Source organism: Periplaneta americana, chromosome 10 (genome assembly GCF_040183065.1).
Source record: "Periplaneta americana isolate PAMFEO1 chromosome 10, P.americana_PAMFEO1_priV1, whole genome shotgun sequence".
NCBI classification, from domain to species: domain Eukaryota; kingdom Metazoa; phylum Arthropoda; class Insecta; order Blattodea; family Blattidae; genus Periplaneta; species Periplaneta americana.
In genome coordinates, this window is record NC_091126.1 from 51571496 (window position 1) to 51715674 (window position 144179).

Sequence of the window (144179 nt, forward strand, 5' to 3'; positions counted from 1 at the left end):
TGCAGTAAGGTAGGTTAAATAGTAAACACGTAGTAATGTCCAAAAACCCCAGAGCCCCTTTTCACTTGCCCTGTACTTCATTATACAAGCACAAACATAATTCAGCTATAATGAAATTGTCACCAGCAACATTGAAGTTGCAGGTGTATTGTGCTAACAGAGCCACTTGCAGTTTGTCAAGCCTGCCAGGAGAAAATATTAAAGACTGACTAGTAGCATGCAATGTTGTTGTTGTTGTTGTTATCTAATGCCGGGCTTTGGCAACGAAGCCATTAGCGTTCTTGCTCTCCAATATTTCCCTGTAGTGGAGCCATCAGGTAGAACTTCACAGGTTTGTAGATGATCTTCGGTCATTTCTTCTTCTTTGTTGCATAGAGGGCAATTTGGATTTGTGTAAATTCCTTTTTATTCAAGTGTTTGGCCAAATAATCGTGTTCTGTAAGCAGTCTGAATTTTGCTACTGCAGATTTACGTGGGACTTCTGAAATAATTTGTTTTTTTTTTTTTTATTAAAATGCTCCATTTTTTATCTTTGGCTTTGGCACATAGTGCTTGATTTTATATTTATTTTTAATTAGTCTTTTGATGGATGTAAAATGTAGGCTTGTATTTGTATTCTGAATTAAATTGGATCCTTTTTTGGCAAGAAAGTCAGCAGTTTCATTTCCAGCAATTCCGCAATGTGCAGGTATCCATTGCAATTGAATTCTTTTCTGTAGTTTTTGAAGTTGTTGGATCATTTTGTGACATTCTTTAATTTGGATTGACATCATTTTATATGAATTTATTGCATATAATGCTGCTTTAGAATTAGAGAGAATGACAGCATTTTGAAATTTATCTATTCTGTATAGTAGGTGTTGGAGTGAGATATGAATAGCCATTATTTCCGCATCAAAATTTGTTGTATGATATCCTGCTGGTTGATAAAATGAGAATAATGCACACGTAATTCCTGATCCTGAGTTGTTATCGATAGTAGACCCATCTATGTAGATATGTAACCATTCTTCTGGTGGGTATCTATTGTTCACGGCTTCTAAGGCTAGCGCTTTTAGTACAATGTTAGTATCATTGAACCTTCCTAGCAGACAGTCCTGATCACATACCATATAAGAGATTGATCAGCCTAATGCACTTTCAAGACAACAACTTTTATCAATTCACTATGCTGACATCTAGTGACTGCAAAAGAAGTCACATTATAACCCTCATGAAATTGCATGGAGTAATATCTTGCAGGAGTACTTCCATCTAGCGGTCATTACCAAAAAATTCATTTTCGACAGTGGAAATCCTAGTGGTTGTTCTCTTTTATATGTTGCTATGTCATAACATTTGAAAGGTTAATCTAATATATATGTGATCAGGCCTGACAGTCAAGACAGATAGGTGAAATACATTATTGTGGCAGAATTATAGGATGTTATGTCCTACTGGTTGTGACGCTTACACACATCTTCTCAGATGCTGAACAGGATTGGTGTTTGAAGAACAGAGGTGGAAAGGGAGAAGGCGTGTTTTACGGGGTTTTATTTGAAGTTGTTTGGCTATAGTATATATTTTAGAGTGGCTTTAACTACACTCACGCAAATTGTCGAAAAATATGAAAATAGAAAATCTATACAATACAACTTCTTTAATCCGAGCCACCTATATCACGCTCATGTTTCTTGTCATAATGTGGATCCATTCATGTCTCTCTGTCACAAGAATAGGAGTGCATGTTATGCAAGTGATGATATGACATTGTTGCACAAAATGATGCAACATCCTGAAACATAAGTCATGTAAATATTTTTTCAAAACATAAACTCAATATTGTTTCTGTTTAGCTAAAACAATCAATCTGAATAATAATATTGTAAAAAAATACAATAAAATACCCTTAGCTTAAGTTATCATTGGTTTTATTTCATGTTTTATGATTTTTTCTATGATGATCTGTGTAGTCTTGAGTTATTCGAAATCTGAGGTACCTCACACCCCATTACCTCGGATCACAGAGATTCCATTGTATTTGTCTCTACTCAAGATGTTATGATCTTCACACAGGATATTATCAATAAGCTTAGTACTACCCTAGATCGTATATGCAACAGATAACTCATCGCTATGTTAAAATTGGCAGCACTTTGAAGAGAACAACCGCCAGGATCGCCACCCGTCCACCGTAAACGAACACGAGATGGCAGTACAGACGGTAATGCAATTCAAATGGGAATTATGACGTGACTCCTTATGTAACAACTAGATGGCAGCGTAGTAAACCTGATAAAAGTTGTTAACATCAAGGTCTATAAGGCCGACCTATCTATTACATATATGATCTAGGGTATTACGAACAAAAAAAATCACAATTTTAATCACACAAGCACACAGAAAATAGTGCATATTGCCAATATACTCAGATGGTGGTCATTAGAATATATTTTTATTAAACTAATCATGTTTATACAAAATGTAATACGTATCCACATATGATCAAGAGTTTGAGAAATAATGATCGAGACAATGTTTTCTAAAATTCTGTATCTCTTGGGATTACAGAATTCAAGGCCTGTGAAGAAAATAAAACAAAATCTAATGAAGTTTAATAGTATATAAAATTTAAAAAAAAATTATAAAATAATGCATAAATATAGACATGTAATAATGAAAACATATATCAATAAAAAGACCTCTTCTATGTTTAAGATTACATGACTAGAATAAGATATGATAGAAGTAGTGCCCAAAGGAAGCACACACAACCAAATGTGAGGAGCAGAGATGAGAGTGGTTAGCAGGAGTGTCCACACTGATTCATTATTTACAACACTGTAGCAATATTACATTATTTCACAATCTGGATGTGTATCATTAACATAACAATAAATATGAGATACAAACTGCTAGTAATTGTGCTTAGAGAACTGGAGAGGGAGAGAAAGGGGGGAAAGATGGGAGAAGGAGGGAGCCTGCGGCAATAAAAGGGGGAAAGGAAATAAAAGTTTGCTATTACATTCTAATTTCATAAAAATATAACTGCGTGTGTATGAAATAGCAGTTTTAAATAGCCGATGTCTTGGTCAACAACAGAAAGCAGTGATGCCATGAGTGAGAGCTATTGAACATATGGATAGGATTACCAGACTTCCGAAAAATTCTGAACATGCTCTCCAATTTAACTTTTCTGTTGGGAATTCCAAAGGATTTCTGGGAATTACTAAATGTTAAATGCCCTCCTTTATGAAAAAATACAATATTTATTACTTAAAAACTGCATAGTCAAGTTGGGGGGGGGGGGAAACCATACAGCCTGGCCACAGATGTATCACTGTTAAAGGCCATATTAATTACTTCTGGTGGTGGGATGCTGTAGTTAAATATTTTGCGTGGCTTTGAGAAGAGCACATTTTCGTGAGTGTTAAGAGTGCATTCCCAAAATGCCGAAGAGAAAGTGCAAACTTAAATGTAGTTTATCAACAAAGTACTCAACTTAAAGCAGTAAGAAATGAAAATGAGGCACAATATCTTATTTGTGCTCCAGGAAAATAAGTTTCTTCAGCATATAAATTTAAGCTAACGAAATTATTGTAGTTAGCACTGGATGCAGGTAAAATGGTAGTTTATTGTATTATATATATTTCGAAATTTTTACAGAGCAAGTAGAAAGTTCTCCGTAAGTAATGTCATTAATTTCAGGGGATTGTTCTTTGAGATTTCAAACAAAGAAATTAAACACAATTTTGCTCGTTTTTTATTCCTTTCCGAGATAAAAATAGTTTTACAAGAAACATTCCATAGCATGTTTTAGGAAAGCCATTGATATAATTCCCAATATGCTCAGTTTAATAGAGCACTATATTATGATAAGAAATCATTGTAAGAATTTTAGCATTCTCCTATAAATGTCCAGATATTTGATCTGAACAAATGTAACTTGTCTTATTAGAGGAGAAAAATCCACTCCAGCACCAGGAATCGAACCCAAGTCCTTGATTCTACGTACCAAGTGCTCTAACTACTGAGCTACACCAAAGTTCAATCCACAGCACCGGATCGAATCCCTCTCCTCTAGTATTTTCCATTTGTGGCCTTACTCCATGTTCGACATATATGTTGACATATACATTGAGTTAACTGCCATTATACAAGGAGCACACTCAACTGAGTAACTTGGTGGCCAGGATTCCACAGTATATACACTGCTTGGCGAAGAATCGGAAGAATTGTTCTCCTCTAATAACAATTGTTACCATAATAGGTAAATTCTGTATACCAAAAATTAATCTTTATGCAATAACTTTTCATTCTGCAAAGAAGTTTTACAATGTTACATTTGCTGGGTTCAAATTTCTGCATATTTAAAGGACAAAACTGAAGTTTTTTCAATCATTTATTATCATAATACATTGCTCTCTTAAATTGACTGAGCATATTCGGAATTAATTCAATGGCTTTCCCAAAACATGCTATGAAATGTTTCATATAAAACAATTTATATTTCGGAAAGGAAGCAAAAAAGAGTAAAATCTCCTGACATTAGTGACATTACTCACGGTTCACTCTGTGTTTCAGAATTCAACCGAAGTAATTTATCTGGTTATAGAGGGGTTGTAGACAAGCAATTTGATATAAGAATCCCAGGATCTCAAACGAAAAATGTCTGAGTTATCAGTTGTTTACATTTTATATTCTTAATCCAGTATTAAAATGAAGTAGAGCTGTATCCTACAGAGGTGTAGAGAGCATCTGGTAATCCTACATATGAAAATCTAGAAAAACCTTCAAGAATATTATCCTCTGATACTTGTTAGGGCATCATACCTCACTGATTATTTGTGCTAAATACAAATAGTTAGACGAAATGAAAGTGTTGATATAAAGTCTCAGTGTGGACGTGTACTTAATTAAATTGAACTTACGTATATTCACAACAATATAAATGGATCACCCATTTCCTGGAGACATTTCCAGTAACATTTACGTCCTATCAGTTGCCATGAAGTTACTAAGAAATACATGTGATTTCGGTTTGTGTGCATGTGCCACATCAATCTCTGGAATGCCTCAACATTTTCTTTGTGTGACTCAAGATGTCATCCAACCAGAGTCCAGCTCTGGAGAAGCAGAATGTGATGTAGATGTCTCAACATTCCAGGAATTGACGCAGCTCCAAATTCCACAGTTAATAATACAGTAAAATTCTTACATAGTCGCTTTAAGCAAAACAAATTCTAAATCTATCTCACAAAATTCACTTAGAACAAGACCAAGTATATTGATGGTAAGTCAAGGAAAATTTCTATTTTTCAGAGAAATTTTGCCACTGTTTTCAAAGAAAATATGAGAAGGGATATTATTCAACATTTTTCCTAAAATGTGGGAAAATTTCTTGGTTTGGAAATATACAACAAAATATATAATATGACATATCTTTGACAAAATACAACAATTAGATCACGTTAAATTTATTTTATGCTCGACCATGCCGAAATGTAGTAATTATACACCTGGTAGCAGTCCTTTAATGCATGTCATTAAAGTACACCTACTCATTAAAGTACAGGTGTTCAGCCAATGACAAGTCAGCTTTTTACCGTTATAAAACCGCAAGTATCGATTATTCTCGGATATGCAATCGAAAGAGAATTAGTGAAAAGTCACGGAGGCTGGAAATCCAATACTGTTGCAGAAGGTTATGTTCTGTTACTGTAATAATTAGAGTTAATTGTAAATAATATTCAAATAAATTCAATTTGTCATCTCGTTTTTCAATTCTAAATCAATTTTCAGGTTATACCAGAGTAATGTTCATTTTATTCTGTGCCAAGGTCAATGAAATTCGGCCTCGGAAAAAATCAATACTTTCGCGTCTGTGCACATCTCACAATTCAGGTCAGTTCGCACATAACCATCATTTTGAATACTTTCAAGTTAGAAATATGGTCGAGCATAAAAAGTCGTATGAAACTTGCCTATAATGGTAATTAAGATGCTCGTATGAAAATTATGAAACGAGTGCGAGTACTTGCGTCTTAATTACTACCATTATAGGCTCGTTGCATAATGTACTATTAACCTTCAACAGTGGATATTCTTACATACAATATCCTCTTGTACACAATAGTTACATGTGAGTAAGAGTTAGTGGTACAAAAAATTAGAATGGCCGCTATCTAACTGTATATACAGAACTTCCAAATTTGAGCACCCCCAATCTCCTGGAAACTCCTTATGGAAGTAAGTCCAACTAAATTTCCAATATGCAGGCAATCAGACTCACACAATTCTTATCACATAATACTTGGTACTTATCATAGTCCAATGTATCTGAGGCCAATAATAATAATAATAATAATAATAATAATAATAATAATAATAATAATAATAATAATCTGTGGCGCTACAGCCCGTGAAGGGCCTAGACCGCCGGCTGCTGGTCTCACGCCCACATACCGAAGCAGAGGTGGACGATCATCCAACCAGAATGGAGGTATCGTGTGGTTAACACGATGATCTCCCCCAGCCTTATAGCTGGTATTTGCAAACGGATTTCGCTACCTATTGTAGCTCCCCAAGTACATCACGATGCTGGGTGGGCACCAGTCCCATACACTGGCCGAAATTTCATGAGAAAATTTCTTCCCCCATGAGGACTCGAACCAGCGCGCATTCCGTAACGTGAGTCCTAGATGTGATGCCTTAGACCGCGACGTCATGGCGTGGGACATCTGAGGCCAAGGTAGACTTAAATTCAAGTGCAGTGTGAAAAGTGTGTGTTATTAGTGAGTTACTTTTGCTATGTAAAGATCATATCATGAGTGTATTTTCAGTTTGTCAGAAAATTTCATCCTGTGAATGTGCTTAGCAAATCAATGATAAAGGGAGTACATAAGATGCTTTGCACTACTGGCTAAGTGTTGGACAAGAAAGCAAACAGAGGAGGAAGGACTGTTGTAGAAGAGAAATTGGACGAATATGGACCATCGTTAGAAATCTCTCAATCGTTTATACGCACTGCATACAGTTTGAAATAGATCATCACATACAGCAACAAAATTACTAAAATTGAGATTGTACTAGAATTTAGTGTTGTATAGGTCATTCGTTATCTCATGAAATCAAATGCTTGCATGCGCTGTAGCATATAGTAAGAACCTTATGGTGGGGGTAAGTGAGCTTGCTTGCTACAAGTAGAAGCATAGCGAGGAAGGGAAGCTTCTCAGGCCACTTTTTTTTCCCTTATGTACAAATAGGCTTCATGAGATACCGAATGGCCTGTAATTGGTTACTGCAGTCTGTACATGGTAAGATTGTCCAAAACTGATATTTTATTGACAAACCAAGGCTATATTTATCAGAATATGTAAATTCCCAAAAGAATCGTCATTGGACTTAGGAAGCACTCTGTCAGTTACATGAGCACCCATTACATGATATTCATACACAATAAGAGCTGGGCCAAGTGTTCAACAATTTATTGAAGTGATGCAAATCTTGTCTTCATGAGCAGATGAACATCATCTTCAACATTTGTTGTAATTTAAGGTAATATTAAACATTGTCATAGCATTGAATTACGCTCATAATCCTGTAGTTTAATCTTAAAATTGAAGAGTAGTCTATGTGTGAAAACAGGTTCTATTATGATAGGCAAAGTGCTAGCAAGAGAATGGGAAATGACAAGTGCACATTGGGGGCACTCAATATTGGAAGGTCGGTATTTATATTCCCATATATGAATTAAATATATTTGTATGTGAACAAATTTGTTTCATTTAATTGTTTTCAATACCGGTGATTATATTTTAAAGGTTATTTCCATATATTTTCACCAGAACAAGTCATATAACCTTAACACATGAACTTCACTATTATACAAAGTAAGATTTATCCCATTTGATTGAATCAACAATACCAACATATATTTGCCCTTCATGTACAACAAGGAATTTCTCCAATTCGGGCTAATATTAACTTGAGAGAAATTCATGCATGAAAAAAAAATCCTATTGATATAAAAGAGAAATTTTCCAAAAGAACTTACCACCATTGACTAATGCACAAAGAAAGAACAACCCAGACTACCCCATCCTCTAAATATTAGTATGACATTAATTTTACATTATTTCCATAATGTCTTTTAGTGCTCTATTTAACAATGCTGCTTTCAATACAGAGGATATACACACATCATTTTAAATGTGATCAGCTTGGAGAAATGGTTAAATAAAAATTTAGAATAATTAGGAATAAATGCACTATTCCACATTACAAATCAAAAAGAACAATCTGAGGATTAAATTCAGATTATAGATAAGAGTCTTTTGTAGTGCTTGAATATGGATGCTTTTGGATTTCAACACTGTGCTAAGATTTAATTCTGATAACACTTTTGAACTCTTTACAGATTTCCCTAACTCATATTACCTGGAACCCAGAACAGGTACCTCTCTTGTTGACTGTGGGGGATTGAAAATTAAGTATACTTCAGAAATGTTAGGAAAATTAAATTTCAAACACACAGTATGGAAACCAAAAATAATCTTCTTCACAACAACGTCACATAACTGAATTTTGGTTTGGTATAATATCGTCCAAATTTAATTAAACAAGCTCCAACATAGTAACAATGACTTAATATGATTTTCATATAAAATTTCCAAAATGGCAAGGCACAGCAACGTGTCACAAATTTCATGAATGCACATAAAAAATAAAAGCATTAGAATCAGAATCATTTCATTGCAAGAATATTTCATACCAAATTCTACACTGTTCTTGAAAGAACAAGTCACTTCTGACTATTGTCACCCAAGACGAGAAGTAAGCAGTTACCATGGCAACCCTGTATCAACCAATCAGCATTCTACACTAATTACATCCCTCATATACAAATTACAGTCAAATATTCCAATGTAGTCAGATTGAATAAAGAGATGCACAAGGTGTTTATTTGAATTTTATTTTGCTAGATTGATGTAGTTCGATTCGCATATAGTCCAAATCTTGTTTGTGATTACTTTATATTATTTTTCTTGTTTTGTTTGGCGTGGGTGCCATTGGATTACCTACCTTATTGTCAGTATTTTTTGTGTGTGAAACATTTCGTTACTGAAGTTTTATTAATAGTCAAATCTGAAGCTAGTGTTAAACGCAAAAGATGATAACCAATAGGTTGCCTATAGAAGAAAAGACTGAAAAATACGGAAATGCAATTATCAAGGAGCCCAATTTATATAATCTTAGAATATATATACACACAATTTATATATTTAGTTAAGTTTCTACTTAGGCATCTGGCAACTTCAAATGGAGAATTATCATGAATCTTTTTAAATCTAAAATTGTCACCTTTATATACAAGAAAAATGTTTCCTATCACCCAATATATTTTGGAGGAGTGCCTGTTTCAGAAGCTCAATCTGTTAGATATCTTAGTCTCACACTTCATTCAAGCTAACATGTCAATTACACTTATCTAAAATAATTTAAACATGTAGACGACATACCCACCAGATAAATCATATATCACAGAAATCATCTCTGGACAAACAGGTTTTTGTGCGACTGAGTTCCATATTTAAGGCTAAGTCATGGTAAAATCTAAAGCCATACTTTCAGCAATGTCCTGTCAGAAGAAGGAGGGAATGATGAAATTTTGTTCACAATATGCTTTCTAGCATTCACTTGAAAAGCTGGTCAGTGGGACATTGTTTTGCAGTTGTTCATTTCTTCCACAAGACTAAGTCTTTTGTAAAAATGCAGAGGAAGTTTCGTGTTCACTTCTAAATTTGCCAAGTTGGCAAGGCATAGTGCGATTGCTTTGCAGAAAACAATTATGCAATGGGTAAGTTCGAAAATACTGGTAGTGTTCTAGACATTAAACATCGACTACCTTAAACAGAGACAACACCGGAGAATATAGCTCAAGTGAGACAAGTCTTTAAATGCAGTCAGCTAGTAAACAACACAGAATATTGCGCATATCTCGAAGTTCTCTGAGATGCATACTAAATGAAATCAGATTTCACACATACACAATTCAAGTGACCCAAAAACTTTCCTCTTAGAACAACAAACAAGAGATAACTTTTGCAATATCATGCTTAACATGATAGCAGACAATCCAGATGTTTGATGTCTTTAGTCGAGTCCATTTCTATTTGAACAGTTCTGTTAAACAGAATATGGGGCACTGGGTACCTAACAATCCCAATATAACAATTTATTCAGAAACAGTTACATTTTCCGAAGGTAATTGTGTGGTGTGGTGTCTGTCAGTTTGGAATTGAGGGACCATTTTTCTTTGAAAATGACGAAAGATGAACTGTAACAGTAAATTCAGCATATTATTTGGCAATGTTGCAAAACCCTTGTGATTGGATAACTGAGAAGACTTCGGATATATCGAAGGATTGTTTACTTCCAACAACAAAGGGCCACCAACCACCAGCTTGTAACAGCATTCAAATCCGTCATCTCAAGTTATGGTGACACTGCATGGCCTCCCCTCTCACCTGATCTCTCCTTTTTCGATTCCTTCTTGTGAGAATGTTTGAAAGAGAGGGTATACATGCGAAGTCTTAGGATTGTGCAGCAGCTGAAAGTAGCTATAACTGAAGAAGTGGCCATAGATGGAGACCTACTGCAATATGTGATTGACATTTTCACGAAGCATCTACAGAAGTGCCTGGACTGTAATGGAGCCATTTTGAGGATATTGTGTTCAAGAAGTAATTTTGAAACTTGAGCTAATAAATGACATGTTATAACACTTTTCACTAGTACATTCATTATTTTCCTTTCCTCCTCCTGTCATTAAATAAAAGTCTCGAAAATAAGGGAGTCTGCCACACACCACTCTCTGCAATATAAACGTGTAGTTTACTTTTTTGTTATCAGGCTGATCTGGTCATATAGCTGTTCTTTATAGGGTTCTGCTTCTTACACTCAAGAGAATTCAAACTACCCCAAATAGGTAGGTATCTCAGACATTGATACATACACAATACAACTCTATGCGCTGCCACTGATATTTATAGTAAATTTAATGTATTTTTCGCTACATTTACAAATTATTTCAATGAATACTTTTTTAGTCAATTTTGTGAAAACTCTGGATAACTCAGGGAATTAAAATCTCATGTCTTACAAAGAGCAGGTACAGTAATGATTCTCGTATTATTAACTATTATAAGAACTACTGTAAAATTTTATCAAAAGCTATAAACGGGGCAAAAAGGAAACATATGAATAAAAATATACAAAATTCAGATAATAAAATTAAAACTATTTGAGATATAGTTAAAAATTAAACTTGTCAATATCCAAAGAACGAAAATATTTCTTATATGAAAATCAATGATTATAAAGTAAAGTAAATAACTGATCTGCATCTTGTCCGAGAATAGAAAACAAATCGTTGAAATTGACTCAGTACAGGCACCCTAATTATTGAGCATGACGTACCTCAAGGATTGTACCAGATCCAATACTATTTCTTATATTTATAAATGGCCTCCCAAAAATTCTACCTTATGTACGTAAAATAATGATTGCAGACGACTCAAATTTAATTTTCACTGGTGATAACATAAATTCTCTCCACGCACAAGTAAACGAAACTAACAATAGTTTGCAATGTTGGTTAAAATAAAACAAGCTCTTACTAAACACAGGTAGAACCATCTATCCCCATTTTCATAACAAGGCACAAAATTATCATTTTCGGCTTAACATCAATAATACAATTCTAACTACCGGTACGAAAAGTGATACAAAATTCTTTGGACTATGGACAGACTACGAACTGTCATGGGGTACCCACATAACCGAGTAAATCAAATATCTCACTAAGCTATGTTATGCACTCTGCACATTCAGCAATATATTATGCTCCATGCAGGTTCTTAAAGTAGTATATCACAGCTGTTTGGAATCTGTAATTAGATATGGTATTCCTTTTTGGGGATCTTCCTCAAAAGCAAAAATGATTTTCAAGCTACAGAAGAGAATAATAAAAACAATCATGAATATATTAATTAGAACCACTAGAAAAGGAATTAAAAAAAACAAGGATTATTGTTTTATATATACATTGGTTATTCAATAATTAGTGACAACACTGTTTATATGTGGTACAATCAGTGATAAATGATGCAAGCTGATAACAATGAGAAAGAAGAGCATCTAACATGTGTTATCTGTGAGTTTGAAGACAATAATCTCGTTTGTAAGATATTTGTAGCGAGTTTAATTTGTAGACTGTTATCTGTAGTGCTCTAAAATGTTTAGCAAATACGAACAAAGTCGCTTCAGTAAAATTTAGATTGCAAGAGGCAAGAATGCTCGACAATGCTATATAGCATTGCTGGAAGCTTGTGGTAGAGAGACTTTACCATATCACACCTTGGCTAGGTGGGCACATTCATTTCCCAATGGGAGGGAAGATGTTCATCAAAAACGTCGAGCTGGCAGACCGCAATTGGGAAGTGATGATGTGCATGTGAATGCTGTAAGAGCACTGCTGTTGGACTTGTATTGAACTAGCAAGGGAAGTTGGAATTGCTCATGGTACGATTATTCACATACTTAAGAAGAAGTTAAAGATGAGGAAAATCTGCGCTCGGTGGGTTCCACACAATCTTAAAGAGGAACACTTGTGGCAGAGAATGGAAACAGCGAGATTGCACTTAGAATATTACGGACATGACGGAGAGCGTTTTCTTCCACGTATCATAACTTTAGATGAAACCCGGGTTCAATGCTACCAACCAAATATGAAGAGACAATCAAATGAGTGCCGGCACAATAATTCCCCACGGCCAAAAAAGTATCGGCAAGAACAAGATCCACTTAAAGTCATGATTTTGACAGTGTCCTTGTCACTCATTCAGTTCCTGCGGGAAATCATGTGAATGGTGCATATTACAGTTATTATTTAGAACACCATTTATGACCAGCTGTGCACCGTAAACGTCCAAATCTCCAGAATTCTCATCCTATTGTGCTACATGATGGTGCTCGCTCTCATATAGCTGCCCCTGTGGTTAATTTACTTCGCAGATGAAACTGTGAAATTCTGGAGCGTCCTCCATACTCCCCAGATATGAGTCCATGTGATTTTGACCTTTTCGCGAAAATGAAATTATCAGTTAGAGAAGTTTGCTTTAGAACCAGACAGACAATTATAGCAGCAGTAGAGCAGTCTGTTCGAAGATTAGTACAACAAGAAGCTGTGGATGGCATCCGTCGTCTCCCTGAGGTGTGGAAGCGGGTTCTTCATGTTGGAGGAGATTACTTCTGAGCACTGGAACAATGCGACTGTTCCAAAAAGTTTTCTTTGTTGTTAATTCAAATGCTGCCACTAATTACTGAATGACACATGTATATATTAAACGTTACATTTCATCCATAGAAATAAAAAGAACTTCCGAAAAATTCAGTTACATAACTATCACACAAAATCTTCCAACAATTTACATGTTGATAGGCACAGAATTAACAAAAGCATACATAGAATTTCCCACATACGTATAATAATGTACAACAAAATTCTCAAAACCTTAGTTAATTTAGAAGTTAATTCCTTAAAAAAAAAAAAAAAAAAAAAAAAAATACTACCAGTACTCTTAAAGCAACACTAAGTATAAGTTAATTTATGAACTCAACTCTTTGCTTTTTAGGGAACTTGGAATCATAATATAGTTCTACTTCTATTTACATTTCATCTCTTCTTTATAATGAACTACGTAATTTTTATCATGTATCAGTACTTCATTTGTTTAACTTCCTGCTACCTGTTAATTAGGTTTAAGATTATTTTTAATAACATTTGATGAAGCCAATGTATACTTCATGAAATCTAATGGTGAATAAAATCTATGTATAAATCTATATACCTATTTTTTAACATATTGATATTTGATTGTCGTAATTTGAATGCACTTTGTTGTTCATTGGTTTCTTTGATTTACTGCAATAACATTTTGCAGTGCACCATAAAATGTCTTCAAAGCTATTAAAAATATTGAGCATATACATATTATATTTTCGGGAAAATGCTTCTTATAACTATTCTCTATAAACTTACACAACAGTGAACCTATTGTGTTGACATTTAAATCAGCTTTTTGGTTCCCGGTAGTGCCATCAACACTGCTACTAGACACGTATTACAACAATTATTTGTCAGAAATGACTTTTTTAAAAAACAGTATAATTTGGTAATTCAAATATTAATTTTAACACCAATATCTACACCATAAGAGTAATGCATAGTAGTAGTAATAATCTTAGTGAAAAAAGGTGCAGAACTTTATGCAGTCATGAAATTGTTCCTATATACGATTTCCAGTTTCATTGGTGATCTTCATTTGAACAATTTTGTGAAAAAAGAAAATGTAATACTTGGAATTAAATAAAGAATTCTTTTTAACAGTGGAATCACTCCTCTCCTAGAGTAAGGAACAGATACCTGCTTAACACAAATGTAAGAAATTCACGCAAGATATTATGAGGATGAATTACAAGAATCATAAAGATTAATTTTTTTAATATCAACTCCAACCAAAGTTGGAAAAGATATCTTTGCATACCTTGGGCAAATAACTTACATTTTGATTCTTAATTCCATCAGGTAATTTAGAATTTGTGTGCCATATAAAGATCTTTCATGCCTATTTTAAAGATATTTCAGAGCATGGAAAAATACAAGTACATCAAAACTATTATTGCAGTATTAGATAAAATATTGCATTAACACAAATAAAACTATGAAAATGGTGCTTTTATAAAACAGTAACTCCCCTTCCTCTTAATTAATAATCATTACTGATATTCGAGAAATTACAACTTCAGGAGCTATCAGTTCGTTCTAAGGATATTCCAAAGTAATTCTTCTGTATAAGAGTTACGTAACAACCCCAATATGAAGCAGTAATGAAACCAAGAGCAGAATAAATAAATATTCTGCAGTCCACACAAGCTTTCATATACGAAAGAGTTTCTCCTGGGTAATAAGTGGTAATCACCTCTCTCTCTCATTTTCCATCCCCAGTCATTGTGTTCTGATTTAGACAAAATTTAATTTTTGTAACAAATGAAGTTTTCGATTTCAAGCAGTATTATTTCATAATAAAAATTCCATTGGGTGCTTTTACAAGTTGCTGTACTGGTAAAAGTAAATCCATGGCGCTACAGCCCTTTGAAGGGCCAAGACCGACCAGCCGGCTGCTGACTTCACATCCACATGCCAAAGCAGAGGTGGACGATCATCCAATCAGAATGGAGGTATCGTGTGGTTAGCACTATGATCCCCCCAGCCGTTATAGCTGGTTTGTGAAACCGGATTTTTGCTACCTATCATAGTTCCCCAAGTGCATCACGATGCTGGATGGGCACCGGTCCCATACACTGACCAAATTGTCATGAGAAAATCTCTTCCCCCATGAGGACTCGAACCAGCGCGCATTCCGTAGTGCGAGTCCTAGTTGAGATGCCTTAGATTGCGATGCCACGGAGCGGGACTGCTGTACTGGTACCAAACTTTTATTACAAAAGAAATTCGAAAATTAAAAATTACATTCTCAATATTGAAGATGATAATGCTGAGAGCTATTTGAGTTACTTCATGATACCACATTTAAAATAAAGGTGAATCTTCCTTTTGGTACGGCCAATATAGAAAATTAAAAAGAAACACTGAAAATATCTTAGTTTTGTAGTATGGAGTAGTAGAAACTCGATGTGATCACTGGGAGAGCTGTGGTCCCACCCAACCCGCCCAAAATAGGTACCTTACTTATATAGGAAAATCGTCCTGCTTGAATGAAGAAGGCGGCCATATTTCGTCGTTGTGACGTAATTTGAGGTGGAGTGGGAGAATGACTGCAGTGTCGCCAACTGTGGTAAATGACGCATGTAGTGTGAGATCTGAACCTGAAATGGTGTGTGCAGGATATGATATGAAGGTAATGGATTTCGCAGGTATACTGCGAAATACAGTGGAGTGGAAGGATTTTCTAGTTTCACACAATATTTTCAGGCAGTCAGTGGTGTGTCTAACATGTGCCAATATCAGACTGCTCTACCCATCACAATCATAAATGGGTATTACTATAAACCTAACCTAATGTAACCTTTTATATAATCTTCCACACCTAATCTAACCTAACCTAACCTAATGTACTACACACCTATTGTAACATTCCTCACGTTTAGCACACCTGTTGTAACATTCCTCACATTAGTTTGCAGATATTGGCATCCCTGCTACACCTATAGCCTGTTGTCTGCTGGAAATCGAGAGTCATTCTAGTGGAAGTGAAGTGAAAGTGTGTGGATCGTGAAGGTGGGAGAGCTACATAGCAACTCTGTTAATTACATTTCCTAAGTTGATTCTGTGTTATCTGAAAGAATTATTGTGTCATTGTAGTGATAATTGCATATATATTGTACAATAAAAATTGAAATGTGTTGCGGCTGTGATAAAAGTGTTCAAATTGATTTCCAACACCACAATCCCAGTGATAAACGTGTGAATATTCATTAGGAGTCCATTGGAAGTGGCCGTAGGAAACTGAAGATTGACCAAAATAAATATGTGGCTCAAATAAGTATATTCAACAAGTGATAGGCATCATGATAGAGACTGGGGTGGAAGAGGAGTAAAAAAATAATAAAATATTTAATTCTTTACCCATTATCTCAAATCACCACAAATTCAATAAAAATATTAATATTGTCTATACTCCGTCCATTAATTTTGTAGAGTAAACTGGTGCACGACGTCACTTGGGAGAGGGTGGAGCCTGTTCCCTTCCCTTCCCCAAGCTAGCAAGCGAGTGGGCGAGAGTTCACATAGCGTGTTGTGATTCCTCTCCCACACGCCCTACAGATTCCATGGACAGAGTATAATTTACTGCCTACAATAGTTGTTTATTCAACAAAATTCTGTATAAAAAGTCACATATGTGCGTATATTTTATCTGTAAATCAATATTTCAATTTAATTTTAAAATTTAATGATTTTCTGAGAAAATTTTAATTTCTCTGACTTATGTGTGAGAAGAAATGATTAAAACAGGTATTATTCTTTCAGACAAATGATAACTTCACGAAATAAAGAAAACAATATAAAACTAAGACAATTAAAACAAACTGTATGGAATGTAGCTACATGAGACTTCAGACTTTCATTGTCATTGGGTCTTAATGATTTGAAGAACTTGTAGGTTCCATACTGAATATTACATTGTTCCAGATCTATAAGTACAGAGCTTTTAACTCAGCTTGCATTGGAAACACACACTTCAGACATGCTTGCATAGACATCCATCATCATCAATCCATAACCTCCCACGTATCTTTACTCATGTAATTTTAATAATGGCATACATACAATATATATATGCCATGAAGGCACTTTGGGGGCATGGAGGTAGAGCCCCATGCTTTCCATGACCTCGGCACTAGAATGAGGTGGTGTGGTCGGTACCACGCTCTGTCCGCCTTTTACCCCCGGGAAAGATCCGGTACTCAATTTTATAGAAGGCTGAGTGAACCTCGGGGCCGTTCTGAAAGTTTGGCAATGAGAAAAAATCCTGTCACCATCTGGGATCGAACCCCGGACCTTCCAGTCCGTAGCCAGCTGCTCTACCAACTGAGCTACCCAGTCGCCAAATATATACTTTCTTTCGCGTATTGGACACATTGTGTAGTCAAATATAATTTGAAATAGATACCAATATCATACGTGTCTCACTGAACAACAAGGTATGAATCCTGTCCATCCTGAATTGTTAGAAGTTATTGATTTGTTATACGAAAAAAATTTATAACAATTTTATTACGTACACATACCTACGTAGAGAAGTATTCATTGCATTCCTAATATGTACTTAAATGTAAACTAAACAAACTACTTGGGATGGATTGTAACCTTACACCAACTTGCTTCCCAGATTTCGTATATGTACTTGGCTCATACCAGCCCAGTCTAAGGCTATGGATTGGGGGGGGGGAAATTGTTTTTAACTCTAAAAAATAAAATAATGTTTCAGTTTTCTAAATCTGTGCTTATTTTAGACCTATGACAATTGAAGGGTACATGGGAAAAACGAACAATGTCACAATGCTGTTAAGGATGATGTCATTATCTAATTCACTATATTACCACAAGCATTAGTGTTATTTTTACCAAAAGTGGTGAAGGAGAATTAAAACCACAGATACACTCATCATTTCCTTCATTTCAAGTAGAAACATCAATAAATTTTGTAGTAATATGCTGAAATAGATCACTATCTCACCCTTGGTGGAAATGTGACATTGTTCGTTTTTCCCGTGTACCCTTCAATTTAAAGCCCCTCAGGACGAATTTAAAGAGATCAGAGCGTGTGTGGCCTGCAGCTCTTTAAACTGACACTCAGCTGTCATTCTGACAGACTTTGTTCTTAATTCTAACTAATTTTACTTTTCAGTCAGTTCACATGTTGTGCTGTTATGTAGGAGAAAAATTTATGTGGTAGACTTACATAGGAAGGAAGGATATCAATAGTATATATCATATACATGTTGTACTTTGACACTTGTTTCTCGATTTTCCAACTTTTTACATTTTGTAACATTCAAATTGCTCTAATGAATGCAGTTTTCTCCAATCTCAGTGAAATTTTGCACAGAAGTCCACAAAAGCATGTGAAGTAAAGTGACACATATGTTTTCTTCTGCTATTGAAAGTACTGAAATACCCATGTCTTGAGGATGTGATAAGATTTAAAAATCGAAAAATTAACAGGGTAAATATTTTTTTTTCTCAAAGAGTAATTGCAAAAATATGAAAAGCATGTGTCATATTTTACATACACCAGGAATAAATTGAATATAAATAAAAAAAAAAATTATGTAAAGTTCGAAAACTGGTACAATTATAATTCAGTATTGAGAAAAAAAATACAAAAATTAATTATAAGTCAACTAAATTGAATATAAAAATGAAAATTTGTGTATTGTATGTCCTCATTGTAAGAAATATGTGGTAAAAGTTCCAAATTAATTGGTGTAAAAATGTACAAGTTAGAAATTTCACTGATCCACAGCCTTAAACACTTAGATACAATATAAGAGAAAACATTACGGAAATACATAGAACTTTTGGGTATGAATAACAATTTCTTCAAAAGATATTTGGAATACGTGAATGCAGATGGACGCCATTTTGAACAACTCCTTTCACACTAGTACTCATCATGAAAAACATGTAACTGTGTGCATGCTATTGTTAATGGAAGTCATTTGAGTAAAAATATGTGGGAAATTAAGAACAAATATTGACACAGTCTACACCAACCATGCAAGCATGTATGATGCGTGTGTTCCTGGCCAGGAGCTGAGTTACAAGCTCTGTAGTTCTGAAACATTGAAGAAGTTATATCTTAGTATACTGCTACTAAACCCAAAAATTTCACAGACGTAGTTACATTTTATTACTTTTATATCTGTGATAGCATTTAAAGTGAGCAATTTAATATAGACATATTCCAATTCAAACTCATGATATAAAAAAAACCCCTTCTTCATTTCAAACTGTGAACAAATGGATTTACAGAGTTCCTCTTCAATGATAACCAATGATGAGTTCCCAAAACACATGCAAATTAAATCCAATAAAAGTTTAGAATTAATTTAAGATTAAACAACTCTTTCCTATTAATCTCCATATTTGGTAAACACCATAATATAATTATTTCAAGTTTGATGGGAAAACTTACAAGAAATACCACATCTCATCTTGTATTTCTAAAAATAATTAACAAATATAAAACATACCAAAAATAAAATTCTAAGAATGCATATTTATGGTGCAGTGGTGCATAAATGGAGCACTTGTTGATGCACGCTATCATTCAACTTCCTAAATATCTTGCGGTGGCACTAATAAATTTATGATGAGTTCTACACAAGCTGATAGCTTCATCTGAAGATGAATATGTCAGCCAAGTGCTCGAACATCAGCAGAGTATTTAGTATTAATCATATTATTGTACTTCTGTTATCCTTTGTGCATTGGACATGACGCAGCACTCTACGTTCAGTCATGCCCAATCAGTGGGGGAGCACCTAACTAGAGCCACTTGTTATATGCCAGCATATACATGAGCTCCAGTTCTTTAACAATGCAGTGCAATCACAATAATGACGGTGTGTCACGTGGACAAGCACTACTGGAATTTTATGAAAATATCACAATGACATTTCGAGACTTGTTAATGGCTGCTGTGATCTCACAGAACAATAAACAAGGTTATTTGATCCAGCGCTGTACCATCTGTCATTAAAGGGTTTTGGGATTACCATCCTTTGTGATGTAGCTCTTGACTCCTGAAACATTTGTACATATTGTTAGTAATAGTAGCAGTAATCTATTTTCCATCACACAGGTACAGTGTTTGGACATTAAAAATGAAACAAATATTTAAATAACATAATCATTAATAGGATCCTTACATTAACAGTGGTTTTACAATAAACAATTAAACGAAATAATAAAATATTGTGACAGTCGGGAGTCGATTGCATCCCACAGAGGTAGGGGGTGCACAAGGAAAACGAGTGATGCAGCCACCTTCTTTGCTGCGGCCGCTCGGGTCTGGAGGGGAGAGACGTAAGAGGGGGGCGCGAGACGGAGGCGCAAACGTGATGAAGGGTGAGGAGGGAGTAATGCAGCTGGTGACTGAGGGGAGAAATCCAGAGAACTCTGGATAGGCGTTATCTTCTAGGCATCTGTCGAATTTTCGCGAGATTGTACTCTCCAGAAACTATGGTTTGGTTATAAAATACGACACGCGAGTGAACTTGAGCAGTGTTGTTGTAATCGTTGGACAGCAAGCCAGCCAGTCTTGTGTAGCAGTGAAGCCAGCTTTGAGACCGAAGTTCGACTTGAGTTGTGTCCGTAACTGTGGAGCCGGAAGTCCTGAGTTTGAGTACAGTGGACCGCAGTTGGGGGACCTGAGTTCGAAGTTCAGCGGATTGTCTCTGAAGGTCTGGGGTTCGAGATACTGTGAACTCGAGTGACTGAGCTAGAAGAACTAGCCAAGGCAAACGAGCTGTGAACTGAGAACTGACAGTTCTGATTTGTAAATAGTGCTTTGTGAACATTAGTTAAGATTAACAGTTCATTGTTGTTCTCAATAATCCAAGTAAATTGTCATTGTCGTCGGTGGAGTGCAATAACGAATACTGTGTTACTGTGTGGAGTGGAAATCCCATTGTTGATGGGAGTAGAATTAAATTGTAGAAAGTGATTGTTATTGTTTTGAAATAAAAGTTACATTATTGATTGTAATAAATGTTACAATATATACAGGGTTAATATCCTTACATTAACAATGGTTTTACAATAAACAATTAGAAGAAATAATAAAATATATACAAGTTTATAATGGTTTTTCTTAACTAAGTGAAGTAAAAAAAATTTAAGCAATATTTAAAAAAACAAAGTTCATTACAATATAATAGTCAACTCAATAAGAGATTAAACATGTTATTAACGAGGACTGGGATTTGGTACTAGACATTAAATATAAAATTAATAATTTATAAATAAGTCTGAAGGAAACCTATGTGAACTCAATATCAACAACAAAATTGTATTGGATCAAGAGCGGCAATGTTTAGTCATTAGCTTGTACAGAAATGGAAATAAAATTTGGGGCTCCCTTACTGTATAAGTTTTGCTTACAACACACTGCGCATATGCAATAAACAAGAAGTGTAATATTCTTAGAGTTGGTAGAAGTGGACCCTAGTCAAACGGAAATTCTGACAGTCTCTGACATTGACACTGACCTTCATAATTCCCCTCCTCTTACCAGTAACAACCTGCCCCAGCTGACGGCAGATATCTTACAGGCCACTTTCTCTTTCCATCCCAATGCCCTTTGAGTTGCACACATAAACGCTCAAAGTATTTTAGCACACATTGACGAATTTTACGCTATATTTTCCCCACTAAACTTGCACGCCATCTTAATTTCTGAGACCTGGCTTCAACCATCTTTATCCTCTTCCCTAATTCACCTCGACGGATACAATCTACTTCACAACGATCAGTTAAATAAGCGGGAAGGTGGTGTTGCAGCCTTCATTAGATCGGATCTCGAGCCCAAAGTTATTCACCAATCCCCCAGCGAATATTGCTCTCGCCCTGAATTTCTCTTCGTAGAAATACGAGTTAGTTTTCAGAAATGTTTGCTGTGTATTGTTTATAAGCCTCCGAAGGTTAATTTTTTAGCTGACCTGGAGACATCCCTACAGAACCTATTGCCATATTATGAACACGTAATCGTTATGGGTGACTTTAATACAAATCTACTTGCCGCTGATTCAATACAGACAACACAACTAAAGACAATGTTCCATGCTTGTGATATGACTATCCTTCCACTTGAACCCACTCATCATACCACCTACTCAGAAACGCTCCTTGACTTAATCATCACCAGGGAACGGATTTATATGGACTAAAAATATATGAAATATGTAAATATATATGTAGTTATTTTTACCAAAATATGGAATTAAATATGGATTTTTACCAAAATATGGAATTAAATATGGACTTAAAATTATAAAAAAATGACTATGTACGTTAAATATTGGTACATTTTAATCAAACTAAACAAAAAATATAATGGACGTACCTTATCTTCCAATGTAGTTTCAACAAAACACAATTTTTATTGTCTGTTACCATAACAATAGGTTACAAACATTTCTTTCAAGTGCTGAAAAGTGAATCTTCTTCTATTGTCTCTGAGGATAGATTTATACTGACTAAAAGAGCGTTCGACGTCACAAGAAGTAACTGGTACATAATTCAATTTCACAATGTCTGCTGGGGATAAGTCCAAGTTAATCTTCACTGTTGATTCACCACTCATCACAGCAACAACCTTTTGTAGTTCTTCATATCCAGGGTTTTTTGAAAGTACAGTGTCCACCTTAGCTCTTACTGCATCTGCAACTTTACCTCTACCACGATTCAGTTGTTCCACAGTACTATTTATAATTTCAAAACTTTCAGATAGTGAAAGGTGCCTATTTTGGAGACTTTTGAGCGTTTTTATGATGCATGAAAATGTATGCTGAATGTGAGCTAAGTCATTCTTCACACTTATGTCACAGGTAACTGTTTTCGCAGTATCAATTGAGACTGCATCTTCAGAGTCCAATGCAAGGAGAACATTGTTAATAGAGTCTATATGTTCGGCATAATATTCAACTGCTTCTAGCCATGTACCCCATCTAGTTAAAATTGGCTTTGGTGGCAATGGAATTTCAGGGTACATTTCTTTCAACACGTTAACTCTACTGGGAGCTTTGAGAAATACTTTTTTCACTGATGAAATCAACAAATCTACTTTAGGGAAATTGTCTCTGACCACTTCTGCCACACGATGAAATGCATGCGCCACACAAGTAAAATGAGTCAATTTAGGATATACAACAGATAATGCTTGTCCAGCTTTGACCATATAAGGGGCAGCATCGCTAATAAAGAATAACACATTATCGTACATAATACCCTTTGGCCACAGGATACCCATAGCTTCGTTGAACAGTTTAACTATAGTTTTGTTATTGCACTTTTCTAGAACATCACAATGTAAAAGAATTCGTTCAGAATATTGTTCACTTAACAAACCGATAACTACATTACCAACAAGTCTACCTTCTTTGTCGGGAGTCTCATCAATGGAAACCCAAATTGAACTATCTTTAATTTCATCTCTTATCTTCTGTATTGTCTCATCGTAGATGGATGGAGCATACGTCTTCCTAAGTGTTGACTCATCCGGGATTGTATGTTGAGTATATTTTTCAAGGAATTCCCTGAAGACCTTATTCTTTAGTTTGTAGAGAGGAATATCAGCAGAGATGAGAGAACGGCACAGGTCGATGTTAAACTCAGATCTTACATTCGATGTTGTTGGTTGTGTTAAAAACAATTGTCTCTGCTTGGAATTTAGTTGTTTGTTGGCATGATGTTTACTAGTTGTAATGTGTTGTTGCACCAGGAACTTTTGTGTAGATGATACTGCACACTGACACAAATTACAAAATAATATTTTATTGTCAGTTGATAAACCATCTTCTTTAAATTCTGAAATGTAACTTGTTAGTTTTGATTTTAAATTGACTGAATGACGTACTTTTGGCATATTTACCGTCTTTATAGTATGATTTACAAAACTGAACCTATGTGTACTCTGACTGGCATTTAACTGTTGAGCTGCACAACTGAAGTCTGTTAAAAATTTTAAATTAAATTAATACAGTTTTGTAACTTACTTTCCCATTGTTGATAGGACTGCTAATTTTCAAATAACTCTGATGTTAAAGGGATTACTGAACATGTGTTTAAATCTCTATTGTTGAAATGTATTTTTAAAAGTTAATGGAATTTTGTTTTGTTTTATTGTTAAACCTAATATAATATGGACTGTTTTATATGAAATATGGAAAATATATGGAAATTAACGAAAATATGTACTAAACTCTAAAATATGGAAAAATATGGAAAATAAAAGTAGGATTTTTCAACCCTACACATTGTGAAACATAAAGATAATGCAAAATATAAATTATATTAGCTTTATAAGTAAATATGTATTTACATATAAATCCTTTCCCTGATCATCACCAATAATCCTGCCAAAGTTCTCTCACATGGACAGCTATCTGCGTCTGGAATATCTTCCCACGATATAATATATGTAATATACGCATTGCAGTGTCCAAAATTGACAACCAAAATAGCTACTTATAGAGACCTAAAACGTATTGACAATTCTGCTTTAATAGACGACACATTACATATACCCTGGGACGCAATATGGAAGTTACGAACTGTGGATGAGAAGATAGAACAGCTAAATAACTTTATTATAGACTTGTATGACCGACATGCTCCTCTAAAAACTAGATGTGTGAGAAGACTGCCTGCACCGTGATGACTGCTGACATACGCAACATTATGGCTGAATGAGATTCGGCATATCGAAAATATAGACGAGACAAAAACGAAACTAATTTTAACAGGTACAAGCAACTGAGAAACAGAACCAGCCAGACTGTTAGGAATGCTAAAATCCGACATGCATACAGCCTTATTGAACCAGGAACTAGCCCCTCCACGCTTTGGAGACATGTGCAGACAATGGGATTAAGACAGACAAAGATCCAGGTAGACGGCAACTCAATCTCACTGGAACGGCTCAATGACCACTTTACGAAAACTCACACTACAACCCTTAGCCCCATTGACAAACAACAGACAATCGATGAACTCTTAAACCTACGGACCAACCCCTCAAGGGAAAAATTTCACTTTTGGTATATTACGCAATCTGACATAAAGAAAGCCCTGAAACGAATCACAACTAAAGCAGAAGGACCAGACCACGTCAATATTTCGTTATTAAACAAAATCATAGACGTAATACTACCGACTGTGACCCACATTTTCAATGCCTCAATTATGACTTCGACTTACCCACAGCAATGGAAACTCGCTTTTGTCCACCCAATTCCCAAGACCAAAACACCGACATCTTATAATGACTACAGACCTATCAGCATCCTACCTGCCCTATCCAAAGCATTGGAACGCATTGTACACAAGCAACTGACAGAATACTTAAACAAATATAAACTTCTCGACTCTTATCAATCAGGTTTCAGGGCCGGATATAACACAAGTATAGCATTACTTAAAATCACGGAAGACCTATGCGAGGCCTGGGACAAACGTAAATTGACAGTAATGGCTTTACTTGACTTCAGCAAAGCCTTCGATTCTGTAGACATTGACTTGTTAATATGTAAACTCAGAAGACTACACCTAGAAGAGCACGTTGTCCTATGGTTTGACTCTTACCTTAATGGCCGCCAACAAAGTGTGATAGCTGGAAATCGTTCTTCCCCTTGGCAGGCCGTGAGGTCAGGGATCCCACGGGGATCAGTTCTTGGCCCTTTACTATTTACAATTTATATCAACGACATATCAGAATCTCTAAAGTACTGCCGATACCATCTCTATGCAGACGACCTTCAAATATACATAAAATTCCACACTGACGAAATAAATGATGCAATAACTAAAATTAATGACGATCTGGACTCAATCTGGACATGGACACGGAAATTCCGACTTAAACTAAATCCAGAAAAATCACAGTCAATCATTGTGGGCCATTCACGTTTGTTAAGCACTATTACCATACCAAATCTGTCCCCGATTAAAATACATGGCACCGAAATTCCGTTCAGTGAATCAGTAAAGAATCTAGGTATTTATATGGATAAAAGTTTAAATTGGAACATTCAAGTTGCAGAAACCTGCAAAAAGGTATTCTCATTAATCCACTCGTTTAGACGATTGAAGAATTTTCTACCCTTTTCCATGAAAAAAATGCTAGTGCAAACACTCGTGATGCCCCACTTCGATTACTGTGATATTCTGCTTACTGACCTAAGCGTTACTTCGGCGCAGAGACTACAACGTGTTCATAATATGTGCGTCCGTTTCGTCTGCAATATTCGCTGGGCTGATCACGTAACACCATCCCTCGAAATGTTGTCCTGGCTCCGTCTAGAAGATCGTAGGAAAATCCACTATCTTTCCCTTCTCTTTCACATATTGCATTTCTCCACTCCTGTCTATCTTGCGTCTCGTTTTCAAAAGTTATCCACCCATCATAACCTAGACACACGATCACAACACTCCTCAATATTATCCATTCCCTCCCACCGAACATCCTCATATTCATCTTCTTTCACTATGGCTGTTCCTCGACTTTGGAATTCCCTACCGAGTAATGTCAGGCACTGTCAGACATCAAATCAATTTAAGAATAGGCTAACGAGATATTTTTCTAACAATTATTATCAACAATAATAGCCGACCTGGTTGGCAAGTTGGTATAGCGCTGGCCTTCTATGTCCAAGGTTGCGGGTTCGATCCGGGCCAGGTCGATGGCATTTAAGTGTGCTTAAATGCGACAGGCTCATGTCAGTAGATTTACTGGCATGTAAAAGAACTCCTGCGGGACAAAATTCCGGCACATCCGGCGACGCTGATATAACCTCTGCAGTTGCGAGCGTCGTTAAATAAAACATAACATTAACATTAACAATAATAGCTGTTTCAGGTTTCTCAATGTTTAATGGTTATATATATCATAGATAAATATCTAAATTATCTCATTATTATTATTATTATTATTATTATTATTATTATTACCCTACTAATATTATTATTATTATTATTATTATTATTATTATTATTATTATTACCCTACTAATATTATTATTATTATTATTATTATTATTATTACCCTACTAATATTATTATTATTATTATTATTATTATCATTATTATTATAACTATTTCTTACCAGTGTTTATTATTGTCACACTAACATTAGTTATCCGATTTTCATTATTTACTTTCATGTTGTTTTATGATCTAGATATTAATGTAATAACCAGGGAAAGGATTTATATGTAAATACATATTTACTTATAAAGCTAATATAATTTATATTTTGCATTATCTTTATGTTTCACAATGTGTAGGGTTGAAAAATCCTACTTTTATTTTCCATATTTTTCCATATTTTAGAGTTTAGTACATATTTTCGTTAATTTCCATATATTTTCCATATTTCATATAAAACAGTCCATATTATATTAGGTTTAACAATAAAACAAAACAAAATTCCATTAACTTTTAAAAATACATTTCAACAATAGAGATTTAAACACATGTTCAGTAATCCCTTTAACATCAGAGTTATTTGAAAATTAGCAGTCCTATCAACAATGGGAAAGTAAGTTACAAAACTGTATTAATTTAATTTAAAATTTTTAACAGACTTCAGTTGTGCAGCTCAACAGTTAAATGCCAGTCAGAGTACACATAGGTTCAGTTTTGTAAATCATACTATAAAGACGGTAAATATGCCAAAAGTACGTCATTCAGTCAATTTAAAATCAAAACTAACAAGTTACATTTCAGAATTTAAAGAAGATGGTTTATCAACTGACAATAAAATATTATTTTGTAATTTGTGTCAGTGTGCAGTATCATCTACACAAAAGTTCCTGGTGCAACAACACATTACAACTAGTAAACATCATGCCAACAAACAACTAAATTCCAAGCAGAGACAATTGTTTTTAACACAACCAACAACATCGAATGTAAGATCTGAGTTTAACATCGACCTGTGCCGTTCTCTCATCTCTGCTGATATTCCTCTCTACAAACTAAAGAATAAGGTCTTCAGGGAATTCCTTGAAAAATATACTCAACATACAATCCCGGATGAGTCAACACTTAGGAAGACGTATGCTCCATCCATCTACGATGAGACAATACAGAAGATAAGAGATGAAATTAAAGATAGTTCAATTTGGGTTTCCATTGATGAGACTCCCGACAAAGAAGGTAGACTTGTTGGTAATGTAGTTATCGGTTTGTTAAGTGAACAATATTCTGAACGAATTCTTTTACATTGTGATGTTCTAGAAAAGTGCAATAACAAAACTATAGTTAAACTGTTCAACGAAGCTATGGGTATCCTGTGGCCAAAGGGTATTATGTACGATAATGTGTTATTCTTTATTAGCGATGCTGCCCCTTATATGGTCAAAGCTGGACAAGCATTATCTGTTGTATATCCTAAATTGACTCATTTTACTTGTGTGGCGCATGCATTTCATCGTGTGGCAGAAGTGGTCAGAGACAATTTCCCTAAAGTAGATTTGTTGATTTCATCAGTGAAAAAAGTATTTCTCAAAGCTCCCAGTAGAGTTAACGTGTTGAAAGAAATGTACCCTGAAATTCCATTGCCACCAAAGCCAATTTTAACTAGATGGGGTACATGGCTAGAAGCAGTTGAATATTATGCCGAACATATAGACTCTATTAACAATGTTCTCCTTGCATTGGACTCTGAAGATGCAGTCTCAATTGATACTGCGAAAACAGTTACCTGTGACATAAGTGTGAAGAATGACTTAGCTCACATTCAGCATACATTTTCATGCATCATAAAAACGCTCAAAAGTCTCCAAAATAGGCACCTTTCACTATCTGAAAGTTTTGAAATTATAAATAGTACTGTGGAACAACTGAATCGTGGTAGAGGTAAAGTTGCAGATGCAGTAAGAGCTAAGGTGGACACAGTACTTTCAAAAAACCCTGGATATGAAGAACTACAAAAGGTTGTTGCTGTGATGAGTGGTGAATCAACAGTGAAGATTAACTTGGACTTATCCCCAGCAGACATTGTGAAATTGAATTATGTACCAGTTACTTCTTGTGACGTCGAACGCTCTTTTAGTCAGTATAAATCTATCCTCAGAGACAATAGAAGAAGATTCACTTTTCAGCACTTGAAAGAAATGTTTGTAACCTATTGTTATGGTAACAGACAATAAAAATTGTGTTTTGTTGAAACTACATTGGAAGATAAGGTACGTCCATTATATTTTTTGTTTAGTTTGATTAAAATGTACCAATATTTAACGTACATAGTCATTTTTTTATAATTTTAAGTCCATATTTAATTCCATATTTTGGTAAAAATCCATATTTAATTCCATATTTTGGTAAAAATAACTACATATATATTTACATATTTCATATATTTTTAGTCCATATAAATCCGTTCCCTGGTAATAACTATGTAAGCAAATGTATTTAATTAGAATTAGAGTCTCGCTGGGTGGAAGAGAAGGCCTACTGGCCTTAGCTCTGCCAGGTTAAATCAATTATTATTATTATTATTATTATTATTATTATTATTATTATTATTATTATTATATGCTACTTGTGGACAGTCGTGCAAAACTGTTGCGTACATACAGGTGAACTCCCATCAAGACTCGCTCCAAATTTTAATTCTGTATCTGTACATCTTTTCTGAAATACTCATTCAGCTTCTAAAAGCAATTATTTACTAGGTAGTGTTTTAGTAAATTTCGAAAGGAAACAACTGCAAACAGCAATATTACAAACAGAATCATAGTACAAGATTTTCAGTTTTCTCAAATGACTGGGTGACAAAAACGTAAGTAGAGTAAAAACACTTCAAAGTCAAGATTACACTGGATGCAAGCTAGCAAGTTGCCTGGTTCGTACATGCACATATTTTGTTTAGCCTCTATCACTACCAAACTAAAACTACAATATGTTACCACAGAAAACTGCTGTTGTTTGCATGTTAATTTTATTTGTTGTGTTATGATAAATAGAGCCAAGTCCAGAAAACAATCCTGTTTTTCTGTCGGCCTATCAGTGGTACATAACCTCGCTTGCATCCACTAACTTGCGGCATTTTACCGGACTAAATTTTATGTACATTTTCATAACATCCATATTATAAAAAATGAAACTCAAAACATAAGATTATTTACGGCCAAATTAAAGAAGTACCTAATTTCTCACGCCTTCTATTCTGTAGGTGAATTTATGACATTCAACAATGCTTCATGAAATTGATACTAAAACTTTGTGTTGTACTAGTAGACTATATTGTAAACCTTTTCTGTATATGGTTATTACTGCAGGACCAAAAATTAAGCTTTACGTACATATCTTCTATATATATTTCAACTAGACTGTGACTATAAATTAAGACAATTAAGATTTTTTTTCTGTTTGACTTGTTCCATATTCTAGCTGTGAAATCATGTACAAATACCATTGAATGTTAATATACAATACAATTTAGCCGTAGAATTATTAACAAGAGGTTATGGCTTCTTTCTTCCCCCAATCTAACACCATGTCACTTTTATTTCTGGGGAAAAATGAAAAATAAGTGTATGCAACTAATCCTCATATGCTGAAGGAGCTAAAAGAAAGCATTCCAACAGAAATTCGTTTTATTAGTGTAGAGGAAGTGATGCGTGTGAATGGAAGCTTCTTGCGATAATGTGAATTATGTATCATAAAAGATGAGCAATACTTCCAGCAGCTACTGTGAGGTTGAATGCCGGATGTTATTAATATAATGATATGATACATAAGTTTTAATCCAGCAAAGTGCCATGAGTTCGTGGATGCAAGCAGTGACAGTAGTGAGGGGACAACTTCTGTTGTCGGCCAACAGAAATGTCAGGAACTTACATTGGGAGACTCTGTACATAATGTTTTCTCACAAAGTTCTGTACAGACAAACACATGAACAAATTAAGTGAAGCTTGGAGTTTTATGAAACATCTGAAGGTGAGAGAAAGTATGTAAGCTACTAAAAATCCATTGCCTTTGACAAGGTTTGAACATGCGAACGTAAAATCCAATGACTGAAAAATTAAATGTTAGATCACTGAGAATGACTATTTTATTTGAAGTACTTCTAACTTTGTCACAGGAAGGGAGGACGCAGGTTAAAAGAACAATACCAGTAATGAATAAATGTGCAATATGGGGAGGTCAACTCTTCAGGTAATGTCACTGTTCTTCCACTTGTCCACACAGGTGAGCAGAGGTTGTTGGTTGTGATACTTCATACATTAAGACAAGTGAAGAGAAAAGACAAGGAAACAAACAGCTTGCTTATATATTTCATGAATTAAGTACGAAAGTTGATCATTAATAATGTTCCCTGTTCTGCTAATAGTTTTGTGTATAACTTACTCACAAATTACATTTACAATGTTGAACTGCTGATTATTACTTTTCCACATAGTCTCCTAGACGATTTATACACTTATCCTATCTTGGAATAAGCTTGAAAATACCTTCTCTGAAGAAATCCAGCCACTAATGTTCCAACCAATCTTTGACAGCTGTGCAGTTTCATAAATCCAGAAATTGTTTTCTTCAAGACATTTCTTCAGTGGCCCAAACAAAATGAAAATCAAATGGGTCTAAATCTGGACTGTAAGGAGAATGCTCCATAATGTTCCAGTGAAAGGCTGCAGAAGTTCCTGTGTTTGCTGTGCAGTATGAGATTTGACTTTATCCTGAAGAAGCTTAACACTTATGGATAGAATACTAGGTATCTTCCTGCGAATTGACACCTTTAATCACCACATAATGTTGTACAGTACCTGTTAACTGGAATTGTTGTTCCAGTTTTCATGAACTCAAGGTGAAGTCACATTGAATCGTTAGCAGTGTGTACACACAGGTAAAAATAATTTCCTCTACAATACAAGGAACTATTGCGAAGGAAACCTTCCTGATCAACCCTCACAGTATAGCAAGTGATGTTCATATGTAAAAAGGAGCAGTTACAAGGACACAATCTGCCACAATGGAATAGCAAAAAGCAAAGAAATTGATTTAAAATAAAATATTTCCAGGTTATCGTCTGTAAAGACTGAGGGAATGTTTTAAAAAAAATCAGAAGATAACTATGGATGAAAACATAGTTGTGTGAAGTAGTATACAAATTCCTTCAGCACTGCTTCTGACAGAACAGCATTCTAATTTCCTGTTTCAAATCTCCTGCAGTGAAATTTTACAAGTCCTTCTTTTCAGCTATTTTCTTTAAAGCAGTTCATCTTCAGTAATTTGTTTTTGTGCACACGGATATGTTTTATGATCATTCGTGTTCTTTTACATAATTTAATAAATCAATATATTAGAAGATCACTCCACCTTGAAGACAGTTTGGAAATGATAAATAAATCATAAATATGACAAATTGGTAAATCAACAAAATTTCTTTCATACACTGGAATGTCACACAGTGCAGCTACCTGAAGAGTTAAACTTCCTTCTACCCACCTGTCTTGTCTGATTACTAAAATGCCTTGCCTCTGCAAATAAACATTCAAGTCACTTAAATAACTTGACTCCAAGTTACTTGATCACTTGCTTTGCTTCTCTCTTTGCACTGCATAAACCTGGCTTAATAATTATGCAATAGCTGGGATGAAAATTCCGACTTCCGAAATACGTGATTTTGAAAACAACTAAGAATGAGGCAAAGCCCATATTTATTAAACAATAAGATTTAGTCAAACAAAAATGTCAAGTTACAATAATAACGTTATTACTAAAATTTTTACTGTTATATTTTACTGGGTATTAAAATAATAAAGAAAAGGAACAAAACAAAGAGATTGGGAATCAGTCCTCCAAATTCACACATTGCTGCAATTTTCAATATTGTTTCAGACTTTTTTTTTTTTTTTTTACTTCTCTAGTTATCTGTACCTTTAAAACTTAGTATTTTAAAATGTAAAGTCACTTCTTATTTATTTATTTATTTATTTACTTTCTCCTGTTCTCAGCCATTACAAAACTAGGACTGTCAAAATATCGTAAGAAAGAGTAAAAATATACACTGCACATGGAACAACAATGAACAATTTCGAAATTCAAAAACGTTATACCAAATAAATCGTGACTGCAGTATACAGACCAACATAGTTTCGAGTTTAAGTGTTATCTTTAAAATTTAAGACTTGCATTTTGCCTTAAAACATCAATTAACTGTATCCCGAATTAACATATATTTACGAAGATAAGACGAGGTATAAATTTCGAGCACAATATTATGGTTGTAGCTTATATATCCTTTATGACGACCACCAAACTATCAACCATCATGGGAAAAAGTGGAAGTGGAAACTGTGATCAAATCCTCATAAAGTAGGCTACGAAATTTCTAATGCTAAGGATGGCACAGTGGACGATTTGTTATGGAATACTGATGTCGAAGTAGAAACCGACTCACCACATTCTGAATGGGACCCATATGATGACGCTGTCAACAATGAAAGTCGGGACATAGGCATACTTGACGAGCTCTTTGCATTGGCTGACAAATGTGATTTGTTGTATTTTATAATGGTTTCAGTGTAGAATTTTAATGTCTCTATTTTTGTACCTGCCATATAAGACGACCTCTTATTTTTTTTTCGAAATGTTTTATATGATTCAACTATCGTCTTATCTGCAGAAATACACAGCATATGTTACTTCAAACTTAATTATTATATGCTGACATAAAGACTAGTCTATCCAGTATTTATGACAATAAAAAAATAAAAACAAAATTCAATTAAAGGCTGAAAATGAATATGAACCCTATATTTTGTGTAGAAAGTAAGCACAAAATCTATTATAAAGTAGTTTTCAAATAGCAACACACGTGCCAAAGAGAAAGAAAAAGAGAAATCCACACACATTCTTGAATCAAAGAAGTTAAAGATATTAAAAACATTAATAGCATATTGGTTCAGAGCCATCCAGATAGAAATATACTGAGCAGAGCTGACGAAATGATCAAAGGTGGGGTATGTAGTAGTGATCCTGAAGTACGGTGAGCAGAGATGGGGAAGGTAATAGTTATTGTCCGACCTGAAAACATTCATTTGGCAAATCTCTTTCAAACGAGATCAAGATTTTAAAATTTCCTACTGAAATATATAAAAATAAGCCAAATTTAAAAATGAGTTAATATTGTATTAATATAAGTGTCCACCACTTTAGAGTAGTGGTCAGCATGTCTGACTGCGGAACTAGCGGGCCTGGGATTGAATCCTGGTTGGGCCAAGTTGCCTGGTTGAGATTTTTTCGGAGTTTCCCCTCAAACCATTCAGAGCAAATGAAGGGTAACTTTTGGAGCCGAACCTTGAGTTCACTTTGCTGTCAATACCACCTCCATCTTCATTCATCCTGCCTACTTCCATACTCATGTCATCCTATCATATAATGCTAGAATCCGACCTGATGGGTACCCCAACTTCAGTAAAGGATTTATCATAATCGCCAAAAGTAGGGAGAGGCACAAATGGCTACATGTCAATATACACGATGTTAGAAAAAAATTAATGTAAGTGTAATCAAAATAAGAAACAAAATTGAAAACACTTTTAAGAAGAAACTTAGAAGCATTTCAATTATCTGCTGCTTGCTAACTGCCTCTTCATGACAAATATTTATTATTGTGGTTATAATCCCCCATGCTTCAAAATGACCATATGAACAGCCTTATCATGGTTACAGCCATTCGTCTTGCTCAATCATCATCATCATCATCATCATCATCATTGGCATTACGGCCCTTATAGTTTAGCCTTAGCCTCCCTCAGAACATCCGACCAATCACTCCTGTCTAATGCTCGTGTTCTCCATCTTCTAATTCCAACTTTTGTTAGGTCAGCCTGAACGTCATCCAGCCATCTCAATTTAGGTCGTCCGACTTTCCTTCTTCCTACCGGTAATGCATCTAGTAGAGCTTTGGGTGTGCGATTGTTCTCCATCCTGGCTACGTGTCCCAGCCACTCTAACCTTCTGAGTTTTATGTCAACAACAATGTTGTTATCTTTATATAATTCATATAACTCAGCATTTGTTTTAATTCGCCAAAATCCTTGCTCATAAGTAGGCCCAAAGATTTTCCGTAATACTTTCCGTTCCCAGGCATTTAAGATCTTAATTGCCCTTTCAGATAGAGTCCAGGTTTCACTTCCATATACTACTATTGGTTTAATAATAGTTTTATATATTCTTATTTTAGCTTTTCTTGAGATACACCTAGACTTCATAGTTTTATTCAATGCCCAAAGACCTCGATTCCCAGCTGCAATCTTCTCTTTTATATCAGTCATAACATCATTATTGTCTTTCACCATGGAACCCAGATACTTAAAACAGGAAACTCTATCAAAATCAGTATCATTTAAATTAATCTTATTAGAATTGTCATTATTCATATTATACATGTATTTAGTTTTATCACTGTTAATTTCCAGACCGGCTTTGATTGCTTCAGCTTCTATTTGTTTGAGTATTTCATCCATTGTACTTACATTGCGTGATAAGATAACAATATCGTCTGCATATGCCATATATTGTGCCGTTTCGTCTTGCTCAATACAGCACAAAATAGACAAATTTACAATAAAAATCTTTCTAATTGATTTATCAACTAATTTATGATGTTAAATAGTGATTAATAACATTTTGAACTATGACTAATTACTTACAATTCACACAGTATGCTAAAATAAATCTTGACATTAATGCACTCCATATTAAATTCAAATTGCCAAATGTTTCAGTTGATGCTAATGCAGATTAAAATTATCAATTAGCCAATAACAGAATGCTTGTCCAGCTATGAGGGTAGTCCCACATGTAAGTTTAGAATGCATATTTTTCAATATTATATTAGTACATTATGCAACGAGCCTATAATGGTAGTAATTAAGACGCAAGTATGATTGTTTATGAAACGAGCACAAGCGAGTTTCATAATTTTCATACGAGCATCTTAATTACCATTATAGGCAAGTTTCATACGACTTTTTATGCTCGACCATATTTCTAACTTGAAAGTATTGAAAATTAGGTCTTTTTATGGTTATGTGAGAACTGACCTGAATTGTGAGATGTGCGCAGACGCGAAAGTATTGATTTTTTCCGAGGCCGAATGTCTTTGACCTTGGCACAGAATAAGAATGAACATTAGTCTGATATAACATGGAAATTGATTTAGAATTGAAAAACGAGATGACAAATTGAATTTATTTGAATATTATTTACAATTAACGCTAATTATTATAGCAACAGAACATAACCTTCTGCGACAGTATTGGATTTCCAGCCTCCGTGACTTTTCGCTAATTGTCTGTCGATTGCATATCCGAGAATAATCGATATAACAGTACAAAGCTGACTTGTGATTGGCTGAAGACCTGTACTTTAATGAGTAGGTGTACTTTAATGACATGCATTAAAGGACTGCTACCAGGTGTATAATTACTACATTTCGGCATGGTCGAGCATAAAATAATTTATACATACAACATTATGCACTGTGTTCTTCACATACACCTAACACTTTATTTTTCCACATAGTCTCCATGGCAATAAAGATATTTGTCTAACCGTGAGACAAGTTTCTCAATGCCACTCTCGTAAAATGTGTCTTGACCATTGAGCCAGCATTTCACAGCTGAAGCACTGTATACAGCTGCAATAATTGTTGCTTCCTTCTCCAAAAAATCGACCAGTAAAACATCTTTCTAATCCCAGAAAACAATAGCCATCACTTTACCAGCTGATTTCACGACCTTGAATATCTTGCGGACAACCTTGTTGCTTCCACTTTGTGCTTGTCCTTTCTTTTCTGAGGTGTGATGGTGAACCCATGTCTCATCACCGGTGACAATGCATTCAACAAAGTCTTGGCCGTCAATGGCACATTGTTGCAAGAATGATAGGGCACATTCCATTCCCTGAGCTTTGTGTTCTTCAGAAAGGTTTTACAGGACCCATCGTGCACATACTTTGTGAAATACCAGCTGCTCAATAATGCAGCTAACTGTTCCACATGACAGACCCCAAGTCATGCATAAATTCTGCTACAATTACAACCAGTCTAGCATCAAGTTTACAAATGATAAACGTCTTGTAAACTTATTTTGGGAAGACCTTCATACAACTCCAACAACAATATACACATTCTGGGTTTCCTCCTAAACATCGGAACACTTGTGGGGATCAACTCGTGAGGTCTGCTCAGTATGTGATATTCAATAGTTAAGGCAGTGGAATTGGACATATCAAGATGTGCCAAAATGTGGAGGAAAGCATACCTTCGAAAACCCGTGAGTAGAGAGTGCATATTAAATGTGTACAAAGAATTTCGGTAAACATGAATGGCTTCAGCATAAGTATACCGAATACAACATTCAGCAAAAGAGTTAAAAATGACTTTGAACAACAAGCAAGAATTACTGTATTCTCAAATATTAAGAAAAATGTTACCATGAGTTAAGATTCCTGTACCACAATGCTTTCCTTTCTTTTACCTGATTCCGAACGAAGCAAGGATGATCCCCAAAATGTAATTGGCAATGTTCTTGATGTCCTTTCCAACAGATTCTACAAGATCGGAAGGAAAGATTTCGACTTCATTCTAGGTTCAAAACAAAATTGTTAAATATTAAGAACTTAAGTGCTGAAAACTGAAAATGTACTCCAATCAAGATGCTACTCTTTGTGGTAAATGCCTCTTTTAACAGCAGTAAAAAATTAATGAAAGGAAGACTGAAAATAAATAAAAAAATAAATGAACTGGACAACATAAATGCGCACAAAGTAACTTAAAATGTCCTGAGTCTACTCCCCGGAAGCAAATACCTAGATCCAAACATTTTGACCAAAGATCCTGCCTGCTCTTGATATTATTCCTCATTCAGTCTCTTAATAATTTATGCAAACTATCTAGAATTCAATTGATACTTCAGTGACTTTAACATGCGTTTACTGTATCCAATAACGTAATATAGTTTACGTAAAGATTAAATTTTTTGGTCCTACAGAATTATCTGTTATGGTTACCATTAGTTATTAATGGAAAAAATTCGCCTCGGCATAGCTCAATGGTTGGAGTGCCCAGTGCATAGAACTGGTGAGTCTCAGATTCGATACCCAGCGCCAGAGCGAATTTTTCTCCATTAATAACTAATAATATAATTTTTTATATATAAATTAATCTCACTATGTAAATAACTATAACAAGTTTATGTGACAATTGCTTATTTCATTGCAAATAGAATCAGTAAAATTGTGAGATGATGTTGAATATGACGAATAGCATAGGATTAGGAATTTTACAGAATAAAACAGGGGAAAGAGAAAGAGAGAGAAAGGGGGAGAGCGAGAGAGCTAAAACTTTACACAAGATTAACAACAGAACTGCATGGGCACTGCAGTGTACTCTGAACAGGAAGACAAGACAGATTTTCGAAATGAATTTTCTAAGAGTTGTTAAAGAATATAATTCAAGACATCGCATAAATAATGAAATCTTATAACAACTTAAAATATTCTCAGTTCTTCGTTTTCTCATAGACGGCTGTGAAGAAACGGGAGCAAGATGAATAGGAAGAGAAGGGAATGGGAATGGAAGAGGAAGGAGAGGACAAGCAAAGGTAGGAGCAACAAAATCAGGAGGAAAAGAGAAGAAAGGAGGAAAGCAGAAGTTGGTGTAGGAGGAACAGGAGGAGGAGGTGGATTACGAGGAAAATGAAGATGAAAGAGGGTAGGGCAACAGGAGCAGGATGAAAAGGAACAAAAGCAGAGAAACGAGAAGATGCAATAAAACCTATTTTTAAACTTTTCCAGGAAGAAATTCTTTTTTCACTTTAAATGGGGGATTACACTAAATTAAAGTGTCATTATTTTCAGTCAATAAAATAAACATACAGTACATTTTCCACAGATATGACGAACGACCTGCAGATAAAACGAAGTATAAATTTCGAGTACAATATTCATACTTAGCAGAATCAAATCAAACAGAATTTATCTTTACAATGTATTTAAATGTAAGATAGCAGAACATGTCGTACCAAATCGAACTGAACTATCTCGAATCGTATAGAATTCATGAGCTAGAATATTTATTCCACCGCTGGAACAGAATTTGTTTCGAGTATGATCGTATGTTCTCGAGAAGCCTTCGTGAAAAAACAAATGAGCCATATCCATTTTTGGTAACGCAATTTGTTTTTGAAAGTTATTGCTGAAATAGTATGTATATAGAAAATTACAATTCAATAATATGAACAAAAAAAAAAAATTAATACATTTTGTTCAAAATTATCCGCTGCTGTATGACAAAACACAAAACTACTACTGTAATAATTATTCCTGTGAGTATGCTTGCAGCAAAATAAGTAAAGTAATGGAAACATCCAGTAAAAGTTGAAATCCAAGGAGGAGTTATAGAACGAAATTCTGTTTCATCATTCAGAATATATTCAAATAAAGTGAAAATGCTCCATGTGTACATCTAATTAAAATATCATGAATTCAGTATTTCCTTGTCTTGTTTTGAATATTTATTTCTTTTCTTTCTGCCTCCTCACATGACTGTGCTAAAGTCATTATGCGATCTCTTTTAATCTACAACAGGTTTTGGTTCGATTCCACTAGATGAGCAGACATTTCGTTTCGATTCAGTTCGATTCTGCTAAATGGGAGTGGCGGAAGATGAGTGTAGGAAGAATAGGAGTAGGGGAAAAAGAAAAAAGGAGAAGTGAAAGATAGCTGGAGGAGAAGCTGGTGTAGGAGGATCAGAAGGGAAAAGAAAGCCAGGAGGAAGGGAGAAAAGTGGTGAATGAAGACAGTAGAATGAACAGGAGCAGAAGAAAAGGAAACACGAAATGGTAGAAGGGACAGATGGAGAAGAAAAAGACAAAAATAGGGGGAAAGCAGGAGAAGCAAAGATAGGAGGAAGAGGAGAAAGAAAAATAGGAAAGCAGTAGATGCAGATTTAGGAAAAATAGGAGCAAGGGAAAAGCGCTAACTGACGTTGAAAGTGCATAAGCTGGGGATAATAATCAATGGAACATCCTTTATTATTTTCTTAGATTTTATCTCTTATTTCAGAGAATTAAATTTAATCACAGTGTTCGATTCTCAATCTAAGAAACATCTCTTTTTGTACAGCATTACTACAGAAGAATCATTCATTTTCAAACTGCTATATTTTCCAAAGTATTACTCGTACAACAATGAGTGATACATCAAAATAACTGTACATGCAACACATTTATTCCCACACTCTACAAATGTTCTATGTGTGACCTTCGAGTGACACGACATACGTCTAGGCGGTAGTCCAGTTCGTTCCACACATTGTGTAGCGTTGTCTTGTCAATGGCCATTACTGCATTATTGATGCGCTCCCTCAGCTGTACAAGTGTTTGTGGCAGTGGAGGTACGTAGACGCAGTCCTTAATGTACCCCCAAAGGTAGAAGTCACATGGTGTTAGGTCTGATGACCTGGGGGGCCAAGGGAACAGAGCTTGGTCATCTGCAGCAACACGCCCAATCCAGCAATTCGGCAGTTCATGGTTCAGGTATTCACGAACATCAAGCATCAAATGAGGGGGTGCCCCGTCTTGTTGGAAGACAAAATTGTCTGAATCTTCAGTTAGTTGTGGAAACAACCACAAAGTCAACATATCTAGGTAAGATGTACCTGTAACAATGTTCTCACAAAAGAAAAATGGACCATACACCTTTGTATGCGACATCCCACAGAAAACATTTACCTTTGGCGAATCTCTTTCAAGCATTACAAATGAATGAGGATTTTGACTGCCCCAAATACGCGCATTATGACGATTAACAACCCCAGATAAATGAAATGTGCATTCGGCACTAAATATCAACTTGGCGGCGAAATCTTCGTCCTCCATTGCTTCCTGCATTGTGGTGCAAAATTGCAGATGCCAGCCATAATCTTCTGCTTTCAAATGTTGCAGAAGCTGTACACAATATCACTTGAACTTTAACAGTCGCAAAATCTTCCACACAGTTTGCTGTGGTATTCCAAGTTTGCGGCTTCCACGGGCTGTTGATTTTTGTGGACTACGCACGAAAGATTCTCACACTCTCTCCACTGTTTCATCAGGCACTGTCGGTCGACCGGTACTTTTTCCCTTACACAGACAACCAGTGTCCTTGAATTGCCGATACCACCGCAAAATGCTCTGTTTATGTGGCGGTTCGTGTCCATATTCTCGTCTGAATGCGCGTTGCACTGTTATAACAGACATACATCTCGCATATTCCAACACACAAAAACTCTTTTGTTGTTTTGTCACCATTTTGTGCAGGTACTACAGTAGCGTGCAAATTAATCCGAACACGACATATTTTTACATTTTCTGTCATTGTTGGCCTCACAGCTGCTCATACCACTTTAATTGACATCTGTAGTACGTGTAATTCCATTGTTGAAGGTCTGTCATTATTTTTTTTATAATATGTGACATTTTGCCTGTTGTTTTGTACTTATAAGCATTTCAGTTGTGTTGAAGACTTAATACTGCAATCCTGTGTACTTTCTGTCGTCTTCACAAATGGATACAACTCCACGAAAACGGTCTAAAATTATAACATTAGCAGAGCATTCTTCTATGACACAGAGGCAAATTGCTGCAGAATGTCACATCGGTTTGGCTACTGTTAATTCGATCATAAAACGATACAGGGAGACTGGATCCATCACACACCAGAAAAAAGGAAACTGTGGCCGGAAAAGGAAGACTTCACCTGCAGATGATTGTTTAATTGTCAGGAAAAGTAAATTAAATCCTAGACTAACTGCTGTCGACTTAACCCGCGAGTTAATGTCTACCACTGGGGCAAATATTCACGTCACAACAGTGTAGTGTAGGCTTTTGGAAGCTGGACGAGGGGCTTGTAAGCCTATTAAGAAGCAACTGCTAACCCCTGTTATGTGCAAAAAACGCTTAATGTGGGCAAAATTACATCAACACTGGACAGTGAATGACTGGAAGAATCTACTTTTTTCTGATGAGTCTCATTTCGAGGTCCACGGCCACCGTGTTTCTTACATACGGAAAGGATCCAAAAAAGTAACAGCAGCTCATCTCCAACAAGCACCCAAATACCCCCCTAAAGTAATGTTTTGGGGTTGTTTTACACATGAAGAGCCTGGAGCATTAATACCTATCAAGGGAATGATGAATTCTGACAAATATATTCACTTACTGGAAACCAGAATCGTACCCCAGCTGCAAAAATCATTTCCGGATGGCAGAGGTGTGTTCCAACAAGACCTGGCACCATGCCATACATCTCGAAAAACTAGAGAATTCTTCAACAAGAAGAATATTCAGGTACTCCCCTGGCAAGGCAACTCATCCGACATCAACCCCATTGAGAACTTGTGGTCAATTTGGAAAAGAAGAATGCAAAAATGGATTGTTCTACAAAGGAGAAGATGATTTCTGCCCTCATTGGTGTATGGTTTCGCGATGAGGAAATGAAGAATATTTGTGGGAAATTAGTGGAATCCATGCCAAATCGTCTCAGAGCTATTATTAGGAACAAGGGAGGCCACATAGATTACTGAGGTATGTTTTAGATCCTTTTTTTATCCCGTTTGAGTGTTTTTGCATAAGTAATTACGTTGTTCAGATTAATTTGCACGCTACTGTACACTCGTGCTGCCAACTGGTGTAAACAATGCAACCAGGTGCGTTTCCGGTTTTTTTAATGTATCATTCATTGTTGTATGGGTAATATTTTGGAGGATAGAGCAGTTTGAAAATGAATGATTCTTTTGTAGTAGCCCTGTATTACAATCACGTAACTTACGTTAGTAAAAAATAACGACTTTGACATGATCCGAAATCAGAGATGTTAATCAGAGACGACATAAAAGGATGCTTAATTATCCCAGTGCACTGGCCTAACATTAACTTCTGTATGTTACTTACCTGTGCTTGAACTAACATGTGCCATTCCTAGTGCTGTGATTTCCTCTAATAAATCTTTCAGGCTTGTATCAAGTTCAGATTCTATTTTTATTGTTGGTGATACCTTCTTTGAAGTTTGTGTGTGCCAGACAAGGACCTACAACATTGAACAAATTCACTAAATATGACACAATGCAACACAATAAATGACATACGAAGTGTGCAATTCTTTCGTCCAGTCGTAATGTCCTAAGTATGCCAGTGTATGTACTCATATTACAATAACTTGTCAACTCTTTGTTCACTGCTGAAGAGGATTCTTCTGCTTCAGTCATAATTATGCTTAGAAAATTTGTTCACATATTCTGTTTTAATATAAAATTATTTTGCTTGACTGATTGAATTGTTTCCAGTGCCTTCAGATATGATCAACTGAGACCCTTCTGAAATTCTGGAAAACTGGTAGAATTTAACCTATAACTATTTCAGTGTAATTAGACATTTTACTTACTGAAGTACGATTAAGCAATCTGTCAGTAGGCCTACATAATACTAATGACATAAGTTTCGGATTTTACACTTTTTCTAGAAAATGGCTCCAAAAAGAAAGAAACAGAACATCAAAGATTGGAGAGGCTGAAGAGGAAAAGAGAAGCTGAGAAATTCAGAAAAAAAAAAGCACAGACTTTAGTAAACATTTCTTCTGTAAGTATGCAGAGGAAGTCCAGTCATTCTATTTTGGTGGTCAAGAGGAGCAGATAACTCTTCACATAGGAGTGGCACACAATAATTCTGAGGGGAAAAGATAAGGAATTGTATTCATTCTGGACTCTGACTGCTTTAGTCATGACCCTGCTGACAAATCATTAGAGAATAAAATATATTTGTTGAACATCCTTTGTCATTTGGTTTCCATTCCATTAATGAGTAAAAATATATTTGTCAAATTTCTTTGATAAAGCAAATGACATTTTGTGAGCTCTTTGGTACAGCAGATACCACTACTGTATGAGTATTTTATCCAATGTCAGTAATTCATTCATTCATTCATTCATTCATTCATTCATTCATTCATTCATTCATTTTATTCCATAAATCTTACATGAGCAATGAAGCTTTAAGATGTGGAACAAGTCAAAATTTTACAATATTACAATTACAATTTTTACAAATTTTTATAGTTTTACAATTTAGTAATTTTCTACAATTTTTACAATTTTGTGCAATTTTTTACATTTTGGCGAGATGTAGTGAGATGAGGTGAGGTCCGAGGATTCGCCAAAATATTACCCGGCATTTGCCTTCTGGACCTTAAAACTTTGTCAACCTCCTGGTAAAGATGTCAGCCTCCTGGTATATATATATATATATATATATATATATATATTATTTTATTGGGTTATTTTACGACGCTGTATCAACATCTATGTTATTTAGCATCTGAATGATATGAAGGTGATAATGCCGGTGAAATGAGTCCGGGGTCCAGCACCGAAAGTTACCCAGCATTTGCTCGTATTGGGTTGAGGGAAAACCCCGGAAAAAACCTCAACCAGTAACTTGCCCCGCCCGGGATTCGAACCCGGGCCACCTGGTTTCGTGGCCAGATGTGCTCACCATTACTCCACAGGTGTGGATCTCTCCTGGTATAAAAAAGTCAGGTGGCTAATGTTATGACCCAGGAGACTGACTGCCAAGAGGTTGACATTTTGCAATATTTTATTTTGCTGCTAGGCCATGAATGTAATTTTTAAGTTCTGTAAGTGGTTTAGAAATATCAGTCTGCTACAGTAGAATCCCTCTTATCTGGCACCAAATGGATCAGGCTACTTCTGGATATGAGATTTTGCCAGATAATTGAATATACAATTTAAAAAGTTTGTATTTCATAGTACCAAATGTTGAAACTGCAGCCATGTGAAGCTTATTTCTCTATCACTTGCTCATAACTGAATAAACAAGAAAACTGTGAAAAATTTTTAAAACACATATAATACACTAATTTTAGGTTCGAATGTTTACTGAAAATTAAAGTTCATGTTAACTTCCTAATGTAGCAAAACTGACGGCGTAGTATGTGGCAATGTACCAGATTTAAACTTCTTTTTGGCCCAGCCAAAAGTGCCATTGTTTTGGTATTGCCGGTTATGTGGGTACTGGTTATGAGGGATTTTACTGTACATGATAATTTGAGGGTATATTTCAGAATGTTACATGTTATATGTTAGAAGTTATGGCTACCAGTATATCGACACAATATCAATGAAACATTATTGTTTTTTTTTTTTTTTTTTTTTTTTGTAAGCTCCAAAAGTAATGTTAGAAGATGAATTTCACTTTCGTGTTTGATATTTCCCTCCAATTGCGCATTTGCTTCAGTATTAAGTACCTAAGAAGAAAAAGTACCTCTAGGCAGCAAAAATATACCTATATTTTTTTTCCACGAGACTAACATTTAAAAAGCAGGACAAACTTCAGAAATACACAAGAAAAATGTAAATGGTGTAAAATATTTTATAAACATCCTACATTACACTTTTAAGTATAAATTTCGAAATAGTGGACCAGATAAATAAGAAAAAAAATTAACGTGGTGTCAGGAATTATTTAAACAATAATTTGAGGTGAGAAATGTAAGCCTACAGCCATAAAAGACGTGCGATATTTTCAACCTTCCTTTAAAGTTAGTTTTTGCAGGAGTGGTGTTGGACTTAAAATTAACAACATTTGAGAGATTCACCTTAATTAAAAAAATCACGAAATTTATTTGATGTTTCTGGCAGAGGACAACCATTGTGTGACTTCAAATGAAATCCCATTAATGTGTTAGTCAAGAGCTGGTGGTCTAGTGACTAGCACACTAAACTTTTAATTCTGCGGACCAAGGCACGATCCCCGGGATACCATTGATTTATAACTTGTATTGGCCAAGCCATTGTTCCAGGTAACACAGGAGCTTCTGTTCGCCTATGGCACTAGTTTCCTCTGGCGCACCTTGGACAACTACTCTGTCAGTCAGTAAACTGGTCTACACACATGACTTCCAACTAGTTAATATTATATATTATTCAGAATCATTACAGGGTAGACTAGGGTAACTGTAAACAAATGCTGTGAGAAATAATAAACTGTCAATATGAAACTTTTAATTTGGAGAATATTTAAATTAAATGTTGGCTAACCTACAAAGCAGTTTGGCGCCAAATAGGAGTAACTGCTTAGTTGTGAACGAATGTTTTGTAAGAGTCTACAAAAAAAGTTAAGAAAGGATTCTGCTTCACCTTCATTTTTGGCATTGTAAGTAAACGTACAGTGCTATTTTTTAAGAATATGTTGTTTTTATGAGTAATGTATAGTAGTTAACATTTATTACAATGGTTTTGAGATCTCTCATTAACTCAGTTCATTAAATTATGACGTGTTTACATTTGCCCCATAGTTTTAATTGCTTGGGGTAATTGTAAACATGTTTTACTATGGTTACATTTCGTACTTTTCAGTAGTCAAAGAGACTCCCACCCAACTACACTGTACAGGATTTAGAGAGGGTTGTCACAGATGTGAAAAATGGTAACTACAGTTATCGTGAAGCTCAGGAGAGGTACGGAGTTCCTATATCCGTCATATATCATAGGTTAGAGGGACGAAATGTACCAGTGACCAAAATTGGAGTTGGAAGGAGTACAGCTTTTTCTTCTGAAACAGAACAAAAAATGTTCATTGTCTTATAGCCCGCGCCCTCTCGAAGGGGTAAATGTAAACTAACAATTAAAAGATGAAAAATGTCAACCTTATTATTTTAAACCAATTTTCAGGGGAAAAAATATCTAAAAATAACACAATGTTTCTTTGTCATGCTTAACGTTACTGAGGGTTGTGTAATGTTGAAATATATTTGAAAGCAGTGAAAAGTGTTTACAATTACCCTGGTCTACCCTACTGCATTTCATATGCGTCATTCCCATATACACTGACTTGTGGAGATTACGAGCAAAGTCCGACCAGTAAGTCAATAAGTTGGAAGAAATCTCTGTAGACAGAGAGCATGTCCAAAACCACTTCCCTTCTTTTGTTTCAGGACACTGGAAACATATATTTCATGTAATTATCGTTATTGATTTTTGCAGCATAGTAATACCTTCCCCCGAAATATGTAACCCATTTTAAATTGTTAAACTATATTGATTCAGATATTTTGTAACTACAATTACTTTATGAACTTTAAAAGCGGCTTATTTACCTGTGTACAGGAGTCAGCCTTTGGCTCAATGTCGTCCAACGTCAAACCAAGACTTCTCAAGAACTGATCTTCCTCATATCCTGCTTTATACGGCATTGTAGCATTCGGATGGTTCAACAGAAATTGTACATTCACAGCAAATCCTGCCATATCAACAGGAAATTTACGTTTAGATGGCCATGAATCAAAGAAACCCATGACCTTCCCCTGAAAAAGCACACAAAAGATATAGATAAGCAATTCCTTCTTATTAAAAATTGAGTCTGTTGAAGATAAATAAACATAAAATGCATTTTCGTTACAGGTAGCATCATTCCACAATGTGGAGGTACAAAAACTGGTTCCTACTTATGGCAATTACCTTAATGATTGTGAAAATAACGTAGAAGAATACTTGAAGATATGAAGAATCAAATGTAGTTGAGTAGTATACCAAAAACTACATTATAAAATCTTACAAAACGATTTTCTTAAAATTAAGCATAGTACGAGGCGTGTTCTTAAAGTGAGTTCCATTTTCAATTATAGCTGTCGCATCGTTGCAATCATTATTTTGCGCATACGTGTTTTCTTCTTCAGTCCTCAGGCAAGCTGTGCATGCAGTTTCAGAGCTTCAGTCCGTGTGTGTGGTTAGTTGTGATCAGTTGAAATGATTAAAGTGATCGAGCACCCCGCCGACTGTGAGATGCGGTCTGTTATCAGTTTCTTGAATGCGAGAAACATCAAACCAGCTGACATTCGCCAACTTTGTTAGGTGTATGGTGATGATGCCATTAGTGATGGAATGGTCAGGAGATGGGTTAGAAAGTTCAACGATGGCCACATCTCTGTGCATGACGAGCAGCATACCGGTCGGCCATCTTTGATCAATGACGATTTGGTGCGTGCTGTCGATGAAAAAATTCATGAGGACAGGAGGTTCACAATTTCTTCGCTTTCCTTGAATTTTCCACAAATGTTGCGGAATGGTTCGCAGGCGGGTGAATTCTACAATGAGGGGATAGAAAGACTTGTGCCACGACTCGATAAATACCTCAATAATGGTGGAGATTATGGTGAGAAGTAATTGAAGTGTGGGGAATACAATACTACAAAAATGGTTTGTAAATATTTTCCCGTTTACTTTCTACACCCTTTTGGAACTTACTTTAAGAACATGCCTCGTAGTAAGAAACAGATTTCATCACTAAATTCAGCAACCACTAAATTCTACATTAGATACACTGAATTTTGTACAAAAAATTTTCATTGTTGTTCAGTATAATGAGGAGAAAGTTAAAATGAAAAATCTTGAATACTTCTTTCAAAAAATTACCTTCGTTATTATTGCATTTATCAGTTTGTGTTTGAAATTGGACCACGTAATACAAAAAGGAACTGACCCACACAGTGCTGAAGTTGAGTAAATTGCAGTTAAAGGAAAATAAAAAATCCACAAATAAATGTATGCAGTTGGTTGTCATATTTATCAAATTCGTATTATGCGGAATATCTTTTACCCAAATATTGAATTGATAAACCTTATATTTTATAAATATATACTATAGGCCTATTTTTGTAGGTTGGTTCCATTCTGCAAAATGACTTTTGGTACAAATGACATTCTACAGAAATGACCCAACTAATATATTGCATTGCTGCAGTATTGTCTAAATATTTTTAGTGATAAAGATCTGTAATGACAATTATGTAATTTGTTTAATATTAATATAGACACATTACATGAATTATTACTGAAGTATAACATTAATTATATACATATCAAATTTTCACATTGTATGATGTTTCTTTAAACTACAGAAATAATACAATAATTTACAGAAAAATACAGTAACATCTACAATAATAATAATAATAATAATAATAATAATAATCCTCGTCATCATCACCATCATGGAAGAAAACATTATGAAGAAATATATACAGTTCTATCGTTATTACAAAATTACTGTATATACATGAATAGCCTACACTGCGCGTTTTTTTTTTTTAATTTAGCAAAGAAAAACTAGGGTGCGCGCATTATTTGAAATAAGGTTGGTACTGCTTCGCCTTAAACACTTTTTTAATGTTGTCTCCTAAAATTAGAGTGCATGGATTATTCAATGTCAGATGTATTCGCATATATACGGTAATAAATTTACTCAACATCAAAGTCTAGCTCTCTTTATAATCCATCAACATCATCATCTACATGTGAGTCTGTAATGAAAGCAGCATAGAAATCCTTTGCGTTACCAGGTATTAGATCCATGATTGATTGTAGATTGTGAAACTTTGGTGTGGTGACTGGTTTAACATTGAGCCACAAAGGAATTAGCTTATCACACAGACCTACTGATGGTCGACCAATTTTGTTTTTCTTAATACCAATTTCAGTGTATTTTCGTTCAAAAAGCTTCTCATAAAACTGAAAATAGTTTAGTTTTACCCAACAGTGTTTCCCTGGATTTTACCCATAAAACCTTTTATTTCTATCAACCTTTCAATGACATATTGTAAGTTCTAACTGGGATGTCCCAAGGAAACTGTTCATCTCTATCATTATCAGGGGAATGTTTCTGCATGTCTTCGAAGTTGAATTCAGTAATATGTTCTTATTTTCATTTTCTAAAGTACATAATTGTACAAGGCTTTGCCCTCTGCTTAAGTAAGCCATTCTGAAACAATATATGCATAAGAATACGCAACAAACACAATCTCGCAATACTATAAAGTTTAGCAAACAGCTGATCCCACAATGCTTTGTTCATTCTGCTACAAGGAACCAACTCACATGATTTGTTCACTTTCCATTCTGCTTAAAAAACCAAACCAGATGGTTCCATTCTGCAGAAGAAAGATTTCAGAAACTGGTGCCAGTGTTTTCTTGGTCAGACCATAAATGGCATTCAAATGCAGAAACAGGGTTGGTTTTTTTCTGCAGAACATAGAGTATTAGGTCAGAAGTAACAGTATAGCATTAACTCCATTTTTACAATTTTGAGGGTTGGTTCCTTTCAGTGAATGTGGTTCATAGGAGACTTAATTGCAGCGAAAGCACGTAGCATTATATCACCAATGAAATAAAGTACTTAATTTCAAATGTATTATTGAAAATATATGTTATTTGTTGCTTAGAATAGGCTAATCTTAAATATTCGTTCATAAAATTTAAACAAAAGTTACCATTTTATAATAAATTACAAGGTTACAAACATTAAAGGAAAACAACTAAATTACCTCTTTTAGAATTGGAGAGCTCACGGCATAATCACCAATCAATCCAACAGGGAACATAGAAACTTTTTTCGTATCACGAATCTCTTCAAACAACTTCAAGTCAAAAGTGTTATCATCATCACCGAAGTAAATCACTCCATCTCGTGCATTTTTACGTATCCATGCTAGAGCTGCTCTTCTGTTGGCTACACCTCTTGGTACTATGTTGGCTTTGCGATAAACTTCTGGCATCGGGCTTGCAATATGTGTGAATGGGATTCCTTCACATACAACAAGATATCATGAATATCATCTTAATAAGAAAAGTAATCTTAACATACACACAATTAACATATCGAACATTACACCACAAAACACTATTTGAAGGACAGCACTGAAATATTAACAATTTTCGTAAAATATTACAATTTTTTAATATAATTCCCAATTTCCTTAGAAGATTGCAGTGTTTCAGAGTCCAGCAAGATACAAAACAGCCGACAATGAAATGCAGGACCTTATTAATTAGTGACAAAATAAAAGATAGAGTTAACATGGGAAAATGTTTACAAAAGAACCATGTAAAAGTAAAAATAAAAACTGCTAAAACTTACAGGATGGGCACTGAGAATTTATCTGTGTCGTTTATGCTCTATGGTATTTCCGCAGTTTATAAGCAATGGCATGTTTGTTACAAGGTTCTCTTGCTGTCAGCAAGTCTAGTGCTCTTGTCTAATTGGACAATGTATACAGTGGATTCCGCTTAATAGGACCATGCGTTTTGGCCATATAAAGTGGCTGGTTCTCTTAACTGGAATTAGATACATATACTGACGTGTACTGTATTTGTCCCTCTAAGCTTGGTCCTAATACGCAGCTGGTCCTACTAACCGCAGGACCTATTACACGGAATTCACTGTATAACCAAAGTGAACCCAACTTGTTTCTTCACTAGCATTTTACTAAAGCTTTCAAGAGAAAAATATTACTTTAGGATCTTTTTGGAGATATATTTTAATTAAGATAAATTTAAATACGATAATATATATATGCCATAAATCCATTAAATGAGACCAACAGCTTTACTTCATCTGATGAAGGCACACTTAAAATTTTTTTTGTCTCAAAATCTATCATATGTGCTTTACCGTTGCTGAGTACAAAAATAACTGTAACCTAGAACCAAAGCAATTTTGGACTTAAGTCATTTATTATTTTTAAGTCCTGAGTCCAGTCTCTAAGTGAATTCTATATAATATGAAACAACTTCAACATATCTAAAAAGTTCACATTTACTTCGTCATTGTAAGTTTCATGCATTTCAAAAACAATTCAGTTACTATGAATAATATTATTGTTTATAGTTTATTTTCTTAAATTATTATTCGAAACATATAAATGAAATCATTTAATATGTATCCACGTTTATGGTCAATTTTGGTTTTCTTGATTGGAAACAAAGTACATTATATTTTATAGTCCAAAATCTTAGATATATGATTTGATTTACACATTCTACAGTTTAAGGTGTGATTCGCAAGAAGTGCGATTCACCTGCAGCAGAAACTGTAACGACTCCATCTTTCCTAAGATGTAGCTGTAATCACGTAGATTTGTCGTGATTGGTATCATTATTTTCTGTCAGTGAGAGTAAAACACTTGGATAAGAATGGTGTTGTTTGTCTACTGATGCTCGAAAAAGAGGAAAATATATTTGATGTATATATTTTTCTTCATTTGTTAAGTTCAAACTTTAATTAGATCTAAAGTATCTAGATGCATTTTACTTATTGGAAAAATCAGGGGTAGACAAATTTTGGGTGACAGGTAGCCATAGTAACAATCAATAACTGTAAACTTTCAACTATTTCAAATTAACCATTTTTCCTTCTCTCTGATAAAATACATTTCCTTAATGATGTGCTCGCTACCAAAATTCTTCTATTGGAGCACTCATTTCTAACCACCCAGCTTTGTTTTGTTTTCGTACGTTCACTGAACAGCAGACCTGAACTAAGTAGCAGTGGATGCTGTCAAGCTATTCTCCATACATACCTACACTGTTGCAGGTTGCTTGGAGGCTTTAGGTAACCAAATGCAGGACTCTAGTAATGACTACATACTTTTAAAAATATGTTTCTTGATATTCGATTTGTTCTATCTATTAAAAAAAATGACAACATATTTACAGTTTGCCACACGTTATGTTAGAGTTAATCAGTATTGAAAGACGTCTTCTCATGCAGTAGTAACAAGAGAGATTATTATTTGTTATTCTCTTTATTGACACTTCTAAATTGCTGGAATTAGTAAAGAGACATAACAACTGAGAGACGTAATGATGGAGTGGTGGTGGCAACGGAAACTGAAGGTTTTTAGTTTGTTATTTGATAATTCTCTATCAAGTATTAGGTTATTTAACATCGATGGAATTAGTGATAGCAAGATAATATTTGGCGAGATGAGACTAAGAAGTCGCCAGAATGAAACTGAATTACTGAAGACTAAACCTGCACACATTTAACACATTTCTCAAAATATTTGCCAGGAACTGAACACCATTCCTGTGATGTGTGCTATTTCTGACATTTACATTTTAAGTAACTTGATGTCAATACGTAAGTCAATTAAGAAACGTTGCAGTAGCAGTCATATTATGTTTGAAATGAAGCATATTAAGTCATTCTCGAAGTTCATCTCATGACTGAATAAGAATTTGACGTATTAGACATGCTATATTACAAATTATCTCCTGTATTTTTCAGTATCTCAAAAATGAATTGTACATATCTGACACTAGTTGATTAACACTGATTGATGATTGGGTGTTCGGCATTATTTACTGAAATGCCAACTGCAAGTTAAACTGCTTAATTCTACCAAATTCTACACATTGTCTGGGCAAGAACAATTCTCCAGACAAAAGTACAAAATAAAGCAATGCTGTACCTTATACAAGTGTATACATCCATTGCACCACAAATATATGCACTATGGTGCCAATAGTAGTATTTACCAACGTGCAAAATTTTCTAAATATGGTTTATTAGCAGACTATACAGTCAGCGTATTTCTGGCCAATAAACTGGTACTCAACTACCTAGACAGCAAATATTGAATGGACTATGAAATCTATTCACACATTTCCTGTATTATTTAATTTCTAGCAAATCAAGTTGTCAGAAACTATTATTTAAAAGTTAACTAATTTTGAGTTCTTGCTCTCCAATATAGAAGAGTGATGTATTAAAAAGTATAGCTATTTAATGTAGGCAACATATTTTTATGTTATGGCAATTATATCACCTACACGCAACCCCCAAACTGTTGGAGGACCACAACTACTGTTGGTTAGTAGAGGGTCCTTATGAGGATTGTCGGACAACTACACTGATCACATTCCTTCTTCACCATTTAGGGGACACTTACGCATGCTATGGTAGGTCATCATTTCCTCTATTTTTATGGAACATTTATACTGCTGTAACTTAGTCCCCAGGGCCTCGTTTGTTAAAAACAGGTTGCACCAAAGAAAGGTGAGGATGAAATTTTAGGAGGAAAGGTTATGAAATGCAGTTAACTACTCCTTGTAGTAATGGTCAACAACGAAAGGAAAAGCGAGGGTAGAATATTTAATATTTGTAAAGGTATCTTCATAAGAGAATATTATACTTGGACATCAAGACACAAAAGAAGTGGTGTAAACATTTATCATATTAGTATTATTATACTAAAATATACAGTTTCAATTCTTTGCAATTGGTGGTATTTACCGAAAATAAAATGTTGATTTTAATTAAGTTGGCTAAAAATCGTTTAATTCTTTTTGTTTAAAGAATGTATAAACTTACCGAATTTTCTAAGAAGTTTCGCCACCATAGCATTACAAGAACGATTATCATCTGCAACAATCCAATGTATGTCATGTACATGCATCAAAGTCTGGCCCAATCTCGTCAACTCGGCTGCCTGTTCCCTTCGAGGATACGTTGGGGTAACAAAATAGATTTTTGGAAGGCCCTTGGATTTCTTCCCCCTTGCGTCCTAAAACATTGCACATACAGAATTCTTGAAATTAACATTTTAGTTCTTGATGTGGAGTACAGTGTTGTTTAGTCAACTGTTCGAAGACAGGTCTGAACCTCACAAGTGATACCAAGAAGGCACCACTTAAGAGGCAACTAGGCCAGGAGATAAAAGGGTAGGGTGGCCAGTTCCTTTCCCCCAATACAGTGTTATTAGGTTATAAAACACTGATACAAGCAAGCAAAAAAGGTAATTCTCCAGAAAAGTTATGCCCAAGAACACACAATTTCCTTTCGCTTCAATGGCTTCTGTGAGATATGCAGGCTGTCAGGGGTGTATGTGCAATTATTTTTAGCATACTGAACCACATTATGTAAAAAGTTTCTCAAACTTCGAAGTTGTTTTTTAGACATAAAAAAATATCATGTTTTAGATTAGTTAATTTTCCCAAGCAATTTGCAGTCTCTATGTCTGGTTAATTACGGGGGTGTCTATTGTCAGGCATACCATGAAGGTCTTGGTGGTGTAACTGGTAATCAAATAATTTAACGTATATCCAAACAAAATCACTTTTTTACATTAACAACTGCGATTAATTCATTATTTATTTTTTATTGTAACAAGTCAGAATTTCGAACACAGCCTGCATTTTTATTCTCATAAGTGTGGTAGACTGCAATGACGCAAAATAATTTAAAGTAATTTTATCTAAACTATCCAGATAAAAAATGCTTTACATTCTGACATGCCATCCGTTATATCGTGAAACCAAATGGATGCATGCACCATAGCTCACAGTAATAAACTTACAGTGGGGGTAGGTGAGCTAGCTAGGTACAAGTGGAAACGCAACGAGTGAGAGGACCATCCCAGTCAACTTTTCTTTCCCACATGCGCAAGTAGGTTCCATGTGATAACGAATTGCCTACAAAGAGCATGGCATTCACTTTGAAACTACATATCAAGTAATGTTAGTCTTGGTGGGGCAGTCGGTAGAGTGCTGGCCTTCTGTGCCCGAGGTTGCGGGTTCGATCCTGGCCCAGGTCGATGACATTTAACCCTTGGGAGCCGTGCGTTCATTATAGTGGCCAGCTAGTATTATGATCATGACGTGATATAATATGTTATAAATTGTATGTTATATATAAATTACGTTGATATTCTTTAATTTTATATAACATTAAGGACATTGCACTTGACTAAAACAGTAAAATTTTTTTTGTAATTTTTTTTTCTTAAAAAAGGATCAAAATCATTTCAACTGCAGTCAACTGAAACCCTGTCAGCTTCCATGTGTACCATTACACCGACTGTTTTACATGGGCCCTCCCCATCCTTTACCACAGGCTCAATTGACTGCAGTGGCCGGGAAGTGAACCTGCAATCTTAGGCACGATACGGTGGCTGGATATTTCTTGTGCACTTTAAACCGCTTGGCTAATGAACCCAACACGAATTTACCCGATTATGCAGGTATACGAACACTTAGTTAAGAGTTATATATTTGCGTGCAATAGTGGTATAAGTCTTCTGGCTTCTAAGTGTTAAGTGTGGTTAAATGCGACAGGGTCACACCAATAGCTTTACTGGCACGTAAAAGAACTCCTGCAGGACAAAATTCCATCACACCAGCGACACTGATATAATCTCGGCAGTTATGAGCGTCGTTAAATAAAACATAATTAAAAAATTTAATTAATCATGCAAGAATTAAAATAAATTCACATTTAAAAATTGTTACTGAAATAAATGTACGAAACAAAATAATTTCTCACTTGTTAAGAAAAGTTAATATTTTTTTAACTAGTGTAGACTTTTTTTTTAAACACTGTGTCACATTATACAGGAAACAATATCACGCTACTGTCCACGATCCTTGGTCCGAGGACTTTGAGATCAAGCGTTTGGTACACAGCACGAACACTAGTATATTTAGAATCCCACGATTTGGAAACCGTAGCCAATATAGCTCCCTCACCACGATTTCGGATTCTCTTGCTGTTTCGTAAATTAAATGAATATTGGCTAATTCAGCATCACTGAGTCCTTCCATCCAAGGTTAATTGTACAGTGTCTGTAGCTCAAATGCTAACACGTTGGCCTTCCATCCAGGTGGCTCGGGTTCGATCCCAGCCAGGTTATGATAGAATTTGTGGTGGACAAAGCAGATGGTTTTACGCAAGGTATCATTCTCTCCACTTCCACCTCACTTCATCTATCATCTGCAATAGTAAATATTCTAAGGTGAAGTCTGGGGCTTGTACATGTTTCTGATGCTGATATAGGAAAGGTTGAGGGAGCTTATCAGGCTACTCGTATGCAGATGGAACCTGGCTCTATCAGGGGTTAAAGCTAATTCAGCATCATCACTGGCTGATCAGGAAGGACTTGGGACTCCAGGCCCAGGGGGCTTATCAGGCCACATGTCCACGAAACCGGACTTGGCTCTATCAGGGACTGAGGTAGGATGGCCCACCTGCCAGCGTCAGATTCACGAATGCCACCCAGGCCACTTGTTGGACTTGGACAGTCATCCCATATACAGAGTGGAAATGAAATAACCTTGCAGACTGAAGGAGACGATAGGATACATGTAAATGAACCTATATTACATTTTGTGATTAAGTGCATGGTTAATTCGAAAATAAGTTTTAAGTTTCAGCAATGTGGTAACATCACCGCTAACACACTCTACTGGTGATACAGATGTACGAGGTCAACGAACTCGGTGTGTCTCGATAGGTGAGTTGCTCTCTGCTAAGACGTTGCCACTTGCTTGCATAACGCAATGGCTTGAATTTAGAGGTTTTTAAAATTAAATTTACACGAAAACCGTGCACGCAATTTAAATATGTCAAAGGGATAAATTTTTTTTTAAATTTTAGTTGGTTATTTAACGACACTGTATCAACTACTAGGTTATTTAGCGTCGATGAGATTGGTGATAGCAAGATGATATTTGGCGAGATGAGGCCGAGGATTCGCCATAGATTACCTTGCATTCACATTACGGTTGGGGAAAACCTCGGAAAAACCCAACCAGGTAATCAGCCCAAGTGGGGATCGAACCCGCGCCCGAACGCAACTTCTGACCGGCAGGCAAGCGCCTTAACTGACTGAGCCATGCTGGTGGCGATAAGTTATTGTTTATTAGATTTCCTATCGATATGAACAAAAATCATGATCCTACTCGCAATAGTTACCGAATAAGAGATTGTTAAACATCGGGGGGGGGGGGGAAACTTTTTTTTTCTCTGGAGGAAAAAAAAAATCTACGAACTTCCTACCAATATGATGATATAGTTTTTTGTTACATACAACATGAGCTATTTGCTCTGGAAATCTGCAAGGCTATTTCACTCCCACCCTGTATAGCGTGCACAATGGGCCAAAACATGTCTTAGTGTATGGACCTGGGATGGGTCCAGCCCTCTTCAAGCCAGCCAGCCTTAACCAAGTTAGAATGTTTATGCTGGAGTACATGTGATCGAAAGACGTGTCTATAGTCTAAACTGACAGATATTTCATAGTACGTCATTCATAAAACATCAAACAGTAAAATACATGACACATTTATCGAAAAACCGTTAGAGCAGCAGTCATCAGCACAGTGCACCCTCAGGCTAGCATCCCTTACTCTCGGATAAGAGATGCACTGGCGTGCATCCGTGGCTGCTGGCGGGTATGCTCTCTCCTGCACGACAGTGCAAATTTCGATACACTCCTTACCCGTTACACATTTCAGCGAGTGCTGACAACCACTGCATTAGAGTAAAGGAGAAAGTGAATATGGCGTTGTTTTACATGCATTGTTCTAAACAAATATCAAAATATCTGCATGCATTCTCCTAACACTCTGTATAGTGATAAACACGTGGTTTTACTTTTCAGCCACAAATATTTTCAATACAGAAATCGTTTGGTACTTAACTGTACATCCTAATACACTGTTGTAGCCCACCCCCTTCCCCTTACTTGTTACTAATTACCAACATTTTCCTAGTATTGTGTCCCGAACCACTCAATTGTTTTATTTGTTACAAGTCGGGAGAGGGGCTACAACAGTGCATTACAATATGCAGGTATCAAACCATTTTTATGTTGAAAGTGTTTGTGGCTACAAACAAAAACTAGCCTATGTGTTTATCACTATATACATCTCACAAATGCCAATGAAGCAAAAGAAAATTGCTTCTTCTTGAGTGTAGCTTTTCTGGAGGAATACCGCGAGAAAAATTTGCGAGACATATTAAAAAGAAATATTTAATTTAATTGCACGGGCACGAATTTAGGCTACTTGTTCTGCAATTGGATTGAATTACGTCGAAACAATAAATGGGTTCCAATTATTTTATGGATGTAATAAACAAAGTAACTTCGTTGCAAGTAGACCTACTTTTCCTTACACAAATATGCTGACATCACTGATAGTTATATTATGTCCACTGATATAATTAAGCGACTTTCAATCATACGCAATTTGATTAGCGTACCTACAAATTCATTGACCTACTAGATCTTCATTGTTTGTGACAGGTTAGGTACAGTGGTTAAGTTTATCACTCACTTAATCTTCACGACAATTTTAATTGCTCCCGTAACTTTTTATGGCATATTATATCAGTTATAGCACGCCCATAAAGTGAATTATTACCAATTCGCACACTACAGTAATACATGATTCAACGACACATGATAGCAAACTCATAGGATTCTATATTTACTAGTACTGAAATATAATAGGGAGTTTAAACATAAAGGAATGATAGTCCTAAAACTGTAAGGAAAACAACAAATCCTTCTTGCTTGACAGAATGAGAAGGGCACAGCCTTCATTCAGACAACATAATTGAACTTAATAACAGTAGCCCTATTTATCTTATCTCTGTCTGTGCAATGTCACAGTTTGTATGATTTTTAATATGCTGACACCTACGACTAAGATAAGCCACTTGAATTCAACGTTCACTGACCGGTAGAGAAAATTATAATGAAATATCTGTATCTGGTTGTTTAAAATATGTTTTTATATGTGAAACATAGTTATGATTATAACGGAGAAAAAACTGTACCTCATATGAAATGTGGCACATAAATACATTTTCCTGATGAGCAAATCTTCTAGCAACTTCAGTTCCCTGAGAAGCCCACACAAAATACAGGACAAGGAGCATCATTCCCACAGTCAGCAGGAACATATTCTTCAGTGGAAGCATCATATGTTTTGTCATGGATCATTATCTAAACTTCAATCTGCAACACAAACAAGTTAACGCCTACACTTTCTAAACAACAAATACATATGCAGTCTGACAAGTATACATATTCCTAAGCCAATTTATCATTTTTCTTTTAAAAATCGAAGTCAGTTCTAACCTATTACAGGTTCACTCATAGAAGTGAATACAAATTCAACCTAAATAAATTATTTTAAGTCCAAATTAGTTTCTACGCAATCTTCCGTACTACACTTTAAGTCATCTATTAGAACGTGACCTCCATAAAAAGATGATGATAAATAAAGTGAAATAAAATTGCGGAGAAACTTTACAATTTATCCCAAATAAAACTTTCTAAGTCCCAGGATGTGACACTGCGCATGCGCAAGACACAGATAAGTAAAGGAGCAATCAGACAATAAATGAAGCCAAACAGCAACGATAATATGTACTTAAACCATTTTAGCAGGTAATCTTATCCTATGAACATAATTTAATGCATGACTACTATTTTATAAGCAAATGGGCGAGTTGTTACTATGTTTGTAAATTGAATTAATCTGTTTACTGTGTGTGGTATATTTTTGTATTGTTCAGCTGATGAATTGTGTAATATGTTTGTAAGTCGAATTAATCTGCTTACTATGTAAAGTATACCGGAAGGTATTTTCGTACAGTGGCTGTACGAAATACGTAGCGTAGTTTAGTCGGCAGACGCTTCCCTGTTGATCCGGAGCTGCACTCGGGCTTGAATTATATTGTCGCTTGGGCTGATTGGGTTTTTTTTAGAGTTTTCACCAACCGTAAGGCAAATGTCAGGTAATCTATGGCGAATCCTTGGTCTCACCACAGTTTAGTAATATACAGTCACGAAGCTTGAGTTGTGAGGGTGCTAGGAACAATAAACTGTGCCGGTACTATTTCGCATTGTTTGTAATGAGGCGATATTAGCGATCCTAATGGTTAGCAACTATCTATGGATGCATATTTACTACGTATTGAGCTTCGTGAATGCATATATCTACACTGTGGTCTCACCTCATCTCGCCAAAAAAATGTATAACACTTGACTTGTTCCACATCTTAAAGCTTAATTGCCAATGTAAGATCTATGGACTAAAATAAATGAAAAATTAAATGTAAATAGTATAAAACCAAAGACGTTATATAGTATCACCCAGGGGCGACCCGACCTTAGGGGCCACCAGGGCCGTGCCTCACCAATATTTCATACCCCAGCAATTTTCTTTTCACATTTAAAATGCGTAAATTTTGTTCAGAATATTATTTCAAATGTTATAATTAATACTATTAAATCTCATCTCAATAAAATATAGCCCTATTTATTTTCAGATCATCTGATATTTGTTTCCGGATTTCTTCTTTAAGTTTCGTCATTTTATAGTTTCCATCCCGTGTATCATATAAATAGGCGTACGGGTGACATTGTACAAGTTCGATAAGTTTCTGACTGCAATAATCAGCCATCTTTCCTCATTGTCAATAAAAAAATACAATTCATCGCCACCTGTGATATTACTTCTTCATCTTTTTATACATTCAAACGTCATTAAATGTCAAACAACTTTTATAAATGTGTCAAGAAAATTCGCTGAACTACCGATTTCAGCGAGAAACTCGCTCGAGGTTTTCGCCTCGAACGAGAATCTCTTCCAGTGTGTGGACGTCCATTTGAATCCATGTTATCATTCTTTGAATTTTTCACAACACATTTCTCGCTAGCGAGATCTCTTCAAGTGTGTAACGGGCCTAATGCTTCTCGTTAGGGCCCGACGAGCCTGGCCCGCGTACCGGACGAAAGCGGCAGTCGCAATTATTCGTTGTACTGTGAGTCGCAGTGCCACTGAACAGTGGGTCAAATCTAGAAGTGTCCGTGTGAACTTAGAATAGTGCATGAGAGCGAAGTGTGAAAACATGAATAAAGTGGATTACCTATTAAAACATCGTTTTCTTCATTAAAATTAGAAGATAAACTTGAAGTTAAACGGCTAGGCACACATCAACCTAATAACTTCAGTTTTACGCAGGCGGATGGTGTGAAAAGGAGAACTTTCTGCGGCTCGTAGTTTACAAAGTAGTCCTGGCTAACTGTAAGTGACGAAAAACAAAATTTATTTTGTTTCTATTGTCTATTGTTTGGTGGCGAAGAACTGTGGACATTGACAGGTTGCAAAGATCTAAAACATTTAAGGAAGCGCATAAAAAAACAAGAAAAAAGTGCAATACATTTAGAATATGCTTGTAAGTTTAAACTATTTGGGACAATAAATATCGCAGCATAAATTGATTCCGCGGTCAAATTTTAAATCCAGAAACACAACGAACACACAGTCTACTATATACAGTCGCGAAGCTCAATATGTAGTAAAAATGCAAACATGGGTAGTTGCCCACCACTGGGATCGCTACTATCGCCTCATCATCACAGATCTCTCCTATACTATACTAAAAGCCAGGTTATGAACCGACGAAACAGGAAGTAGTTGGATGGGCGAGAGGAAAGTGCGGGTTAGAGGGGTAGCCTGTGCAGTGATGACACGTTGAGTGTGGGGATGGAGGGGAGAACGAGAACGGAGCTTTTCATTGGACCTCGCGTGAAAATGTCGTCTGCTAACGAAAATCTGGCAACGGAATCACGGAGACAGTGTAGCCAGTTCATTTGCAGTACCACGTGCATTACGAGTCGCATTTCGTACCAGCGTCATTTGCTCGTGCTTTCTTAAAAACAGTAATTTTAATTACTAATATTGTAGATAGTGTTATCGAGAACTATATACAGTAGTTATTTTAAACATATCGGTGACAAACGCTGAACACGCTTTGAATCTCGCCCCACTATGTGGCAACAGAGCTCAGAAAGAGACCAACAGAACGTTGCTTCCGGTTTAGTCGGTTCATAACCTGGCTTTTAGTATAAAAGCCAGGTTATGAACCGACGAAACAGGAAGTAGTTGGATGGGCGAGAGGAAAGTGCGGGTTAGAGGGGTAGCCTGTGCAGTGATGACACGTTGAGTGTGGGGATGGAGGGGAGAACGAGAACGGAGCTTTTCATTGGACCTCGCGTGAAAATGTCGTCTGCTAACGAAAATCTGGCAACGGAATCACGGAGACAGTGTAGCCAGTTCATTTGCAGTACCACGTGCATTACGAGTCGCATTTCGTACCAGCGTCATTAGCTCGTGCTTTCTTAAAAACAGTAATTTTAATTACTAATATTGTAGATAGCGTTATCGAGAACTATATACAGTAGTTATTTTAAACATATCGGTGACAAACGCTGAACACGCTTTGAATCTCGCCCACTATGTGGCAACAGAGCTCAGAAAGAGACCAACAGAACGTTGCTTCCGGTTAAGTCGGTTCATAACCTGGCTTTTAGTATAGCAGATGACAAAATATGTTACACTTTCGTTGTCGTGTTCTTTTGGAAAAATTAACACCTTCTTTCCATTATTGAAATATTAAATGGATAAAGTTCATTTATTATTTTAATGAAGTATATTAAATTCCACCATAAACTCGAAGATACCTGCAAGAAATAGGTTAATATTATTTTTGTTTGTGCAAAACGAACTGAAATTTACTACAATCGCTCCACTCATTCAAGATTATAATGATAATGAACTATGAAACCAATAAATACTAATTCGCATTTCTCTTTACAACAATAATATAATAACAATAATAATGGAAATATGAATTAATGGGAGTAACTTACGTGTACCGGTACTTGTAGTGTAGGCTTACGTAGTTAACAAAGTGGGTTGAGGTTAAGCAATAATAATAACACCAGAATTGGAAATAAAACGTGATCAATAAATTTTATTGTAACAGACTTAATTTTTCTACGTCTCTAGTAATGTAACAAATAAAAATAACAACAAAATTAACAGCTATAATTAAAAACATAACCTTTGAAAAAAGAAGTAGGCCTAAGTTGTCTGAAAATGTACAATTATTCAAGGAATCAGCTGATACAGACGTAGAATTAGTGCAAACCTTTTGTTTCTCAGCTGCAGGTAATAACAGAACAGGTTTATTTGAAACATGAAATAAAGTTGGAACTGCATTCCAGATTAATTTCATTCATAAATTGTGTGTTTTCGAAATGAAGAGAGCAAAACTTTATATTATTATAAAGATATGCTTCATTCCTTGTCTTTAGATCTTCCCCCTGCTGTTTATTAACCACTTTTTGCATCTAGAAGTAAAATAAGAAATAGATGTTAGGATTTTTCTTCACGAGCATCAATGCGAAATACGCAGCGACCTAGCACTCGATGGAATTACGACTCAGTACACTCTAAATCCAAAGTCGACCGTGGACAGTCTATTGTTTCTAGTTGCTAACCGCTTGGAGCGCTTTATCGCGAGATTTGCAAAAAATCACCTCAAGCTTCGCGACTGTATATAGTAGACTGTGACGAACACGTCACAAAAAACAGACATATACTAGCAAGAGTAATTGATTCCTTAGCATTTTGCGGAACTCACGAATTATAACTGAGGGTTCAGAACGAAAATCAGGGATCTGCAAATCGGGGAAATTTGTTAGACTTATTATCATTACTTGCCAGTCTTGATAATGTATTGGATGACCACTTAAGTCTTGAGCAGTGCTTCTGTTTTTAAATATATTTTACACATTATACAAAATGAATTATTAGACAGTATGTATGATGTAGACATCGAAGATTTGAAACAGAACATTAATTCTACAGATTTTGTTGTTGTGTAGGCTGACGAAACAACAGACATAACCTGCAAAAGCTAATTTGTTATTATTTTGAAGTACATAAAAGGTTGTAAACCTGTGTCAAGGTTTATTTCCTTCAAAGAGATAAACAACCGCACGGCTAACGGTCTGAGCGAAGTTCTAAAACAAAGTCTACAACCTTTCAATTTAGAAAATAAACTCTTAGCTCAAGCATATGTTGGCGCTGCAGTAATGAGTGGTAGTTTTAGTTTTACTGTGCTGAACTAATTTTTAAGCAGAAACAATTAACTGAAATGAAATAAAAAAAACTTGGTGCGTTATTTATATGTCTACCGCAAAATTTGTGAAATATCTGGCCCCACCAACAAAAATGATCACGAGCCGATCACCCATGGACATATAGTTATCACCATATAACACCAATAAGGGGAGATATAATCATCTATAATTAGGTTTAGCATTTACAGAAATGTAGTAGTAACTAAAACGAGAAGGAATTCCTAGAAAAGTGTCAAAATTTACATTCATAATGATCCTTGCTCATATACTAGTAGCCACAATTTGAACCCAGTTAGGGTTTTATTTAATGAGTTCGAGTCTAGTAAATTTTTTCAAACACGATACAAGGAATATATCAGAGCAATAGCTAAATCATTAAAAAAAATTCAACCCACTCAGAACACATTACAAACTCCAATCACAACTACAGCAATATAGAAATTGACATGCAAAATTCTATACATTCAACAGCGCGAGATATCCCTGGAATTCAGATTATGATGAAAATATTCAATTAAGGTAAAATACCAACATAGTTTAACATTAACACAATGAAGTAGGCGTAGTAGTTTATTTAAATAACTTCACATTTCTGTAGTGAAAAAAATGATTCGGTCACTGCCCAAGAAGAAATTGTCTACTGAAAGATGCACTGAAGGAATGGTGAACGACAAAAAAAAAAGATTGGTCAGAAGACATCAGATGATAGACATATGGATCGTATGCGGAAACGAAGACGAAGGGGAAAGGATGGAAGATTGGAGATTGCTGAGTTTGGAGTGAAGGACCTGCCCTTGGGCAGAGAAACGTGAATGAACGAATGGATGTAGATAGAAATCCTAGGGCAGAATGAATGAATGAAAGAAAGTAGATAGGAAACATGAAATGTCAAGCCTATTTCGAAAATACAGAAATCCGCGTTTAATCTGACGTCTGCTGCTGTGGTTTCGAGAGGTGAATTATGCCGAAAATTGTCCAGATGAAATCATAACAACTGTTCTTTCATTCCTGCGTGGGTTTTGCATTGCAATAATTATTTTATTACATTTAAATATTTCTTCGCTTTTTAATTACTGCTAAATTTCTTTGAGTGCTAAGCCTAATTAGTACTTACAGACGACTATAGCTCTCCTTATTCCTTTTATACCTTTCACATTGCAACATCTCGCCCATTTGCTTAGCATTCATACATTATTCATTACTTATTAATTCATTACTGCAATATTAATTTCGGATAAGTTTGGCATAAGTAACAAACAGCCATTACGGAGGAGACTTGAAGCGAAGCTTTAGCAGCAAATGAGTTTAGGTTGGTAGCACAACAAGCAAGTTGGCAGACCTTCATTTGTCACGGCATAGGGGACAAATTGGAAAGTTGAGTCGAAATGGCCTTCCTTGTACATAAATAAAGACATTAATTAAAAAATTTGCGAAACTATCAACAATGACTACTATTTAAGATAATCTATGAAGGTAGCTAAAAAATTAACTTATTGCCTGTTTAACCATTTTTCTCTGGTTGGCAACAATGTAATGACTATTATGACATGGCAAAACGTATGGAAAGTAAATGTCCCCATTTAACGATATAACATTTATATTTACAATTCTCGTGCTACATAAACTGTCTTCAGTATATATTTTGTAGTTGTTATCGCACGTAAATTAGTGCAAAAATAGTTTTGTAGTTTTAAAAATAAACCATAATAATTATGTTCACTTAAACATCAGACGCTGTGAAATACATGAACAAATCATGGCCGACTTGATGCTCACTACGCTTTTAGAGAGAATCGAAGCGAGCATCAAGTCGGCCGTGGAACAAATAAATACAATATATCGTCGAGAGCAATCCATTTTGTGGCTACCAGATGGCAGGTAACTGCCATGGCAACAGTTACGTGCGTTTCTAGATTAGGCACCATTAGCACTGTTTACGACGTTGAATTTCTTGGTTTGGATTTAATATCACAGTTGATCATCCATTGTGGTATTTACTGATAGCGAAAAGGCAAGAAAGAACATGAAAGCAAATTCTTAGAGAAAGGCGAAAATAAAGTCGCATCAGGACACATGAAATCGATTAATTCACTGATAGACAAATTAAAATTTTTTTGCTCCTTTGAACGAAAATATATTTATAATTCGACCCCGCTGAACCCAAATGTGGAATTGGAAATGCTGTATCATGTCTCGTTTTCCTGGGGTTTTCATTTTCATTTTCAATATAAATTTAATTTCATTTTTAATACTACATTGAAATTTGAAATTTTTTTCTTTGCTCATGAAATAAAACTTAAATATTGAAGTGAATAAATATGAAATAAAAAATATAGGACTGCTCTAGGAAGAAATTTCATGCAAAAAAAAAAAAAAAAAGAAGAAAAAAGAAACAGGGGAAAAACACATTTTTACTCACATTTTCAAAATTTTTTCTTGAACTCTTCCGTTTGTAACTTCCACCAGAAACGTCTTCCTTGAGGTTCCAACAATAATCTGCTAACATGTTCTGTACCAAATTTTCTGCATACCTTCTCTCCATGACAGAAATATCCTGGTGAAATCTCTCACCGCATTCGTCACTAACTTCGCCCATGTTAGGGAGGGGGAGTCTAAATGCGAGTGTACAAAGTGAATTTTCAAGGACATATTGAACCCCATACGCACTTAAGACTTCAGCAAGTTCCTAATAGGTTCCCTGTAGTTGTCAGCTTTCACATTTCCAAGAAAATTAGAGCATACTTGTCTCAAAGCTAACCATGCAAATTTCTTTTTTGTTTCTTTTTAGCAATTCTACAAAGTTGTCATCATGAATGATCTCACGGATTTGTGGCTCAATAAATATACATTCTTTTACTTACTATCACCGAGTTCAGGAAATTTTTTCCTCACGTACCCAAAACCCTGACCATGTTTATCCAAAGCCTTGACAAAATTTTTCATAAACCCTAATTTTATATGCAACGGTGGTAACAGAATCTTGTCTTTCTCAACTAAAGGGTGATTCTCAACACTCTTCTCTCCAAGAATTAAGTTTTTTCGCATGAACCACTCCTCATTGTTGTAATGTTTTTCCTTTGCTCGGCTGTCCCATTAAATGTTCTAAGATTTTCAACAGAAAATAGTTAAATACGGAGGCGTCCGGGGATCTTGCAGGCCAATTCACAGGTCGTCCCGGATATTCCACCGATTACTGAAAATAGTGTTAAGGAATTCGCTTACTGGTCCACCGAAGTGGGTTGGAATTCCGTTATGTTGAAACCATTGTCTCTTCTACGATAGATAATGGTACACCCTCCAGCAACTCGGTTAGGTTAACCTGCAAAAACATCCTTTACATTCGCCAACTGAGTCGGAAAACAAACAGTATGGCCGAATTACTTAGTAGTTATTGTTTACCAGAAACATTTAATTCGTTTTGGTTTCTCCCAGTATACTTCGCAGTGTGTACATCGAATTTTTTGTCACCCTATTTAAGTAGTTTTTAACAATTTAAACGAGGATATGCGCAAATCATTCAACACTCTTACGAGAGGCAGGACTGTAGCTCTAATGAAGAATCGATCTGACAAATGAAACCAATGTAAACAACGTAATCCCTTCAATAATAATTTCCACGTCAAGTATCTTACAAAGCGATAAATAATTGTATTCTAGAAATAAATGGATGTATTTAACGCAGTCCTTACTTATAAACACATTAGATTTGCAAAACTCAACCAAGCTGGTATACGGAAAGACTGAACAGTTTTACAAAAAATCTGGCACACTGTTCTCAATGTTGTATGCTTTGGTATCATGGAGCTACTAGTGTCTACTGCAGACAAATATTTGTTAATAAAAATTGACAGGGAGTTTTTAAAACCCTTTTATTGCGTGATTACATTTATACAGGGTGATTCACGACTTACCACCACTCACGGAGCTTATTTCTGAAGACATTCTGAGCAAAAAGTTTCATATAAACATGTGTCCTATTCTCAATATTTTCAGAGCTACACTAATTTGAATTTTGAACAAAAAATAGCCAGTTCATCAACAAATAAAATAGCAAGTTATTTAAAATGACGTTATATGTTACAATCCTTAACTAAATATTCTTGCGATTATGTATGATTCTATTCATACAGTGTTCTGCCCAAGGGCAGGTCTTTCACTGCAAACCCAGCATTCTCCAAACTTTCCTATTTTTGCCTCCCTCTTTGTCTCATATGGTCCATATATCCTCAGGGCTTGCAGCCTCCTCAGAGTTAGAGTTTCTCGGCAAACTGTGTAGCGGAGGCTCAGGGCAGCCAGTCTTTGTGCCAGACGTCCAGCAGTATGTGTCCCGTTCACTCCAGTACACAGACGGTCCCGTTTACAGTGCAGTCAGCAACGTCGAAATTGGATCTTGAATGTAGGAACGAGCTCTTTACAGATGACAGACGAGTCCAGATTCAGTTTGAAAAATGATTTCCGTCGCATAGTAATCTGGAGAGAATATAGAAGCCGGTTTAATCCCATGAACATCGTGTAAAGGGATTCATTTGGTGATGGTGGCGTTCTCATATGGGCAAGCATAATGTTCAATAGGCGTACAGATATGTAGGTCATAGCTGGTGGTACTGTTAATGTCCAGAGGTACAGAGACTAGGTACTGCAACCGCATGTGCGACTTTTCAGAGATGCAGTTGTCCACACTTCATCTTCATGGATGATAATGCACGTCCGCCTAGAACAGGGCTGGGCACATTACGTGATTCTGAGAAATGAGCGCTATGTGCTTTAAAGAGCGAGTCTTGCGAGCGCTCTGACGTATGCATACTGTACGTCATTCAGTGTCGGTGCAGTGGTGGCGAACTTTGAAGACGGAGCTTCCGCTCATACACTAAACCGTCCCGCTATTCCCAATGCTTTTAATGTATTATGGGAGGAGGAGTTCTTTTTGGTAGAGAGCAGTGGATTAGCAAATTGTTTAATTTGGCATAAAACACTCCAACTGATTAAGAGGTTCAATATCCAACGACATTATTCTTTACAACATGCTACTGAATATGACAAGTATGTTGGTAATGAACGCCATAAATTAATACAACTTAAAGAAAATGTTTCTCAGGTACATTATATTGGAGTATCTATTTGATATTTACATTGCATTATAGGTTATTATACATTCAGTAATATATAATTTTAAATTATACAAGTATTATGATATATCATAGTATAGTACATTACAGTTCATGATATATCATATATCATATTATATATCATGAACTGTAATATACTATACTATGATAGGCCTATATCATAATATTTGTATAATTTAAAATTATATATTACTAAATGTACTATAATAACTTATAATGCAATATAAATATCGAATAAATACTCTAATATAATGTACCTGAGAAACATTTTCTTTAAGTTGTATTAATTTATGGTCATATCATATCATGTCATATCATATATCATGTCATATCATATATCATATCATATCATATCATGTATCATATCATATCATGTATCATACCATACCATATCATATATCATATCATATCATATCATATCATATCATATCATATCATATCATATCATATCATATCATGTCATGTCATAAAATTGTATTATATTATATTATATTATATTATATTATATATTAACAGAATAACAATAAAGCACTTAGTGAATCGGCTATGAGAATTAGCTACAAAATTTGCCACGAAATTGCAAAGGAATTGAAAACATTCAACGAAGGTAACTTCATCAAGAGATGTTTAATTATATTGGTAGATGAACTCTGTCCACAGCAAGTAGGGGAAATAGAAGCCATACGCCTGTCTCGTAGAACCGTGGTGAGGAGATTGCAGTATGTGCGTATGGGTTATGTAAAAAGGCCTAATAATTTGTGTGTGTGCATAGAGCGAAGTTTATTTCATTAAATTAATAAGAGTGTTATAAATTCTGTAATGTACAATGGATTGATGTAATATCCTTATAAACTATTATATACTGACAGACTGAATGACTAGAACAACCGTCGCTCTTGTTATATTAATGCAGGGAAGGTAGCTGTAATGCGAGTCCGCCACTGCGTGAGCGTTCTGCTCTGGCTTGGAATTGAAGTGCCTTGCGGAGCGAGAGTAGCTCTGGCAGACTAAGGGCCTGTACTACGATCGCCTGTTAAAGCTCCAGATTCGTATACTCCAGTTTAGCAATCTGGAAGTTAAATATTTTGTTCTGTACTACCAGCGGATTTTAACTGCAGGATTCTTATCCGGAAGATATAGTAACATTTTTATTACGTTGGCAATGAAGTTACTGAAAATGTAGTGAAATTTATTGCGTTGGTATACCTTTCCCCGCGTATTTCATGTTTATGTTCCGTGTTTATATGGTACTATTTATTTTGAGGTTTTAGTGTAAGCATTATTGTTATTATTTATTATAATACTGAAGCTCCAGCCAAAAAATAACAGAGTGAAGAACAGAAAATTACATATACTGTATGAAGAAACTTTACATGGAAGCAAAAGGTAAGATTTTAAAGGTTATGTTTCTTTTCGAATAGTAATAATTCCTACCATATGATAGTATTTTGGTTTTAATTAATAGGCCTAAACAGGACGGGTGCGGGTTCCAGCAAAAGTGCGTTTTTCTCCATAATCGTTTTATTCACGTGTAACTGCACAAGAAGTGTAGGTGGCAATTATTTTTGTATTGTAATTAATATTAAGTGTGCTTTCAGTTTGTTGTATAGCCTACATTATTAGTGAATAGGGCCTATTTCGGTAATTTTTTAGAAATAGTGTACTTCACGGCTGCAAATCATGGGTCGAAGGCACAATAACTCGTTTAAAAAAGAAAAGTTCACTGATACTGATAATAATGAATGATGTCTTTGGCCTGGGATTTCTAACCAACATTAGTACAGCAAGGTACATTGTTCCTAGCAAATTATCAATATTTCAGTATGTTAGGCCTACGTATTTTACTGTTAATAAGTGGGCGGATATTTTGTATTAGGCCCATAATATCATTCGATCACAGATAGGGCCTAACGTTATTTTTTAAAAGAACAGCATGAGGTGGAGAGACGTTTCCACTAAAATGCAATAGGCCTATCTGTTTGTAATGCACATTCAACACCTCGTAAAATAACACAGAAACAGCAGATATTAAGTTTTTTTTCCAAAGTTTCTATGTACAGTATAGTCATATGTTTGATATTGTACTGACAATCATCCATTAAAAGCTTTTGCTTATTTAGGTATAGAAACTTAGATAAGGGAATAAGAGAAATACAGTATATTTCCTAATGTTGTAGATTGCATATGGAATTAACCTAGTTTTACTTCCTTTTTAGTATTATAGAATGAAGCATTGGAAGAATATAGTAACATCAGCACAAATACAAGGACCTGAAAACAGCTGAGAAGCAAATTTGAATTCTTGGAAAAGAGCATAAATAAAATTGCTGCTGCAGAGAAACAATGCAGGCTACAAACAATTGGAGCCCCTCCAACTGAAGCAAAACCAAATCCAAACTTATCCAAGGTAAGTGATTTAATTCTCCTATCAATTGAGTGATTTCTCAGTGATTTTGATTCATATTCAATGCATAAGTTCATTTATATGTTAAGTTATACAATTATTAAATAATAAGCAGAGGAAATTGTATAACACAAGTTTGAATTCTTTTTATTTATTTATTTATTTATTCATTCATTCATTCACTCATTTATTTATTTACTTACTTCTGTTACAGCCGAAGTAGTAACTAAACCAAGTTCCACTGATACCAGTGCAGCTAATAGCACGAATGAGGTTAGTGTGTAAGGAATTAAGAGTCAGAAGAAGGAGATGATGAGCTTTAGAGATAAAAAAAAAATATTAGATTCTTGAAAATTGTTATACAAATTTAATTTAATGTCGGTATTACATTATAATACTATTATTTCTTTTTTATTTACAGTACCATTCAGGTTCACAGTGCAATTCTTTAGTTTTTGAAGTGAAACTGGACATCCCAACAATATCTCCAGGTAATTTGATTTATACTACAAAACGTTCTTTCACATTCTACATATGATGCTTACTTTTCCAATCTGGAATAGCTGTAACATGTAAACACATTTTCAGCCAACATGTTGAAAATAAAACTAACACACATACTATATGAAATCTGTAGCAAGCAGTAGATAAATTAGATGCAAAAAAAAAAATGTTAAAATATAAATTGTACATAATGATGAAATGGTCACAAGAAATGGATGTCACAAAAAGTAAACATCATTGTATTATAATATTATGTGGGATTTGAGTGGGAATTTGAAATTTATAAATGTAGGCCTAAAAATAGAAAATACACTGAACTGAAGAATTTATTTTGAGATTTCTCTGCAATGGGTTTGTAATCAGATTAGGCCACATTATGTTAAGTTGTATTTCAATTTTACTGTAAGGAAACTTGTGAATGATTTCTTGTGTACAGAAAAACTGAAAAATATCTTTTCATAAGATAAAACAGAAACTGACTACACTCTATTTACAATAGAACTATTTGCTTGTTTTTTTCTCTCTCTTTTTTATTGCAGCTTTACTTTCTTATTGTTAAAAATGAGTTTGGATTAATAGCACGTTAGAAAATACAATACTGTTACAGCTGCTGACTTTGAAGTGTCCACACATTTATAATAAAACATCATCTTTCTCCAGAATTAATTATCTTAAGAATTAATTCCACTCTTAAAATATTACAGAGTCAGCTGGTGCAGCAGATGAAGGTCTTCCACTGTACGGGTGTCTACACAGTGTAATGAAAGTAAGTTTTAAGTGAAATTACTGGTTTATTCAGTGTAAGTAGTATAGGCTAAACCCAGAAAGGTCTGAATATAAGCATATATCCCTCTCTTAAATATTTCAGCTGATAATGGGATAATAGCTGATCGAGTTACACCCCAAGGATGCTTAAAAAAAAATAAAGAAAAAGTAAGCCTCTGAGGAATGCATTAGCCACATTGAAAAATCTTTCTCCATCTGTGAACTGTAAGTCTAATGTTGACTTAATTATACTTGAGATGTTAGAAATGCATGAACTTCAATACTATTACAGTGATTTCTTTAAAAAATACATTAGTTGAAAGTTGGATGCTAACATTATAACAAAGAATGATTTGAAATAAAAGTAAGTCATGTCCTTATGTTTGGAAAGAGATGGGGTTTGGAATATCAAAAGTAACATTTGGAGTTTTTACATTACTTTTTCCTCCTCTTTAATGGGTGGTCCATCTACAAGGACATCTTCAATTAGTGGCAGAAAGTAAATGCTACAATAATCACCCATTCTTTATGTTTTAACAAAAAATATGTTTAATTTTGTTGACCAGATTTGTTTGACCTGGATGACTGGGAGATTACTTCTTCTCATCCTTCTAATGGAGTGATAATCTCTTGCAGCTGTTCTTGATCCCTATGGTCTCTGCTTTATCTGCTAGTCTTCAGGATTAGGTTCGAGTCAGGTGATAATTATAAGCTAATCTAAGGTTTCTGGTTGGGTTCGGGTCTGGTTCAGATCAGGCCGAGATGGGCCGGGCCTAAGAATTATGGCCCGTGCAGATCTCTAACAAATGGGGCTTATAGCTGAAGTTGGCTCTGCCACAGTTTTCCAAGTTTTGTGTATTTGCATATGTATTTGTGTTGTGTTTAATTACAGTTACTATGTATTCTTATGTATTAGCCTGCATATTATTAATTTGTAAATATGACATGTACCATAGCATATATAATGAGACAGTGGATGTAATAAATGATTATGCTTATTGTGTCTCCTGAAAAATGTCGTGTTTTGTTTACACAAAATAAATAAATAAATTTTAAATTTAATTGCAGCTATAGTCCATCTCTCTTGTTTTAATTACACATTCACAGAGTACCTGAATACAATTGAAGCGTCAGCTGGAACAACGTTGTAAGTTACAAAATTTTCATTCGGTGTGTTTCCGTGTAATAATGTTGTATGTCATGTTACCTTGCTATACTCCTTGGCTTGCAACTGTCCACTCAAAAGTTTGCTACCCTCATAAGAACAAAGTTGTACGCATACACATTTTTGCAGCTCCTGTAAATTTGACCAAATGTAACTTATAACGTTGTTCCAGCCGACGGTTCAATTAATGTGCCTCTTGAAAAATGTTGTTTTACCATATTTTGCTTATGTAAAATAAATTTGAATTGCAGATACAGTGCATTAGCCTGTTAAGAGATCACTGTGAGGGATCCCAGCAATAAAATATATTTAAAAAGTAACGATATGAATATGTTTGCATACATGAATCACTAGGCCTAGCGTGAATGAAACAGCTCCCTTGCAAAACATAAATGCCAATTCCAAAACTTTCAGGAAATGAAGAAAAACTGTCACGTCTAAAAATTCAATAAACTGTTACAGTTTGTTAAATAATAATATATAGCAAGCATATCTTAAGTCTGATTAGTGAAATATGTTAGGCCTACTCCTACTGGCGAGCGATATATGCAAGGAAGGAGAAGGGAACTTGCCACCCTACCACATTATCTCCTGATAGTTGTCTCATGAGTGATGCCTTATTGATATTCCAATCTATCTTCGGAGAGTTGACTAAACAACTAGCAGACAGTTCTAGGAAAACTTTAATCAAGACTAATTAAAATACTATTCAGAAGTATTCGTAACAGCATCAAAAAGAGAGATAGAATCCCTCGGAAGAAAAAAACAAGCCTTGCACTTAATTACTGGAGCAAATAAAACTACTCCCAATGAAGCATTAAAAGTCATCACTTCAATTAAACCAAGCAGCAAGTGCAGCACTAGCTCGATTGACAACAGTTCCTGCTGTAACTTCGTGGACCCCACAAAAATCTCCTACTGTTGTCAATGTTCTCCCAGTGGCATAGAATCTCAATACCAATAGTAATTGGGCCATTGGAGATAAGGCATTATTTCTGGAAAAATGAACAAACAATTAGATTTGGTTACACCTTTACCGGTAAATCTTTACAATAGCGTTACCAAAAGAAGGCAAGGACTCCCTACAGGATAGCCTGGAAGAGAGAGGTTTGGATGTAGTTTTGACTTTTTTTTTTTTTAGACAATTGTAAATATATGCAAATCATACTAACCTAACCTGTCACTAACTCGATCTTACGAAAACTTGTCTTTTCCCTTTAATTAGTAAGGAAACACAGTAATGAAATGAATGTGCTGCCCTTCCCTGCCGCCTACCCCTTCTATCTCGACAGAGCGATCCTGCCTACCCGTACCTCTCCACCGGACTCCACTTTCACAGCAACTTTCCACCTTTATTTTGGAAATTGGTGTCGGCACTCAATTTTTCTTTCGTTTACAGTACATATGACTTGACTAGAAGCCAAATATGTGAATACATTTGTATCTTAAAGTGGTAACGCAATTGTGAAGAAATGATAGTTTACCATATAAAGGATTTTGATATATTATATACGGTTATTATTATTTTTTTATATAAAAGTATTTTGAAACTTATTGTAGGTTGCCCTATATTATTATATCAATCACCTTAATACCTTGTAAGGACAACAGAACACCTGCATGAAGCAACATTCTAACCTCACTTCTACTGTACGCCTATTACAGGTTACTTTACTTCAAAATAATTATTATAGTGCTATTATATACAAAATATTAATGTAATACCTAAAGAAATAGTGTAGCTTATTATTAACTGTGTACTTACGATCTGTGTCTTGTTTCAGTTGATAATAGATTTCATGTAGTAGGTTTCATTATTCGAAACTGTCTAAAAAATTTCTCGTCATCCCACTCTTCAAAATTATTTGGACGCAGCCTAATTCGTTTTGCTGTTCTGATATAACGAAGCATCTGCTCCAGAACTTATCATCAGAATCAGTATCAAAATTAAATTGATCCTTCAAATCACCAGCTGTACGACGTGCAGCCATCTTGATTTCAACACAGAGTTCCAACCTCCGGATAACGCCTATCTGCCACTCTGCCTTCCGGATTGCTAATCTGAAAGTTTAGCCTCCAGATTGCACATAACCAAAAGTCGTAGTACGCAATTACAACCCAACTTCCGGATAAATATGCCATCTGCCGGATAAGTTTAAACTAGAACTTTATCCGAGAGTCGTAGTACTGGCCCTTAATGGAGCCGCTCTCATGCCCGGCCCTGGCCTAGAACCAACCTGGTGAACAACTTTCTTGAAGGTGAATATACCCACCACCACATGGATTGGTCAGCGAGGTCTCCGGATTTGATCTCTATAGAGCATGCCTGGGATGCATTAGCAAGACGAGTTGCAACCAGTCAGCATCCACCGAGAACGATTCCAGACCTCCGCATTGCTCTTCGTGAGGAATGGGAACAGCTTCTCGCAGAGCTTATTGAACCACCTTGTAGAGGGGATGCCACGCCGCTTCGAGGCGTGTGTAGCCATGAGTGGTAACCACATCCCATTTTACCGCTCAGCACCATCATTGTTGTGGTAGTGAGTCAGATTTTGTAATTTTGTAAAAATATGTCTCTATGCCACAATAAATAAAAATTAGTGTGATATTTTGTTGCTCTATTACATACTAGATTACTTGTGATTGTCTTTTACATGTTTTGTACCATTCTCATAGTTTGGTAACAAAATACAAAATTATGCTTAACTTTCGAACACTAGTGTATTTGAAGAAATTTTTGTATGTTGATAATAGCGAGGATGAATTTAAACACCTCCCAAAAGAATATTTTACTTCATTTGCTAGGTTGAATAATAATAATAATAATAATAATAATAATAATAATAATAATAATAATAATAATAATAATAATAATAATAATAATAATAATAATGTTTTGATTTTTCTTGGTCATTTAAAGACGCTGTATCAACTACTAGATTATTTAACGAGGACAAAATTAATAGCAAGATATTATTTGGTGAGGAGTCCGAGGAATCGCTATGGTATTACTTGACATTCGCTTTACAATTGGAGAAATTCATCATTAAAATGTGACACACTCACGGACAGGAGAACGTGAATTCGATTATGCGCAATGTTCAAAACATATAGAGGTGAGCCTGCCTGGAGAGAAATAAAAAAAAAATAGGTTGCAGCCGCCAAATTACTCAAGGAACGACCACTCATAAACTGAGGGAAAGAAGATAGAGGACTGACACTGGAAAGTTTTCTTTCTCAATCGTACTATCAGGGACTGGAATGCTTTACCTATAACCAAAAATGTATTTAAAATAGGCTTAAGGACTTTTCTAACAGACGGTAACATATTATACACACTATTTAAAGGGTGTAATTGATATTTTGCTATTTGCAGTGTTGTATCAGTGATGAAGTGTGTTGTGTAAGTGAAGTGCAAAGTATTTGAACAGTGAAATGTTTTTGAAGTGTTAGTGAAATCAGGATAGAATCAGTGAAATGTGTCGTAGTTCTAGTGCAGTGAGTGAGTTGACAGCGAAATGAGTGTACTGGTGAAAGGTACTTGTGCAGATATGAACATATCATACTCGTGAGTTTTAGTTCTAACTTAGGGTTAAGATACAAATTAGATTTACTTTAAATGTTATTTTAAGTGATCGTGCTTCATTTAATTTAGTATTATTATTACTATTAATTATTATTAGTGGTATTATTAATTTATTAATTTATTTTTATTAGTTGTGTTTATTATTGCCATTATTGAGTGTAATTAGTTATCACTGCCACCGGGTATATACCCATTTGCAGTGTGAATAAATAAATACATACATACATACATACATACAAAACCATGCAATCTACCAAAGCGGAGATCGAACCCACGCACGAGAACATCTTCGGAACAGGAGGTAAACGCGCTATAGCTAGTGGTATGCCGGTGTCTACAAAATCAATAAAGGGGAACAAATTATTAAAGAATATTTATTATGATCGAAAGAGTAAAAGCATTTAATGAAGTGATTACAGACTTTTTGTGTCTGATAACGATCATGATATTGTTACATACTGTAATGAGATAAATTATGTCATTTACTATGCTAAATTACTAGTAGGGTTAATATATCAAAATGTACACTGTTATTTTACAACATACTTTATATATGGCCACTGATTAAATGAGGTCAAATAATCATAAATAAAGGCGTATTACCACGGTCTAGTATATACAGTCACGAAGCTCAATACGTAGTAAAATGCATCCATAGATAGTTGGTAACCACTAGGATCGCTACTATCGCCTTATTAGAGGCAATGCGAAATACCTGCACAGTCTATTGTTTCTAGTACCCTCAAATTCAAGCTTCGTGACTATATATACTAGACTGTGGTATTACATTACACATAGATAGGTTCCCTGCTACCACGATTATTCGTTCCAACCAGCTTGCATCACGTCACATACCCGATTACAAATTTATCCTGCATAAGTTGTACTACATTTGAAACTAGTCCTAGTCATTTGATACCGCAAAATTACCTCTGCACTGGGACGAATGAAATCTGTCGTTAGAAAAAGTAGTAGGCTATGATTAAAGTTTGATTGTTTCGTTGCTAGTAGTTGATAGCTTCGTACATTTAGAAACGCTACGATCAAGGTTAACAACGTTCGAGCAGCATTGTTTCGTTGTCAGGAGTTGATAGTGTCAAAATTTTAACAGTTTCAAACAATTCATACATTTATAAATGGAACGACAAAGATTAACGTCCGGTAAAGGAAAGACAAAGTTGTTTTAGAGAGGATATTTATACACCAAACATATTGAAGGCGAAGTCAAAACGGAATGGATAAGTAAGTATGTATTCGCGCTGCAAATAAGTCATTCCACGTCAAATCGCACAAAATTATACAAATTTTGACCTTCATATTTCTGATTGCGTTTATATTTTTTTTACCAACTCTATGGGTCTAATAAACCAACAAGTGTATTTTTATTTCCTCCTAAGTCCACATGTTTGTAAAACATTACATGTTAAAATTCGTTAAAAATGTCGCACAATGCAACATTTAAAGCGTCATATTTCTGACGATATTGATGTTAAAATTTTTTTGAAAAAAAAAAAATGCATTTAAAACTTAAAGTACTGTCTTTTATTAAATGTTTACTAACTAATTTTAATATAATTATTACAAATATTTTTTTATCATTCAATTTTTAAAAGTTATATATCAATGTGAAATAGCCCTATTAAAAATCTAAAAAAAAAAAAAAAAAAAATGTCTACTAGGTGCACTGAAGTATTCTTAATAATTCTAGAAAAAATCAGAATGGGATCTCCAATAGTTTAATGGAAATTTAATTACTTACAACACAATGTGTAGCGGTCGGCGCAGCAGCAGTGGACGGGAAGCGTTAAAGCGCGCTGGGAGGTTTATCGGCGCTGGATATTGCCTGTACGTTGCAACATTACACCCAGTACGGATCAAGTCACTCGAGGAAACACTGCTAATTTACTTATTATATCTTCAAATAATTGTACATTACGCTTGTTAAATGTTTCTTTTCATTCACACTTTAAATTTTCATTCGCCTACCTTCTGTCTTGAAAGAAAAAAATCTTCAGTTTTTCACAACGGAATGAAAGAAGGTAATTTTAATGTACCAGTTATTGGTTTTAGATTATGGTATCTGGCCTGCAAATTTTCAGTGTGGTTTTTGTGCCTATTCAATGGACAAAATATAAATGACACGTTAGAAATGTTTTTTGTGACCAATCAAACAGTTTTTTTGTTGGCGTTGTTATAGGATCTTGTATAGGCTAACTCTCGTGGCAAGTCTTTTAACAGTATCTCCAATGCAATCACATGGACCTTTACCATGCGACGTTGCAAAGAAGTGTCATTCAGCACTAATTCCATAATCGTCTTCATGTAAGCAATTATTTTTAAAATTCTCTTTTTTTTTGTATTGTGAACTTGATCCATTGGAAAAGTAGATGATTTTTTTTCATATCGTTGAATTCTTGCTTTAAGAAATTGATTGCTTCGGATTGAAAAAAGTGAAAGGGATTGGTGTCATGTTTCGTGGTTTCTGAGATGACAATACTTTTGTAATGAATTTCTGTATCTCCTTTGAAATATACTATGAAAGGATTTATTTATTTATTTATTTATTTATACAGAATAAAGAATATAATTACAAACAAGAGAAATATAAATAAAATAATACAATCAATATAAAAAGGAGATACAGTAGTATTAACAAAATTTGAGACCGAATGAGCAGCGCTCGTGTTCGGTCGCAGTTCAGATATAATATTAATAAGCCTATAAGAGAATATAATATAAAATAAAATAGGAAGTAAAATTAAAATTGTATTGTATTGTGGCTTGGCATATGTTCCAATGCACACCTTGTATTGAATCTTGTATTACAAATGAATAATTTTCAGAAAAGCCTGAAATAACTATGTAATTTTCAGGTTGTACATTTCTTTGCATTCCGTCAAAAATAAAATATGGCTGACTTTTGAAGGGATGACGATGCATCTTCTACATGAAAAACTTTATATGCTAGGGAGCCTTTTACTTTTTGAAACTTTTTACGAGGGTATCGTTTTTGTTGTAGCTTTCTTTTCTTGATAGGGGATTCTATTGACATCAAACTCTTAATTCCTCAATATTAGTGATTTCTAGCACTGTATCCATAGAACTCCTAGAAGAAGAACTGGGATAGTCACTTTCTCTGCACGCACTTTCATTTGATTCATGTTTATTAATATCACAAGAACTACCGGCTTCACATATAATTTCACCTGACCTATCCGGAAATTGATTGATTTTTACAGAACGAATCACATATTTGCACATTCAAAGACTCCTTTAAATTGAGCTTTATCAATAAGCCGCGACTTTCGCGTCTTAGTGTACATTTCTTTTTAAAAGCGTGATTAGGAAGGTAAATGGATTTAAACAATTGTTATATATTACGCGATCTTTACCATCACTTATGTTGTATAGAAGTCTCGTCACTGCGTGATTATTTTTCTCTTCTATATTTGTCTCCTGGCATCTGTTTACTGCCATAAAGTTTACTGCCTTACCCAGCCTTGCTATCATCAAACACTTGGCTATATTACAATATAAACACAGGGCACTGTGAAGGGCTTCCCCTCTTAGCTGAGCTGACAATAATAAAATATTTTAGGTAAGATATTTACTGTTCCTTAAGGTATTAATCATTTGATGATTAGTATGGTGACATCAGATGCAACGGGGAATTTCGTAGAACTTTCCACGGGCAGTCTTCTAGCCTATGGCTGCAAGCAGTTCATTAGCTGGGCATCGCGAGCGCGTGCATGCCTCCGGAAAATAAATTGTTACAAATGTATGGGTGCCGATCCCATATTTATAAATGCAGTAGTTTACAGATAATACATCAACGAACAAGTCTATATATTTTTTTTTTTTCAGATTTTTAACTTGGCTACTTAATATAGTAATTTTGCTTTGAAAAAGAAATGATTAAAAAAATAGGCCAAATTTTAAATTTATTTGTGATAAGCCTAAAGTAATAAAAAGTGTTGTATTTAGTCTTTCAAATGCGCCAAACCGCAGATCTCAATTATATGTAGACACAGAGTTGCAAGTGAGTTTATGTAACAGTGCGCGCATAATTTGCGTAACTTCAAATAGTCATAACTACACAAATAATTAATAATTGTGAAAATAAAACAATACGGGTCTCCTTATTTGATGTCTGGAATTCATGAAAAAAAAATCGACCATTTCCGAGAAGGTCGTGTTTTATTGCTGTGCGATTTGACGTGGAATGATTCAAATGGGTAAATATTCGGTGGCAGTGGTAACTAATTACATTCAATGACAATAATAAACAATTAACAAAAATACAATTAATACTAACAAATAATAATAATAATAATAATAATAATCATAATAATAATAGTAATAATAATAACGATTTAAAGTAAATGTAGTTTGTATCTTAACCCTAAGTTCAAACTAAAACCCACGAGTATGATATGGTCATACTTGCACAAGTAACTTTCAGCACTACACTCATTTCGCTGTCAACTCACTCACTGAACTTTAACTGCGACACATTTCACTGATACTTTTCTGATTTCAATAACACTTCAAAAACATTTTGATATGGGAAACGTGGTTATCGTTCAGCCCAAGTACATCTTGCTTGAGGAAGACGAAGTACTGAAAGAAATTGAACATGAGTATGGTCCAGACAGGAGTAAGTGTAAAGCAGAACGATTGCGAGGATTAATGAAGCTGTAAATACGGCTAATGAATCAGTAGCGTCACTGATAAACCAACATGTAGCAGAAACATTAAGTGAAACATCTGAAGCTATCAAAATCAGGGACTTTGAAGCGTACAATTATTTAGAGAGAGGCAAGGCATTTGGGTCTAACTCTCAATCCAACAACAATGGAAGACAGGCTAGATATCCCCGTCAGGTTCAATGTAGGCAGAGATTGACAACGACTTATAAAATTTAACCCAAACAAGAAGCTGACAGCTTTTGCAACACAATGAGAGTGATTAGAAGTTCATATTGGATGTGATGGGACCTTCTGGGCAGTACATAGCATAATTTGTGAAGTATACAGTATACATGGCAATGTCCAAGACCTATGGGTTCCATTAGTGATAGCAGTATTGGAAACTAAAGCAGAGGCACTGTATACCGTGTTATTTCGAACTTTAAAGAATAAGGTTCAAACTATTTTTTGTAGAAAATCTCTCGCCATTATGTATTTCTACTGGTTTTGAAACATCAGCAATTAACGCAATTAAAATAATTATTCTTTGCTGCCTGAGCCTGCTGTTTGCTCCACTTCGGACAAGCGTTATGTCGAAAAGTGGCAGGTAAAATGAATAACAGAACTTCGCGCAAAAGAAAAAGTAAGGTTTAAATTGGCAGATTTATCCCTGACAGCTCAGTGACGCGACAGAGTGGAAGTAATAGTAGTGGGGAGAGTTCCGGAGTAGAGGTAAGGGCGAGCGGTCAGTAAACGAATGCAGTACAGCTTAACTGTACTGGAAAAACAAGGCTATATCGCATGCGTGACATCCGATCGCTCTGAGTGCAGACGACAGACTAACCTGAACACTCCTTGGCGTAACTTAATGGACTCGCCTGACCCAGGCGCACATTGCTGGCGACTGTCAGGACTAAATCGTATTGTACAGTTGTCAAAAGAAAAAGTGGCCGCTCTCCTGAAACAAAGTTCCCTTCGGGTATCTTCGCTACAATTCGGAGACAGGCGATGTTACATGTTGTTGGACCAAGTTGCCTGATATCTACAGTTATAACTGAAGTATTTTGTGTGTTATTCGATAGCGTAATGGTAGCGTTCAGGCCTCTTATTCGAGAGATCCTGCGTTCGACTACAACCTCGTGCTTTTTATGTTCTTTCTTGTTCTGTTTTTGAGAGAGACAAACTATATAAGCTTATAATGGCTCCTTTCTCTTTTACGATTATTTTAGTAATTAACATCAGGTTCATTAATATATTATGCCATGACTTTATCATTATGATATTTTGGCTGCAAATGGAAAGAAAAAAGATTTTATTCTCAATAAAAATATCTTTCGTGGCATAAACAAAACAAATTTACTGGCGTCGGCCTTAAAACATTCAAACAATTAAGTGTTCAAAAAACAAAACAAAAAGCCACAATTCAATATTTAGTCTATCTTCCTCTTATCTCGATCATCTTGCAGTCGAGTGGGCATGGAATCGACTAGTCTTTGCAAATAGCGACTGTTCTTAGACACGATATTCCAGGCATTCTGAACATACATACATAAGTGTTCTGTCCATGGGCAGGTCTTTCATTGCAAACCCAGCAATCTCCAATCTTTCCTATTTTATGCCTTCCTCTTAGTCTCCTCATATGATCGACATATCCTAATGTCGTCTATTATTCTTTTCAACCAGAGACCCAACCAATTCCTTTTTCTCTTTCTAGTCAGTTTCAGCATCATTCTTTCTTCACTCACTTTTTCAAACACAATTTTATTTCTTATTCTGTCTGTCCACTTCACACGCACCGTTCTTCACCACATCCACATTTCAAATGCTTCAATTCGTTTCTCTTCATTTCTTCGTAATGTCCATGTTCCTTCCCCATACAGTGCCACACTCCACACAAAGCACTTCACTAGTCTCTTCCTTAGTTCTTTTTCCAGAGGTCCGCAGAAGATCCTTCTTCTTCTATTAAAAGGTTCCTTTGTTCATGTTTGTAGTTTTTCTTGGGAAGGATGGGCCTAAATGCGGTAACATCCCATTGCTTTCCGCACACCACTATCCCTTTCGCATCTTATTAAATTCCAGGGGGCCCAAGCGTGGAGATGAGGAGAGTGGATTTGACTAATTGGACCCTCCGGACTTCACCGAAAGTCATGGCAAGGGTTAAATATTAATTCTATCAGGATGTTTGACCCGATCAGAGACCGGGAAATCTCAATTAGCCTTTGCCCCCCGCATCCTGGACTAACTTCTACGAATCATCAGAAAATCTTAGAGTGTGATTGGGCCAATTTTTCCGAAAATGTTTCCACACTTCTGCCCTCGTAGCTCAGCGGACGAACGTCGAAATTTAGATGTCAACGTCTCAGGTTCAATTCCTCGTTACTCCTTTTCATTTTATTGTGGTTCAAGATAGTATAATGTAATAATACAAAAAGAAAAACTAATAGCAGTATTATGCAACTGGATTTTTCCAAACCTAATATTAAATTTGTTATTTATATCGCTAAAGAACGATTACAATATAAATAACTTGAATATTATTTATACAGTATCACTAAGGAACGATAACAGAATATAAATGATAAATATAGGTTTGTTTAATTCATATAAGATATTATATAATACGTATTTAATTATCTAAATAAAATAACCTATTTTACAAAGAAAGATGTTTATTTGTGTTATAATAATTACTTACATAAAATACAGGTTATTTATATTGCGAAAGAACAATAACAATATAAATAACTTGAATATTATTTTATAATGCTAATGAAGGAAAACAATATAAATGATAACTTTAATATTATTTATATCGCTAAAGAACGATAACAGAATATAAAAAAAACGTGAATATTATTCATATCGGAATTTCACAGATTTATTAAAGATGTATTTAAGAAATTGTAGAAGAATAGTAATTAGTAACAGTGTCCTATTTATTCTTCTTGGAGCCAAATTTGTAACTTTTAAAAGTGTGGTTACTATGTTGAAGTGTATGTGTTGTAACGGATGCTTGATTTGTTTATTTATTTTATTGGGTTATTTTACGACGCTGTATCAACATCTATGTTATTTAGCGTCTGAATGATATGAAGGTGATAATGCCGGTGAAATGAGTCGGGGTCCAGCACGGAAAGTTACCCAGCATTTGCTCGTATTGGGTTGAGGGAAAACCCCGGAAAAACCTCAACCAGGTAACTTGCCCCGACCGGGATTCGAACCCGGGCCACCTGGTTTCGCGGCCAGACGCGCTGACCGTTACTCCCCAGGTGTGGACGCTTGATTTGTTATGTATGTGAGTCAGTTATGGGATGCTTGATGTCGTCGCAATGTCGTAATTATAGTTTGATTGTGTTTGTGTGACTATTGTGTATTAATTTATGATGTATGGTACGGAAAGCTGCATATTTGTGTTATAGAAGTGTTACGTATGTGTGTTGTTAATGTTTTTGTATGTTTCAAATTGATACCTGATATTTGTTTTACAATCGCAATGCCTAATTTACGGATTGTTTATGTTTTGTTTACATCGCGTAAGCTAATTTAATTTTCTTTTCCGTTTCTCTTTATGCTCATATTTTTTGTGTATGAAACTATAGCCCTAACATACATATGCAAAATAGGGCTAACCCCCATTGGAGAAACAATAATAATAATTATTCATATCGTTATAAACGATAACAGAATACAAATGATGCCTTGAATTTTATTCATATCTCTAAAGAACGATATCAAAATATAAATAACGTGATATCCATAAAGAACGATAACTGAATATAAATGATAATTTGAATAGCATTTACATCGCTAAAGAACGATTAAACATAAAATGAAAACTTAAAGAAGGCCCGAACCCACAACATTTGAATCATTAAACAAGCACTCTACCGCTGGTCTACTACTGCGTTTACACTGCGACAGTTTACAGAAGAGAGCTAGAGATTATAGCTGAGTATCACCGTGTAAACGGTTGTGAGAGCAGGTATCTCGTTGACTCTAATATCTAAATAAAGAGTCTAAATAGAGCGGTCATGAAAACTGCTCTAGCCGTGTAAACACCCTGAACAGAGAACTCGCATATACTTAGAATAACTCTTCTCGGGTTCTCAGCCAGGTGAGTTGGAGATTAGCTTCCAAGCTTTCGACGGCTAGCTCTGCCATCTTCTTAAGGGACGAAGTGATGTGGGACCACGTCTAGCCGGTAAATATGCAAAAGTAGAGCTTCCCGCTGCGGGCCAATCAGGAGCTAGTTCCTAGTCCCGACCGCCAGGCGCATATACTGTCAGCTCTCATTATAGCTACTCTAAATTAGTCAGCTAAGTTGAACTTTTTCATTAACTCTCGCGACTGTTGCGTACGAGATTATAAAAGGTGGCGCATAACTTGAAATACAGGTCTAAAGTAATAATCATGCTACGTTTGCACGGCGACAGTTCAGAGCGAAGTTCTGAAGAATCATGACAGCTCTCTAACGGAGTGTTTACACGGTGACAGAATATAGCTTCTCTAAACCCATTAGCGAGCTCTCATGAGATTTATATAATTCTAAACTCTAAGTTACTCTCCGGACCGTTTACATGGTGCAGACAGTTTAGAGTGAGAGAAAGTATTGAGAGAGAGAGCATTTAGAGAAGAACAGGCTGGTCAGTGCGTTTTTATGAATCACCACCCATGTAACTTCTGAGCAGTGTGTCAGCAGTTGTGTAACCTGACCGCGCATAGCACTTGCGTTACTAATATTGTTAGGTGAGTCATTATTTATTGATTCGTATAGAATACTATAATTGCACGAAGAACGGAGTTGATAGTCTTGATCAAAAATATGCAAATTATAGCTCAAGTCGGCACACATGTAATTTACATTCTATGAATCAGAGATGCATGAAAATAGTACCAATGGTAAGAGAAACTCAAAAAGTTTAGTTGTGTTAACCTCTTCCCTTACTATTTATTTTACCAGTTTTGTGAAAAAAAAAGTGTCATATTTTTTTATTTTCGTAAAGAGGTCATTTAATATTGCAGAGTCACTGTACATCACTAATTTTCTTACATACTTAAAAAATCACTATGAAGTAGACATGGGACTCAAACGAGTTAACTCAGGTTAATAAATTTTGACACATGTTAGCAACCCGAGTTAACTCGGGATAATAAGGGGAGTGGTTAACATTGTTTCCCTACTTAATAACACGCCTCATAATAGTGCATATAAAAAAAAATGTCTTTGTTGAGGCGAAATGGCTGCTATAGACGACAGAAGAGCTTAATTTCCATGTGAACCAGTCGGTTATTAATGTGCAAAAGCATTACCGAACAAAGTTTGGTGCAGATTCACCCAGTGGGCCTAAAATCCGTAAATGGTATACAGATTTAAAGCCACGTTTCTTCGCAAGCGGTTGCGACTCCATCCATACCTACTACAGTTGCTGCAAGCGCTAATACCAGAGGACAAAGTGCTACGAAGAAATTTTTGCACAAATATGTAGACTTTAATTGAAAACGATGATGAATTTATTCGTTCCGTAGTGTTTTCTGACGACGTCACTTTTCAACTTTCTGGTAAGGTGAAGAGACATAATCTCACCATCTGAAGATCGGAAAATCCGCGTACCTACATGGAACTTGACTATAGGCTTGATGTGTGCCGTGTTACTAAGGAGGGGGGACACATTGAACATCTTTAAGTCAAGAAACTAAACGTTTGTAGTTTCTCTTTCCATTGGTACTATTTTCATGCACCTCAGATTCATAGCACGTAAATTACATGTGTTCGAAACCGGAAAGGTATTTTGTAGGAACCCTGTATAAAGACAATTTTCAGGCTTCCTGATGAAAGAAAGGCAACGGATGCAGCTGAAGACATAGACAAATAACAGACTGAAGAAGTGGTTCTTGAGGAGAAGAAAAAGAAGAAGAGAAAGAAGAAGATGTGCTTTGTGCCCCCCAAAATTAAAGAGGAAAAAAATATTCTTGCTACAAGGGCCAAAGTCCAATTTACCTCCAATGTTAAAGAAAAAAAGTGTGCAGAATTTGCGATGAAAATGACTGATTGCGTTTAAGCTCCTCAAAAGAGACCGAGTGTTCAAAGAAAAAAAAAACAATTTTTCACATAACATTGTTCATCTTCTTTCATTATATTGTGTTTATAATGGTTCTACTAATACAGTGTAATAGTTGTGCCTATTTCGTTTTATTAAATTATAACTATATTCTTGTTAACAGATACCGGTACAGACCCCACTGTACCAGTTATGTGATTTGTTTGTAATGTACTAGGTGAGCGTTATTATTATTAATATGATGCATTATCAATAGTATTAAAAGGAATATAGAAAATATTCCACATCAAGTGAATGTTGATAATTGCACGGTAATAATAATAATAATAATAATAATAATAATAATAATAATACAATAGTGATATTATTATTATTAATAATAATACAATAGTGATATTATTATTATTATTATTATTATTATTATTATTATTATAGTTCGCACTTACTGGAGGTTATGGATCTTTCGCTGTACCTCCTCCAGCAAATAAATAAGCAAGAATAAAACCCACAAATTAACAACTAAAACAATGTACCTTGCTAAAATTACGGCCAAATTACAATAAATTAACAAAACTAAAAGCCAAATTCAGACGCCTCAACAGTCTCAGCTAATTCTGACAATGCCTGATTTCGCATGGTCCTTATTCTTGTAATTCTTGTTAAACACATTCCACAAACAACTTTCCAATTCATATGCTTCAATCAATCTTCGTGTCGACACTCCATTGTTTTTGACCGTCATTTATACTGCTTCTGTCGCGAGAGTTTATGAAAAAGTTCAACCGAGTTGAATAATTTAGAGTAGCTATAATGGGAGTTGAGAGCATATGCGAGTTCTTTGTCCAGGGTGTTTACATGGCGAGAGCAGTTTTCAAGGCCGCTCTATTTAGTCTCTAATATCTAATTAGAGTCAACGAGATACCTACCCTCAAAACCGTTTACACGGTGATATAGCTCGAACGGAACCTGGTGAAGCTTGACCTTGATGGAGAAGCTAGTTCTATGGGCGGTTAAGAGTGGAGGGGGTAACGCTTGTTCAGTCTCGCTTACATCTCGTCACATAACATCGGTCGGTAGTCGATCCCACACCACAATACTGTTCTCTCCTTCCAAGTTTCACCAGGTTCCGCAGGAGCTATACTCAGCTATAATCTCTAGCCCTCTCTTCTCTAAACTCTCCCTGTATAAATGTAGAGATGTAATTCCGCCGCTCAGAGAGCTGTTCGGTTCTAGATATTTGTAACAGAACACTTATTGACATTGACATTTGGGGCATTTAAAGGACTCATCGTTGCGTATTAAATGCTTCGTACAACATTTTATGGTCAATAGACGTAAGTTCAAAACGTCTACGTATCAATTATATTAAAATAAATGGTTGTCATTTTTGATACGAAAAGATATTACATATTATAAGCTCAGGCACTACCTTCCTGTTGTTCAATTCATACACCATACCTTTCGAACATAATGAAAGAAACTTAATACATTTTACATAAGCAATGTAGTCTACCATTTTCATGTGTTTATTAATTATTATTATTATTATTATTATTATTATTATTATTATTCATAATTTATTCTGTTAAGAAAAATGAAATGTGTTTAGGGTATAAACCTGTTGCTAGGAAGCGCAATGTGACCAATAGGCTTTCCTTTGTACTAATGACAATCCTCATAGTTGTGTCTTTTTTGACAATTACAGGTCCGATGTGTAAGCTCCATGCATGTTCCGGCGAGATATCCAAGGTTTTTCCCACGTAGATCTATTTCTCCTCTGCCTTATTCAATTCAGAAGAACTACACACTACAGCGGCAGAAAAACGTTGTGTTTCTGCCATAGTCGTAAATGCACTGACCAACCTGTTCTTTTCTATATGCTCGTAACACTTTCTGTCACTCTAAACTGTCTGCACCATGTAAACGGTCCGGAGAGTAACATTAGAGTTTAGAGTTATATAAATCTCAAAGAGAGCTCGCTAATGGGTTTAGAGAAGCTATATTCTGTCACCGTGTAAACACTCCTTTAGAGAGCTCTCCTGATACTTTAGATCTTCTCTCGCTCTAAACTGTCGCCGTGTAAACCTAGCATTCGAGGCGCAGATATGGAACACTTTCATAGTTACGGAACTGCTTGTACAAGCACATGCATCGTGTAACATCGCCGCGACCCGAAGTGGACTTTGAAAATATTCGCTGTTCACGAGTGCGGCCACTTTTTTTTTTTGACAGCTGTACATATTAAAATAAATATAATAACAGATTTTTAATTTTATTGGGTTATTTTACGACGCTGTATCAACATCTAAGTTATTTAGCGTCTGAATGAGATGAAGGTGATAATGTTGGTGAAATGAGTCCGGGGTCCAGCACCGAAAGTTACCCAGCATTTGCTCGTATTGGGTTGAGGGAAAACCCCAGAAAAAACCTCAACCAGGTAACTTGCCCCGACCGGGATTCAAACCCGGGCCACCTGGTTTCGTAGCCAGACGCGCTGACCGTTACTCCACAGGTGTGGACTTAATAACATAATTAAGGGTATATTTGATTATTCATTGAACTTCGAGAAGTACAACAATCGCTTCACCATTGCAACATTTTATATAGGTGGAAGATAAAGCATCTGGTGTATCACTAACAGGTCCTACCATAGCTCCATCAGTGGGGTGTGTACAGCAATGACTGGGAAACCTGGAACAAAGCAAGACAAACTTGAGTGGAATCTGTTGTACAGCATCCGAATCTAAAATGTTAGGGTTTTGGGAAAGAAAGGCATCAGCTTAATTCATTTCTCAACTATTATTACTCCTTACAGAAGTAAGAGCAAGAGTTCTAAATCCATCCCATAGCCTATATAGGCGAACACCATAGCCCATGAATAGTCGATAGTAATAGTGAAATACACAAAAGTTTTTATTTTCTCATTCCTACATTACAATATCTGTCAATTCTTTTTAATTTAATCAAATTCGTCCGCAAACAAGACGCTCTGAAATAAACCTTTATTTTGGAAGGTAAGTGAAATTGGCAAAATATTAGTGACTTCATCTTACGATGTTGGATGACGTATATACATCCGTTGATGTGACATATTAATGAATTTAAATACTATTATAGTCACAATCATGCCGTGATATGAAAGAAAAATTTCACAACCTCGAGCGGGATTCGAACCTGCGACTTCCTATACTCCGGTCAGATGCTATCGAGTTCGTCTCACGCCAAAGGCTCGGAATCATCCTTTCATACTGGCGACTGTCACATCAACGGACGTATATACGTCGTCCAACATCGTAAGATGAAGATTACATTTGTAATGTTTCTTCCCACCCATAAGCAGTGCTGACTAGATCAGACGCTATGGACAGTACTCTAACAGAGTCGCCAGTATGAAAGGAGGATTCCGAGCCTTTGGCGTGAGACGAACTCGATAGCGCCTGACCGGAGTACAGGAAGTCGCAGGTTCGAATCCCGCTCGAGGTTTTGAAATTTTTCTTTCATACCACGGCATGATTGTGACTATAATAGTATTTAAATTCATTCAATATTAGTGACTTTTTGATCTAGGATTTGTGTAAGAAATAAGAACGTCACCACGATAGGTCTACAGATCCCATCATCTTAAGAGACAGGTCAGTGGCGTGCTTGTGTTTGATGCGCCGTATTAAAATACTAGACCAGTTGTATGCGAACAGCAACACCTGAAACAAGTTGCAAAGCTTCAAATTTGTTCATGTCAAGTATACTACCTATAGTAGGTCTTAAAACAAACAAAAGAATCAATGCTGCGATTTCTCTTCTCATAATGTACAGAAAGTCGGCAAATGAATATAGCAAAATCACAAGGTTGTCTCATTTAGCAAAAGGTAACAACCTATTAAGGAAAAATAATTTTCATGGCACTGTCACCCTTATATCTTAATAAATCATGATGCATTGAAAATTGGTCTATGTGGACAAGGGTGCACTTTATGAGGCGAAGACATGTAGACCTATAGCATTAAGTATCAACGATCTATTATTCCCTAACCTTTCCCAATGAAACCTAAAGTTTCTAACATCATTGGTTTCCCGCAGTACTTTAGTATTTCCAGAAAAACTATTACTGAAATTATGAGGTTGTCCCGTTTAGCCAAGGAAGGATGCAACTGCTATCTTTTTCCATTTCCGTTAGCACAGATGAGCTTTGCATCCTTCCTCGTTACACCCGCCCGCCACGTTGAGGCACAGGACAGTGGGCGGGGACCTGGAAGAGAGAGAAAAATAAGTCAGCAACAAGCATGGATGTAACACCCTTCAGTTCCCAACATAGGCCTATAGAAACAAAACTAACCTTCATTTTCTGGTTTCATCTTCTAAGGGCTTCTTTCATTACAAGAAGAAACTTCACGAAAAAGTGTACGAATTTACTTTCACGCAGCTATGTCATTTCAGCAAAACACTGAAAACACGAGAAGCAAATTTCCTCATAGACTTTACGTAATCTGTACTAGGACAGATTTCAATTAAAGATTATGTCATTGAATTGTAGTATATATGTTATTAGTTCTTACATATTATGTCATGTGCAAATACATATTCAGTTACCAACTTGCTATGTCTATACAGAGTATTTAAAAAATACGGGGCATAATTTCAGGTATGTATTTCCCACATGTAGACAATCAAAATAGTTCATTACAACATGTGTCCGGAAATGCTTCATTTTCTAGTTATGGCCTTCACAAAATTGAAATTCACCGGAACGTTTTTCTTTCCGCAGGTCGTTGTCATTACAGAAGATGTTCAAAATGTCCACCTTCTGCTTGAATACAGACCTCACATCGATGTCTCATTGACCTGCGAACACCATCCCAAACTCCAGGAGTATTGTGTATGTCCTCAGAACATGCCACAATTCGATTCCGAAGGGATTCCAAATCAGGCACCGGAGACGAATAAAGCAATGATTTTAAATGACCCCACAAGTAGAAATCGAGAGGGTTCAGATCAGGTGAGCGTGGAGGCCAAGCAATTGGGCCACCTCTACCTATCCATCGATCAGGAAACCTTCGATCCAAGTACCGGCGAGCCGTACGATTGAAGTGTGCAGGAGCGCACATCATGCAAGAAGTGAATGTGTTGACGATTGATCAGTGGAGTGTCTTCTAAAACATGAGGTATGGTGTTTTCCAGGAAGTTTGTGTACGCCTGCCCCGTAAATCTGTTTACAAGTACATGGGGTCCAACTAATCGATCACCAATGATACCGGCCCACATGTTGAGGGAGAACCGCATCTGATGATGAGATAGAACAGTTGCACGTGGGTTTTCATACGCCCATACATGCTGATTGTGGAAATTTGTTATGCCATCTCGTGTGAACTGTGCTTCATCTGTAAATAATACTAAGGCAGGAAAGTTCGGATTTACACCACACTGCTGCAAGGACCACTAACAGAACCTAACTCGTTCGTGCAGGGTAATCTGCTGGTGACAGGGCCTGTACATGTTGCAAATGATAAGGATACAATTGATACTCTTTCAACAGTCTCCAGACAGTCGTATGAGGAACATTGACTTGCAACGCTACCCTTTGTGTGCTGATAGAAGGAGTCATGTTCACAGCCTCCAGAATCTCCTCCTGTACTTCTGGAGTTGTAGATCTTGGTCGTCCCCTTCCCAAACCAGGAGAGTTAAATTTTCCATACTCGCACAGACGGTAATGGAGACGTACAAATGTCTTCCGATCTGGACATTGTCGCTGTGGGTACCTCTCCTGGTACAAACGACGAGCCGGCGCAGCATTGCCGTCCGCCTTACCGTACATGAAGTGTATCTCTGCCAGCTCTTGATTTGAATACATGTCGCACAGTCTAATGCCTACACAACACTGAATGTAACCTTCGCCTCGGAATGAACTGTCAGAGTGCCCTCTTAATGTCTCCTTTGACTGCAACCACCTGCGGAAAGAAAAACGTCCCGGTGAATTTCAATGTTGTGAAGGCCATAACTGGGAAATAAAGCATTTCCGGACACATGTTGTAATGAACTATTTTGATTATCTACAAGTCGGAAATACATACCTGAAATTATGCCCCTTATTTTTGAAACACTCTGTATATTATCCAGTAATGTATATGAGGAAATTCAAACCTAACGAAGTCTCAAATTAGTTTTAAATCGGTCTTCTGTTTCAAGAGACCCATTTTCAGATCGGTGAAATAACTTCTTTCCTCCTAGACGTTACTTTTATTCATATACAAAGGGCCAATTATCTTGTGCGATATAAAGTTTCACTGCCCTTTAAGCAAGTATTCAGATTAAATTATCAGTTCCTATTCTCATTTAGGCATTTACAATTATTAGATACGTCAGGTTTGAATGCATGCATATCAATTTGTGACAATATTCTTTACTATTATATTAAATAACAATCAGTAAGGTATAGGAGGAAATAAAGTTTGAAATATTCTTCAAACGAATCATTTCGGAAATTCACTTATACCAGAAATCGATGTATGCGGTGAAGTCTTCGATCATGCTGTATGCGTTGAGATCTTCAATGACGTCGCTACATGCGCTGAAATCACCGGTGATGTAGCTGTGTACGTTGAACTCTTCAGTGATGTCACTGTGTGCCAGGAATGTCAAGCGCGGACATATAGTACTCTCTGACAAGTCCGAAAGGACGACTTCCAGAATCTCAAAGCATGCACACTCTTAAGGCAGACTGATGAGAACTTACATCTTACTGCCTTTAACTTCTACATTTCTGGAACTAGGAAGTTTTAATTAAGAATACCTATTTAAACATGCTTTTCCACCATTTTTTTCCACAATTAGCAACTTTTATTTCCAAATTTTTAATTTTCATAACAAATTAAAATAATTACGTACTATTTAAAAATCAGCAAATTAATTAAATAAATTTTCACATGCCTTACGCATGCCTGAAGTGACTTTTGCCCAAGTCAGTTATTTGAATTAAGGGTTACTTTAATTTGAAAAAAATCCTACCACTCTTATTTAATTTCAACCCACATTCTAAATAAAATAAACCCTATTTAAAATACCTGGCTGCAGAAAAACGTCAATTTACGCACGAATAAGTCACATCGAAACTTACGTTATCATGGATTTTGCACATTTTAAGAGAAATACGTGATTATACTAGTTATGAAAATTAGAAATATTGAAAATTAAAAATAAACAATCAAATTATGGAAAAAGGGGGGGTTATAAAAGCACACGTTTTAAGTGCATTCCGAATTTAAAATACCCAACTCTAAAATGCCGAAGTTATAGACTTTGTACAATTTCTCATCAGTCTCCCTGCACAAAGAATTCGTCACATTCGCCTCGTTTAAAATCTAGAAATATCCGCGCTTGACATGTTTGCTGTATGGAGTGAAATCTTCGGTGATGTGATGAACTCGCCGATTTTCCTCATAGACGTTACAAATATTGTCTTACAGGGCTCAATTACTTTGTGTATTATGAAGCGAATCTTACTTCTCTTTAATAATTAAATATTGTTCAAGATACCATTTTTTCTCACATTACCACATTTAAGTTAATAGGTACGTGAAGTTGAAGGTAACCAAAAAGTTTAATCTACTAAAAAAATACATTGTCCCACATTTTGCTCTGTATGCAACAAATATTTAGAACGATTCATTTGAAGTGTACAACAATGTTTTAAGGAAACCTATGAACATCTATAATTTTAATGCTCTAGAAAACTTATTAAAATTCAAGCAAATGTTTCTAAAACATGTGGAAAAAAATTGAGAACCAAAATATGTGCCAAATTTTCCCCACAGACTACTGAAAGGATTTGAACGATTTTAAGCCTAAAGACATAATTTAAATTAATTAATGAAAATCATTTTCCTAGACTAGCCTCGGAATCACTAATTTTGTAGTAAAATTTTCGAATTCCTACACTGTCCTAGGAAAATAATTACTCATTAAAATTGAATGATGTTTGTAGACTTAAAAGATTGCTGTCCTTGCAGAATTGCACGAAAAAATTAGCATTAACATGCCTCAGTTTTCAATTTTTTTTTTCCACAGCACTTTTAAAAATGTTGAAAAATTTATATACGTCCACTAGAATATTAGCATTTACAGTTACATTCATCAGAGATTCCTTAATCTGCTCCAAAATCTCCAAATTGATAGTTTTAAAATTCAATTAGATACAGAAAAAAATGTAGTTTGCTATATTTTATGGATGATTTACACTTCGTTACTTCAACCACAGACAGTTCATTTGTAACCATTTACTTTACTATATTTAATAAAACTGAGTAAGGTATATGAGGAAATCGAGCTGTAAATCTTGAAGTCATTGTTTTTAACTCAACATTGTATCTATGAAAAAAATGTTTCCTCATACAGGATACATATTTTATGCTTAGGGCTATGAAAAAGTTTTATGCAATGCAGGAAGTGCATTACCGCCATCTCCGAACTCAAGTGTATCAACATATTTAAGAACTTCAATCACATTAAATATTTATTTTAATATGATACTCAACATTCACTGCATCAACCTGTTACTTATAACATTATCTTTATCTTTACCATTACATTTACTCTTATATTCCAGTATCGTGTATGAGGAAACAAAAGCATATCTCATTAAAATATCCCTATGAAGTAATAAAGTGAATTTGTACGTATGTGGATTCAGTATCAAGTTTCAATTCTTGAAGAAATTTTATCGCATTAATTTTTAGTTTTCCTCGTCATTTTCTTTAAGCACGATGTTACTTATAAATTTCTTTAGATATAAAATGATGTAATCAAAATCTTATATATTTCAAGTTTGAAGTGATCACTATGTACCTGAAACCATAATACAGTGTTCATTCTCTAAAACCCTGACCAGTTCAATGTGGTCTCAAAATGAATTTCAGTAAATTGATTCTCATTCTATCTGCTAGCTATTTTTACGCGAACAACCCCTCTTCCCTAGAACCCTGAGTGGCAGAGCTCGTCCTACCCCATCACTGAGGTCCTACGGCAACCCGCCGAAAGTGAATTTGAAGTGTGAGGGCTGTCGCCTAACCAGACTAACGAAAAAAAAAAAGTTACTTGGCGTGCAGGCGGCAGAGCGCCACGGTTTCTCCCCGTGATAAAAAAAAAAGCATCTTACAAGCTAAACACTCCTAATTGAACGTCCATGTTGTGCCAGCAATGGGCTAAGGACAATCCATATTATGCCAGCCAAGGGCTAATGGATGCAAATCTAGAAACTTCAAACACCAAGACGACGAAGAAGGAACCTAACGTGGAGGGCGGAGGACCTTAGAACTAAAAATCTTACAAACTATAAAACAAAAACATCACGGGGTTCCGCCGTGACTCTTAATCCTAAAACCCTGATATTTACCGGCGCCGCACCGAAGTCTTACTACCGGTGGTTACAGTAATCGCTCATCGAATCTAGGGTCGGATTCGATGCTCACACTTGAAACCGTGCTATGGCGTGTATACCCCGATACGGTGCCGCGGTCACACCTGATCACTAACTCCAACCGCCGCACTTCGAGGTAACAGCGTATTCCGAATCTCACCGGTCCGGTGGCATCAATGACGTCACGTTGCAGCGAAATAAGGAACAAAACTGCTGGAAGGATCGATGGCCGTCATGGCGACTGTACAAGTTGTCTGTGCTACGCTAGCAAAATTTTGCGAAATTTTCGTACTCTCGTTCAAAGAAAAGATAGCATAAACAATTTATTTCTTAAACCAGTAGTAATAACGGGTCCGTTGACATGTTCGCTCATAAGCCATTAACACATTGTTTTTACGTTCTGATCATTACAAACAATACAGCAGAACTAAAGCAGAACACACCGCCATGATACAACAGTGCACGATGTTATTCGTCTGCTAATTCCCGCCCTATACAAGAACCAATCAGATTCTCTGATGGCGGCTGATGGAGACTGCCACCAACTCTGCAAGTTGATGGCACCGGTGCGACACCGGTGGAGCATCAATCTGTGCGTTTTTTTTAAAAGCGCTTCAGTAAAGCGCTTCATGCCTTTGCTGTAGCAAAATGAGGGTCGAAAAAAAAAACGTAAGTAGGTCAAATGACTGCAAAATGGTGGACAATTAATATTGGCTTCTATTTCTGCCGTAATAAATTTAACCCTAAAAGAACCAAACATGTTAAATAATTTCGACTTCTATGATAATGACATTGGATTATTATTACTAGACGATTTTGACAATAATAAACGTTGCAAAAGATCAAAACACACATTCCGCCATGATGGATCGTGCAGCAAACTCGTAAAGCGAAGTTTTGATTTGCTGCACGCTTGCTACAGCGCTGCTGCAGCGACGGTGAAGCAAATGTAATAAAAGAACGGTCTTGCTGCAGAGCTTTACGTCTTGCTTTAAAAAAAACGCACGGAAAGACGTCATCGGTGGAATTCTGAACACCGTGATGCCATCGGATTGCTCACCGGTGAGATTCGGAATACGCTCTAACTCACTGTTTGCTGGAGACATCGTGGCTGGGGGAGGGGGGCTTCATCCTGAAATTGAAAGTCACATTTAGATTTTTGGCATGTTATGCGCTTCCTTTGCTAGAGATTTTCGTATCTATGAATTAATAGGACATAGAAGGAAGCTAAATTGTGCTACTCACCGTTTGCCGACAGCTCCATCCCGTAGAGGGGGACATCCGAGAATTTTGGGGGTCTTCCGAGCTTAGGTAATGGACGAGGTTGAGAGTCTACCCTGAAATTAAAAGCCACATTCAGACAACGGGTACTGTCGTGTCCTTTCTTTGCTGTAGAACGTCGGTGTCCATTGTGATTCGTCACATTGTAGTCAATATGCAACCTGCAAATTTAAGCTTTCTTGTTTTCCTTCAGAGTCTCCGTATAGCTCGGACATTCATCATTCCTTGTTTACCATCACTACAACATGAACGCAGTGACGAGAGTAAAGCACATAAAAAGTAGTATGTATATGTCAAAGCCTTTAACCTTTAAAAAAAGTTCATTTATTTTATTTGGGGGGAGGGAAATATTTCTGCAGTGCAGGCGACAATATAAAATACTAAAAGAAAAATGGAAAGCTTCCATCTTTCACCAGTTTTGTGGAAGCGATGCTTGAATCTACGTATCTGAGCAGTTATTCTCACAAATGAAAAATCAAAATTTATGCCATCAATATTAAAACTATCCACTTCGAATCAATAGGTTGTTAAGAAAGCTATGAATATTCTCTATATATTAATGTTCTAGTGAAGGTAGAAAAAAATTCAATTCAGTATTTTTAAAAAACTTTGTAAAATTGAAAAATTATATGCCAAAATTTCCCCACAAACTAGTGAAAGGATTTGAATGAATTCTTATGAAATCTGAAGACCTAATTTAAATTTATTAACCAAGGTCATTTTCCTAGGTTAGTCTTGGAATCAATAATTTTGAAGTTTTAAAATTTTCGCATTCCTTCACTGTCCTAGGAAAATTACAGTCATCAAAATTATGTTTATAGGTTTTCTACAAAGATCGCCTTCCTTTCACAAGTTTACGAAAAAAAAGTTGGCATTAGTATGTCTTAGTTTTCAATTTTTTCATCCAGGTATCTTTGTAACCACTTACAGTCGGTCGCGTGAAACGTAACTAGGGATTTCAATTCAATTTTGCTTGAAGTACCTGAAAGCGAGGACTAATTACAGCAGCTTTTGCGTCGTTAGAATTCAACTTTTAGACGCAAAAAATGCTTTATTTTTGTACCTGAGTCACGATGAGTGTGTATTTAAGTTCACTTAAAACACTTAATGATTCGTTATTTACTTTTAACATATTGACTATGTAATGATTTAAAATATTTTTACTACTCAAACTTTATACTTAATTCTGATTACCCCCCCCCCCCAATTTTTAGACCTACCAAAACAGCTCTAATCAAGTGAACCTGTACGATGCAATACATTATTATAGTGGATGAATTAAAAAGAAGAAATTAACGACACTACTCACTTTACAGTTGAGATGTGGCGACTCCATCCTCAGGTCATTCCTTAAAGGCCTCTTTACTCTTCCCAGTTTAGTTGAATTCTTCCATGAAACAAAAAATTAATCTTGTAAATATAACGTTTAATTGCCGACTAGTACAATTTTTGCATGGTGCAAGAAAATATTTTTTGCTCGCATAATAGAGCTAAACTGAGCATACTTCATTACCATCTGATGTGAAAGGCGTATCAATTTTCGTTAATGCAATATTTTATTATGAATGTTTGCGGGTGCCTAATCTCATTTTAATTTCTTAACGCTGAAGGCATTCCACTTAAACAGCTTTCTGCATTTCTCGAGAGATTCGATTAACTTCTAGAGTTTATTGAAAATGTTCTTAGGAAAATTGTGGTTTAAAATTAATGAATACTGAAACAGTATTACGAAGTATGACATTTGGAGAAGGAAACCAGTTTCTTAATTTTAATCCATGCGGACATATTGTCGATTTTTATATAACAGAGTCCGGATTTTACAAGAAAAAGGTTTTCTGGAAAAAAATTCAAGCTAAATAGAATTGTACAATCCTAGAAAAGTTTTGTCGCACATACTTTTTAAGTCCCAGAAGGGAGGCAGTGCACATGATCAGACATAATGAAAAAACTAATTTTTATTAGTTCAACTAGTCCATTTGTGAACCAGGTCGCTCATACTCTGATCATGCGCTCTGCCTCTTTCTGGGACTTTGAAAATATCTGTGCGACAAACTTTTTTTTTTACAAAACTGCACATGCTAGTTTATATATTTATAATAGACCAAGATCGTCGTAATATTTTAAACAATGTCTTAAATATGCAATAAAAATACGAAAAAAATTTAATTACGCTATTCACTGTTTACAGACGACTCCGTTAGTGTGGAACCTCTTTGAACCTTGGGTTGTCTTCAGACCTTTGTTAACGGGCGAGATTCAGCCTCCATCCTGAAATTAAAAGTCTCATTCAGACAACGGGTAGTTTCATCACATTTCTTCGCTCTAGAATTTATATTCAAGATATTAAAATAGCAAAATTTTAAAATGACGTTGCTCACCGTTAACCGTTGATACGTAGTAAATCCATGTGGGAGGCATCGAGTAGTCTGAGTAGTTGATAGGGAAATTATCAGCTTAATTCTTACGAAACGATTCATGTGAATATAAAATTCCATTGCTGCTTAGTGCAATACCTGCATTACGAGGAATCCTTTACTATGGCAACAGATTTCTGAAGTCATAATCGCGTAATATGTAATGCAAGGAAAGTAAACTTATTTAGATCCCTACATATTCCGGAAAGATTCAGAATCGCTTTGCAAGAGTAAAGATTCTAGCTAGTTTAATCCATATATGAAAATTAGTGATTTATGTCGAGAAGAATATGATATTCGAATACAGAAGGATTCGCGACATTTCGCACTAAGCTTCCTGCGGTGTTTCGAACATGCACCATACATAATACATTACCGGAATTTTCGTATGAAGTAAAATTTGGACATTTTAAAATATACAGAAACTGAAGGTCATTTGTACCATTAATAACTTAAAATAGCACACTTCTCCGGTCTTGCGAGATATTCAACAAGAAGTCCTCCATGGAAATGGAGAGTTGTTACAAGTCAATACGTCAAGCACCAACAACTGATTTCTAGTATTCGGCTGGAAGTAAGTGGTCTGGTTGTTATCAGGTCGTCTTGTCAAAAATATTGCAGTCAGGAGTTGCAGAAGTAGCCTCCGATATAAGAGCAGGATAAAATGGATGCTCATGAAAACGACAGAAAATTTTGACTTCATCAGCATACCGAAGTCATGCTTAAGATTACTTTACGAAAATTAAGTACAGTATGCTGTTAAAATCTATATTATTCTGTGTAATAAATTCAGTTTTGTACAAGACGGATCCATAATAAAAAATTGGAAATTCTACAACTTGCACGAAGTGAATTTTGACGAAAATATTCCAGGCACATTTGTTAAAAAAGCTGAGACTGCCTTCTTCCGGCTTCAAATGAATTGTCCTCTAAAAATTCAGTGCTTTGGAGACCTATTATAGAGTATCAAGACCATGGCAAATTCCGTGGTAATGTCTACATTATAGACAGAATATAAATGTAGTCTTATAATCGCTCGAGACTTTAATTTAAACCTGAAACAGTGATTGAAGTAAATTATCAATACGTCGGCGAGATCCTAACACGAATTTCTGTAGGCCTGTATAATTCGACCTAATTGTGCTAGTTTATGCAACGACAAAATTACTAATTCTGTTTACTATGAAAATTAATTTTTCACAGAATAAGGTGTGGAGCACCTGAAAAATCCCGAACCGCTTTGCTAGTAATCCTAAATTATTCCCCAACGAAACCTGTACCAACAGTGAATAAAAATAGCGAAACATGAAGCTGTAACTTGCATAACGTCGTGAATTCTATTCATTGTGTTGAAAGCTTTGTATGGAACAGCTGATATTTGAATAACATGAGAAAAAACTATTTATAGAAAATTTAGACTTAATATAATCGATTTGTTAACAGAGCTAGAATGAAAACCTCTGTCAAGTTTCACAAAAATTAAATTTGGTGCATTGCATCATGAACAGAGATTTTTTCTCAATTTCCAATGAATATTTCGATATAATATGCTCAATATCCTTGATATTGAAAACATGCGAGGTTTCCCCACACAACTTCCAAATGTTGCCATTTATAGAATTAATTTTAATAACATTTGTTATATTTAAAGCGGTCTTTGATAACTTGCGCCAATAAATTCTTTTGAATGACGAGGAATAAGTTTGCATTCTCTCAGTTGAATTGTATGGCGTATGTTAGTAATGTTACAAAGCAATTATTGCCGGCCATGCAAGAAGAAAGACCGAAGACGCGCGTGCGCAAAGTTAGCATGTTAGAGACACTATAAATTCACTTGAGAGTTGTAAACCGGTCTCGACATGTTTTTAATACCTTAGATTTGGTCAAATTGTTCACAGATTAAACAGGTTTATTAAAATTGAAAGCAAAGCACCGTAAAATGGCTCCATAGGAGTTTAAGTTCACTTAAATAGCCGTTCTAGCAGGTGGGAAAATGCTAATTGCATAGACCATTTCATAATCTATAAATTCTGAATTAACTTTGCCTAATGCAAAAATAAAACATTTTCCCACGCTCTCATTCCATGTATTTAGCACTATCCCAAATCCAGCATAACCCTCAGAGCAGATGTGATTTTACTTTTTGAGTAAACAGCTTGTTTCGAGAAATAACGTTACGTTTTCGAAGATATGACCCAACAGATAATTTATAAAATTGTACAGGAAATATAGGCCTACAGTAAGTCTAACTACCAATTGTAATATTGGTGCCACAGTATTCATTGCTAAGTAAATAGCTCGAGCCGGAAGTTACAGGAAATTTAAAAATATCTGGGGAAATCACAAAATAAAAAGCGTAATTTACAATGTGAACTACTTTTCAAGACGTTTGTGTTTATGCTAGTATTTTACATTTGTCCAAGAACTAGCAATTCTGCTTCCAGTCATACTATATTTCTAAATCAGTCTTGAACAGCGTAATTTTCGTATAGATTTTCTTAACTTCAGAGAAATAATTGAATATGTGAAGAAAGCCACAGCTTCATATTTCTTTCGAGAGTTAAAAGTTCCACAGTTCTGTATATACCGCGAACGGTTATACTGAACTACAAGCATTAAGAATTAAGTATTGTTGCACAATGCGCAGCAATTTTGGAATACACAATATTCATAACATTTTGAAGCTTAAATTTGATTTCTTTAAACCTCGAGAATCGTCTGATGTGTTAACACTAAATCGATTCAAATTAAGTTTTCGAAAGTGATGCAAGCAGATATTCGAACGTGTTACAATGCACTAATTAAATACTGCATATACGTAGTTAATGTTACTAGCTATTACTCTAAGGAGTGATCGTACACCGTACACCACCCAGCATTAAAATAGCTACTCTCAGAATCTCAATACATTTACTACTTACTCACAATGCTAAGAAGTTTAAGTATAAGTCTCAACTTTCGTTCTATCAAGTTCTACAACACCTCTATACTGGAGGCTACACTGTGGAGTCTCTAGTCTCGTCAAATGGCGTAAAGGTCTGTGTTACGTGAAGTGAAGTCAAGTCTCAATATTGGCAATGAATACTTTAAGAGGCACTAATGTAATTTGGAAGACAAATTACATACAAAACATAACGAGATATAAAGCACATTAGAAGTATTAACGAAACAATTATCACCAACTTTATACCTAATTAAACTTGCTTTGTATTTGTCTAATAACACATTCTGAAACAAAATGCTAGAAATGCTTAGTCTTGGGTATATTCAAAGTATTGAATATGCTAATTTTTATATTTATAGAAAAATTGTAGTAAGATTTCGAACAAAACTACGTCTTAGGAACAGAGTCGAAGCAAGCTGACGAGGCAAATATATAGACAGTCTTCTCTGGGCGATGGCACTAGCAGTAATGACCGATTACTAGAAGAACTCGAACACTGAAACTGTCCTGGTAGATGGCGTTCGAGTCGGAAATATTAACCCTCTCCACGTATCTATGTGGCTCGATGGATTAAGTACGATTTTAATAATTAGAATAAGAATAACTTATTTTGTTATGTAGAGATTTTGTATTACTTAGTAGTAAATTAAATAATTTTCAGTTCTAATTCATTTCATTTTATTCCAGTTAATGAAACTTTTTAATGTTAATTTTTACACAATTCTGCGAAGCCTCGAACTAAAAATCGATAATCGAATTAGACCTTCTCCTAACCAACTAAATTTCAACAAAATGACAAATGAAATGGTATCAATTATTAATATAATAAATGAAATACTAACACATAACATTGGCATTTGTATAATTTCGTAAGTTTCCGTAAATTATAGTATCATAGATTCTTCCCCTTCCTTCGTGTAGCGGAACATTTAAATATCTTGCACACTACAGTACTACCAATATTTATTTTAGTAGGTTATTTTTCGACGCTTTATCAACATCTTAGGTTATTTAGCGTCTGAATGCGATGAAGGTGATAATGCCGGCGAAATGAGTCCGGGATCCAGCACCGAAAGTTACCCAGAATTTGCTCATATTGGGTTGAGGGAAAACCCCCGGAATGAACCTCAACCAGGTAACTTGCTCCGACCGGGAATCGAACCCGTGCCACCTGGTTTCGCGGCCAGACGCACTAATCGTTACTCCACAGGGTGAACTACTAACAATATTGCATCTTGACTCTCTATATTTTTGTAGCTCTCTTATTCCGTAAACTCCTGCACATTTCTTTCCCTCTCCTTTCGACTTTATATCCGTCCTCATCTGTTCTGCTTTCTCTTCTCTTATATTATTTGACCTTATCACATTATGCACTAGCCAAACAGTAGTACACCTTGAAGAAAACATTGAAGAATTCTACAAGAAATTGGAAACTCTACAGAAGGAAAATGACCTAATGGAAAGTAAGGTGAAATATCTAGAAGAAGATCAGAGAAGAAAGAACTTAATATTTTTTGGAATCTAGGAAAAGAAGAAGGCACTGGCATTGGAAACATACGAGACCGTAATGAAAGTGTGCTTGGATTGGTTCAGGATTGATGTGAGTGATGGACAAATAAAAGAAGCATACATAATTGTTAAAAATGGAAATAGACCTATTATAGTTAAATTCTCAAGTATAATGGCAAAATAAAAAAAATTGAGCAAATGAAAATACTTAAAAACTTAAATATTAGACTGAAACATGATTTTGAATATGAAGTAAGATTCCTTTTATGAAAGCTGCAAGGAACAATGGTCATTTTGCTAGAATATACTGAGACAAATTTAAGATAAATGGGGAGATGTTTGATGTGGAATTCTGTTTGGAAAATTTGAACGATACAGAGATAGGAACAATAAAAGAGGAGATAAGGAACATTATAATAAAACATACGATGGGAGAACTATTGGGAAAATTAGAAGGTGGAGTGCTCTTTACACACAGGAAATAATAGCAAGCGATGAAATAAATCATTCAGCGAATCACATGAACCAGGAAAAGAGGACAGCGACTAGAGTAATGCATAGCGCAGCAACAGCAGCAGGTGAGGATATCAACAAGCGATTAAAGAAACAAGAGGCTTGCACTAAAATAATGATGACGGCATCAGGTAGACAGGGGAGAACAGGACTGCATACAGGAGCTGAGAACAGCAAAAAGAGTGCAGTGAATCCAGCTGGAAGAACAAATATGGGTCAGCAATTACAAAAAGGGATCGAGAGATGAAGAAAATAATAAGATAATGAGTCAAGATTCTGCAAGAACTGGAAGGGATGAAGTAACATTAGCGACACCGGATAGAGATATGTTAGTTGAAAGAAGTAAGGGACAGAAAAGTTATAACTTAAGAGGTTGGTCCATGAGTAACAAAACATAGGAAAGTGATAAAGTGAAGATAGTATGCATGAGTGACAAAACTTGGGAAAGTGATAAAGTGAAAATGGTGATGGTGATAGAAAAAACGGTAAGGCAAGGAAATAATAGTGAAAAAGGATAAGATAAAGTAATAATCAGGGAGTGATAATAAGTAAGTAGTGATACAAATATAATAAAGAAATTGGGAATGGAAATGTAATAAAACTGTAGGAACTACTTCGTCTGAAAATACAATGAAAGCTGATCCTTTCGTAGTGAAAAGAGCATAGAGTTTCCTAACAAAGAATGTCATTATTAGTTATTAATATTCATCTATGTGTTTGTGTTAAAAATCTGTGTAACGTGTGTATGAAAAGCCGTGATGAGGCTACAGTTACTAGCATAATAAACTTATTAAATATTAATTTTCGTATAGTGTATTTTCTATGGATGGTGGCTAATAAAAATAAAGGGAACAAAGAAAAATTCAGAATACCGTCATCGCCTGGATGTCGCACCAGACATAGAATTCAACTTTCTTCGTTTTTCCTCCAACTTCAAGGTTTATTAGATGCAGAGAAAAATGTTGGTTGCTGTATTTTATAGAAGATTTACACTTCGTCGTTACTTAAACCACAGACAGACAGTTCTTCATGATAGAAATGACAAAGATCGGTGCACTAGGCTATGAATATGCGACATAAAATGGCACACGTGCTCATCTGGTATAATTAAAGTAATGATTAAATTGAATTTGAATTCTTCTGAAATAAGCTTAAGGAATGGACAAGGAGCAACTTTGAGTGGACACTAGGCCAGAGATCCTCGTGTTGAACAAAATGGAAAGATCAGAGATTCTCATGTTTCCCCTCCTTTTACATATTCCAGACTACAAACACTATTTCACGTTAGCTTTTCTCTCATATCGTGCCAATTAATTTTATAAGTATGACAAAGCGGCTTATGAGCTCATGTGACGCCAAATGGTAAGGTCAGAGAGATGATTACTTTGAAATTCGCTTTACTATTAGGGAAAACCTAGGAAAGAACATAACGAGGTAATCACTCTATGATTCAAACCACACTCAAGTGCAGCCTCGAATGACAAGTCCATCTCTCTGAGCTCCGTCAGTGCACTGCAGTGGTTGGCAATTAACTGTAAACTTTACTATCATACGTGGGTGAATTTCCTAAGAAAACAATAACTAGTCTTACAAGGATCTATACAATTGACAGTATTCATGACTTGATCTACTTAAACAGTAAAAACGTTAAGAGAAATGTCTTTCAGCCTGGTTTTATTTAAGAACGCGTTTTGTGTGTAGTAATACACAAAAGGAAATATCATCTTCTTATTTTAGCGTATAGAAAATGATTTAATTTTGTCTTTTAAATAATAGTCTAAGGATATAAACTATAACAATATCGTTATTCACATCATAATAAACAAACTGAATTGTTGAGTAGCTAGCTAAAAGTATAATACGTAAATATCTATCATCTCCGTGATACTATGACGTAAATACGTCTTTGTTAAAGGTAAACTTGAGTCTAACATTTTTAGAGTAACACAAAGTTCAAAAAGTCTCCGCTAGATTCTGCACATGCCAAAGCGTACATGTTCTGCCATCTGTCGAGTGTTTGTAATCTACTGTTAAGTGAATAATTGGCGAAATTAATCTTATAATTGACAAGACAAATCCCCAATCAAATCCTTAATAACTAAAAGTCAAATAAAATACAAAATATTAAACAAAATATGATATTCCTGATGATGAAAAATAAAAACAAAAAACAAAACAATAAAAGAAAGAGATATTCACGCAATCACCAAAATTCCGTGAATCCAGTCACGTTTTGATATCAAGATCGAACCTTTTTTTGGAACAAAACTTAATAGTGCTACGTGCGCTGAAGTCATTTTTTTTCTATCGGTACATGGTATGGGCTACATTATAGATTTAGTTAATGTGTGAAGATTCCTACTGATTTGTACAAGTAACTCTTGAAATTATGTGTAACTTTCAGTTTGAGGAATGATGCTTCACTATGAAAATCAACTTCTTTGAGGCATCTCGAACAGACTCATCTTATCAGTCAATAAAGCATTCAGAAATGAAAATATTTTTTCTACAGGAGTGTCTGTACACGTGTTCTTTGTTAACAATGACTTTCTCGGAAAAATAAGTTTATTTTTATGGTTGATTTATTAAGAATTTCCTCTTTGTGATCGTTTTCACGGATGTGTACGCCTACTGCTTTATTAAATCTAACCTTATTGCTTGTTGAAAAAACATCATTCAATAGGTTACCTCCCGCAAAGTCAACCTTAATAAGAAACAGAAATTCATCTTTCTATACATCTAAAAATACACAGTTTTTCTGAGAATTCACCAATATTGCAAGCATAGAATAAATATCGCAAGTCACTTGGAATGTGATTCAATTACATTTTAATAACTGGATTAAAACGCAGAAAATGTGACCTTTGGTATATTGTTGACGGGTATATTATTATTTGTGAATTAACAGATTAAATATCGCAAGTCACTTGGAATGTGATTCGATTACATTTTAATAACTGGAATAAAACGCAGAAAATGTGACCTTTGGTATATTGTTAACGGGTATATTATTATTTGTGAATTGATGGGATAAATATCGCAAGTTACTTGGAATTTGATTCGATTAAATTTTAATAAAATGTGACCTTTGGTATATTGATGACGGCTATGTTATTATTTGTGAATTGTAAGACTGGCACACGAAACAACGTCTAGATGTCTTGGTACATTGTTAGCTTGCAAGGTGACATCAGACTAGACTACTTTGTTTCCCCAAGCGAAAATAGACAATTTACCAGACAAACAATACAATTCAGCTAGAATTCTAGTTACGAAAACAGCACAGAACCGATGACTCGACAAACCAAAATCTACTAATATAAAACATTATTAAATATAAGCAATTAAAACGTCATTCACTTATCCAAATAAAGACAAGAATTTCTCGAACATTCTGCCTTCTTGTTCCACAAATTTCTGGCACCTGCTTAAGAAGTGACGCATCACTCGTGGCTGTACTCTTTCAGAAATGTATCACAAAGTGGGGCTATTTACCACCTCGGGGCTACTTGGACACAACGTCACATGTTGAGACATAATATTTAATATCTACATCGTCTGTTACTTTTTATTATTGTATTTTATTTTCCACTTTTACATGTAGTTAATGGTTAAACATGGTGTGAATTTATTCACAAAGATAATACACTTCTGAAAACTTCTGCCACATATTGCGGGATAACATGAGCACTTAACAAGCATACCAAACATTTTATGCCTAAAGGCATTTGAGTGTCCAAGTAACCCCAAAACCGGGGCTATTTGGACACCAAATATATTTTTTCTTTTTGTTTAAGTTTGTGGAAGATATTTTTCAATTTTTATATCAACTATGTAATCTTGTAGGCCAAGTAAGTGCAGTGTATATTTCTTACACGCTCTAATATAAAAGTCCCATATCGAAAAGTGTGCTAAAAGTAGCCCCACGGTATGCGAAATTTCTCCTAATATTTTTCAATTACTAATTATATAGATTTTTTAAAAATATATTTTGAAGCTCCCCACAGATGAAGTCGGACAGATATAAGTGTCAGAATCTCATATCTTAGTTTGGGTGAGTAAATTACGTTTCATCTGTATTTGTTTAATACCTACTTTACAGTTTACATTAATAATTGAGGGTCGTTTTTTCGGAAGTCGCTAAACGCCAACATTTTCAAAATTAAGTTTTTGGTGGTTACAAGCCAACATTTATGTTACGCGGTCCATGAGAAATCAGTTTTAGCAAAAGTTGATTATTGCTGCTGTTATAAGGCACTGAAAACTGTGATCCTTTGCAAAACTCGATATTCACTCTGGATCATTTAAAGCAAAACTCGATACACGCCAACTACAACATTACAAGCAGAATAGAATACGCAACATACGACTAGATAGCATTTTATATCTAATAATAATTAATAATAATTTATTTATTTAATCTGACAGAGCTAAGGTCAGTAGGCCTTCTCTTCCGCCCAGCCAGACTCTAATTCTAATTGAATACAATTGCTTAAATAATTATTACATTAATATCTAGTACATAAGACAACATGAAAGTAAATAATGAAAGTTGGATAAGTAATGTTAGTGTGACAATAATAAACATTGGTAAGAAATAGTTATAATAATGATAATAATAATAATAATAATAATAATGGGATAATTTAGATATTTATCTGTGACATATATAACCATTAAACATTGAGAAACCTGAAACAGCTATTATTGTTAACAAGAATTGTTAGAAAAATATTTCGTTAGCCTATTCTTAAATTGGTTTGATGTCTGACAGTCCCTGACATCGCTCGGTAGGGAATTCCAAAGCCGAGGAACAGCCACAGTGAAAGAAAATGAATGTGAGGATGTTCGGTGGGAGGGAATGGATAATATTGAGGAGTGTTGTGATCGTGCGTCTAGGTTATGATGGGTGGATAAATTTTGGAAACGAGACTCAAGATAGACAGGAGTGGAGAAATGCAATATGTGAAAGAGAAGGGAAAGACAGTGGATTTTCCTACGATCTTCTAGACGGAGCCAGGACATTTCGAGGGATTGTGTTACGTGATCAGCCCAGCGAATATTGCAGACGAAACGGACGCACATATTATGAACACGTTGTAGTCTCTGCGCCGAAGTAACGCTTAGGTCAGTAAGCAGAATCTCACAATAATCGAAGTGGGGCATCACGATATATTTAGAGCAACAATGTAAAATATATATTAGTAGAAGAATAAGTTACTAGCTACTTATAGCACGACAAGCTATTAAAGGTCCTCGTGGGCGGAGACTACGATGGAACTCTAACAAGCAAACATTCTCATAGGGGCAGATAAAAGTTTTTTTTTCTTCCAGCATATTAATAATGTCATTTATTGAACAGATAAAGAAATATTGTTGAGCTATAATCCTCACCGGCATTGAGACATCTGTCATACTGTGGGATCAACAGAGAGGTCAGACGGCTGTCACACACTGGTTCTGATCCCAGGCGGCAGATTTCTACGACACAGGATACAAAAGTTGATCCCACGGTAAGACAAATATCTCAATTCCGGTGGGGAATATGTTGAAAAAATAGTTCATAGAATATTACTGTATCTGTTCCAATAAATATTTCCATGAAATTGTGTTTTCTTTCTGTAAACGGCCCCAAGGAAACCTACATTCAGGATGGTCCTCGTAATTGCGCTCGAGTGGCCATAATTTGTATATTATTATTATTATTATTATTATTATTATTATTATTATTATTATTATTATTATTATTATTATTATTATTGTTATCCAAATATTGAAACCCTATTTTACATTTGGTATATTAGGGTTGTAGTTTGTTACATGTGAAATACATTATGTAGAGATAATGCACTATTTTAAAGAAGTAGTAGTAGGCATGAGTCATAGTCACAATATAAATACACTAATTAATAGACAGTAAACAATATTAGACACGTTATGCAATAATTACATTCAGTTAAAACAAAATTAAATAAAATTAGAAATTATAATCAAAGGTGTAGAGAGATTGCAAGAATATTACATTAATTTACAATTTTATACATAATTTTAAGCAATAGTAAAGATATAATGCACAAAATTGGCTTAATTACAAATTAAACACCTATTATATAGGTGGTTTGCGATAGTAAAGAAATAAAAACAAAATTACTTACGGTTACAAACTATATACCTGTCATCAAATACTGAACAATAGTAAAATCTATAATACAAACATAGTTATTGTTGTTATTACTATTATTATGTGCCAAAGAGAGACACCTTGTCTTAGATAGTGCATTAGGATTTTATATTATCATTAATTTACATACACTTAATAGCTACAGTCTTGCGTGGATGTGGTGTATAAACTCTGTGAATTGTTTATAACAACATTCTTTCCTAAGTAAATGGTAAAGGGGTGTGCAGTAATTTAAATTGCAGTCCGAGAGTAGTAAGGAAATGATGCTCACGTGACAGGCTGGGAGGCTGGGAGGGGCGTGGCCAAAGGAGGGGTGGGGAAGGGGGCGTGACCACATGAGGGGTGAGGGGAAAGGGGGTGTGGTCAAAAGAGGGATAGGGGGAAAGGGGGTGTGGTCAAAGGAGGGATAAGGGGAGCTGTTTTGTGATTGGTGAATGGGGATTTGCAAGCGAGTGGTGTGGGAAAGCGATTGACGAATGAGCATGGAGAGAATGTTGAAATGGAGTGGAGCTGTGAGAGGGAGGAGTTTTGGTTCCATGTGAAAGTGAAAGGTGTGTTACATAAGATCCAAGGCAAACCTCTCGACATGTGTTGAGGTCCGTTGTTTGTAATTCACCTTGAACTAAATGTGAAAGTGGAAGCGCGACGTGTTGACACATGACAAGGTGAACAACACCTCGACACGTGTCGTGTTTTCGGCGTACACCGGCTGACCTTCCGCAGCCCAGCCGGTTGAAGAGAAAGTTCAGTTGCAAAAGAGTTTTTTGCTCCATGTCACTGGTATAAAAGCGGAAGAATTCGGGTTGTATATAGTTGTATCATGGATCCATTAGCTACATTATCAAGCATTAGTGTTGGGGAGTACACAAGAATAAGCAATATTGGGACGTTAACTCCCAACAAAGAGTATATTTTGAAAAAGCTAAGAAAATTAAACACTATAAACGGTCCGGTGATAGTGGCAGATTTAGAAGACTTATCTGTTTTCCTCCCCAAACGGTTTACGAACCTATCTGAAGCGGTTCTCAATGAAATAACGTCTGATTCAAAGATATTGTTGGTGTACCGAGGGTTGGTGCCGATTGGCGGAGGGAGTAAAACGATCCATAAAGTGGACTTCAAAAGAAGTGAATAGCGGAGAGGTGAGTAGAAATGAATACGATTATACAAATATATTAGTATCACCAAGTGTGTTAGAAATATGTACTATTTTAAGTTAGGTAATAAGTTGTAAATGTTGAGTTGATATGATGAGATATGGATGATGTGTTGAGATAATGCTACATGTCTCGGAACTACGAATCTAATTACTTACAACATAATGGGCTCCTGTCCTGTCTAACCCCCTTAAGCAACATATTACCTAACTACATTAGTACGCGTGTCCAAATACTTTCGCTTTTTTCTCACCTCTCTCGCACGCACGCAGATGCAGGAGTTCACGCATTGCCTGACTTTCACCTAACTTAAATTTCCACACGTGTCTGTTCCATGTCAGGGTTAACCATTATGTTGTAAGTAATTAGATTCGTAGTTCCGAGACATGTAGCATTATCTCAACACATCATCCATATCTCATCATATCAACTCAACATTTACAACTTATTACCTAACTTAAAATAGTACATATTTCTAACACACTTGGTGATACTAACATATTTGTATAATCGTATTCATTTCTACTCACCTCTCCGCTATTCACTTCTTTTGAAGTCCACTTTATGGATCGTTTTACTCCCTCCGCCAATCGGCACCAACCCTCGGTACACCAACAATATCTTTGAATCAGACGTTATTTCATTGAGAACCGCTTCAGATAGGTTCGTAAACCGTTTGGGGAGGAAAACAGATAAGTCTTCTAAATCTGCCACTATCACCGGACCGTTTATAGTGTTTAATTTTCTTAGCTTTTTCAAAATATACTCTTTGTTGGGAGTTAACGTCCCAATATTGCTTATTCTTGTGTACTCCCCAACACTAATGCTTGATAATGTAGCTAATGGATCCATGATACAACTATATACAACCCGAATTCTTCCGCTTTTATACCAGTGACATGGAGCAAAAAACTCTTTTGCAACTGAACTTTCTCTTCAACCGGCTGGGCTGCGGAAGGTCAGCCGGTGTACGCCGAAAACACGACACGTGTCGAGGTGTTGTTCACCTTGTCATGTGTCAACACGTCGCGCTTCCACTTTCACATTTGGTTCAAGGTGAATTACAAACAACGGACCTCAACACATGTCGAGAGGTTTGCCTTGGATCTTATGTAACACACCTTTCACTTTCACATGGAACCAAAACTCCTCCCTCTCACAGCTCCACTCCATTTCAACATTCTCTCCATGCTCATTCGTCAATCGCTTTCCCACACCACTCGCTTGCAAATCCCCATTCACCAATCACAAAACAGCTCCCCTTATCCCTCCTTTGACCACACCCCCTTTCCCCCCTATCCCTCTTTTGACCACACCCCCTTTCCCCTCACCCCTCATGTGGTCACGCCCCCTTCCCCACCCCTCCTTTGGCCACGCCCCCTCCCAGCCTCCCAGCCAGTCACGTGAGCATCATTTCCTTACTACTTCCGAGATATGATATCTTAAAAAGTGTCTTTTTCTTTCGAACACTGGACAGTGAAAAATCAAATGTTCAACAGCCTGATTGACTTTGCATATGGACAGAGATTCTTCTACACTTTTGATCATAAATCTTTCAAAGTAGGAACCGAATTTTCCATGGCCGGTCATAAATTGAGTGAAAAAGAAGTGGGTATAAGTACTTGTTTTGATATTATTAACATGGTGGAAGAAAAAAAATTAACTTTTTTATCTGCGCCTATGGGAATGTTTGCTTGAAAGAGGCGCGAATTGTACTACGAGAATGACACCGAGTTTTAAATTGTAATAATGAAACTAATTCTAATAAGGTGATGTTAAAATGTTTAAGAATTGTGTAGTAATGGAAACAGTACTAATATTTTAAGGATACATTGATTAGTATTATTACTTTCCATGCCCTATAAAATTACAACCCAACGAGTGATGACAAAGAAAATCAAACAACTAAGTAGGCCTATTGCTGTCAGTGGCGTACACCTACATCGGAGATCACGTTGAAGTTGAGATATTAAAATCAGACCTGTATCCAGGAAATAATGAAGGCAGCTACTTTGCGAAAGAAGATTACGATCAGTAAGGAGAAGAAAGACATCTTGAACTTTATGAAGTATTTTGAAATAGCAAGATTAGCTAAAGAATTTTAAAAAGATTTTATCGGAAATTCATATTAAATTGAATGTCTCAGAGTGTACGGGCACCTATGTTTTGGGAAATCATTAACAATTTTCCGTATTTTACACGAAGGTTTTCATTGGTTCTCACTCATATTTGAAGACTTGAGGGGGTTAAAGTCACAGTGGTGTAAGTCATATTTTTGAAAATTTTGACATAAGTGTAGAAATGCATTTCACACACGGCAAACTGTTAAAGGAAAACATGAAGTAAGTCATAACTTCATTAAACCACAGTCAGATTGCAGCGTAAGTTAGATAGGTAAATGGTACAGTTATTTTGTTTTAAGCTATAGTGGCGTAAGTCAGACAAACATCGCTAATCGTTCTATATACAGACGTTTAACTCTCTTATACTTATACAATGATTAGCTCGTTTATAAGTGGTGTGTAAATTCCTTACTAATAATCACTACATACGTCGTGTATAACAGTATAACTGTTACACAGCTACGTCATAGTTTCGTCATTACTTCATTACGAAAGGTAATAGAATATCTGAGATTCTCTATTGCATCCGGTAGAGCGCTCTAGTGTGCCGTGTTAAGAATCGATAGTACAACTGGCTCTGATCGATTACCACACTATATTTTGGTCAAAGAGTACAAGCTACAGCAATAATATTCTACTTATTCTGTGCTCTTTGATGTGTTCTTCTGTAGTTACAAGGCATCCATCATCATAAAATGAAAATCGATACGAACAGCTGTTAGAGTTAGTTAGTGGGATTTAAAAAGGGCGTGTCAGCGGCTATGGCTATTTGCGCCCTTCAGCTGTTAGAGGGGTGGTTATTTTTTCTCTGTTTGCAACGCTTAAACAAGGGGTTTCGTATATATAACTACTGCAAAGCAATTCCCATTGTATGGTTACAGATTGTTTATACATCCATCGCTTATTCATGGTTTATTAGTAACGTTTTCTGTCTCAACGCTGCATAAATCTCGTATAAAAACTATACACGGTTTATTAGTAAGACCGTTAGTGTTTACAGTCGATTAGGCCTACATCTGTTGTGTGTTTGTGGCATTGTTTTCAAAATATTAATGCAGTAAGTTTGTGTTTATTTGTTTTCTTTGTTAGAATTATGGATTCAGTGGAAAGAGAGCCTAATCTTCTGTATGCTTAGGATGAGACTATTACTTCTCGAGGATCGCAAGAAATTGACTATTTTTTTCTAATACTGTACAGTCTTAGAAAAACGTTTTGTCGCATAGATACTTTATAACGCCCAGAAAGGAGGCATTGCGCATGATCAGACATACAACGAAACAAAACTAATTTCATTACCTCAACTAGTCCTCTTGTGAACCATGTTGTTTATATGGAATTCTGGATTAAATAAAAAAAAATCACTCAGAAATATTATTTTTGTGGAAATTATCAGGGAAACGGCATTTCAATGCATAAAATGCTGCTGCCATTTTGAATTGCTAATTACCCGTAACGGTAACAGCTATACTAAATCTGAAAATAGTATACAATTACAGAAATGGCGTATATTGAGCGCATGAAATTTCAAGATTACAGATTTACTCACTGCTGAGAAAAAATATTGAATTTCACCCTTTTTTAGTACTTGATAGTACTTAAAGGTGCATGTCACCCCTTAATTTAACTCACTTTTTCCTTAGTTGATGTTATAGACATGAGATAATAACAATTTCAACTCTGTGTTAATTATGAAGACGTTTCCGTTTCTCTTAAGACATGATCTTAAATTCCATTCTAGCTCAATTTTGACTTGGGACCTTCCATAGAAATGAAGCTAAGTGACAAAGTCCTAAAGAATCCGTTTTTTTTCAAGCTCGCGTCGTTTATAATTACGTTACCATCCAAGATTATACTTCGTTCCGTAATGTCCGACAGGGGACGTAAATAGTGCCGGCAGAGAAAGAGAAGTATAATTGTTTTGAACCAATGTCAGAGGTATCATTCCACGCTTATCTTGAAGTTGGAGATCTGAAGCATTCTACCGCCTGCCAACTTTAAGACAAGCGTGAAATGAGACGTGTCTCATTGGTTGAATAGCAATTATCCTTTTCCCTCTCTGCCGGCATTGTTCACAACACCTGTCAAGACATTATGAAACGAAGTATAGACGTTGGATTCCAGAATAAATTTCAAGGAATTTCGGAAGAATCTATGGCAAGAATTGAGGAATATATAAAAAAGGGAGAAACTGTTTTATGTAAGAAAAGTAACATGAATTTCAATTGAATAAACGAAGCTTACTTGTATTTGAAATGAATTTCCATAGTCTTGAATCTTGAATTACCTCTGAAATTATGTACGCAATTAGGCCTGATATGCATTTTGAGTAAAAGGAACATAAGAAGTAAGCTAAGTAAAATAGATAATACTAGCCAAAATGAGTATAACATTTCAGTGCTCGTATGAGCTACTATTGCAACCCACTCTTTTTTTGTAGTGCTATGACATTTTCGCGAATTAACCCAGATAAGACTGACGTCCTATATATAGGACACCGGACGTTTTATTATTTTAACATTGTTGTGTAAGATTTTCATAGTCGGCAATCATGATAACATAATCCTTATGTGTTATAAATTGCCTCCAATTTTTTTTTTATTATGTTCAGTCTGTCATAGTCATTGTTGTTAACATATATGTGTGAGTCATGGCTGTGGAGCAGAACATGTTGTTCTCGAAGTCGGTATATATCACATGCTATAGGTATAATGCTTTTGATATTGATAGAGCATACTTGTATGATGTACTTCGTATATAATAATTCATAATTAGATTCAATTTTTGATTTCGTGCTATGCCATATCATGGTAAAGTTAGGCGTACTACATATAGTACGTCAGTCATAAGAGGGGATATTTCGTGACACTGATGGTACTCATGTTATTATAGGGGGTTTTCACTAAATGAAGTCTTACAAATGATTCAGGACGACCAAGTTGCTATACCTAAGTGCAATAACATTGCCATCACCATTTTATCACCAAAAAATGCGTGTGGTAACGTAACTGATGAGGATTCTGGTGATGAAAATAACCCTACAATTGACAATATACCTGGTAGTCAGTTGCGAGCTGAGACGGAAGTAACCCTCAACACATAAGGCGAGGGAATGGATGATTATGATGACGAAAGTCATAATGGTGATGATGAACATAGTAAAGGCGATGGTGAGAATGGCAGTAGAAATACTAGTGACTCAGCAACCGATATACAGATAAAGAGAAAGAATAATAAATTTCAATTGGGAAGAAGTTGACATACAGCAGGGAAATACTATATTTTTCAATTTCCGTGAACCAGTGCACACAGTTTCAAGACACTCTAGAAATTTTAAGAAGAAAATGTCAGTGAAATAGCTCAATATCATATATTAGTACAACAAAAATATGGGTGGACCAAAACATCAATCTGTACAAAACATATATTAGAAGCAAGAAATGGTACTTTAGTCTGCATTGACGTAGCAGAACAAAATGCATGGCAGCTATACAAGATAAACTCCAACGAAAAACTCGATCATCTTGCATTTCGCAAACGTCTTGTCTTATCCGTTCTCGAATCCACTGCTCGACATGTACAGTCAAGCGGTAGACCAGCGGTCGTCAACTCACTGCATTCTCGGGCTATCGTCTCTTACCCGCAGATGCATTTGCGGCTGCTGGCGGGTATACTCTCCACCTAATCCTGCTGCACTTACCCTTTACCCATTTCAGCGAGTGCTGACGACCACTGCGGCAGACCATCTCATCTAAGACTGAGCAAAAAAATTAAAGGTTTGATGGAAGTAATCATTTTGTGGTATCTCAAGAAAAAACGAACTCGATTCAGACAGTGTCACACAAAGACAACAATAATATGTATGAAGTGTGATGTTGGTGTACATGTAAATTGTTTTATCACGTATCAAACACTATATACAATAATCTTATTGTGTGTGAGTGATATTACAATTTTGTGTTAATTTGATGTATTGTTAAGCTAAACAATTTATATATGTTACTGCTGAAACGACTTATGTCATATAATGTTTTTGCATGGGGATATGACTGACGTCCTATATATAGGACACTGAAAATCTCGGGTACTATCAACATAAAAAATTTAAAAACAGCTTTGTTACGTTATATCGATTATAAATAAATAATTCATGCAAAAAATCGTATTTTTAAACAAAAAATAATTCAGTCTTATCTGGGTTAATTGGCGAAATTTTCTTTTTGTATATCTTTCCTGCACACTTGTAACAATGTATCAGTCCTGTTATAATTTATGACTTGACCAGATGTTCAGAGTGAGAGTGATTATTATTCCTTTGACGACAGTTGTAGCCCACGGGAGTAAACTCGTAAATTTATTTTCGCAGCAACTTCTCATAAATATAATGTTTTAGCTAATCAAGCGGTGACATTTTCCTTTTGTATATATTTCCTACACACTTGAACAATGCATGGGTGTTGTTATAGGTTATGACTTGACCAGATGTTCAGAATGAGAGTGATTATTATCATTCCTTGTGCTACAGTTGTAGCGTACGCGAGTAAATACGTAACTTTATCTTCGAAGCAACTTCTCATAAATTTCATGTTTTAATTCTTAAACATTGCATGCGTCATTAAAATAAATTAATTATGACTGACGAATTCCGCTCATTGTTGGCCGAATGTGATGAAAATAAATTAGTGAATGTTCAAAGCGTCAACATAGTAATAATAATTTATATTCACTTGTTGCAATCTATCGATTAAGAATATTATGTATATATATATTTTTTTAAAGTATGTAACATAAAATATGTGAAATAAGTGACAACTGGATAAAGAGAAGAAAAAATAAAATAAAAATGTATACAATGCAAAATTTAAAATACGTAAAGCATGTAACAATTGAACAAATGGATTAAAAATAAAATAAAACATATATGCAATTAAGGAATGTAACAAGAGAGAAAATTAGGAAATTAATAATTAAAAAAGTAGTTATAACAAATTAAAATAAAGTCCAAAATTGTAATGGGCTACAATAGTAGCCCACGCGAACAATAATGGTATTATTTTAAGCGCAAGCAATGAAATGATAATGGGTGAAATTAATAGAACAAGTAAAGTGTTGAGGTAAGTTGAAATAAAGTGAAGGAATACATTATATTTTATTTTGGTATGCAGAGCTCTCGCCAGGAATGTGGTATCGCTCAGGTATATGTCGTCGGTCATTTAGAGTTCATAGATCGAACGTGACAACGGAGGATATAATATAGTATGTACTTTCCCCTTAATCGAGCGTGAGAAGGTTTTGCGTTGCGTAGTATGAACAGATAACAAACACTGAATGGACATCAAGGTTAGGGTATTAGTATACAGATGACTTCCATTCAGTGCAACTCAGTTAATTTTGTGGCAATACATTACACTTTAGAACAGCTCTCTTTATTTATGGTATGTATATTACGAAGAAGTCGTACTTCTTGTGCTGTAAGCTATTTGCACAGAAATATCCTGACGTTCAACAACCATTTATTTGGTGGAATGGAAGAGAGAAAATCGAGAGGCCTACCATGAGAAAATCGCTCTGCAACCTCTGATTTGCCCACAACAAATTCTATCACTATGTGGCTGGGGTTGAACCCGGGACGTCTCGACGGAAAGTCAATACGCTAGCATTGAGTCACAGACGCGACATGGCATTGTCTTCCTTTATAAGGGGGATTTCCGTTTCCGTGATTGAAATGCAACACAGGATTTCAGCTTTTATAGCTCCGCACACTACTATTCTTTTATAAACATTGTTAATATAATTAACACTTCCACGTATGTAAACTTTATGATTTTGTCTCTACAATCCAGAACAAAAGGGGAAAACAAATGGCTTATGTTCAAGAAGAAATTAGATTATCATGCAGAGAACCTTAACTAACACTAGGGGAGGCAATCAACAAGTTTACCATGCGAATAATGGTGGAATCTTCGTGTAGAAGAATTTTTCCATTAGTTTTCGTGTCGCTCTAAGTTGAACGTGTCCGCGGTCTGTAATTGGATACTGTGTGGAAAATTAAAGGAGATAATCGGAATAAACAATTGTGTGCTACAGTGGCATAAGAATGCCCACAATCCTAAAGAAAGCAGAGCTACCTGACAAAGTCAAGTCAAAATAACAAGACTGTGACGTCGAGAATCCCAATACTCTACTTGTAACGAGTTCATTGTAAGTGTACAACTAGCCCAGTTTTTAAAGCAAAGAATACGTTCTCCAAAAGTTCTTTAATGTACTATCCGAAGACAGGTTTGAACTAACTTCATAAGTGATAACAATAAATCATCGCTCATGAGGCAACAATGCCAGAAGATAAGGGGTAGGGTGGTCAGTTCCTTTCCCCCCATTGCACACATCACTGACTAGCAACATATCTCACTGATCAGACTTAAAGATTTTATTTCAAGCTGGAAAGGCAAGCACAAGAATCTAGATTACCAGTTTTGATTATAAGCCTTCTGATTTAAATTACTCATATACAAAGGTCGAAGAAAACTGATCTGCTAATATTTTACTCACACAGGATGTGGAGAAACTACTTTTAGACAAATTGTTAACTAAAAGGAACCAAAGAAACATATGAAGAATACAGGAGGAAAAACAATCTAAGTCACAATTCTCATAAAGGTTATAACTAATTCAGTATATTACTGCAAACTTTTAGTGTTTTTCTTATCAAAACTAGTAAAGGAAAATTTTCATCACGGATACAGTCATCCTTTCCTACTTTTTCATCAGGAATAGCAATAAATTTTGCAGTAATGTACTGAATTAGATGATATCACACTTAAGACAAATGTGACTTCAATTGTTTTCTCCTGTACTCTTCATATTAAGGTAGAAAGTCATGGTTTGAAAATATGTAATTATTGCGTTATGGTTGCGAGTTACACAATGTAAATCGCGGTAGGTATAGGAACTTTGTGTCTTATGCGGTAATCTATAATTCTTAAGGTACTGCAGTAATTTGTAGAAAAATAAAATAAATATATTTTGTGCAACAATTTTCATCGATTGAGCACAAAACCTACACAAATAACTTAACTTTTCTACCTTGAAACTACAGAGGAATAGTACATCTGTCAAGAATGGATTTTATTTACTCGAAAAATCTAGCGAATTTTTTTTTATGCTTTGCGAGGATAAAGTCTTCAACGTTCTCTGGTTCTGAGTAAATTAATTCTTTTTATCTCCAAAAAAATAAATCTAGAAGTGATAAGTCTGAAGATCTTGGAGGCCAGGAAACTGGTCCTCTTCTTCCGATCCATCTCCGGCCAAACACTGATCCCACATGTCATATCACTGAAAAAAAAATGAGCACGAGTCTCCTAATGTTGGAACCATGTAACTTGAAGAATCTGCAATGGTACGTCCTTCAGAAATTCTAGTAGCTGTCAGAAATTCAGATCAAATCTGCATTATTTTCCTTCGGTATTGGCAGCAACACTGCCTGCGTAAAATATTCACGCCAGCCGCCTTTCTCATATATTTCTTTGCATAATGACAGAATTTCCTTCTTGTCTTCACCCAAGCATTTCACTAATTCAATGGGGATTCCATAAACTCCTGTTGCTTTCCCATTCTTCACTTCCCTAAGCGCTAGTTAAACTCTTGGCTTAAAATAGAATTTTTTTTTGTCTTCTGATACAGCTGCTTCGTCTTCTACAGCTAAGTCATTTGGAGGATTCCCTGTATCTTAACTCTTCTACATATTCAGTCTATTTGTTCACTATTCCTTGTGTGTCTGTTTCTTATTTCCAATTTCTTCTTCTATCAACTACATTGGTATCCTGTTCAATCTGTCAATCATCTCAATTTTTACCTCATCATTATTTTTTTATTTGATTTCCTGCTCAGATCCATATTTTCGGATATACATTGCAGAGATGGAATTACCGTTGTTTTATATTATATTGTCAAGATTTTCTGTGGTTCAATTTATTATAATATATTGTATTATATCTGTAGTGCTCGGGAAAAGTGACACAAGTCAGTTTTCACAAACGTTTTTTGATAATTTATTGACAACTTACGGAACATCTGTTCGCTTGAAAAAAAATACATAGGTATTCCTCCCTACAATAATTCATACAGAAAAAAATCAAATCGACATAAACCAGTGTTAGTTGTCAATAAATAATCAAAAAAGGTTTGTGAAAACTGACTTATGTCACTTTTCCCAAGCACTGCAGATATATAGTATTATATAGAGTAGTGTGCAAATTAATCCGAACACGACATATTTTTACATTTTCTGTCATTGTTGGCCTCACAGCTGCTCATATTGCTTTAATTGACATCTGTAGTACGTGTAAATCCATTGTTGAAGGTCTGTCGTTATTTTTTTATAATATGTGATATTTTGCCGGTCGTTTTGTACTTATAAGCATTTCAGTTGTGTTGAAGACTTAATAGTGCAATCCTGTGTACATTCTGTCGTCTTCACAAATGAATACAACTCCACGAAAACGGTCTAAAATTATAACATTAGCAGAGCATTCTTCTATGACACAGAGGCAAATTGCTGCAGAATGTCACATCGGTTTGGCTACTGTTAATTCGATCATAAAATGATACAGGGAGACTGGATCCATCACACACCAGGAAAAAGGAAACTGTGGCCGGAAAAGGAAGACTTCACCTGCAGATGATCGTTTAATTGTCAGGAAAAGTAAATTAAATCCTAGACTAACTGCTGTCGACTTAACCCGCGAGTTAATGGCTACCACTGGGGCGAATATTCACGTCACAACAGTGCGGCGTAGGCTTTTGGAAGCTGGACGAAGGGCTCGTAAGCCTATTAAGAAGCAACTGCTAACCCCTGTTATGTGCAAAAAACGCTTAATGTGGGCAAAATTACATCAACACTGGACAGTGAATGACTGGAAGAATGTACTTTTTTCCGATGAGTCTCATTTCGAGGTCCACGGCCACCATGTTTCTTACGTACGGAAAGTATCCGAAAAAGTAACAGCAGCTCATCTCCAACAAGCACCCAAATACCCCCCTAAAGTAATGTTTTGGGGTTGTTTTACACATGAAGGGCCTGGAGCATTAATACCTATCAAGGGAATGATGAATTCTGACAAATATATTCACTTATTGGAAACCAGAATCGTACCCCAGCTGCAAAAATCATTTCCGGATGGCAGAGGTGTGTTCCAACAAAACCTGGCACTATGCCATACGTCTCGAAAAACTACAGAATTCTTCAACAAGAAGAATATTCAGGTACTCCCTTGGCCAGGCAACTCACCCAACATCATCCCCATTGAGAACTTGTGGTCAATTTGCAAAAGAAGAATGCAAAAAATGGATTGTCCTACAAAGGAGAAGATGATTTCTGCCCTCATTGGTGTATGGTTTCGCGATGAAGAAATGAAGAATATTTGTGGGAAATTAGTGGAATCCATGCCAAATCGTCTCAGAGCTGTTATTAGGAACAAGAGAGGTCACATAGATTACTGAGGTATGTCTTATATCCTTTTTTTATCCCGTTTGAGTGTTTTTGCATAAGTAATTACGTTGTTAGGATTAATTTGCACGCTACTGTACAATATAAGATATATTACCATTAAATGTTATATATTATTATAAAATCCATCTACACTAAATAAATTAATAGTTGGTAAAGCGTCGTTAAATAACCGATTAAAATATATCAGCTTGCACGCAATGTTGCCAAGTTGTATCAATATTCATGTCTATCATTATAATTTTAAGGTTTGGAATTCTATACTGATATCAAAATAAGAAAAATATTCAGGTAAACAATCATTTGATGCGGAATATATTATGCCGCTGTTATACGTAACATGATATGTCACCTTATTGCAGCGCGCTATCCACGTGCGTTCGGTACAGTCTGTTAATATGGAAATTAATTTCAGTTACTATGAAGACAGGCATTGAATTCTTTAAGGTAATGCATTTGTATAACAACTCGATGATTAGTCCAATGTTTCCACACAAGAATGATGTGAAGGTAATTAATTGTATAAAAATTGTACTGCGCAGTCTTCTTAATGCTGTTGCCTGTGCAGAGTCCACCACGCTACAGCACATACTCCGATCTCTCTGTACATGGCATAGGTTTCTGTTCACTGTTAATGTTTAGTATAATATTAATAATGTTTACATGCACGTATATGAAAGATAACTTTGTACGGTTACGAAAGAGAGAGACAAGTCTCGGAATTACATGCGAAATGGTATAGGTTATGTTAGGTTGTGACGCAGGTTCTAGTTGAATGAAATGCAACAGTACGGGTTGATAGAAACCAGTATACTTTAAACAAAGGATTATGGTAACTCATATTTACATTCTAAACGTACTACGAATTTCGGTTCATGATTTTAATTTACTCCACTTCTGTCTAAATCATCAATCACGATGAACATCTCGTAAGAAACTGCGAACTAATTTCTAGCGCGTATGTCATAAAGTTATTGCAAGTTATCTTGAACTTTCTGAGCGGGGACAGAGGGGTGCGTAACGTAGGTGGAGCCAACTGAGTTGTTTGCGCATGCTCCGCATCATAATCTCTTATCAAGAAACATAGAACTATTTCCTTCACTGCACACCAGTAATGTTAACATGGAGCAGCAACCACAGGGTAGTAATTATGATGAAATCACATCGCTGCGGAGAAAAAGTAACGCTGTTATCCACAGCGGAGAAAGAGAAATGATCGAAAATATAATTAAGTGTTGCGAGGAGGAAATATTAAACAAATGTTTGTTGGAACCTCTTGATAAGGAATATGAGAGAGTGGCTAAATACTCTGGCAAAAGTATTAGTTCCGTGAAGAGAATTAAGAAGAATATTGAATTACAACCGAATGAACCTCACACTACTCCGGGAAAGCATAGGTATGTAATGTTTAGAAATTATTGCTATAATAGTTATGTACAATAGTGTGTGTACTGTGAGCGACATAATGAATTACTGCTGTAAGTTATTATTTTGTTATAGTTCTACAAAACATATTATTTCATTCCAGAATTAGCACTTGTGTAAAGTTGAAGTGGACGACTTCGATCAATATGTCATTCGAGATAAAATCGAAGAATTCTATCTTGTTCAGAAAGTATTACCTACGATTAAGAAAATTCCGAATGGATGATGCCATTGACGAAATAATAATTAATTTTGGACCAAGCGATGATGGCAGCAATGATAGGGATATGGATTGTGTATAATTGTATTTAATGTAAATTCAAATAATAAGCCTGTAAAATATTGTTATAAGAATATGTACATATCAGCTGTATATGTGAGTCATGTAGATCTATATAATGTATAGAAATAGCTGTAGTAACTCCGCCATTGCCGGTCACCAGCCCGGATGAGAGAGGAGGAGTGTACACACGATTATATTTAAATACTAACTCATTAAAACCTGCTACGAAACTATGTTCTCTTCTCAAAACCGGAGTGTCGTGAGATGATATCTGTATTGAACCCAGTTCTTTTACAGCAGAGAGCCGTGAAGTGAAAGAACCAACGTTTTCTGAAAAGAGTCACGTTACCAGAGGGAGGGGCGTTCTTGCCGTGCCGTTACGTTGATGAGTACACGCCGTACCGAGTAGTTCGAAAGACAGACTTAGGGGATGTAAGGTTCAAGATAACTTGCAATAAAAACATTACTAACATTAGAAAATAGGACTATACTCGTGACGTGGTACGATGATGTGGAAGGTGACAAAACTCCACCATTTTGTTTATCTCAATAATTTTCTTATTTGGAATTCAGTACAGATTGTTACATCCTCGCATTCATGAGGATGGTGATCACAGGGAAGCATAGAACTGCACAGGAAATTCCTTGGTTATGTGTTCAGCATTGCAGAAGCTAAAGTATCGACAGCACAGAACAACAAAAAATAGGGCTGTATCAGGAATCGAATTAAATTCCATTAACGTCAGTAATTGAGCCAAAGCGAACGACACGGTAATAATCTCAAAGCTAAACCAAAACTGAAGAGTTAATTAAATTACTGAGCTATTCGTCAAATGCACACTTGAATGGAACAATGTAGCAGGATAACTTTGTTCGATATTAGGTATTTCAAATTTGTCGGAATATGATCTCTTACTCAGAAAATAATAACCTCAAACAACACCAGACAGACACGTGGACACAATATAATGATGTAAGATCAGCATGGCACGGGATGTGCTCATTGAAAATCACAAAGGCAGCATTCGAACGCACGATCATGCCTCCACGCAACGTCAGAGCTGTGCCTTGACCGATAATACCACTTCACGAATTTTAAATAATAATTTTGCTTTATGCAGCATATGCGTGGAGTTACCAAAGGGTTAAGCAACCCTTCAATCAAGAAACTAGCAACAGTTAGCCGTGAATGAGATTACCAGAAATATTCAAAGGTTGGTTCACAATAAACCGGAAACGAGAATCGGAACGAAAACGGTAAAATTGTTAAAATGTACACATTTAAATGTAAGCATTCACAATTAACGAAAAGCTTGCCGGAGTCCGAGATCGGGAACGGAGAGTTGGTCAAGTTTCAACTTTGGCGTTCACGTTTCCGATCACAGCCCACTAGATTCATTCTATTGGCATCTAAAAGCTATTTTGTCGTCGTATATTTTGTAGCAAGAAGACCGTGACATAACCTATGCATTATTTTGTTCTGTGCTGTGCGTCATGGAGCAAGTTTTATTTGATGAGATTCTAATATTGAGTGTTGAGGAAAATCCTCACGTTTACGATAAGCGGCGCGCCTCGTATAAAGATGAGAAAATGAAGGAGAATACGTGGCTTTGAATAGCTGCGTCTTTGAACAGCGATCGGAAGCGAATCATGGTTTATTACTATATTGGTTGTATTACACACTACATATTCACACTTCAATTCAATAACTACTATTGTGTTCATTTTTGTTCTATTACAAATGTTCCTTCTCTAATTATTTTACGTTATGGTAAACTTAAAATAGGTTGTGATAATAAAGATGCATGGGCATATTTATAGTACCGTACCTAATGAAATGTTTCAGTTGAAATTTCGAAGTTGGTTAACATGTGTTTATGTTGACTGCCTTGTACTCATGAGAGAACGCCATTGGTCAATTATACACAAATAACATCAGAATGCGTAATATCGACTTTACATATCGTTATTAACATACATGTCGATATGCATAGTCGTCTACGTTCTCGGTTTATTGTGAATCAAAAATTTTCATATTCACGTCCTCTGCTTCTCGTTTTCATTCTGGTCATCGTTCCCGGTTTATTGTGAACCAGCCTTAACTGACATCCTAATCTCTAAAGAATGAATATGAAGTCTCACATCCTGTAGAAATCCGGAATCGGGCCACATTGAGTGGTTATTAAAATTATTCATAAGCAGCACAGAAGAATAAGCATAGAATTGAACATTCTTCTACCATTACAGGCCTGTAACGGTTTAGTCCACACTCTATTCCATTTATAAATGAAAAATCCGAGTTTTACTTGTACCTTATATGCCGATCTCTTTAATAATTTCTCTTTATTTAAGGTATTAACGTTTCCTCCACAATTTTCCTTTTGTTAATGTTTCCTAATTCCTATGTTTCTAATTCAAAGTTTATTGTATATTTTTATATTACTAGTTCTATTGAATCCCGTAACAATTCTTCGAAATTTCGTTTTCGTTACCTAGAAGTGCAATCTATTTTCCTTCTCGTCCAAATTTCTTGACCATTCAGTAGTTTTGGTGTCATAATTTCACAAAATTTAATCTGTCCTTTTGCATATTTCTACGCAGAGACTATACATCTGATCTAACGTGCTAAAGGAATGATAGCTCATTAAGGATCAAATGTTATTCTTCTGCTGGATGCCATTCGTCTGCATAAATGGACCGTTTTTGCAAAACTTGCTAACTGAAAAAACTAAATTTTAAAGGATAGACAAAAAACTGAATGAAGACAAATAGGTTATAGGTACAACCATCACACTTTGACACACTATAATGAAGAGAAATAATTCAATTTTACTAAGATAACTTTAACATCGTGTAGAGGTCTGCTTTATGTTAACGAATCCACCAAAATCTCAATTTTCCAAATTTTGCAGTTAGCAAGTTTTGCAAAAACGGTCCTCTTATAACAGTGGCAGTAAAGCTTTCAGTATTCCATTTTGTGAATAACACTTCCTCAACGTCTTCAATCACCAAACATTTAATTTGATTAAGCACACTTAAATGCCGTCGGCCTGGACCGGGATCGAACTCGCAACCTCGGGCACAGAAGGCCAGCACTATACTGACTTCGCCACCCAAGCTAACTGAAACAGGAGTAGGCCTACTCGGAGAAAAACACTCTGCAATGTCTGCTTTGTACACCATAAATTCCATCGCAACCAGACCGGAGATCGAACGAGTCTGCCAGAATGGAAGATTAAGCCGCTAGTGCTAGTTACAGACGCAGCAAATGCTCAAGCACATTTGAGACTTTTGTTCTAACCAGCCTCTTGAGCTGAAATCTGGATCAAGAAATATGGTGGCTTATTGCATCGCGTTTTTTTAAAGCATGAATAAATTAGAGCGTAGTACATATATAAACAAATGTTAGCGACTCCAAAGTTAGGGTTACCAGACGTCCGGTTTTCCTGCTTTTTAGGCGTGTGTCCTACATCCGGCCAGGCATTGTAGAAAGTCGGAAATTGTCCTGCTTTTCTTTCTTGCCAATTAGTGGGTCAAAGAGAGAAACCGTCTTTATCTAGGGTCCATTGGAGGAATTATGTTTGTAAAATTTAATTCAAGACAACTATGGTGTATGAATGTTCACAAGTATTTACTAAATAAAAAAAAATCCTTGCTCAACCAAGCTGAGTCATCAGAGAAATATTAACAATCAGAAAATTAAACAAGGTAAAAGCTTATTTACAATCCGTATAATTTAGTTAATTAATTCAATTCATGATAATAGTTTTGTACTGAGTGTTCAGTTCAAAGTGTGTCATGGCTCGCTGTATGCCGTCATGTGGCTAGTCGATGAGCCTAGAGAATTCAATCTTCCTACACTTCCGCAGATGTGTATTACTTATGTGCCAGAGAAGTTGCCCAGCAAGTATGGCGTTCATTCAGAAGAGTACCTACCGATACGTACGGTAACGCTGGTAGTGGCAGGAATGTGAACTGTTTCGAAACATGTATTGAGGTGAGTTTTTTCTTACTGTCGGGATATGGGGAGAGGGTTAAGACGATTACTTACGTATTTGTTGACATTAACTTCGACAGTCAACATAGACACGGAGCATTTGATTTGTATTGTGGAATGTTGCCGTACGCAACCGATGATAACAAATACCCTGCGTACGACTTGGCCGCGCAAAACACAGTTCGAAGGAGGTTATGGTAGCACACAGACCGTACAGACCGCCATATGTTGCTACGACGTTCAAGTTATACCGTACACGTTCTCAAGTTCAGATTGAAGCCTTGATTAATAGGCAACTTCTCTGACACAAAAGCTGAAACTCGCTTCAAATCGCTGACTCATCAACAGTGACGTCATGACACTTTGAAATGAACACCCAGTATTATATACTGTTTTTATGTAGAAGATCCTGTTTTTAAATGTTTTTATCTGGCAACCCTATCCGTAGTGCGTAGTCCGATAATCACTGTCTTACAAATCCTCACACCCACATTTCTCCCACGCAGCGTTAAAGGGTAAGAGACTGTGGGGTTAGATGAATAGAGTCCATATTAAGTTGTTTATCTTTCTGTGAGCGGTAAATTGAGTACCATAGGCTTTAATCCTTGCGGTAAGTTGAGTCCACTACGGTTGGCTACACCTGCTTCCTCCTCAGTGCTGTGACATCGTGGCACAATACAGTTAGTGTAAAGTCGGTCATCGTTTAGCATAGCGAAGAGTGAGCACGGCAGAATGGAAGTGATGATCAGCGAGAAAAATAAAACACTCTTTATTGTTAATGGTAACAAATTTCTTTTCCATAAAGCACTGAAGGATGGAATCCAACGGTGGGTCTGCTGTTTGATCCAAGTTTTAAGCTATAAAATAAGTAATTGTTGCAAAAATGCACAGATGAAAAAATTATATTTGTGAAAATTTCGAAATGCTTGTCCAATATTATAAATAATTGTAGAAAAACATAAAATTAATAAGAAGTGCAGAACAAAAGTTATGTAATTTGTTATTTGCAGTTTCATTACTTTCAATCCATCTTACTACACTCTAGATATACTTATGTAAGTAAATCATTAGACGTTGGTATGTTTAGAATCAATTACTGCTGAATTTGCATCACATTAAAATACGTTATTTTTATGAGCACTCTAAACATTAAAATTCTTTACGAGTAGGCCGTTACAAGATTTATTCTTAGCCGAGTGCTAACTCTTTTTATTGAAATGTGGTTTCGAATTATAGTTTTTACTAGATTCATGCAACTAAATCCTAGCGATGGAATTATATAAATCAATTAGACGAAATTATTCACTTAACTTGTTAACTTACATGAATTGTACCAACTCTTTGAAATCCATTCCTGAACATCTATTGCTCAAATCTTTTTGAACATTGCCCATGCCATTAGCATTTCATTTAAATTCAGATTCTCCAGAACTGATTAGTTCATACCCATTCTGATTTCGTTTTCTCTATTTCCATCTTTGTTTCTGAAGTCCAATGTTGTTGTCGCATTTTTGCACATTTAATTGAAAGTTTGTTGCCTTTTTAGAAATCGAGTAGCAAAATTCGACAAATGCGACTGTGGCTTAAACCCTGGTTTCATCTCATGTAAGAGTTACATGAAATTAATTTAAAATAATTTTGTAGTAGAAAGTTTCGAGATTCAGAACCATGGTGGCCCACATTTACAGAAAATACACAGGCAATAACTTAGCAATAATTTAAAGAGAAAGCAACGACAGACGTTTGTAGTAAACCATCAAAATTTTCACACGTCGAATTCAAACAAGGCGACATAGAAACGTTAACGCTGGCATTTACTGCCCTCATTAAAAGGAATATACGTAATACATGCACACGCATTCGCCCCAATATTCCCAGAAGCGCTACATGACGTACTGCAGCAAATGAAAATAGTACCAATAACAGTGAGACTTTTCTAATGTTAAATGGTCATGAAAACTCTATAAATGGTTTTCCAACTACAACCGTCCTGTTTGGAGGGCACACAGTTTCCGTCGATGGCACATTCAAGAGCTGCTCCAAGTTATATACACAACTATTTACTAACCATGCACTAGTGAATGACGCTTACGTATCACTTGCATTCTTTATATTGCCAAATAAGGCAACAGAAACCTATGGAAAAATGTTGCGTCATATTGTAACCCATTGTGTGACACTTGATTTAACATTTTCACCGAAAGTGATTTCTATAGACTTTGAAGCAGCTATAGCCAGGGATGCAGAACTGGAGAAGAGAGGAGTTGAATCCGGTATGGCATAGTTGAGCCCCGCGGTCAATTGGGAGGCCTAGGCATAGCATAATTGCGCCCCGAAGAAATCAGGTAGCAGAAGGGGCATGGCATAGTTGTGCCCCGAAGAAATCAGGTAGCAGAATGGATATGGCATAGTTGCGCCCCGATGGACATAGTACACACGACAGACGTTGATAGACAGACAGTGATTGTCATAAAATAAATAAATTACTTAAAAATATTACAGTGATAGCTGCATTGAAATCAGGTTAGGCCTAGCATATGATCAATTTTGCTATTTAAAATAACAATTTTTTTTATCGATCACACACAATAAATGAACTGCATTCTTTGTTTGTACATCGATATCTTAACCCTACGCTACAGGGTTTCGAAAATTGAAACTTAGAACCATTGTGAATTATTAACTCTACCCTTTTCACTAAACTTAACATTCATTTTAAATTAACCTCACTATATGCGGTGTGAAAATCACTAATAAAATGTCAAGACTGCTAAGGCCACATATTCGAACGGTTCACTCATTTGAATATGTCAGTTAATAACTGCCAACTTCATGGTGTTCATTTTAACGGTAGGCTATTGATAATCACTGCATAAACAGTAGAAAAACAGTTAATAAAGTACTGCCAAATTCATGGTGTTAATTTTAACGGTAGGCTATTAATCACAGTATAAACAATAGAAAAACAGTTAATAAAGTACTGCCAACTTCATGGTGTTCATTTTAACGTTATCGAAATGAATATTAAATCGAATAAGAAATCAATAAGGTTGGTTGATTACGAGGATCGAGTTTCTGTAGTTCTTTTTCTCTACCTATTTCATCGGGGCGCAACTATGCCATGCCCCTTTTCTCTACCTGATGGGAACAGGGCGCAACTATGCCCACAAAACAGGGACCCTTTTTTATCTGCTGCATTTTATCTGACCGTGGGGCGCAACTATGCCCTGCCCGTTGAAGCATGGGAAAAGAGTTAGTTCCCCCGTCCACAATCCTCGGGTCTTCAATGACGTACCTGTGACGTTTCACAAGGACAACGAATACATATCTCTTCTCTCACTATTAAGTTCAATGACGCGTGGCGTGAAAGGAAGGACTGAGTTACGTGTTCCGGCTTGTGACGTCTGCAACAACTGTAGCACAATTTTGCATCCCTGAGCTATATACACGGCCGCAAGGCTTGTTTGGCCCTCAGTTGAAATAAAAGGATGTCGCTTCCATCTAAGGCAAAATTGGTGGCGCAAAATACGAGCCCTTGGTCTATCAAAGGAATACAAATCAAATTCAGAAAAAGATGTATTTTTAAAACACTTCTTCGGTCTTCCCTTTTTGAGCCCAGATGACGTAGACGACTCCTTCGCAGAAGATTTTATGACTGTACGACCAGAAGACACAAAAATATAACAGTTCAATGATTACATCCTGGAGACATACTCGTACAATGCAGCAAATTCCCTCTGCTGTTTGGGCTGATTTCACAGCAACCACAAATCGAACAACAAATAGCTGTGAATATTTCCATGTCAAACTGAATGGCTTGTTTTACACTCCGCACCCAAACATAGGCCTATACAACTTTGTTTACGTTCTGAACGAACGATATTCAGTCAGATGTCTATGTCATTTTACGAAGCATAGGAAGAAAGAAAAATAAAATAATTGAAAAGGAAGCATTTTTGAGGAAACACGTGATTAAATTGAGTAACCAGGACATATCAAGATTTAGTTTTGCGAAAGCTCTTTCATTTAAATTTTTACTTGCATGATGGAATTTTGTGAAAACTGTTTCATTTAAGCCTGTATGATGAAACATGACAAAGGAAATTTTAACCAATTTTTAGACACATGACTATGAAGCCTTTCAAGACAAAATTTTTAACCACACCAATCTGCAAAATGGTTGCGTAGTCCCAAGTCTGCACAAAGAGGGAGAGAAAATTTTGTCTAACATTACTTACCCGGGACTCAACTCACCCGCCAACAGAATTAAGACGGGCTCAACTTGCCCGTTACCTAAACGGGGGACTCATTTATTGCGAAATATATTAATGGGACTCAATTAACCAAACCCGGTTATTATAGGCTATACCTGCTATAACTCAGACCGATTCATTTTCTTTTCGTCTGTTCTGTTGGTTGTCTAGTAATTCTGCCCGTTTGTATGTATTATGCACTCAAGTTTAATGCATTCGTTGAAGCTTTGGCCACACTTTTTTTCTTTCTGTTTTGTTCATTTTTCGCTTTATATTTTTTCTTTATTTTCACACTTAATTCTTAACAATTTAAAGAAATGTTTGTTACTTTAAATATGAAACTTGTACAGTGGTTCTAGTATGATGCAGTGTGCATAACACATAGAACCAGCAGAACAGTGTTCGATCCCCAGAAAGGCAGTAGAAATATATCGTCTTTTCATGGAGACTTTGCATATTTCTTTCTTGTATATTTTAAGCGGTGGCCTTACGTCATGCGGACCACATAACAAGGAAGTGCCACTCGTTTAAAAAGAATTAGAACTTAGATGATCAGAGTCAAAGCTTGAAGTAGGTGACAGTGACTGATTCTAGTGGCGTTCTGAGAAATTCCTGTTTTCTTCTGTTTACTAGTTGCGCTCGTTGTACTCCGAATTTTTTTGCATTACTTCTCTCGTAAAGTTTATAAATTTTAAAATCAACAAGAATGTTAAAATTATGTTTCTACGTCAGTGCATAAAGTGATTGCCTGCTGGAAGTGCGTGGGTTCGATCACAGAGAGAGACAAATGATTTTTATCATCGCCATAACCCGAGAGGAACTCTGAGTACACTTCAATCTCCTGTCGATAAGTTCTGGAGACTTACGAAGTGTATTATCACTGACACAATTTAAACGAATCGGGTACTTTAATAAACTCGTTAAACCAATCCAGTTGGAAGTAGCGGCGTAGTTTCAGTGTGTTTATCGTTTAGTGAAATAATATCTCTCAAGTTTCGGAACTACTTATTGGTTGAAATTTCAGGTATATTTTTCGTGACATTGATGTTCGCCTACACATCTGGATCCGTTGCGCACGGATTGCACAACTTCCTGTAGGTCCTGCAACCTCAGGTATTGAAGTAATTTCAATTGCTGATGAGAAGTTTAATAGAAAGCTATGAAAAGAGAGACTTCCAGAAGTAGTAGTGGGAAAGGGGGGTTTCCGGAGTTTTACAAACATAAAATATTCAACTATGTTGGCCAACATTTATTTTTCAAATGCACCTTATATAAGGCCTAAAGATGGGGTCCGTGTTCAGTCCAAACTACTGAAAGATTTTATTTAAACACACAGTTGATACACTGAGGAAATTACAGTACAACTTAATTATCAGAACCTCAAATCGCGTATAAAATGAAAGTTTGAAACGTATACTTAATACTATAAGAGAAACTTAATTTTCAGCTATATTTCTAAAAAAGAATGTGTCTTTATACACATATATCACATATATTCTACCACCTATGGAGTAACGGTCAGCGCGTCTGGCCGCGAAACCAGGTGGCCCGGGTTCGATTCCCGGTCGGGGCAAGTTATCTGGTTGAGGTTTTTTCCGGGGTTTTCCCTCAACCCAATACGAGCAAATGCTGGGTAACTTTGGTAACTTTCGGTGTTGGACCCCGGACTCATTTCACCGGCATTATCACCTTCATATCATTCAGACGCTAAATAACCTGAGATGTTGATACAGCGTCGTAAAATAACCCATATAAAAATATATACGAGTATATACATATATTCTTTACATTAATTGATAACCTTCTAACAGTGGCCAACTGAACGTTTGTGACGGACTCATTTAAGGCATGAAAGAATTTAAAATTAAAGATTATAAATAATTATGTGGATTATACATGCATTTATCTTGATCATTTTCATAGTCGTCGTCGTGATCGTCATCATCCATTTTTCAAAGTATAAACTCTTTGGTCCAGTCCCGTATTCAATGACAATAATTATAAACCCAATATTAATAACATACGTTCTTGGTCATGGTGCATAGAAATCACAAAAGAAAAAAAAGCAAAAAGAAAGAAAGAAAGAAGAAAAACAGGACGACACAAAAAATGGACATATTCTGTACTTACAGTAAATATAGCAATCTCCATCTTGCAGCAGTGAATCCAATCCAGATTTGAGATTTTGTAGTTATTAACGCCTCCACTTTAATTTATTCTCATCTGTGTATGAAGGGAACGGAGGAAAATGCTTCTGCAGAAAAGTAGCTAATGGTTGAGTTTTTATGCAAGTGCAATGTTGAGAAAAAATGGAAAATTTGCGAATGGCTTCTTAGCTCGGAGAGTGCACAAAAATGACTATCAGGTTACTAAACATCACTTCTCACGCACAATGAGCGGATATGACAGTCCCACGAATACTGGCGAGTCTCGTAGGAACGCATTCTTATTTTAGGGCCATGAAGCGGGAACGTTCATTAAGTGTATCCGTCTGGCACCAATGTGCGATCGTAAACGTTTTATAGAGAAGCGGTAGTCTTGCTGGTCATCTGCATTAGCAATCACTGAAGTCCGGATTTCTATGTAATTAAATATTTTTTTCTTAGTATCAATCTGTCTGAAAATTCAAAATGTTGGCGAATTCATTAAGTGTATCCGTCTGGCACCAGTGTGTAATCATAAACATTTTATAAATAACCAATAGTCTTGTTGGTCATCTCCACGAGTCATCACTGAAGTCCGGATTTTTATGTAATAATAGTACATTATGCAACGAGCCTATAATGGTAGTAATTAAGACGCAAGGATGTTTATGAAACGAGCGCAAGCAAGTTTCATAATTTTCATACGAGCGTCTTAATTACCATTATAGGCAAGTTTCATACGACTTTTTATGCTCGACCATATTTCTAACTTGAAATTATTCGTAAGTATTAATGTTGTTACGTGAGTGCAATAGCCTACCTCATGAATTGTGAGATGTGCGCAGACGCGAAAGTATTGATTTTTTCCGGGAAACGAATATCAACGACCTTGATAATAGTAAGATAAATATTAGTCTTGATATAACCTTGAAATTGAATTCTACATTGAAAAACGAGATGACAAATTGAATTTATTTGAATATTATTTACAATTAACGCTAATTATTATAGTAACAGAACATAGCCTTCTGCGACAGTATTGGATTTCCAGCCTCCGTGACGTTTTCCTAGTTGTCTTTCGATTGAATAACCGAGAATAATCGAAAACCTGAACTTTAATGAATAGGTGTACTTTAATGAAATGCATTAAAGGACTGCTTCCAGGTGTATAATTACTACATTTCGGCATGGTCGAGCATACATATTTTTTTCTTAGTATATATCTGAGTCTCGTCGAACCGCCCATTTCCCCGAAGTGTCTTTGGAATACCTTACGTGATATGGGAATAACTTTCTGTCTCCTGTCGGCCATGTTCCTATAGAATGGCCTGCTGTAATCTACATCCTTAGTCAACTGTGTGACTATTAAACGTAATAAAATATTAATGAAGATTTAAGTTACATATAGTTAAGGAATAATGATTTTCATACCCCATTACTTTATTTATAATTTATAAAGGGAAAGTATTGGTAATAAATTTGAATAAGGAAGAAAAAAAGTTTCCTTCCCAGGCAGGATTCGAACCACGAAAGTCTTAGTTACCAGTCTATTGTGCTCTGGAGTGAACAAGGCTCTGAAATCAGCTACAAGGTTCGGTCCCGTTTTTTTTGCTACTACTGTACTATACTGTGGTTATATTGTAATATTGATCAATGCTACGTTTTACACAGATGTCATAACTGTACATTTTACTTCGAGAAAAAGTCTAATTTTTTCTCAAATGAACATTTTACAATTGATTCTGCTAGATAATTTACAATAACCCTTGCACTTTTTGTCACATCTGGTAATTTTTTTGTCCAGCCAAAAATAGCCATAAATCATTAGCAACATTTACAGCTCCGGCAAGATACATTTCTTTTTCATTATCGTTTTCACTACATACAGATTCTCCAGCACTTTCACTCGCACCACCTTCTTCCTACATTACGCTACTGACAATGTCCTCTTCTGTAACCTCCTTTTCAACAGTCACTGCACTGTCGATATCAATGAACTCTTCTGGTTTCACGTCTGTAGGGGTGTTATTCTTCTCACATATTCGTTGTAATGATCATATTATATATCATGGAAGGGAAATTTTTATTTTCGTTGTAGTGAAAATTTCGTTCGTACAATTGAAGTAATTTAACATGGGACCTTACTCAGGTAAGGAAGGGGAATACAATTTTATTTGTTGTACTGATGAATGCATTAAACTGGCGTTCCTTAAAACGACATTTGGCTGTACTGTGAAAGCATGTGTTGCTTTCGATACAAAACTTCTCTGTTTATTTCAGTAACAACAGTCAGAATGCTGACACAAATTGATTTCTTTATCAAAAGGCAGTTTGATCTCCATCAGGCTGTCCCAATTTTGGGAATAAGAGATCGAATGTGGGGCACGTTTCCTAAAGATATACTTGCTATTTTTATTCCGCCATTGCTCCATATCGTTATGTCAAATCAGAACAGTGTCTGTGGCAGAAAACGACCAACTCAACCGTTCAAGTGAAACAGCAGTTTCTGTTGTGTGCAAGGTAAGCAGGAGAACAGAGTTCGTGTGCACAGAATAGAAAAGAAGTGTTGCAGTGGCGGACTTTTGCTATTGAAAGTATCAGATTATGGGGAAAAGGTTCATACCATTTTATGTTGATTTTTACTACAGCATGTTATGCTGTTATAATTTACAGAACGAGTCAAACCTGAACCTAAGTTACCAGTATTCTTATTGAGCCACGAGGTTGCTTTTGACGGCCAGAACATGGAATTATCCCGGTCAGTTGTTTCTTTTAAGTGCGGTACAGGACACGAAGAGTGGGTATTCCTTGTTAAATGTTTGCCCTAAGGCGGTGACACAATTATTATTACATTTTGGTTTGCCAATATCTGTTAGTGAGGTGTATGAACTGTATTCAAAAAGACTTCGGTGGTCTAGAACCATAATTTACTGTTCTGAGTCCCATTTACCTTATTTTACAGCACTAGCTGTTAAAGTTTCGAGGTAATCAAGTTTGTTTAACTTATAATTCTACGTCGACTATACAGGATGGAAGTGAAATAGCCTTGCAGAATGGAAATTAATTCAGAAAGGTCAGACTCAACTCAACTCAGCTCCACTCCTCTCCAATCCCAATTCCATCCCAATCCAATCCAATCCAATGACGGTCCGGTCCGTCACGACTTCATTTCAATTCAGTTCAGTTTACTCCAGTTCAATTTACTCCATTTCAGTTTACTCCAGTTCAATTTACTCCATTTCAGTTTACTCCAGTTCAATTTACTCCATTTCAGTTTACTCCAGTTCAATTTACTCCATTTCAGTTTACAACATTTCAGCTTACTCCAGTTCAATTTACTCCAGTTCAGTTTACTCCAGTTCAATTTACTCCATTTCAGTTTACTCCAGTTCAATTTACTCCATTTCAGTTTACTCCAGTTCAATTTATTCCATTTCAGTTTACTCCAGTTCAATTTACTCCATTTCAGTTTACTCCAGTTCAGTGTACTCCATTTCAGTTTACTCCAGTTCAATTTACTGCAGTTCAGTTTACGCCATTTCAGTTTAATCCAGTTCAGTTTACTCCATTTCAGTTTACTCCAGTTCAATTTACTCCAGTTCAGTTTACTCCAGTTCAATTTACTCCATTTCAGTTTACTCCAGTTCAATTTACTCCATTTCAGTTTACTCCAGTTCAATTTACTCCATTTCAGTTTACTCCAGTTCAATTTACTCCATTTCAGTTTACTACATTTTAGCTTACTTCAGTTCAATTTACTCCAGTTCAGTTTATTCCAGTTCAATTTACTCCATTTCAGTTTACTCCAGTTCAATTTACTCCATTTCAGTTCACTCCAGTTCAGTTTACTCCATTTCAGTTTACTCCAGTTCAATTTATTCCATTTCAGTTTACTCCAGTTCAATTTACTCCATTTCAGTTTACTCCAGTTCAGTGTACTCCATTTCAGTTTACTCCAGTTCAATTTACTGCAGTTCAGTTTACTGCAGTTCAGTTTACGCCATTTCAGTTTAATCCAGTTCAGTTTACTCCAGTTCAATTTACTCCAGTTCAGTTTACTCCATTTCAGTTTACTCCAGTTCAGTTTACTCCAGTTCAGTTTACTCCATTTCAGTTTAATCCAGTTCAGTTTACTTTGGTTTATTTCATTGGAGATTACTATTACTGTTATTATTACTGTTATTATTGTTATTGTTATTTTTTTTTCATACCTGTCGTCAGCAGCATGTTATTCCAATTCCAATTCCAATTGCCCTTGCCTTTGCACATGCCGCATCATTGTTTTTCGTCTTAAACCAAAATGCATTAATAATTTTAAAATATCCATTACCCAACATAAACATAAACATAGATGCATGTTACTCAAACTTGGGAAGTCTGGATTAGAGGTCGACCATTCTGTACGTGAATTAGAACGCTTTGTAGTTAACGTCTTTTCAAGAAACATGATAAAAAAAACCCAGCTACCGCCATAAATGTTTAAAGACATTGATTTCAAAAGGAAGCCGTGTTTACTTGTTCGAAACACATTATTTCATTGCTTAATGATGTAATTTATACGGTACTAAGTTGCTGGAAACATAACGGATTATAATTCATCTACCAAATACAGTTCTGAAATTCAAAATCCATTTTTCCCTTAAAACTAAATGTCAAATATTTGTGGAATATTTAGAAGGTTCTTAGTTAAACTAAACAATATCATTAAATTAATACGATTGTACTACACAAATATGCTAAAACATAAACTAATTAAATAAGTCTGTGACGATGCAAATTCGAATTCATGAAGATACGATTACAGAGACGTAACTCTGGCTCTAAGCCAATGTTCGGCAAAGATGACCTCATATAAAATGCAGCCGAAATACACAGCAAAGGGTGCGGTAGGAGGGCAGGATACCCATACTGCTTGACGTTAAATGAACAAGTAATGGTGGGGGAGGGAGGGCTTTCGAACTTAAAATAAAGGGCATTGTATTGATTTCTTACACAGGTGCTGAAAAAATATCTGTTGAAAATGATGATCTGCAGTAAAATGTGCGTGAATGATTAAAAAATATACTTCAATTTGGTAGATTTGGTGTAAAGTAGTATTGCAGATATTAGACGGTTTAGGCATAATGTAGAAGGGGTGTAAGTATAAAGTTGAGCTACAGAGGTCTTAAGAACTCCGTAGTATTGTATTTGACATAGATTTCGTATTTATACTATAAAATAAATACGATTTAATTTTTTATTTATTGTAAAGTGGTGTTGTAAAGTTGGCAGTACTTATCAAGTTTTACGGTTGCCATATTGGATGAGTTATGGCTTCTATGAAGTTACTGCATGTTCTTGTTGAAGTTGAAATCTATCTGCTGAAGAAGTCGTACGAGTTTAATTCCTGATGGGCTGTAGGTTTTCCAATTGGCATAATCCTTCCGGTTTCTCTATTGTCCTATGATAGCTCCGTCTGTAACATAAATGGGTACCAGGGAGTCTTGCTCGAAGTAAAGTAGATAAACACCGATATCACCATTGCTATAATGCCAATTGTATGTGAAGATGAGTGCCTAAATCTTCCGCTAGCCTAGTCCTCCATGCTTCTAATAGCTTCGATGTTTAAATTTATATGTCATTCATTCATAATTTTATTTTCAAGGGGAGGTCCTTCACTACAAACCCAGCAGTTTCCAATCTACCCTACTTTACGTTTCTCTTTTATTCTCTGTGTACGATCCATAATTTTAATTTATATGAGATACAGTATGTATTTTTGTGCGAGAT

At 35.6% G+C, this 144179-nt stretch overlaps 1 protein-coding gene and 2 long non-coding RNA genes across 5 annotated transcripts; 1 reads left to right on the forward strand and 2 right to left on the reverse strand.

The window, feature by feature from the left end:
- Positions 1 to 490: 490 nt before the first annotated feature.
- On the reverse strand, positions 491 to 60329 carry GlcAT-S (Glucuronyltransferase S). Of its 3 annotated transcripts, none has more exons than XM_069837477.1 (7): positions 60122 to 60329; positions 59818 to 59998; positions 54571 to 54763; positions 50741 to 51000; positions 47519 to 47725; positions 43300 to 43435; positions 491 to 20373 (listed from the first exon to the last, which is right to left on the reverse strand). In XM_069837477.1, exons 2-7 carry the CDS (start codon positions 59974 to 59976, stop codon positions 20327 to 20329), a joined length of 1002 nt encoding a protein of 333 aa, XP_069693578.1. In that variant the 5' UTR covers positions 59977 to 59998; positions 60122 to 60329; the 3' UTR covers positions 491 to 20326. The 3 variants fall into 3 exon arrangements, with proteins under 3 accessions (XP_069693578.1, XP_069693580.1, XP_069693579.1); XM_069837479.1 differs by having other exon boundaries at positions 60242 to 60327; XM_069837478.1 differs by having other exon boundaries at positions 60212 to 60318.
- A 10788-nt stretch (positions 60330 to 71117) lies between these two features.
- LOC138707682 (uncharacterized) lies at positions 71118 to 74847 on the forward strand. Its single transcript, XR_011334312.1, has 6 exons — positions 71118 to 71493; positions 72324 to 72514; positions 72726 to 72784; positions 72933 to 73002; positions 73720 to 73781; positions 73884 to 74847. It is a non-coding gene; the product is annotated as an uncharacterized lncRNA (long non-coding RNA).
- Positions 74848 to 74873: 26 nt separating this feature from the next.
- On the reverse strand, positions 74874 to 77062 carry LOC138707683 (uncharacterized). Its single transcript, XR_011334313.1, has 2 exons — positions 76711 to 77062; positions 74874 to 75940 (listed from the first exon to the last, which is right to left on the reverse strand). It is a non-coding gene; the product is annotated as an uncharacterized lncRNA (long non-coding RNA).
- Positions 77063 to 144179: the final 67117 nt, after the last annotated feature.

Coding starts and splice junctions, on each gene's coding strand:
- GlcAT-S (XM_069837477.1), bottom strand. CDS start 59,976: ATGACAAAACATATGATGCTTCCACTGAAGAATATGTTCCTGCTGACT. Junction 43,436..47,518: donor AGGCTGACTCCTGTACACAG/GTAAATAAGCCG, acceptor TCAATGTTGTAG/GTCCTTGTCTGGCACACACA. Junction 20,374..43,299: donor ACATGTTAGTTCAAGCACAG/GTAAGTAACATA, acceptor CAAATGTTTCAG/GAGTCAAGAGCTACATCACA.